General features: G+C 49.7%; 2 protein-coding genes across 2 annotated transcripts; one reads left to right on the top strand and one right to left on the bottom strand.

The window, feature by feature from the left end:
* Positions 1-11671: 11671 nt before the first annotated feature.
* RRP1B (ribosomal RNA processing 1B) lies at positions 11672-40186 on the bottom strand. Its single transcript, XM_033125150.1, has 17 exons — positions 40113-40186; positions 39543-39841; positions 31613-31695; positions 30112-30169; positions 28792-28877; positions 28372-28433; positions 27895-28024; positions 26948-27012; positions 26310-26491; positions 24468-24562; positions 23785-23882; positions 22769-22788; positions 21943-22071; positions 20673-21409; positions 17862-18017; positions 16501-16564; positions 11672-15295 (listed from the first exon to the last, which is right to left on the bottom strand). The coding sequence occupies exons 1-17, from the start codon at positions 40184-40186 to the stop codon at positions 15102-15104; spliced, it is 2532 nt and encodes an 843-aa protein (XP_032981041.1). The 3' UTR covers positions 11672-15101.
* On the top strand, positions 39852-106229 carry HSF2BP (heat shock transcription factor 2 binding protein). Its single transcript, XM_033122760.1, has 9 exons — positions 39852-40031; positions 40767-41044; positions 41779-41929; positions 52957-53060; positions 56170-56319; positions 57966-58098; positions 67398-67515; positions 77276-77379; positions 105558-106229. The coding sequence occupies exons 2-9, from the start codon at positions 41009-41011 to the stop codon at positions 105767-105769; spliced, it is 1008 nt and encodes a 335-aa protein (XP_032978651.1). The 5' UTR covers positions 39852-40031; positions 40767-41008; the 3' UTR covers positions 105770-106229.
* The last annotated feature ends 12654 nt before the right edge of the window (positions 106230-118883 follow it).

The following is a 118883-nucleotide window of genomic DNA, read 5'->3' as shown; positions in this document are numbered from 1 at the left end:
AGGACAGCCATGCAGGAAATGCGCAGGCTCGGCTCCGCGAGAGTGGGCACTGGCCGGGTGACCGCAGAAACAGGCGAGGCTGGAGGTGACCGGACCGCTCTCGCACGGCCCCGGGGCGCGCGCAGCGCTGGGTCCCCACTCCAGAGGTGTCAGGGCCGCCGAGCCCCCTGTAGAGAATCGGATCCACACCCGCCCCGCAGACCATCGGGGGCCGGCGCGTAGATCCACGAGCCCCGTGCCCGCCCTGCGGACCAAGGACCCAGGCCTTCCCCTTCCGCCGCGGCGCGCTCGCCTACGGAACGCGGAGCTGACCGACACGCATGGCGCTAGGGTCTGCGGGGACCTGGCGTCCTACCAAGAGGCCTGGGGGTGGGGCGGACATCTCCGCAGTCCCCTGAAACCCAGCCCTTCAATCCACCATGTGGGGGGCCCACCCGCCTCAGGCTGCCCCGGCTGAGCCACGGGGCCCGTGCCCACCCAAGCCACGCGGCCTCCACGTTCAGATACCTGCCTCCCACCGGTGGGGCCCAGCCCCGCCATGACCCCTACCCTTCACGTCCCACTCCCACCCTCCGCCACAGCGGAGTGGCTCTCTGCGGCTTGCCCTGGCCACCCCCCCCCCCCCTCCAGGTTCACACCTCCAGACGTGGTGATTTGGGTCCCTTATGGTGACTCAAGGCAGCATGTTAAAACACCTGTAGCCTGGTGAGGAGGCCGGTGCAGTGACGCGGCCAGTGCCGCGCCGGCCAGGAAGGAGCGCTGTGCCATAGCTGCCCATATATGTACTCAATAATCGTGAGTAAATAATAGCTAACATTTACTGAGCGCTTACTATGGGCTAGGCGCATTCCACACATTTAATTTTGTTAGAAAAACAAAACTTAACCATATGACGATCTAATTGGATTTACCAAGCCATTTCTGAGTCTGGCAGCAGCCCAATGCAGCAGGGAGAAGGAGCCCCAAGGGGTTGTACAAAGTGCAACTGGCTGAAACTAAGAAGTTAACAGTGGGTTATTTCAGGCAAGGACACCTTCCCTAGGGCGAGGGCCCAGGTTTTATCAGGCAGATTACCTTCCTAGCATGGAGCAGTAATTTCCAGACTGATTGGTTTAAAATCCCTCTCCTGGGAGAGGCTGAACTACAATTATGTTACGAACTTTTGTTTTGGTGACGTGGCTTAGCATGAGTGACTCCATTTTGGATGTTGTTTCTTGTCTTTTTTTTTTAATAGTCTTTATAACTGTCTTATACAGTAGGGGTTAAGTTCCAGCTAGTGATGGGGCTGCTGGTGAGAGCCCCTGGCATTCACGGTGGCCAGCGGCACCAGCCACTGGCCGTACTGCCCTTTTCTCATGCCTACTCTGTGAGGTCAATGGCCCTTGGCTCTCGGGAGGGCTGCTGAATCCCTCTGTCTCTGCAGCTGATCTCACCTCCTCCCGACCTTGATCTGTTTCAACCACGTCCCTTCCTCTCCCTGGGCAAGCCTCATGAGCACACTGCCGCAGCCTTAGTCCCCCCAACACACACACACACACACCCCACTGTGTTGGCCCAGGAATGGATTTACAAAGCACTCAGAAGGGGAAAGGGTCTCCCCGCCTGTGGGCTCTGGAACCCTCTTCCTTGACAGAGGGCCCAGGTAGCTGGAGGTCAAAACCCTGACAATGGCATTTTGGTGAATTTACTTTTCCTTGGACTTTTGGATCTCGGTTCCTTGTTCCCCATACCTGTGGTCCCCACGCTGGTCACAGGAGTTACCTGGGGAACCTGGTAAAATAGCTGGGCTCAGTCCTGTCCCATCTCACTGAGCCTGGCTCCTGTACTCTCAGCTCTCCCAGTGCTTCTAAGACTAAAGTTTAAGAGGCACTATCTAGGCATCTGAGCTAATTTGGTATTTTTATGAGCACTGTCAACTGCCAATAATTACCAGTCCAAGAATGAACCTATTTCCTTGATGAATCAGATGGTGAAGGCCTTTCAGAAACTGTCAGTTTGTGGGCCAGACAGGTGATGGGTAGGCTGCCTCAGCTCTGCATCGGAGTCGGGGGTTGGTGGGGGGGAGTGCAGAGCCTGGTAGGACCCCTCCCCCTCATTCTCGTGTCCCCCAGGCTGCGGGACTAACTGTCCCTAACTGGGCACATGCTCTGCAGGGGCAGCCCCCTGATTAGCGAGCATTGGAGGGGCGGTGTCTCCTCGTCAGTGCGGCCCCAGATGCCTGAGCATCAAGAATACAGAAAAATAAGAAAATGTAGTTAGTTCCCTGGGGTGAGCTCCGGAGCCACACTGCCCAGGTTGGAGTCCAGCTCCTCCGGTGGCCACGTCACCTTGGAGTGACAAGTCAGATGGAGAAATAGTAATAATATCTCCGTCAAAGGGATGCTGAGGGGACCCTGCACACTGACCCCGTAGAGACTGAGAACAGGGTCTGACATGAGGGCTCAGTAGTTCTCTCTTCATGCTCCTGTTCCACCGGCTTCTGGTGGAACAGAAGCTGTTGAAAATTCCCCTATCACTCGTGAATGATGGGTGGACTACAAGCCGCCATTTTTAAGCAATGAAGAACCTAGTTCGAAATCCTTCCATCTTTAACAAGTGGCTCCATTCTCTTGGGAACAGTCTTTTGGACGTTTCCCAGTTCCGGAATCTTTGTTAACTGGGCAACAGCTGAGTCTGAAGCCTGAAATTATTATTATTAATTATTATTATTATTGCTGCTGTTGTTATAGAATTGCCTTTTTTGCTTTTCTCTTGGGAATAGCCATTTTTTTTTTTTGAAACTTTAAAGCACTTTGGGCCAGTGTCTTCAGAAACACTAGAGAATCCTCTAGATTCTTTCCTGAGCTGTCTCAGTGCAGTTTGACTTTTTAATCCTCAAATATGTTTGTCTGGTTTGAGGCTCACCTTGCAGTCTTCGGGTCAGCAACCTGGCCCCATGACTCTCCCTGACGTTTGTCTGATCTCACAGGTGCCACGTGAAACAGCGCTAGGCCATCTGCAGTTACACAATACACGGTAAGTGCTCAAGAAGTATTACTGACTATAAAATATAAGTTTCAGCTTAAGCCCAAGAGGGGCCGTCACTGCTCACAGTCCCCCACCCAAAGAAATAACCTTAAACCTCATCCTCTATTCCTAACCAGCGTTTATTGGGAGTAGTTCCTCTCTCTCCTTAGTGATTGATACTTTAAGTAAGAAAAGATTCAAAATCTGGGCCAATGGCTGAGAATTTTAGACCCTCAAGGGGCGTGGTGGAACAAGTTACTGAACAAGAAAGAAAAGAGGGCAAGTGAGGGAATTCTCTCTTTTGCCGTGAATTCCTCGTTCACAGGAGCATCTGGATTTTCCTCTTGACTAACCACAAGCAAAGTGTGTTGACCCAGGTGGTTTGGGATTAACTTCCTGCTGCTTTTCTTACTGCACATGGTACCCCTAGAGATCCTTCAATGCCAAGCACTGTTTCTCTAGTTGTAGGAGAAACTGGAGTTGTAGAAAACTTGGGAAGGTTAGGTACAGCTTTCTGGTCTTTCTGTGCACCTCTGTCTGATTTTACACAATACATGGGAAGTGCTCAAGAAATATACTGAATATAAAACATACAACTTGTATATTGTATCGTGTATATAGATATCGTGTATGTACTTGGATTGTATTATATTGTGTATATACGAGGTCAGACAATTAAGTTTGTGAACTCATCCTAGAAAAAGTGCTACACACTTCATTGCTGAATATCACTATGGACACCTTCGAAGGACTCCCCTTGGGAAGCTATGCACCGATGCCAGCACCTGGTTCACCCTTCAAAGCAATTTTGGGGGCAGCCAGATGGCTCAGTTGGTTAGAATGCAAGCTCTCAACAACAAGGTTGCCAGTTTGATTCCTGCATGGGATGGGGGGCTGTACTCCCTGCAACTAAGATTGAAAACGGCGACTGGACTTGGAGCAGAGCTGCGCCCTCCACAACTAGATTGAAGGACAACGACTTGGAGCTGATGGGCCCTAGAGAAATACACTGTTCCCAAATAGTCCCCAATAAAATTTAAAAAAAAAGCAATTTTGGAACTCTTTTTCTGGAATGGCCACCAGAGCTGTCGTCACATTACCCTTTTTTAGATGACTACTGAATGTCATCAAAATGCCTTCCTTTCAATATTTCCTTTATCTTAGGGTAAAGAAAGAAGTCACTGGGGCCAGATCAGGTGAGTAGGGAGGGTGTTCCAATACAGTTACTTGTTTACTGGCTAAAAACTCCCTCACAGACAGTGCTGTGTGAGCTGGTGCATAGCCATGAATTGTTGGCGAAAAGTTCAGGTCGTCTAACTTTTTCACGCAGCCTTTTCAGCACTTCCAAATAGTAAACTTGGTTAATTGTTTGTCCGGTTGGTACAAATTCATAATGAATAATGAATAATCCCTTTGATATCAAAAAAGAATAGTTTACATATTTAGATTCTTAACATATATTCCAAATTATACTGCAGGAAAAGTGTCTAGTTGACAGTCCTGTCAGCAGCTGATGAAAATTTTAGCACAGCCTCATCAGGACTAGGTATCTATATTTTTAAAGAATTCTTGAAAACTGGCAAACAAAAAACACACGAGACATTTTTAGATATGAACTTGTGGAACTTCCCCCTAGGGTTCTAAGGAAGTTACATACGCAGATAAAAGAGATTAATCTAACTATAGAAGCTGGATTTTTAGAGGTAGACCGTCTTCTGTTTGCTCCTGAAATCACGCCAATCAGGCCAGTCCCTCTCAGCCCAGCGCTGACCTGGACCTCATCAAGCAGCATCAGGGGCCGGGAGAGCCCCTGACTCACCCGCGGGCCTCATAACAGACTGCGCATGCCCAGGATGCGCCCTCAGCTCACCAGCGCCTCATCTGGAAGACAGGGGTCATAACAGCATCCTTCTCCCCACGTTCTTGTAGGAATCACGCGTTTACACACAGGGGCACACACAACAAATGCTGGCGATTAATAAAACCAGCTTTCCCCACCAGACTGTAACTCCATTAGCGGGGGACCAGAGCTGTCCTGCACCCCGACATCAACACTGTCACTTAATAAATGTTGGATGGATGGAGGGAGGGAGGGATGAATGGGTGGGTGGATGGATAAATCAATCAACTGGTGAAAACACGGCAATTTCTCTAAAAAATTAAACATAAAACTACCATATGATGCAGCAATTCTACTTTTGTGTGTAGACCAAAAGGAATTAGAAGCAGGGACTCAAACAAATATTTGCACACCTATGTTCCATTATAGCATTACCACAATGGCCAAACGGTGGAAACAACCCAAATATTCATCAAGGCATGAATGGATAAGGCAGATGTGGTGAATACATGCAATGGAATGTTACTCAGCCGTAAAAAGGAAGGAGGTTCTGACAAACTACCACACGGATGAACCTTGAGGACATTGTGCTAAGCGACATAAGGCAGTCACAGAAGGACAAGTACTGCGTGATTCCACTTACATGAGGTGCTTAGATTAGTGGAAATCATAGAGACAGGAAGCAGAATGGTGGTTACCAGGGGCTAGAAATGGTGGATGGGAACAGGGAGTTATTGTTTAGTGGGGACAGAGTTTCAGTTTTACAAGACGAAAGGTAGTGACAGTGGGGATGGTTTCACATGATGAATGTGAACCGTAGGAAGGAGGGATAACTCGTGGACACGGGATGTTTAGGGCAGTGACACTCTTCTGGGTGATACTGCAATGGGGGACGCATGTCAACCATTTGTCAAAATCCACAGAACATACAACACCAAGAGTGAGCCCTACTGTACACTATGGACTTTAGTTAGTAATAATATAATTCTGGTTCATCCCTTGTAACAAAAGTGCTACACTAACTCGAGATGGTAACAATAGGGAATCTGCGGGGAGGAGGGTGTACGGGAACTCTATCTGTCAACTTTTCTACATACTCAAAATGGTTCTAAAAAATAAGATCCATAAATTTAAAAGAATACAAGTTTATAAAGCAAAATCACGTTTAATTTGATGACCCATTGGTAACATTTTGATGCAAATCTAGAATTCTTATTTTATTTATTAATTTTTTTAAAGAGTTAGAGACTCAGGGCTGGCTCGGTGGCTCAGGTGGTTGGAGCACTGTGCTCCCAAGGCCGAGGTTGCTGGTTCGATTCCCACATGGGCCAGTGAGTTGCGCCCTCTACAGCTAAGATTGTGAACAACGGCTCTCCCTGGAGCTGCGCTGCAGTGAGCAGCAGAGGTTGGCATGAGCTGCCTGCCATGTCCTGCCGTGAGCTGCTGTGAGCAGCCAACCAACAGTTGGCGACTGACTGCCTCAGTCGGGGGGAGTGCAAGGTTCATAATACCAGCATGGGTCAGGGAGCTGTGTCCTACACAACTAGACTGAGAAACAACGGCTTGAACCCGAGTGGGGAGGAGAGCGGAAGAAGCGGGGGGAAAAAAGAGTAAGAGAATAAGGTTGCTTGTGCTATTTCACAACCTGCCATTTTCATTAACATGTGATGGCGCACCTCTACTTACATCCATCAAGCTGATTCTACATTGTTGTTTTTCATGACTGGAATTCACTCCGGTATATGGATAGTTTTTTCTTTAGCAAACCCCAGTCTCAGTTCATGGAAGTTTCTACAGTAGACTCTCATGTAACCGCCACTGGCTCAGGTGGACAGGGCGGTGGGGGGGCTGTGGCTGGGGCTCCAGGTCCCTTGAGAAGGGAGTCGACTGGTTCCTCCACCCAGCTCCTCTCACTCTGTGCTTGTAGCAGGAGTGTTGGCAAGCCCAGCAGCTTCTAATGTTTGCAGACATATTTTTTGATTGAGAGAGGGGAGGCAAAGAAGGGGGGGCTTTGCCCAATGCCTTAAAAAAATTGTCATGTCAACAAAAAGACACAGTGTAGATTTAAGAAAGGAGTTTTCATCTGGGCCCGTGAGGATGTGCCCGGGAGCAGAGCCCCAGGAAGCCTTGAGGCGGCGTCTGACGGCAGGAAGTGAGGGGAGGCTCACGGCAGAGGACGAGGGCAAGGACAGCTACGCGCCAGCGGTGTCCGTGACTGTGTGCACTCAAGGATGAAGCTTTATATCAGAATGTCCAGATAAGGGGGGCGTCGAGTACCTGGAGCCGCGAGTCCTGGAGAGGGAGCGAGAAGCAATTCTTTATTAACTTTTGTCAGGATGTAGAAAGGTCGGGCCCTGCCTTGGGTAATCATTTACCTTTTTAATCAGAACTGTTGGAAATAGAGGTGGCCAGCCCCCCGGAAGGCCTGGGTGAGGAATTCACTGTTTCCTCGGTTACTGGCCAAGTTGGAGCAGCCAGACACCCTTTCCTTTCTCAGTCACATAAACACACCTGAATTGCACCTGAGCTCATACTCTATTCTTTGTAGCGTTTTTATTAGCAAATTTCAACACATGATCACATGTCCGTCATTTAAGATAAAGTTGCCGGGTTCAACAGCGTTAAAAACAAACAGCATTGCCAGCATTGCTGTGGGGAAGAAAAGGCAATGTCTTTTCACTAACAGAAAGTCAGTTATTGGGGGGAAATATGAGTGTCGGCACCCCTGCCACTTCAGTCATTAAGGTCGGTGACATTTGCCAGGACGCTGCAAGCTGTGATGGCAACAAATTGTGCCCAGCAGAAGGTGCCCATAAAATGGGATTGAAATTCAGGAGCTGCCAGTGGGGTACATTTTCAACTTTATTCTTAAAACCCGAGGTGGAGAAATAATTATAGGATTTAAAGATTGATGAGCCAGAGCCTTAGTCACCAGGCAGTGACTAATGCCAGGAAGAATTGCAGCCACTTTTAGACAGGAATTCAGAAAGGCAGCGAGTTCCCGAACACAAGGCATGACAGAACCTCCCCTAAACCCACAGGCGCCTGGCACTCAGTTCATTCGCTGTCACTGGCTCTGTTCAGGGACCCAGAATGACCTGCCTCCTAAGAGGGAAACGCACCACCACCACTCACAGAGAAGGGGGTCTGCTGCTTTCCCTGGGGCAGTTCTGGGATAAACGGCCCAAAGCCCTAGGCCTCAACCTTCCAGGGCCCCAGGCCAACCCAGTCCTCAGGGCCCTGGAAACACCTCTCTTCTGGTGGATGTTCCCAGAGGAAGGTCAGAGCGTGGCGCTGTGGTGTGATAAACCGCAAGAGGCTGGCCCTTGAAGCAGGTCCCCACTGGATGCCCTCACCTGTCACTTCCCTGAGCCCCCGCAGGAACCCGTCCTGCTGTCCCTCAGCCAGTCCAACTCCTAAGTGGAGTGGGGACAAGGCCTGCCTGATGCTCAGCTTCCAGCCTTTCTCAGAAGGGAGGGAAAAGTGGCCTGGGAGATGGCACCGACCAGAGAGAGGCGGTCACTCCCTGTGAGTCACTGTTTCCTTCCTGTTTCTCCAGACCTCCCTGGGCAACCAGAAAACTGCCTGCACCCCTCTTCCCCCAACCTGCTGAACTCAGGCCTCTGGCCTGTCCTTTGCCTGCTGTTGGGCCACCAACCTCAGCTCGGCCTGCCCACAGCTCTTCCTTCAGAGGTCCTTGAGCGTCCCCAGGACAAAGCCCAAACCCTCCACGTTGTCTGCACGGCCCTCCCTGACCTGGCCCCACCTCTGCCCCCTTGGCTATAAGGTGCCCTCACATGTCCTCGGAGCACTGAGCTGTGGCTGGTCCCATGACATGTGCTGTCAGTGAAGGTCACTAGGTGTTACAGACTCACCACGAAGAAAGGCTGCAAAATTGCTCAATAATTTTTGACATTGATTACATGTGGAAATGGTAATATTTTGGGTAAATAAAATGTATTATTAAAATTGGTTTCACCTGTTTCTTTGTCCTTTTCTCCCCCTTCTTCCGCCCCCCCCACTCCGGTTCAAGCCCTTGTTTCTGTCTAGTTGTGTAGGACACAGCTTCCTGGCCCGTGCTGGTGTTATGCGCCTTGTGCTCCCCTGGCTGGGTCGCCGGCTGGAGCTCTCACGGCAGCCCAGCTCCAGGGAGAGCCGTTGTTCACAATTTTAGCTGAGAGGGCGAAGCTCACTGGCCCATGTGGGAATCGAACCGGCAACCTCGGCCTTAGGAGCAGGGTGTTCCAACCACCTGAGCCACCACGCCAGCCCCTTCTTTGTCCTTTTAATGTGGCTACTGAACAATTAATTGCAAGTGACAGCTGGGTGGCTGGGGTAGCATTTCTGCAGGGCAGCACCGGTTACTCCCCTTCCATCTCATGGTGCCTCTCATAGGAGACGCCTCACAGGGGACGTGGAGCAGCCGGTCGGCTTTCACACCCTGGTGCCTGGCACTCTCTGGGCAAAGGTACCCAAGGAGAGAGCACCTTTCTCCAGAGCGGGATTGGGGGTGTCGGGAGCGGGGGAGTGCAGAGGGGGGAGGGATGGCGCCCTCCTGATCCCACTGCCGGTTGCACGTGGCTGGGTGGCTGGCTGCGAGGGAAGCTGGGTATTCTGCCACCTTTCTGAACCCCTGACAGGGTCACTACAGAATGGGCAGACCAGTGTCAGATCTGGTTCCTGCAGGGTTTGCAGGCTCGGAAAACAGACCGAAGCCGTCATTGTCCTGCATTCGTGTTGTTTTTAAACAAAACTTTGACTTGGCTTATGTTTCATTTATAGAAAAGTGTTATCATTGGGGCGTTGGTAAAATAACAGAGTTTATTCCGGGGTTCTGTCCACTCGCTGGACTAGAGCCACACGTCTGCCTTCTGACCCCGACCAAGAGGAAAGGTTATGACCCCTGCGAGCCCATCCCCAGGGTGATCACAGCCCCCCGTGGGCCACAGGGTCAAGGTTAGACAAACTCTTCAAAAATGCAATGTTATGAGAAAAAATAAGGGAGGTTCTAGAATAAGAGAAACTTTAGCCACGATAAAGAAATGCAACGTGATCCTTGGTTATTTTCTGGTTAAGAAAAATGTGTTTGGGGACAACTGGGGCAGATCTGACCGTGAACTTATGGGAGGAGGGTTGGATTTGGTGTGGCTACAGGGCTGTGCTTGGAGAGGAGGACGTCCCTCATTGGCAATGCAGGCTGGTGTCTGGGGACAAACTGTCACGTTGTCTGTACTTTATTGAGGGTTCAGTCAGAACGAACACCCACTGGAGTACGGCAAAGGTGAACACCACTTCACTCGACACGACGGTCTGTGGGTGTGTGTGCTCTGGGTGTGTGTGCTCTGCTTTCATGTTCGTTCCAAGTTAAAGGCGAGGCTGAGGGGCCGGGAGGAGCTCCTCCCGCCTGGACCTCCAGGGCATCCAGCCAAGGGAAACCCCTTTGGTTTGGTGGTTTCAGCTGCAGTCAATTCAATGCAGCAAATAATTACTGAGGGGCAATTTGTGTGGAGGGTGGTGCAAAGGCTCTGGCCTTTGGGCCAGTGCGTCCCCACTTGCTGTGCCCATTTAGTGGCTCTGGGTGGCCTGTTGCTGACCGCGGCCCACTGCCAAGAGCACATCCACCTGGGGCGTGGGGCTGGTCAGATCCTGACTCTGCAGACTTGGGAGTGGGATCAATGCCCTGCTTGGACACACGTGAGCTGAGGTCTGGGCAAGGCCCCGGCTTCTCCAAGCCTCATTTCCTTGTCTGTGGGCAGGACTCATCAGATTTTCCTTCTGGGAGACTGTGGGGGCATCTGTCAATCACAGAGTCTGGCAGAAGCTCCTGCAGCTCCCAGGGCCAGGGAGACAGGCTAACTGCTTCGAGGCGCTGAGTCCCCTTGTCTAAGATTTAAAAGGTGCATAGACACGGTACCTACAGCAGCCCCTCCCCAGGCCTGCCCCCTGCCCCCCCCCCCCCCCCCCCGTAGCTGTGGAAGCATGAAGGCAAGCGTTCCTCTTTGGCTGCTGGGTCTACGTGTCATGGCCCTTCCACGCCAGGGGGATGGGAGAAGATGGAGACTGGCACTCAGCTGCTGAGCCCATGGGGGCAGTTCTTCTAGAAGGCAGAGCTGGGGGCCCACGCGTGCAGCCCGGCCCCACCGCCAGCCTCCCGCTGTTCCTACTGAGGCTCTGTATTGAATAAATGCTTCTGTTTGTGGTGAGCCCTTGATCAATCTCCAGACTTTGAAAGGCCATCTCTGCTAATTTGACCGGCACATCAGATGTCTCTCATGGGCACAGCTCCTTGCACTGCCACCTTGAATCCCCACTTCTCCTCGTTGCTCTTCAAATTCCCTAAACATGTACTGGCCTCAGGCCTTTGCAGAGGTTCCTTCTGCTTGTGATACCTTCTCCAGATGCCCTCATGGCTCACTTTCCAACCTTTTTTGGTCTCTGTTCAAATGCTGCCTTCTTTTAAACAAACAGCCCTTGCCAGCAGAGTCAGGTAAATTATGGAAAAAAAAACACAAAAATTAAAATATTGATTGTTCAATTTAATATTCTTTCCATCACTTAATAAAACTGGCAACGGCTTCCAGCGGTTTTTATACTTCTTTGTGCTTTAAGTTCAGCAGAAACTTAAAAGGGTACCACATCTGTGAAGTCTGACAGCAATCTGTACAGAACTGTCCAGACCTCCAGGGCGTGGGGGGGGGGCAGCGGTCACCAGGGCAGCACCAGAGCCCAGTGCAGCTGCCTTTTCCCTGGGTTAGGTCCCCATCTGGTGTTCCTGTCCCACCGTTTGTCGTCCCCACGGCCTTTGTCTGTTGACGGCTGCGTGTGCAGCGTGTCGTACAGGAGGGTGTTTGGTACAGCAAGTACTTGCTGAGTGAGTGTGTAGACGAAACACAGTCAGTGACGAGGGAGAAAGAGCCATTTGGCAACATGTCTTCTCGGGAGGTGGCACCTGTCTCACGCAAGGCTGTTCTCTGCCGAGCACCACATGAGCGTGTGGGAAGCGGGGAAGACGGCTGGGAGCCACGGGGCTGGAGGAGCTGGAGGCTGCGCTTCTGGGGTGGGGGGCAGGGCGCCCGTGTGGGCATGGCTGGGAGCCAGCTGCCAGCCGAAGGCTCCGAGCGGCAGGCGTGGACATGGTGGGTGACGATCACTCTGAAAAATGCCGTGTCCAGTGTGCCCTTAGGTTTATGGAGGGAGGGGCCGTAGCCCCACGCCAACCGTCAGGTCAGGCTTGCTCCCAGCGCCTGCAGTGTCTTAGGGAGGGTGAGGCTGAGGCCCTGTGCCCACATTTGGGGTGAGGGGACAGAGGACACGATCCAGCGTGGGGTCTGTGACAACAGAAGCCCTCTGGGATGTTGCATTCCCCCCAGGGTGTGGACTGGGGGCCCCAGCTGCCGCTGGACCTACATTTGTGACCGAAACCTAAAAGCCCATTGTTAGGGGACTGGACGCACACAGTACGTTCATGTGACGAGCGCTGTGTGGTCCCAGCGGAGGCTGGGCCTTGCTGGGCTTCCAACTGGCAGTGGTCAGGTCCCTGGGATGAGCTGGGGACTCCGGCCAGGACGAGGCCATACCCTGCACACGTTAGGCCTGGCCCCCACCCCAGGAAGGCTGGCCCAGTACTTGCTCGCTGGCTCTGCATAGTGGATGCACGATGGGACAGGTACCCAAACAGTCTGTTTCCAAACTCTCCTACACCTACACCGTCACAGCTCCCAGAGGGGTAGTTTTGTGCAATGACAGTCAATACCCAATACAAATCTGAGGGCAGAGAGGTTTTTTTTAATTGAACTTGGCTTTGATGAGAACTGAAACAAATTGGTCATAAACAAAGTCCTTGCCAGCAGTCAGGGAAATTCAGAGAAAACACAAAAATCAAAAGACGGACTCGATCTCATATTCTTTCCAGCAATAACAACTGCTTTATACTCTCCTTTGTGCTTTCAGTTCAGTAAAAGTTAGAAAGGGCAATGCATCGTCAAGTGTGGCACCAAATTGTACAGGCGACGCCTTACAAAACCCTCCAAGATCACCAGCATCAGATTATTTTCTTTTTTGGACTGCCAAGTCCCCTTGGCAGTTGTACCTAGGAAAATAACATGCATCAAGTAGAAAACTGGTATTCTAAATACATTTTCTTTATGTGACACACCTTGTTGTGTGTATACATAATCAGAATTGTAAAAAATTGTTCTCTTTCTTTGTAGCCAAAATTTAGGTATTAAAAACAAGCCACAGCAAACCTACTGAACTCACCCTCAAAGTGGAGTCAGTGAGGAGTGAGGACAGAGTTAGAGAAGGATAGAGGGGGCCCAAGTCACACTGTCATTTCAGGGCCCGAGTGCACAGGCAGGCGTCAGCCGGAGGTGCATGTACAGGATATTCTGCGGTGCCTCAGAAGACAGGAGACAGTGATACGATGAGGAAAGTCACGGCGCTCATCAGGAGGACACACGGGCCACTTTCGCCCTACAATGTCCTGCTAAGACAACATTCTTGGCTGATGGGGCCCATTTGGCATAAAGACCCATCATCTTTTAAGCTGAAATTAAAGTTGTTAGAAAAATAATTTGACCAAGGATAATGAAACTCTTTTTTAAATGAAAAGTTAAACATATTTCACTATTTAACTCTTTTCACACTGTCAGGTCTGGTTTCGGACGTGGTTTAAGCACGTAAGGATCACGGGGCACTAAAGCCATGTGCACAACGTACTGTCTCCTTACGAGGACTGGCTGACAGCACAAGACACGTTTTCACAGCCTATCCTGACAAACCAGTTACGGGGCAGACGAAGAGCACGGCTCCCCATCCTTGACCCCAGGGCCCAACGGGCCCAGACTGCTCAGTGAGGTGCGCAGAAGCCACCCTGGTTATGTGATTAAGGAAACCAGAGTCAGCTCCTCGATGCCCACTAACCCCAGGGGACCTCCTTCACCCCAAGCTGTGCCCGGACCACAGAGGCAATGCCAGGGCCCTCAGCTGGGAGCAGCAAAGGGGACTGGCCCGAGTTTTGGTGAGAAACTGGGGCTCCTGTGTGTTTGGGGTGGCTTTCATTCCCAGGAGGCCCGAGATCCCTGAGCGGAGAAAGGTCTGGGGGAGCACGGGGCACCTAGGAGGTGACTACAGGCCCCCAAGTCACAACTCCTCCTTCAGGTCTGCAATGTTATTGCGTAAACTCAAGAAAGAGCCGAGCTCCACTGGCTTTCCTGCCTTAAGTCTGTGGCTTGTCCCTCACTGAGGTTCGGGACAGATGTGGCCCCCCAAACAAGGTGGGTACACAGACAGCGCTACGTTCCCCCAACTGAAGTCTGTGTGCCTTCCACCCCCCATCTCTTGTAATGAACTAAAATTAGAACTTTATAAAAATCTGTGAGTGCAAGCTTCAATATTTCAGACATAAGGTAGCTATGAACAATAAATATGCACAAACAATTCTTAAAGGTTGCTATTTCTGCCTCCGAGTGGCAGCTCAGGTCTGTAGATGCTGCCGGCACGCCTCTGGAGATCTAAGGTGGGAGACCTGCTTCTGTGGACGCCAGTCATTTACTTAGGTCACTGGCTCAAAGGTTTATGGGTAAAGGGCAACCAGAACACAAGGACATGGGAAGATGAGTGGGCCACCCGGCTGGAGTCCGGTGACAGCCAGGGACGCTTGCTGCTCTCCCCGTGAAGACACCTGGGGCTGGCTGAGAGGTAGAACGCAGGGCAGGCCCCAGGCCCAGGCTCTGCTCTCCCGCCCCACCCGCAATCCAGCCCAGCTGAGCGCATGGACACAGGCCGGCACTGCTGATTCGCAGCCCAGAGCCCCATGTCATACACTGCCAGGTGCCCGCACAGCACGGGAACACTGCCCTCCACGCTTTTCAGAACAAAGACCGTTACACAGCAGACAACCAGCCAGCCAGCCCAGCAGGCAGACACACTACCGAGCACGCAGGTGTGCACGTGGGCAGCTGACAAGGCTAATGCCAGGCGCTCGCCCTGCCACACTTGGGGTGTCCTGAGGTTCCCCAGAACGTGGACCCTTGGGGGGCTCCAGCACACTTGATGTTTGCAGCAAAGGCTTCAACCAAGATGCCCACAGCCCCTGCCGGGAGGGACAGCCAAGCAGCAGCGTTGCAGCTCACACCGACCCTCGGACATACAATCCATGGGAATTTATAAAACAATAAAAAAGGCCCCACCTTTGCCAAGTTATAATTTAGAGTATTCTGTACAAAAGCAGATTAAAAAGGGACCTGCGACTGCCCTAGAAGAAGTCCATAGCCGTTGGCCTTCTCTTTGGCGCGGCGCTCAGCGGCTTCTTGAGCCCCAGGACGGTGCTGGCGGGGGAGCAGGTGGGCGTCTTCAGCACCCCGTGCAGTGGCCTCTGCTCGGGGTTGAAGGCCACGCGGGAGGGGCCCGTGGGACTGACCAGGATGCTCTTGTCCGTCTTCCTGAATTCTGCCCGATGGAAGCAAGTGAGGCCACACGTTAATGGGGCCTTGTCCGTGCTGTCAGCCTGCCCACCTGGGGTCCTGCCTCAGTGCCGTCCCCAGCTCAGCTCCCAACACAGGCCCTACAGAGGCCCGGCCCCGAGGGCTCTGAGGACATGGAGTCACTAAGCAGGCCACTTTCCACGGAGGAAGTTCCTCTTCCAAGGAAAACGCCCGGAGGGCCACGTGGATAGAGGGAAGCACCAGGTGGGGTGGGGGAGTTTATGGGACATGGACAGTCAGTGACGCCAAGGTTTAGAGGGCCGCAGGAGCCCTTCCTTCTGGGGTCTGCTCCTCCTCCCGCCTCCAGCTCTAACGACGGCCTCAGGGCTGAGCTGGCTGTCCGTCTTGATGGCCACTCACCTGCACACGAGCGCGCATGCACACACACACACTCAGTGACACACACACGCGCACGCACACACACGCACACTCACACACGCATGCACACACGCATGCAGTGACACGCTCACACTGACACATGCACACACACACTGACACATGCACTCACACATTCACTGACATACACATGCATGCGCACACACATGCATACTCACACTAACACATGCACGCACTCACACTGACACGCACACACATGCACGCACACACCGACACACGCACGCACACACGCACACTGACACACTTGCACGCACACAGCACACTGACACGCACACACATGAACACACGCATACACACTGACACGCGCACGCACACTGACACACACGTACACACATGCACACACACTGACACGCACACAGACACACATTCACACGGACACACGCACACACACACACTGACACACACATGCATGCACACACACTCACACTGACTCAGTCACGCACCCAGTTACTTGTCCCTGAAGAAAGTCAAATCTTAAACTCATCGTATACTTTTGAAACCATTGGTCTCCTAAAACAACTCAGTGACTTGCACCAACGTTGAAAGCCACGAGACAAGATGTCCCTGTTTCCCTCCTCTGGGCAGGATAGTCCGGATGTAGGTAGGGGTGGCCATAGCTGATAGGCCAAGGTGTCTACAGTACTCTACGCAGGCGGGTGTGGGAAGACAGCCTCCAGAGGCCCCAGGAACCCTGACCCCAGCCACCCCACTCCGCTCAGCCAGGGGCCACCTCCGCCCCGGGACAGCTGCGGCTGCACAAAGCCTGGCACTCACCCGCAGTCATGTTTCTGTTCAGCCCAAAGGTGACCTTCTTGGAGCTGGACGGTGTCTTGCTGAGCTGCAGAAGGAAGAAAACTGTAACTGGAGGAGTAAGACAGTGGCCGAGATGCCTGAATTCCTGAGCACTCAGCTGCCTGCCAGCCGCGGGGCCTCCATGTCCGCCTGTGGGCTCATCAGGACGGCGCTGCGCTGGTGCCTGGCCCGGCATCTGAAGTGCGTCTGCAGGTGGACGCGACAGTCCTGACGGGCAGGCAGCACTAGCACCGCTCTGCAGTGCCGCCCTGTGGCTGGTTCGGGGAGGCAGGTAGAGTGAAATCACCATGTTTGAAACCTCCCAAGTTACAGGATGAAGTTCACCAATGAAACATTACAGGGGAGTCCCAGTCATTTTGTCCCAGAGTTCTGAAGTTTCAACTTGGAAATGACATTGAGTAGACTACACCTATAATGGGATTGAACTTCTGTGGGCAATGATTTGCATTTCCCAATCTTTTGTGCACCAGAACTCCAAACTGATTCAAATATTCTAACAATTCATCAAAATTGACTAAGCTGGTTCCTAGCTGAAAAACTTCTGGGAGCTGACCCATTTTGCATCATGAGGGACTTTCTCAAATCCCTCCCCGGAACCCGACGTTTCTGTGTGAATCCCATAATTCTGCCTTATAGCATTTTTGCTTTAACATCAACATTCTATGAGAGGAACGTGGCTTCTGTAAGCCTGGTGTCCTTTAGCAAATGTCCCCAAAGTATCGTGTGTGTAAGTGTGAACACAGGCAATGCTCCCTGCTGGGTCAAGGCTACTTAAACGGCACCTGCTTCCTTCTCAAAATGCCCACCCCCCTGGGGGCCTCTCCAGCAGGGACAGCCCAGGCACCTGTCCCCACACCTCCACCGAGATCGTTATCTTGCGCAGGCACACCCAGACCAGCCTCCCACGTGCCTCCGTCTGCACCTGCCCCACCTTCTGGCGGCCCGTGGCGGGGCCAACCCTTTCCTTCACAACCCTCCACCCTGTCTCCCAGAACAGTGCCCACCCTCACCCACCGTGACGGGGGCAGCACTGGCTCCTTCTACCATCCTGATCACCCAGCAGTGTCCTTGGCAGGCCCTCCTCCTTCTCTGCCCGCCCCCACCACCCGTTTCTCCAGCTCTCTCCTATTCCTGTGAATTCTGAGACGGGGCTCTCTGATCCGCTGCTGCAGAACGCGTCATGACCACACCTGAAGAACCCTCACCAACCCCTTGGGGTGGCCGCAGAGCAGCAGACCCGGCTCCTCAAGCAGGACCCCGCATACGTGGACAGGGGCAGTGGTGCGCGCTGGGCCCGTCCGGCATGGAGAGCGTGTGTGTACCTGCACGGTGAGGCTTCCGGAGGCCGGGGCGGTGCTGCTCTTCACCTTTCTGCAGAACAGGGGCTTTGGTAAGAAAGGAGTTTGGTCAAACTTCACAAAATCATTCTCCGTCCTCGGCTTCTTCCTCTTCAAAGGGCTGAAGGGCCCACTGCTCCCCTGTGGGGGGAAGGGGCGAGAAGACGGGAGGTCACACACAGAGCCCCCCAGCTGGCACCCCCACAGGAAGCGAAAATAAAATCATGGGCATGCAGACACTACCGGGGGGGAGGCCAAAGGTTGCAGAGCGTCAGACGAGACGCTTTTACCAGCTCAGACAACGCGGAACACCTGCTTTCTGGAACTGGGGCTGCAGACACCTTTGCCATCAGAGTGCAGACGTCACGCACAGACTACCACCTCTCCACCCGGGCACTGTGCCAACAGGCCCAGTGCTTGCCTGTTTTCAGCCACACGAAGCCGTCTGTCTTCCAACTCAGGTCCCATGTTCTGAAGACGTCCCCCTTCAAAGACCATCTACAGCCCAGCGCCACTTAATGACGGGGCCACGTTCTGAGAAACGCACTGTGAGGCAAGCTCGTCGTGTGCGAGCGCCGCAGGGACACTCACACAAGCCGAGACCACAGCCTGCCACACGCCCAGGCTACGGGGCAGCGCCATGCTCCTGGGTGACGAGCCTGTACAGCACGTTACCGTACTGGGCACTGTAGGCGGTTGTCACACAATGGCAAGTATGTGTGTATCTGAGCACAGAAAAGGCACAGTCAAAGTACGGTCTGAAAGATGAAAAAACGGCAGTGTCACTTCCACTAAGAAGTGTGTATCTGAATATCTGCATTTTATCACATGTGAAACCCCCACTTTCAATGGACTACTGTCCCAGCCTAATATGCCTCTGACGTTTAAGATGCACGCCCTGTGCAGGGCACCTACATGAACGGAGCCGGCAGGACTGGAAGCTGCTCTGGAGAGCAAGTGAGTGTGTGAGTGAGTGTGACAGCTGGACACCACACCACCGTAGACTTCAGATACACTGGACACTCAGGAGATGCTGCGTTCATAAATAATATTTTTCTTTCTTCTATAAATTAACTTCATCTTACTGTGACTTTTTTACTTCATAAACTTAAAAAATTTTAAACTTTTCAACTCTTGTGATAACACTTAGCTTAAAACATAAACGTGTGGCTGTACAAAAAGATTCTTTCCTTATATCCTGATTCTATAAGCTTTTTTCTATTAAAATTTTTTTTCTCAGTTTTTAAACCTTTTTGTTAAAAACTAAGACAAACACACACGAGCCTCGGCCTCCACAGGGTCAGGGGTCAGGGTCAGGGTCACTAATCCCACTGCCTTCCACCTCCACACCTCGTCCCACGGGAAGGGCTTCAGGGGACATGCCGTGTGCAGCTGTCATCTGTGACAATGCCTTCTTCCAGAGAAAGCGCTAGGACATTTGAATGGCTATGACGTCACTAGGCCACAGGAAGTGTTCAGCTCCATTTTAATCTCACGGGACTAAGGGTGTATACGAGGTCTGCTGTGGACTGAAACTCTGTTATGCACGCGACTTCACTCATTTTCTCATCTCTGATCAATGACACCACTGTTCGTTGACAGTGTGGCATGAGACAGCACGAGTGACATCCTGGCTAGGTTCTGCAGGTCCATTCCTAGCAGATAAAGAACAATTCATCGGGTGTTTTATAAAAGCCCTGCTCTGGTTCTGGGACCCTGGGGTCCGGGGAATCTGGTGCTGCTACCTTGGAAGCCTGCTGCCTTTCCTGAGCAGAACCCACCGGGCAGACCCAGGAGCCCGCCCCCCCCATACCCCCAGCAGACATACAAGACATATTGCCCCTTCTGGGAGGAAAAACCTCTCCTGACTGTGACTTATTTAGCAACCGTTCCAATCCTCTGAGAGGCTGCAGGGAGCAGAGAAATGAGACACAAAGAAGGAATTTTCTCTGATATTCTTAAAGAAGAAAGATCATCAAACGAGAGTGAAGGGCGGAGGCTGCAGAGCCAAGGGAAGGTGACACAGCTCGTCAGGGAAAGGTCTAGGATTAGAGTGAACTGCCTGAATTCCAGTGAGTGTGCTGCTTTCTCTAGCTAAGACTTTGTATGGCCAGAACCCGACTTGGCTAACCATGCACGGATCCGTTAGAAAAGCATGAAAGCAGCATTTGGCCAAGGCCACCCAAGTTCCCCTCAGTAAAGAAAGGACTCACGTCACAGCCACTGCAAAACAGCACGTGCAAATACAAGTGCTGGACAGGGATGAGCAAGTCTGTGTGCAAAGGGTTGCTGCGGAGTGACAGCAGCCAAGGAGCGCACTCGAACAGTGTGAGAATGTGCCCGTGAACTATGTGCCCACCAAGAGTGCAGACGCAGCGGGCAGAGGGGAGGGTGTGGCGAGCGAGCCGGAGCCTGGCTCGCGGGCACATCCGACTCTGCACAGCCACGTGCAAAAAAAGTCTTTTCACTAAAAAGATGACAGACAACTTGGGCCCAGCGTTGGCCATGAGCTGAAGAAAAATAAGAGCAGCATTTGATGGAGACACTTGTCTGCCTGTCTAAACCACAGGGCAGTGTGCCTGCCTCGGCCTTGAGGACAATTCCAGCTCGATGTGGCCTCGGCGTGAGTACCCTGGTGGAGTGAGGGGGAGGAGAAGATTGATGACAACTGTCTCGGCCACCGGGATGGGTCACCTGCTGATTTACTTGTCGGTAAAGGCTGTGATGAACCACAACTGCTCCTTAGTCCGGAGGTCTGACCGGCCCCCCTCCAGCCCCTGAACCCGGCCGTCTTACCAGAGCCTGGACGAGCTTGACTTCGGATTCCAACACTTGGTTGTGTTCTACCAAGTTCAAGTTCAACATGTCTTTCATTCTCTTCCTCTTCTTGAAAATGGCAGTTTTCTGAGTGGACAGGTCGTGGAGGTCAAGATTGTTGGGCTCCCCCTTCCTTTTCTTTGGTCTCCTGCCCTGGGGAGGGGTGGCCGGGCAATCCCCTCTGTCCGCTGGGCTCACTGGAGGGCCCTCCTGTCCGGGTGGGGGCCAAGCCAGTGTGGGTGGGCCGCTGCCATTGACTAGGGGAGCCCCGAGTTTCCGCTTCCGCTTCGGGGTTGGGGCTCCATCGGCGGGGGAAGCTTGGGGGGCAGGCCCCTGAGCATGGTCACTACTGGGGTCACCCCGAGACGAGTCCTCCAGAGGTGACCCTGCTGACTCTGTGTTCTCTCCCTGGACCCTTGGGCTCCTCTTCCGGTGTCGTTTCCTCCTACTCTGCATGGGGGAGCTAGAAGGGGGGTGCTCCCAGCCGCTCAGCTCCCGAGAATTGGGAGCGGCTGCTGCCCCCAGCACAATCACACCCAGCTTCTGGGCTCTTCCTGGAACTGCTTCTGGCTCACTGTCCCCATTCTGTTCTGGGGACATGGCTTTGACCTCGGACCCTAAACGTTCAGGCTGGAGGTGGTTCTTCTTCTTTTTCCGTTTCCTCTTCTGAATATCAACTTCACGCTCCTCTTCCTCAGCAAGGAAGAACTTGTTTCCTAGAAAGACATACACTGTAACCAGGGGCCCCAACGCCATGCAGACAGGGGGTCTGGCAGGGGATTTTGGGGCCATGTAAGTGGCTGACCGGAGTCCCCCGTTTTACCACCAGGAAGGGTCCAGCCCTTCTCGATGCCCTTGAGCCCATTTCTCCCTTTTCTCAGCTGTAGTTAGAAACCTTCCTCATGCCTCTTTTAACATAAACGGGACTGGAATATATTCAGAGTCCCACTAATTTGGAAGGCAAAATGCACAGACCTAGGGTGGTACTCAAACGAATGTCCCCCAGGGTAGTTTATACCCAGCATCTCCACATCCTCATGGCCCCAGAGGGGCCTCCAGGAGTAAACAAAGGCTTTCCGTTTAAGGGATGTGGGTCCCACAGAAAATCATACCCTCGGAAACAACCTTTACTTCTCAGGAGTTAAAAGCGACAGCTTTTGTCTGTGATGCTTTACGAAGACATCTCTCTGGGTCCCCAGCGCTGCCTGCGTCTTCCACTTGTCTCGCCGCTTCCAAGCTTTGCGCTTACCTTTCTCTTTTTCTGCACTGGTTTTCTCTAGAAGTCTGTTTCCTTTTTTCTTCTGCCTTCCTCGACTGATAGTTTGGTCATCTTGATTGGCAGAAATGTCCTCAGCAAAATGGACCTGAGGTATAGTGCCTGCTGGACACCACAGCACATTGTCAGCTTCCCGAAACCCTCACCACTGTCCCCAGGGACCTAAAAGCCACACCCTCCCACATCAGGGAGGCAGTTTTCACATCGGCTTCTGTCCCCACCCCCCCCACAGTTCCTCACTACCTCTCCAACCCAAACCTCAAAACTCTGACTGAGGAATTTGACTTAAGACAACTCTGTGGCTTTGTTGCAAGGCAAGGGACAACCTCGGGCGACATCACCTCCAGCTCAATCCCAGGGGTTGGGCAGTGCCGCCCACATGCCAGCCATGTCTGCACACCGCAGCTCTAAGCACCCCAGTGGCCCCACCGATTTGCTCAAATGTAACAAAATTTACAGACAGCAGCTTTCCCCAGGGGACAACTGAGATAAATCCCCTACCCCACCCCTGGGGTCTGGCCCTTGCCCTGGCACTGGCAGGGAGGGACAGCTTCGCGTCTGGCTCAGCTTGGGTCCCTGGGATGGGGCGGCGAAAGAAGGCCCGACATTGTGCTTCTTCCAAGGGCTTCTGCTCAGCTGAGCAGCGAGCGGGTGCCTGATGATCTCTTCGAGGTAACAACGACTATTTCCTGTGTTTTTAACGTCTTTCAATCTGGCTTTATAACATTTGACACAAATGTCTCAGTGGGGTCCGTATCTGGTAAGAACCTCATCAGTTCTAATCCTCAAATTTCCTCACCTTCGGAGATATGTTGGAATCTGAAAAAGAAAATAAAAGTTCATCTAGAAATCCCTTCTTTCCGTCTCCTATAAACATGTGCGCGGAACTCTGAAAACACACGGTACAGGTAATTCACGTTCTTTTTCTTCTAGAAGGGGAAGCTAAAGAGGTGATGTGATGCGAAGGCCCAAGTCGCCCTCGGTATCGTCCATCTCCCCAGGACTCGCTGCTGCTCTGAAGAGTCTGTCCAATAAAGCTGAAGAAATCACATGTTCTTCTTGTTTCTTAGCTTCTTAGGGCCGAAACGGCTTAGATCTTTGCCTCTGCTCTGCTCTCCTCTCTGTTTACCAAGTGGAGAGATGCCAAGTGCTGGTTTGGTCCCTGCGATTCTGTGCGTCAGGACATAAAGGAAGTGTGGGGAGGCGTGGGGACTCGGGGGCAGGGCCCGGGGGAGCAGACACGAAAGAGTCTGAGCCCAGTGCTGCACCTGGCGGCTGTGACCTTGTGCAAGCCGGTGACCTTCCCTCCCTACGCCCAAGGGGGGAAATCACAGAAGCCGCCTTACGGGGGAGCTTGTGTGACGTGCTCAGAGCAGTGCCTGCTCACACGGAGGGTGACCCAGGCAGCTGCCGTACGTCAGCGATCCAGCACCACAGGGCTCTGTGCTGAGCTACGGTGTGGCCACGATGACATTGAGAGCACAGCAGCAGCACCCTGGGAGGAGGGAGTGGGGCAAACGGCTACACCAGGTAACTCCTGAGCGGGATAGTCACCACGCAATTCCTCGGCCTATTCACTTCCGGCATTAGCACCAGATTGCTTGTACATCATCAGGAAACAGCTAAGTGTGAAGAAGGCCGCACTAGAACAATGGAACTTGAGGGACATTTCAGTTTATATGTGTGTATTGCGTTGCTATGAATAAAAACAGGTGATAAGCATGGTGACAGCTGCCCTACACCATGGGATAAATGAAAGGGCTGGACCTGAACGTGAATGAGAAGCAAGCAGCACCCTCTCACCCTCTCACTTACTTTTTGATTAATTTGGAGAGACGTTTCCTGTTGAAGGGTGGGATGTTTCTCCGGTTGGTTATTTCCAGGAGTCGGTTAGCAACGGCCTGATAGTCAAACTACGTGAGAAGAAAAATGAATGTAAGCCCTCAGCAAAGCCTCTGCTGACCTGGGAGAACCCAGCGGAGTGGGTTCTGGAAGCTCTCGGCAGAGGGCTGTCTGGACAGCGCGTTCTACGAGGCGGCAACAAAGGCTCACGTTAAACCTCTGAAAAATTCATCTGCTTCTTCTTGGAAGAAGCCAGCTGTAATTCTCCATCCTCAAAAAAAAAAAATTGTGGTAAAATATACCACATGAAATTTACTTGGGTGTATACCTTTGTAAATTTAATCTAGATGTCCAGTTTGCATTTGGTAACATAGTAAACTTTATTTGAACAGTACCACTGAGCTGGCTTTGCTATATGGAATAGAACAGATCTTACCAATTCGAGCCAAAATGAAGACTGACATCTTTTAAAATTCCATCATATTTCAATTTCTTTATCTCCAACAAGCTCATTCAGTGACGTCAGTCACTGAAGGTATGAAAAGGATTTTACACATTAGGCCTTAGAGTTTAATTAGCTCTGACTCTAATTCCCAGTAAGCCAGGCCAGTCTACAGCAAATCTATATTCTATAAAAAGCAACAACTGCCACCAACCTGGAGAAGTGGCCCAGCGTCCTCCAAGTTCCCACCGTCGTCTCTCTCACCTCCATCCCGGATTCCGTCTTTTCTGGAGTGGTATTTGCCCAGTGCTATGAGAACACATCCAAAGACAAAATTCTTCAATTACACAGTGATGACATGACTAGTTCCAAAGGAGCCACCGTCTACTTAGGTGTCCCTTAGGGAAAAAGAAAATTCTGTAAAGAGAAAAACCCTGCAAATATAATTTCCCAAAGATGTTTCGGTGTTTCAGTCCCTGGATGTGAAAGGAATCTGAGCCTTAGTAACCACACATCATGCCCTTCATTCCATCGTGAAGCCTGCACTGCCTTCAATGCTGCCTGGCCAACCCGTCCTCCGTCAGACCTGGACGGCAAGCTCCTGGGTCAGCGCTCAGGTAGCGGGGCAGGCGCCGTGAGCTCTGGCCTGCAAGGAGCCGCCTCGGCAGCCTGTGGCTAATTCCAGACAGCTTAGGGCCGTGGTAAGGCTCCGGAGCGGTACACTAACTTCACGGGGCAGTCTCAGGAGACACAAGCTAATATCAACGCAACTTTTAACATTTAAAAAATAATTTATAGAGCACTAAAGCCCATGAAAAAGCAGATAGAAATAACTAACGACAACACGCCACTTTTGAGACTTGTGCTGTTTCTGGACTCCTGTGAGCGCGTTAGCAGTGTGCGCCCGTTAGCAGTGTGAGCTTGTTAGTGGTGGCAGCTCGTTAGTGGTGTGGCCTCAGGGCACAACCAGAGGGGACAGCAGGGCCCATGCTGACCAGGTGATCCTGAAACATCCCGAGCGGAACTGGGACAACTGTGGAGGCGCTCGCAGAACAGTGAGACAAATGTGGTGACGGGGAGGGATCCACAGACAGCTGCCACCGCCACACAACATTTGCTCAGGGTTTTTATTTTAGTTAATCCATCACTTATATGGAATTTAAAATTAAAATGTTTCTTCCTTTCTTTTTAAAGACTTTTGTCTTTTACTGATTAAAAAATACATGCTCAATGTAGAAAATTTAGAAAAACAGACAAAAATACAGAGAAAACCACCCCAAATTCTGCTACCTAGGGCTAACTATTAACATTTTGATATATATCCTTCCAGATTTTTTAAGGCATGCATAAATGTTAAAACAAACCAGGCTCCTTCTACATCGAGTTTTACGTCCTGCTTTAAAAACCATTACCAAGCTTCCTGTGGTCATTATTTTTGAGAACTCTGCCTGTCGATGGCTACGTCACAGGGTAAGCGTGGATGTACCCTGACCATTCACCCCAAGCTGGCACCAAGGCACCGTAACCATTCCCACAGTTTTATGGGCCTGCACTTTAAACGCACGCTCTCTGAACAATTGCGCGGGAATAAAACAGCGCCGAGAACGCTGTCAGTCCACAGTGGACATTTAAACACCCAAAGAAAAAGAAAAAGAATGCTGAAGAAACGCAGAGATCAGAGGGCTAGCTATAGAAACAAGAGTGCATTCACACTAAGTGCATCCGACATCCCATCGAGAACTTTCTGCCGTCTGTGTCGGCATCAGGATGTTTACAGACATGAAGAAGCCAAAACGACAAAAACAAAATTCAAAGCAGCAGCAACAAGGAGACTGTCCCGCATTGTGGGAGATCCAGAACTGTGTGTGAGACGCAGCACACTGAGACCTGGGGTCCTCCCCAGGAGACCCCCAGACAGGTACAGGGTGTCCAGGGCAGAGCCACCTTTGATGAATTGCAGGTTACAGTCAGTGGGCCCCAGCTAATGTGTTCAAGTGTTTGTCTGATGAGGACTTTTACCTACAAAGAGAAAGGCTACTCAGGGAAGTTTCCTTACCCGTCTTCTTTTTACTGAATGTTTTCGTCCATGTCACCTCGTTTTCAGATGTCTCTTCTTCAAAGAAGTTGCTTTCATCCACTTTAGTCTTCTGTTCCTCCACTGTCTCTTCAGGTTCAAGTGGAGACTGATCTACAATGACTTCAAAAACACCCCTAGCTATAGTCTGCACCACTGTATGGCTGGGGGGAAGCAGAGCAAAGAGGAAGCGATTAAAACGCACGGTGTGGACCTCGTTAGCTAAGGCAGGTAGAGGGAGGTCTAAGGAGCAGGGAAGGGCCAGCACACATCCTCGTGGGCCTTCCAGGACCCGGGGAGGGGCCAGCGGGTGCGCAGGCACCTGCACGCCTCATGACGCTCCCATACTCCCCCGCAGCTGCAAGGAGCCGGCCCAGTGCTCTGTGGCGGAAGCAGAGGGACCATGGGGGATGAACTCCGTGTGGGGAGGGCGTTAAACAGCAAAGCAAGAAGAGCCGAATCACGGCTCAAAGCTTCCAATGTCCTGCCAATGGCACTTAAGGGATTGGCTGTCCTCAGCTGGACAACCATCCCAGTTGGGTCACGCTTCCCAACACGAAACAACCCACTGCCCCACTTACGTACCAACTGAAGCAATAAAAAACACGAGAATCACTTACTCCTTAGTCTTGGCAACAATTTTGCAGAATGGATCAATAAACTTGAGATTCTGATCTGCCAAAAGCTGTAATTTAGAAATAAAATAGGAAAAAAAATAAGGGAAAAAAGCGCCTTTTCTCCTCCGTGACGTGTCCTTGAAAGAGGAAACAGTTGCTCTTTTCACATAGCTTGAGTCAATCTGAGTGACATTTATCTCACAATGCCCAAAAGCACTGCACGAATTACCCAGACGCCCAGAGCCAGGCCAAAGGTCGCGGCTGCCCTCCAGCCGCGAGGGCACCTTGAGGCGATGAGCAGAGAATGGCGCCCACTCCGACCGACCGCTCCAGGTTCCCTCCTCCATGGAGCAGGTCGGTACGGACACTACCAGAGGTTGAGATGAAGCGATTATGTTTTTATACAACACTTAGACTTTCTTTTACTTAAAAAAAGCACTTGTTCACTGTAGAACTTGTGAAAGAAAGAAGTAAAAGCTGCTCACAATCCCAAATCAGGTAATCCCTTGCACGCTAAGGCATGTATGTTTCCTTTGCAGCCTTTGTCTATTCGCATGCGAATATATACTTAAAAAAGTCAGAACTTCTGCGCAGCTGCCTGCTCCCTTTCTTCCCTGCTGCTTTTACAAACTCAGTATCCTGCGCATTTTCTCATGTTGTTGGATTCTTTACTGGACTAGGTAGGTGGCTTTCAATAGTTTCCTAAGGAAGACTCCATGCACTTCCTTAGGGCACGAACCCGTGTCCCTGTGTCCATTAGCTGCGGAGGACATTCTTGGCCGGGCAAGGATGGTATCAAAGTCAGGGCGACCCAATGCATGCTCAGCTATTGCCAGCAACAGACCACCTTCCACGGCCAGCTCACAGGGCACCCGAAGAAGAGCCGACGCCTGTGCACGCCAGCTGTGGCCCCACCCCCACCGCTGGTGGCACAGCAGCCTGGCACTTACCTCTTTCCCTCCCACTTTGGACAGTTCATCTAGGTAAACGTCAATGAGGTGGAATTTCACTCCGTTAGGAGACTGACTCTCAGGATGCAGAACTTCCTTCATCAAGACACTAAGAAGGAGCTGGACTCGGCTAAAGAAAACAACACACATGGCCGTTAACGGCAGCGCGGCAACACTTCTTGCCCCTATGGAGATGCGCCATTCAGCCTCGTGCTACGCTACATGGCAAGCTGGGGAGGCCCAGAAAGTTTACGAGGCAAGAAGCGCCCCTGAAATCAGTATAAAGTGCCAACCGGCACATGTGCTCAGCTCTTCCATTCCTCCACTGGATTTGAAGTTCCTTATGGAGAAGGACGTTTTGCTTCTCACAGAGCTCAACAGAGACCAGGCAAGTCATACCTGACTGAGAGGCTTGAAAAACACAGTTTCCTCAGGAGTTTTAAGGCCACCAAGTGCTAAGCCCGATAGTTTACCAACCTTTCTTCCCAGCCGTCCTGCTTCAGGGCCTCAAAGGACTGCCGCAGGACCAGGCGGATCAGCTGGGGACAAACACATGTGCATTACAGGGGAGAGTAAGAAAGGCTGCTCGGCCCAGCAGAACGAGGGGACCAAGGACACCGATGTAGCCTGGATCCCGCAAGTGATAAAATATCCGCAATCACCCTATTTAACCTCTAGATCGTAAATGTTAACCCAAGCCCTCCAAACTCATCCCTGATGGCGGGAGAGACGGCACATGTCCAAGGCCGTCCAACGCTCACTGGCTTTCCTCACACCGCGCCTGGGACCCACAGTGCTTCACAAACAACTGTCCCAGCGTGTGGAGCTGCTAACATGCTCCTGCACACGTGCGTCTGCAGTGACTGGGGGTGGGGAGGGGGGGCGCGCTGACCTTACCATCTGGTATCTGTCCAGGCGCGGCGTGTCCATCTCTGTCCACTCTCGATTCATCGTTTGCCAAAAGGTCTGAATGAACAGGTGCTCTGCAGCAAAAACGCTTTGTTTTGAATGGTTGGTTTCAGGTGAACATATAACCAGATAGCAAGAAGGCATCGGCGAGAAACAAACTAGGACAATTTGTCATTTACTTTTCTCAAGAATTCTTGGGTAGCGAGACAGTTTGGTCAATCATTAAATGTACTCAATAATTGCTTTTACATGTAAGTAAAAGCATATTCTAGTGACAGGAAGGCTGTTCATATCGTAATGCTCAGCCAGCATGCTCTCTGAGCACTCTTTTTATCCACTGCAAAGCCATGTTTCTAGTAAAATCAAAAGATTTTCTAGGCCACGTCCACGGGCCCTTTCTACCCACCTGTACCTAACAACCCAGAGCCAGTGATTCTGATGGACACCTCGGCGGTCCATGGAGAAACTGCTTTTTGTTTCATGTGCAGTGTCACTAGGTGAGCTATAAAAAACATTCTACATTTTTCTTCTGAGCCACGAAGCTACCACCTTTTTGCCCAAAAGTAATTTTTGACTTTTGTTTTTTTGCTTCACTTCTTTTTGCACAAATCGTTCTTGATATATGAAAGCCGATACTACATTCCATGTGTAGAATTCTGTTTGTTATGTGTCGGCTGGGACCCTGCTCAAATCCAGACAACCATGGGGAGTAATTAAGGCCATTAGGACAGTTTCCATCTCGGGAGCGGTAAGCAAAACAAACTACTTCTGCTGTCTCTTTCTTCCCTTGTAAGTAACCAAAGCCTGAATGTCCCAGAAATAATTTCTCCTTTTGTTTGTTCTTTCTGGTAGAGGGATTACTTTATAGTTTATATATTAGCAGTGATGACTTTATATGGCTCTAGTCTCGACAAGGATAAACCCGGCCCGAGGTTGCTGCAAACACTGGCACGTGCATATACAGATTCTAAGTGTTAAATAACTCAGATTTTGGAGATTCTGGAAGGTTATTATTTCTTAAAACACTTTTCGGAAATCTCTGAGATGCCAAATACGACACTCCACAAGACACCTCCTTCCCATCTGACAGAGTCAGGATGTCAGTTGAGCATAGCTTTCCCCCAGGACCGGTTTGTCGCCTGATATCTACACACTGGTAGCCAGCCCCAGGTTAATGTGAAATTAGCCCACTGGAAAACGGAAGCGTGGAAGCAAGGAGAAGAAACAACATGGACCACATATCCTAGGCAAGTTACCAAATCAGACGAACGAGGAAGTTTTGAGAGTCATGAAAAGATCAGGACTTACGGGCCTCTGAGTTGTTAACAACATGGATGAGTTGGGAAATAGTGTTCGCTAGTTCCTCCTGCAAAGGTGGGGTTGGGGAGAAACATCGGGGTTATTTTGTGGCAGCACTGAGATGACAGCATCACGGCCTGCACCTCCTCCCGTATCTGTAGGGGAGCACGAGTCTGTACTTCTGTTTGCAGTGTCACTTCCACTAAGAAGTGTGTATCTGAATATCTGCATTTTATCACATGTGAAACCCCCACTTTCAATGGACTACTGTCCCAGCCTAATATGCCTCTGACGTTTAAGATGCATGTTGAAAAAAGTATGTCTAGTTACCTGTTCAAATGACCTACAGAGAAAATGAATTAGCTGGCTTTAAAAATATACCAAAACTTAAATTGAAACTTTCTCCTAATCCCCCCCAATAACGGAAACACAGGTGCCCCAGCTGGGACTCTGACCACGGGGCTCAGTGTGTGGAACCAGAAAGCCGCCCCCGGGAGTGCTCAGAAGGTGCTGGGCAGCCTGGTCAACAGCGCCCTCCCAGGCTCTATTCGGGCAAAGTGCCACCAGAACAGTGTGTCCAACTCAGCGGCAGCAAGCTCATCTGTGCCTAGAACTCAGACACCCGCCGTGGGGAGTGCCAACCAAAGAACTGCCTGAGTAACATAAGAAAGCACCGATCGTCGTGGGTGTGATCTGCAGTTCACGGGGCTGCAAGTCTCCCTCACCCAGTTTAAATCAACTCCCGGGCTTGAAAACGATGTTCCTGTGTATGTTTTCCCTCCACTAAAGCTGTTGGCTGTTACTTTTGAATGTGATTTAAAAATATTTTTGCCCTGTTATCCTACTCAAAATATGTTCCGCGGAGTAAAAGCAATACATCAGAGCGAGTTATCACACGGCTTGGGGGAAGTGGCCAAGTCACGCATTAAAACCCAGACAAGTCAAATCTGCCTGCGACATTTTACACATCGGTGGGATTCAAATGGCGTTTCAAGGCTTACCCCTCTGCTCTGCTTTTGCACATCAGAACAAAGCTCTTAAACAGTGAAAACCATTTTCTTACTCGTTGTGCTGGGGCCCAGGTGCCCACGCACACCTGTGCCGACCTGAGGGCGGGAGCAGTGAGCCCCCGGCCCTGCGCGGCCCGGCGGCTGCCGAGGCGCAGGCACCCACGTAACCGGCAGAGAGGGGCCCAGGGCGCTCCCAGGACCTTAAGACTAGTGCCACGGCATTTCTGACCACAAAGAAAAGGAAACAGGAACTTCAAAATAAGCAATGTAACACCTGTCATGGAACTAGGAATCCGTGACGGAGAAACAATGAATCTTTAATTTATATGTATTCTTCATTATTTGAAAAAAGAATTAACCTCAATGCTTGGACACTGCACCCCATTCCACATGACAGAGGTGACGCAGGGCACATTAGGGGACAGACACAGTGTGAAACAAGCAAGCCTCCTATCCATCTCTGCCCAAATCCAGCCACGTGACAAAGGGAACTCTGTTACCTGCAGCGGGGGGTCATCCTGCACCCACATGCAGTAGAAGAGCCCTTTCCATATTTTCAGAAGTTCTTCTTGACTGAAACCGCCTAGAGGGCAAAACAGCACAAAAATCTTATTTTAGAGTCCTCACAGTTTCTTTCTTGAAGTTTAAAAATGCCACATAAGCAGTGAAAATATCACATACAAGGTCTGACAACTAAGTTCGCGAACCCATCTTACAAAAAGCACTACATCCCTCATTGCTGAATACCACTACGGTCACCTTCCAAGTACTCCCCTTGGTAAGCTATGCACTGACGCCAGCACCTAGTCTACTCTTCAAAGCAATTTTGGAACTGTTTTTGGAATGGCCATCAAAGCTGTCGTTTTACCCTTGATGTCCTGAATGTCATCAAAATGCCTTCCTTTCAATATTTCCTTTATCTTCGGGTAAAGAAAGAAGTCATTGGGGGCCAGATCAGGTGAGCAGGGAGGGTGTTCCAATACAGTGATTTGTTTACTGGCTAAAATCTCCCTCACAGACAGTGCAGTGTGAGCTGGAGCATTGTCGTGATGCAAGAGCCATGAATTGTTGGTGAAAAGTTCAGGTCCTCTAACTTTTCCATGCGGCCTTTTCAGCACTTCCAAATAGTAAACTTGGTTAACTGTTTGTCCGGTTGGTACAAATTGATAATGAATGATCCCTCTGATATTAAAAAAGATTTGCAACAGCACTGCAACAAGTCTGCGAACTGAATTATCAGACCTCAATTATCAGACCTCGTACATTTTCATTGTTTCACCTGCAAATGTTTTTTTTTTTTCTTTATTGAAGCATCGCTACAAAAGCAACACACATAAATTATGCAGTTTTACCAGCTATGGGGCAGGGTGAGTGGTAGCCTGTTCTCATTATCCAAGTCACGTGAGGAAGCAAACGTCATCACAACGGAAAACGAATGGAGCGGTCATGAACAAAATGAGTCCCCCCCACGTGCCTCCCTTTGCTTAAACTAGCCCCTCCCTCTGCACATCATCTTCACTGCTCTTGCAAAGTAAAATCACAAATCTGAGAAAAGACGCAGGATTTGCTCAAGTCCCATATAAGTAGCCCCCGGGAAACTGGCAAAGCTTGGGGACATTTCTGCTAAGGTGACTCTTTTAAGGATCCTGCAATGAGGTCACACCTGGCTGTACCCGCATCTCCCTCCCTCCCGGTTACGTTTTTCACTTCATTTCAATTTTAGTCTTGCGTTAAGCGGCACCACCTTGGTTAGTCTCGTTCTGACTCATTATTGAAGCTCTCTCCCTCGGCCTGTACCACCCACGACCAAGGCACAAGTCACGCGCAGTCTTCCATTCTCCTGGGTCGACCCCACGTGTCGTGGAATCATTAATTGCTGAGTGACATAAAGAATTTTAAAATGAGGTAAGTGTACACTCTTGGGAGTCTCCAAGCCCGTGGAGAACAGACAGAACCCGCAAGTCTCAATGCATCTTACCACCAACTGTCTTGATTACTGTCTCAGGAGGAGACAGTAGGAGAAGCCCTTTGGAGCAGCAAAACAGGATCAACTAGGAGCACGTAAACGAGTGTATGTCTAGGATCAATGTGATCTCGGTACTCCGAAAGATCATTAAAAGGTGACGGATCCTTTTGATGGATTGAAGTTTATTTAGGGTTCAGAGCAAGCTGTATGCCTTTCTAGGTACTGATTTCCAAGTTACCAAAGACCTTTCTTACGGCACCAATTTTATTATGGCGCATTTTGATTCTTTGTGGGATGTTCTCACTTAAAAGCAATACACCAGAAACTATAGTAAAATTAGTTTATTTAAGTGCATTTCCTTTAGAGGTTGGGCAAATGGCTCACCGATTGGTTTTCCTCCCCTCCTGTAGCATGTGGGGAGCGTTCTGCTGAGAACGCGCACTAGAGTGAGCGATAAACCCCAGGACAGGCACTGAGCTAAGTGGCCACAGTAACTGTCACTGGACCTGCACGGATGTTCAGTCACCTTACGGCTAATGAACTAGTGGATCCAGGCAAGGGTCACCAATGGTGACATTAGATGAAAAATGATCGAGGAACTTTAAAATGGACAAATCAGACCACCAACACCCAAACCCGTAGACGTATCTCACCTTGCGAAAGCCAACAACTATTCATTAGACGCCGCATGCAGTGCAACAGGGAGCACACAGCACCACCTGCTAAGTCTTCTTACAAAAACAAAAAAGCTAATGTAGGGGTTCACAATGAGTCACCCCAAGCTGTGCCTCTCTGGCACGTGGATTATTTTGAGCTGAAGGCTCATGAGAAACTTCCACCTCGCCCTTAAATGAGAGGCTTTGCTCATAGTAAGACCTATCACCAGGAGTAACTTTTTGGCCCTACCTGCAGGGCAGGCAAACCAGTAACGACTGCACATCTGCTCTTATCGTCCTGCAGTGACCTGCCTCCCCTCTGAAGCCCCAGGCGCCTTACTTCAATCTGAGCTCAGAATGTCACAGACACCTCATCTCTTCTTTCTGTCTCTGAACCTCTCCTGTATGTGGGGTCTCTGACTCTCTCATGGATGTGGGGTTCCCATGCATGTGTGTGTAATTAATCCCCAAAGTGGGAAACTACAGGATAAATGACCCAGTTTCTCCAACACATAAATTGCAAAGAAAAGATAGGTAAGAACTGTTAGAAGTCTTAGCAGACATATCAACCAAATGCAATGGGCGGGTCTTGCTTAGATTCTGATTTGTCATAAAAAATTTACGAAATGATGGGAAAACCTCAACAGCCTGGGTATTTCATACTAAGATTTTTTTAAAAAGGTGTGATAACGGCACTGTGGTTATGTTAAAAAGAGTCCTTATTTTTTAGAGACACATACTGAGTATCTGGATATGAGATGAGTGGGCTTTGCCTCACAAGGATTTAGTGGGAAGGAGGAAGTGGGCAGATCAGACAAACTGGCTGGGTATGGATAAACACCGAAGTATAGTAGTGAATAGGCTTTTTATGTGTTTGAAGTAGTCCTGAATTAAAAAAAGAAAACCACTACATGAATGTGTTATCATGAGCTCTTTTCTCTTTTTGTTTAAAACACTTCATCCTGAAATTCGAAAAGCACGAACATGATGAAGAGTGTTAAAATGACATTGGCTTCTGCACGAGGCTCGGTACTGGGCCCTCCTCTCGCTTTTACAGGGCAGCTAAGCCGCCCTCCCTCCAGTGCTGCCCACCTTTAAGGCAGGGCCCGTGGAAGGAGGCAGTGTGTGGGCGGGACTCACCCACACGAGGGACGCAGCGAGCTGAGCTTACGCCAAATTGGCACGAGGTCCCTTGGCCGCAGCGCTGGTTCAGAGTGGACAAATGACCCCACCACAGACCCAGACCCTCTTCTCAGGCTTGAGGAGACTGCAAGAGAAGACAGTTCGCGCCTGTACTCAGTCACCTTCCCACACGATGGGCAGCCTGTGAGAATGAAACCAATCGGGGGAGCAGGGCTGGCCATGGACAAACGCTGGGTTCTGGGGCCTCCACTGGGGCACCTGCATGAAGCTGGGCTGCAGGTCTTTCCTTTAAAACTAGTGTGGCTTGGCTGTGTTGTCAAGTTGCAACTGAAAGAGTCCTAAACGATAAAAATTTTTATTGCAAAAAATTCATATACTACACCAACGGTTGTACAATCAAAAGTTCCTGTTCACTGCCTCCCAAACCCCGGCCCCTCCCAGAGGGATCACTGTTACCTGCCCGATGTGCACCTCTTCAGATCGTTCCTACACACTTATGTGACACAGAAATGTAACTGCGTGCACGTGTGTAACCTCAATAGCATCACAGGTTCCACATATTCTGTATTCTGGCTGTTTCCCTTAAAAACAGCAGTGTATCTAGATGGCTCTTCCCTTAAAAACAGCAGAGTCTCTAGATGGCTCTTCCAAGGGCACCAGCCTGTCAAACCAACCCTAAGTGATAATCTGACATACCCAAGTATCTTGGGACAACCCAGACGTGCAATAGGCAAAGTCACATGATGATGTACTTTTGTAATGTTCAACAATAGCTTTTGACACAGTAAAGTGTGACATCCTGGCCAGTGGGCAGGAAAGGGAGTTGGACGTGAAAGCGTATTCTGCTTCATCCTACGGGAGACAACAAAGTACAGTGGAAACAAACCCTGGGTCAGGCCTCGGCTAGCAGTATTAGAAAAGTGTCACTGTGGGGACAGAGCCCCAAAAAGCAGTTTCCAGGCTCTCAGCCTCACATAGAAAGGTGCTGGCTCAGGTAGTAAATGGCCATCGACTGTGATCAAATGGCCATCAGCTGTGGCTAGTTGGCCGTCAGCTGTAACCAGTGAGCCATTAGCCATGGATATAACTGCCGAGGCTAGGCTAGCAAAAAATGGGGGGCTAGCAAGAAGATGGTGGCTGAGCCTGCAAGCGGCACAGTGAGGGCTGAGAATTGTGTTGCTCCTGGTTCCTGTGTCTCCAACCCAGCTGCCAGCGAGAGTATAGTGGTGTGACTTCCCTACCTATGGCTCCATGGGTGTTCCTTTTTGGCCTAGCCATATCCTGCGTTCTTGTGTGGGGGGCGGGACCGGAGACCCCGCACGACACCCCGCACGACAGTCACTAACCTCTGGGCCTGTTTCCTCACATATATGTGAGGTTTATGGTTAGGGCCAAAATACGAGCACGTATGAGAAGTGTTTTATAAGAGCAAAGCACTATTCAATTTGTGGGTGTCATGATTGTCTTGTGTTCTCTGCCCACAGGCTCTTGAAGGTCTTTTCCCTTTTAAAACATCTACATATTTACAGAAATCACTTGCTTTCACCCAGTAATTTAGCTGGTAAAAACAAGGCACCAATTTTTGAAACATTTAAAGCAAAACAAATTTCCCTTATTCAATGTCTTTCAAAACTTTGAAGGTGAAGTACGCGTCTCTAGTTTTGTTCCAGTTGCTTCTTGACCTGTCTTTTCTTCTGGGGGTTGAATTTCTTAAACTTAACAACCAAGTGTCTGACAATATAGGCTTAGTTCAAAACGACCGAGGTGAAAGGAAAGTTGAGACGTGGATACAGGAAATACCAACAAGCTTTGAAGTGAGAAAATTCACCTGTTCTCACCACGAAGGAGCCCAGGAACTGTTTCAGGAGGGGGTGGAGTGTATATTCAAACTCACACCTGTGTCACAACAGCTGCAGCTCCTGGATATTATAACTGGGTCGAGGGACCCCCCCCTAGCTATCGTATGAAAAAACACTGATTTCCCCCATTACTACCATTGAATCTGAGCCCCACCAACTGTAAGATGTAGTTATTTTATGTGCCACCAAATGAAAGCAAGAATGCAAATGGAACTGTCACAAAGTTAATTAAGATAAATCCTAATTTTAGCAGGTGTTCAAAGTTGCAGAATCGATCAAACGGGCAGGGAGTGTCGCCTGCTTAGTTCAGTGGTGATCACCAGAGCCACCCACGGTGTGCGCAGTGAGAAGAGCACACAGCAGGCACCCTGTGCCCGACCCCACAGACCTGGATGAGGAAATGACACGTGGGCCGGCCCGAGGAAAACCATGGACGGCGACAGCGACCATCCCATGACCACACACTCAGCACCAACGGTGCTGCACGCTGAGCTGCTGTGAGCAGCCGAAGGGTTTCTCATTCCTCCCCCCTCCTCCCCCACCCCCTGGCCTTCTTTCCCCCTCCCCCACCCCACTCTGGTTCAAGCCGTTGTTTCTCAGTCTGGTTGTGTAGGACACAGCTCCCTGGCCCGTGCTGGTTACGAGAGTTGCGCTCCCCCGGCTGAGGGGGTCGGTCGCTGGTCGGCCGTTCACGGCAGCTCACGGCAGCTCTCGCCGGCTGCCGGCTGCTCACACTGGCCACCGGCCGCTCCTGGCAGCACATGGCAGCCCACAGGCCCAGGTGGAAAGTGAACCGGCGATCTTGGTGTTAGGAGCATGGTGCTCCAACCACCTGAGCCACCGGGCAGGTCCTCTCATTTCTTTCTAACATCACAAAGCTGTCTGTGCTGCTGGAGGACGGCTATATGTATGTTAGAGTAAAACTTTAGATTTCCTAAGACAACATGCAAAAAGAAATTGAGGTTGTCAATGAGATTAAAATGTCAGGCCAAGTACTTCCAAACTTGTGTTTCTATTTTGATAGAGTACAGCTGTGGCAGAGATCATGTTAATTTTGTCCCATCATCACTGTCTATGACGTTTACTTTGCAGTTGCTTTTCTGAAGACTCACTATACTCTGTGCAATGAACAAGAGATTCAGATGAGTAACTGTGGGTGATTGGGGTGCTAAGCGGACAGGGCCCCTGGACATGACAGAAACGCAATGGCTGCAAGTGTTTGCATGAGCATTTCAGACCCTGGACCCGCTCAGCAAGGGGGTTTGAGCAACAGGCTGTCTGGCTGTCTCAGCTCCATATGTACTGCATCTGGCCTTCTGTTCTTGTAAATAGCCAGGCTCCCGTTTGCCTGGATGTGCTTCCACTTCCAGCTAAGAAAACAGACGGAAGCTAACAGTGTTTTGGGGAAAAGTGACACATTAACAGATAATTAGCAAGCAATGCAGCTAAGTGCTACAATAGACACAAACTGGATATTCCAGAATCCCAGGGGAGTGGGGGTGAGAGGACCGGGAAAGTGATGCTGAATATTGGGAGTGGGTCAGGGGTGGAAATCTTTTCAGCATGAACAGAAGCAAGGCAGACACGTGATAAACGGGGTATTGTACACTAGGACCCGGGAATGCTCTGCTGTCGATGGAACGTGAAGCTGGCACATAGAGGATGAGCTGGGAAGAGGCTAGGGGAACAGATGACCTGAGGACTAGGAATTCCAGGGAGGTGGAGACGCCAGGTCAGTAGCACGGCTGAGCTACAAGTAGCTAAGGTCAGGCTAGAAATTTAGGGTTAAGAACCTTTAGTGTGTCTGGGGTACCTGAAACCACGAGAGGAAATGAAGTCTGTCAGGGAGATCCCTAACAAAACCGAGGCCAGGAAACTTTGATCTTCATTCCGCTTACTAGCAGACTTCCCCTAAAATTGTATTTTCTTTTCCGAGTGGTCTTTTGTGATTGCTCTTCAAAATAAACTAACAATGTCAGTACTGCGGGGAGATGATACCCATTCTTTCAAGTAGGCTCTAAATGTGTTAGGAATTAAACCAAACGTTATCTTGGTGCAATAGAAAACACCTTGGGCGTGCATTAGGATCTGCAGAACATATTTTGCATCAGGCAAATGCAATCCTTCAATGGCACCCCACTGCAACGCCAGTGGGGGGAGGACCAGGCGGATGACTACATTTTGAACTTCACGTCCCTCCGCCCTCCCCGCCCCGACTTACTGCTCGTCCAGCCATGCCTCCCGCCTCAGTTCGAACCTGTCGGCCTCCCCGCAGAGAGGCCTTCCTGGACCAGCCGGCGCAGAGGAGCGCCCTCCTTCCCTGATCCCCATGTCCGTTACTACACTCCACAATCTCTGCTTTAGTGATCTCGCCGCGCCCTCCGCCCCAGCTTTACTAGCACGAATGCTTCGAGGGTAGGAACTCTGTCTTCTGTCCTGTAACTGCAGCCCCGAAAGGTGTTGTTCTAATGATGGCGTGAATCAATGAGGAGCACAGCATAAATCAGGCTGAGCCTAGTACGTAAAGTACAGGACCCGGGTGGGACAGACGGGGTCTATTCTGAGCTTTCCTCCCACTGTGACTTTCCGCAGACGACCTAACCCCTGTGGGCCTCAGTCCCTCCACCGTAAAACCAGACTAGACCCGGCGGGAAGCGGTCCCCACGGTGCGAACACACAGAAGCACGCGGCAGGGGCGCGACTCAGCGCCCGACGTTTTCCCTGCTCTACCGGCGGCTCGGCCCAGGCCCCGGCCTTCAGCCCCGACCCGGCCGCCACGCGGCGCGGCGAACCGCCGGGCGCCCACCTGTCTCCCTCTGCGTCTTCACGCTGATGTACTGGCGCAGCTTCTTCACAGCCCGGTCCCGGACGCCCTTCTCGTGCGATGCCAGCCGCTGAGCGAACTGGATCTCGGCGGGCTGCATGGCGGGGGCCCTCGCGCCCGCTGGAGCATCCCCGGCCGCAGCCCCCGGCACCTCTGCCTCGCGCCGCGGCGCTGCCCGGGCCACGACTGCGCACAAGGCGGCGGGGGCGGGGCGGCGCGGAGGCGGCGCGCGGGCTGATGGCGTCACAAAAGCGCCCCGCAGCCGCCGCTCGCGGCGCGTTCTGGGAGCGAGCGCCGCGGGCGCCCTGGCGGGGGCCCTGCAGCTCCGGGCCCCGTTGCGTCACGCCATCGCTCCGCTGTCTTTCGGTCACCGTCACCGAAAGTCAGTGCCGTTGACAGCGAGGTTAGCCAGGATCGGGTCTCGGCCAGAAGCAGTCGGACGGCCGATTGTAAATGGTCTAGAATCTTTAGGTACATTCACAAAACCCCCCATTTGGCCCGGCAGCCATCCCACGAAACACATGGCACCGAGTTTTTAATTGTACTCCCCACACCGCCTCGGCCGGTGGACACCGGGACGAAGGGTCGTCCTTCGGGTTCTTGGCGGGTGTTGGGGGCAGCCCCATTGAGAGGTCTCTAGGGCCAGCGGAGGCGGCACCCTCGAGGGTCCCCTAGTGTCTTGGTCCCGGTGCTGGGGTAGGTCCCGGGGCAGGGGCAGGGGCGGCGCAGGCGGGAGCCGGGGTTTGCAGCGTGTCAGCCCTCGGGCATGGAGAGCAAGCATCCTGGGAATCAGCAATGTCAGCTTCCTGCGGGGTTCAGAGACGGACCCCGATTATTAATCGTGCAATAATCGGTCCAAGTCAACCCACCGGCTGCACCGTATTTTGCGAACTCAGTGGGCAAGCGGATGGACTAGGCGATGTCGCCACGTTCACGGTGCTCACTTCAGTTCTAGGCAGCTGGTGGGACTGACGTTCCCTACGGGGGGCCGGGGCAGACTTCCCGAGGACCCCGTTGTCAGAATGCTGGGGCCCTCGCTCAAGGAGCTTGGAGCGAGCAGGGGAGCATGGCCGCGGGCCGAACGGGTGGTGGTTCCTCGACGGCTTCGCCCTTAACTCTAGCACCTCTCGCCAACCAGGGAAAGCCCGATTCTATTCATTTCATTTGACATTTACACCTGGGTCCCACTGTCTCTCTACTTTGCAGTTAACAAGTTGAAAGCCCCCGCTAAGCCAGAAGAGCTGACGCGGGTCGAGCGAGCCCACCCCTAGTTCGTGGGGCTGAGAGGGCGGCGCGCACGACGAGGTTTGAGCCTCGTGCCTCGCCGTACCCGACCCCAGGCCCATAGGGACGTAGTCTCGCGCTTCTTCCCGCGCTTTCTGCCGTGAGGGGGTCAGAGGGCGCGCGTGCTGCGCAGGCGCAAGCAGCCGGAGCCGAGGCTGGTGGCCATGGGCGAAGCCGGAGGCGCTGAGGAGGCCCGCCGGGTGAGTGAGCAGGCCGGCGTGTTCGCGCTGCCACCATTTGCTTTCTCGCGCCGCCCTGAGGCCCGTGTGGGCCTCGCCCAGTGCGCGCAGGACCAGCCCTGGGCCCGTCAGCAGACGGCGTGGCCGGGGCGACCTGCCTGCGAACCGGGTGCGGGTCCCGGAGGCCGCAGCCGGGGGCGGTGGGCGCTCGTGGGAGGGGACGGCGGTGCCGCTCTGCCTCCTACGCCTGGCGTCCCCGAGCCCGCGACGCTGTGATGCTCGTGTCCGGCTTACTGTCCGTAGGACGGTCAGGGCTGCGCCGTCGTCGCTTCCGCGGCACGTGGTGTAGGGGGAGGGGCCGGACCCGCGTTCGGAGCCTGTGGGGTCCCGCTTAGGGCGGCGCTTCGAGGAAGCCCCCCGCCTCCCTCTGCCTGCGGTCCTGGCGCGGCGGGGCAGGCTGGGCGCGTCCACGGGCGTTCGCTGACACTCCCCTTGCCTCCTGCTGAGCGCGGCGCCGAAACGCTCGGAGAAGGGCGCTGGCGTTTTGCTGGGCTTCTGGCGGCGGGCGTCGTGGGCACTGAAAACAGTGGCTCCCGTGGGGAAGGCGGGGCCTCTGGGCCAAGCCGGGCCACGGCCGCAGACGGCGCGCCGGGTAAAGCCGGGCTTCTGTTCTGCAACGACGGCCGGCCGACGGCTGCTGATGGCCGTTGTCTGCACAGAAACGTGATACTCCTACCATCTGCTTGTTCTTCCAGCACGTGGGGACCAAAGAAGAGTATGTGAGAGTCAGAAAGAAGGACCTGGAACGGCTGACGACGGAAGTGATGCAAATACGGGACTTCTTGCCCAGAATCCTGAACGGGGAGGTGTTGGAAAGCTTCCAGAAGTTAAAGGTTATAGAAAAAAGTGAGTTTTCCTTCGTCTCCAACGGCCCTTAATGCTGGGAGCGATCTGTCCCAGCAGGTTTACGTTCCGTGGATACCTGTGACGCAATTGTCAACAACCTGGAAGGAACAGTTACAGTCCTTAACTACGTTTGGGGGAATCACAAGAGACGGAGGAGCTCGCAGGAGTAGTTGGGGGACATGCAAGGTTTTGTTGGAGGGTTGCTAGCTTTCTGAAGTGTCCGTTACCACCTTCTCTTTCTGTCCACCTCTGTTCCTTGGCAGAACTTCCTCCTCTGGTGGTTGAAAGTTCTAAGAGGTTCTTACTGGTGTAGGTTAAGGACCTTGCCTTGTGGAAACCTTGCACAGACTTAAATGTGTCTGTAGCCGTGGCTGCATGTGGGTTGATTTGTCTCTGGGTTGATGGACGGGTCAGCCTCTGGCCCTGATTTGAGGTCAGCCTTGCCAGGACATGCCCAGTGCCCACTCAGACGGGAGATTGGAGCTGAGCTGTCATGTCACATATCAGTCTAGCAGCTGATGGAAGTGCTTGGCGGTGTTCCAGGATTGAGTCAGCAATTGCCTAATTGAGGCTGAATTACAATTAAATCAGTCTTCAACGTTCCAGGCTAATTCACCACAGTGCGTTGGACTGTTTGCCGTCCCCCTTAGGAAAGGTGCAGCTGGGGGGCCTGGGTTGTGTTTGGAGCACTAGTCCAGACAAGAAGGCATCTTCCCAGTACAAGTTTCTGCTTTGTGCAAATGCGTCTGCTCAAGGGGCAGCCATATCCAGTGAGGAGGGAGAATGCTCGTGGCCACCATAGCTCCCTGCCCTGTTTATCCTCTTTGGAATCCTCGGATCTGCTGTCCTCTGCTCTGGGAGGTGGACTCCCCCACACCGCTTGCACTGGCTCCCTTGCTGACTGCCAGGAGGGCTCACCAACGGAAAGCGTCAGTGGGTGGAGAGAGGTTGGGTGTTTCTTCCTGCTCCCTCTGCAGCTGTGACCCCCACCCAGGGGCCTCCCCCACCAGTCTCAGCTCTCATTGGGCTCCAGTAACACTGTTTTCTCCGCTCATTCCTTCAGCTGGAGGGCTGTTGCCTGTCACTCTGCTGGGTGGCTATGTTTCTCACTGCAGAGTAATAAACTGGCAGTCTGCAAAACACATCAGGGTCTCATGGATGATAAGCATGAGTCAGTCTTTGGAGGTCAGTCCTCTACCAAAGTCAAATTGTGCTTATAAAAGCAAGGGCCACAAACGAATCTGGGGGGACTTGGTCAAGGTTAGACTTCTGGAGATCTTGTCCCGCACTCCCTGGCCTTCCCCACGGATGTCTTGGGCCACTTCTCTGTCTCCTTTGCTTATCACCCTTCTGTGCAGCAGCCTGTTAGCCGGTGGAGACTCAGCCCTGGGCCCCCTTCTCCCCTTATCTGTGCACACACAGCATTAGTTACCATCTGGGTGCCAGTGGTTCCTGGATGTAGCTGTAGCTCAAACCTCTCCTCCAGGCTCAGAACCCTGACTGTAAGTCCTACTTGGCATTTCTCTCATGTGTTTCATAATCACTTCAAATTCTAATTGTCTCATCTTAGCCTAATCAGTCTATGACTATCAGGAAGGACCTAGAGTCTCACAAGGTCAGGTTTATGGCTCATGGCAGGGAGGGAGACCACCCACCAGAGGAACTGGGCATCTTGCCAACAGAGGAAAGGATGGAGCTGCTGTAGGATTTGGGGCAGGGTGGAGTCCAGCTGAAGTGCAGGGGAAGCTGTATTTCTGTGGCTCCAGGCAAAGGAGGGCTGCATCAGGGGTCAGCATCAGGTCTCCCTGCAGTGGACGCGGGTCCCGTTTCCTGGAAAACTACAAAATTGAGGTAGATGTGGAATTTAGTGCCTGCAAATCCTTCTTTGAGGTTCTGTGGCTCCTGGAAGCCACGCTGCTGCCCTGTGTCACAGTGCCTTTGGTCCCACAGGCGAGAGTAGGATGTGTCCTCTTCCTGGTGTAAGCAAAATTTCTGATAGTGGGGATTTTACAGACTAAGCTTTCTCTGAATAAGAAACCACTCATGAAAGGGGTCACGATGACGCTTACAGTGCAGTGTGTCCTTGGGAGAAATATTGTTTCCTGTTAACTTGGCAGTTGGCTTCATGTGTATCTGTTATCCCAGCCCGACAAACTACAGGACAGTTTCACTTTCTCAGAGCAAGCTGGTTTTTACTTTCTCGCGGTTGACTCATGACATCCGTCCCTCCACCCCACCGAAAACTGGCTGCCTGAGCCTCCCCAGGGCACCGACATTCAGATGAGGGGCCAGGATCCTCCTTGCTCCCCATCTCCTGCTCACCATTCAGCCCCCACCTGTCTATCAGAACATCCTAGAGGTTTCCCCTCACGGACACGTCCTGAGTCCGTCAGCCTGCCGCCATTGTCACTGCCACCACCCAAGTCCAGGCCCCTCTCATTTCGCCTGAATCTCTGCCCCTGGCACTGTCCACTTGTTGGCACTCTCCAGTCTGTTCTATACACTGTAGCCAAGTAATTTTTAACAATTCAGTCTGATTATTCATTCCCCGGCTTACGTCTTCAATGGCTTCTCTTTGCTGTTAGGGTAAAGACCAAAAACCAAAGAGAAAACCCACCAAAACCCACAATCACTCAAGAACCTAAACAGAACTGTGCCATGGCCTGAAAGGCTGTGTCATTGGGCTCAGCCTCAGGCCCAGTCTCACTTCCTTATTGGACAGCCTGGACACGTGTGTCCCTTTTGGGTGTTGTCAGAACGCCCTGCACGGTTACCTCAGACAAAATGGTTTATTCCCATCTTATGGTACAAGTATGTTCCCTGTGCAGGGCTGAATACTTGGTCCCAGGGGACCGCCACCCTTCTAAAGTGGTGTCCCCTGAAGCTGGATGTGCTACAGGAAACCGAGTGTTAAAGGAAGGATCCAAGTGGATTGCGGTGGCGGCAGGAGGTTTTACCGGGAACTTTGAACTTCAGCTGGCCGTTGGAGACGTCTGCCCTGGCCTAAGGCCTGACTAAGGCCTCTTCCCCGACCCACCTTCTGTTTTTAGTTTTGGTTGTTATGTAACAAAAAAAAGATAGAAGTTGCAGAGATAAGGAGTTGCAAAAGTAAAGATTTCTTAAACAGCTCTCTTTGCAACATCAGGATGCTTTTCATTTAAACTGATGTTGAAGCTTGAAATCAGAAGGGTGAGATATTTTTGTTTCACAATTAAATCACAAGGTCTAATCCTTGCCTTAATTGACAAGTGTTCATTTTGGAGAGAGAGGATGAAAAAGCCATTGCCTGTTTAAATCTCCATTGTCTTATAGAAAATACCTTTCAAATGTGTTATGTTGCATTTGAGATGTTAAATGGTGTAATTTAAAAACAACTTGAGGGCCTGCCCGGTGGCTCAAGTGGTTGGAGCGCTGTGCTCCTAACAGCGAGGTCGCTGGTTCGATTCCCACATGGTTGCTGTGAGCAGCCAGAGGTCGGCCATAAGCTTGCCAGTGGCCAATGTGAGTGGCCGGCAGCCAGCGTGAGCGGCCATAAGCTTGCAGTCTCATTTCTGACATTTAAAAAGCTGCAACATTGGTTTTAATGTGTTAAAATTTATTTGTTTATTTAGATGTATTTTAACGGTAATACTGTGAAGCACCCTTGTTTGTTTACTGAACATCAGCAGTGACTACAAACCAGCACAGGCATGATATCCTGGAGAGAGATTTGACTAACACACTTCCTTGAACGGTGGAAAAAAAAGTTGCTTTGTGTAATTTCAAATCGACAGCCCTCCCTGACCTCTGTCAGCATGGTCCAGTACAGCTTTCTGTGATGCGGAAGGTGGATAATCCCTGCTGTCCGCCTCTGGTGTAAAATAGCCACTACTATATGTGGCCAACTGACCCCCTCATTTAGCATTAATTAGTTTTGTAATGATTTTTCACTTGGTTGTTTTTTATTTTAGTTCCCTGATGAAATCCTCTTGTTGCCTATTTTCGGGAGCATATTATTTAGTTATTTTAAACTCTGAGTCTATAAATCCAATACCTGGATCACCCCTTGGCCTGCTTTTCTCATCCAATTCTCCTCTGGGTCATTCTGGTAATTTTTTGTTGGTTAATGGACTTTCTGAATGAAAACTTGTAGAGGCTCTGGATAAATAGTTTTCTCCGGCAAGGATTTCTTTCCTCTGGCTTCTACCTGCCTGTCAGGGTCGAGTCTGAGTAGATCACGTGGTCCGTCAGGGCTTGAGCTCATTCACGCTGGTTTCAGCCATACTTCCAGCTGGACTATTTCTAGTTCTTTCTCCCGCCAAGGGTTTTAGTCCTACAGCAGCGTCCGGCTGAGAGCCCTTCCGTCTCGGCAGGCTCCGACCTTCAGCCTTGATGTCTGCAGCACCACGAGACTGCTCTGAGCTCTGCCGGTGCCTTGGCCTGTCCTCCTCAGTCTGCTGGCGTCGGCGCCTCCCTATGCTGCTCCCACACAGGGCTGGTGCTGGCGGGGGCAATGGCTCTGGGGGTCCATTCTCCTCTGCTCTCTCCTTATCCAGGGTCATGACCCGCCCCCAGCTGGCTGTCCTGTAGCTCCCCTGCCAAGGGGGGAGACTGTGGGCTGCTCTGCTTAGCTCTGCTGCCTCTTAACCCAAGCTACTTTGGAATATGCCTGTGCTTCAGGAAGGGCTGGGCCAGAGCTGGGCCCTCTTCTCCAGGTCCTGGTCCTCAAGGCCTGTGTCACTTGGTAGCTTTCAGATCCCTTCGAATGATTTTTGTTTATTTAAAGTCTGTTTTTCTAGTTATTCTTGGTGGGAAAATTGATCTGCTACATCACCATCATAGTTGGCAATGGAAGTCCTCCTGTGTGTTGTGATTTTTAAACTGTAGAAGTATACTGTAATGTCATACAGAAAGGATAGGCAGTGGAGAGGATCCAAATCAAAGGGGGCTAAAGATACGTGACATTTCAGTGCGATACCGGACACTCGAAAGAAGAAGATGTTATATAGGGCAACGTGGGTCAATTGACAGAATTGGAATGTCAGTGGTCGCTTAGATAAAGGTGTTAACACTGACTTTTCTGAAGTTGACAGCTGTGTGTAGTGGGTGGGTGTCTGAGATGTTATCCCTATTCTTCAGGAGTATTCACTGAAGTATTTAGGAATAAAGGGTCTTGATATATGTACCTTATCCTTAGCTGGTTCGAAAAATATATCACGTGTGTTTGAGTGTGCTACAGACGTGAGCAAATGTGACATGTTGGTGAGTCTGGGTAAAGGGCACGTGGGTATTCTTTGCATTGGGTTTAGTCATACCACGTTTTGTAAGTTTGAAATGATTTCCAGATAAAAAATAAATGGAAATATTAATTCAATGTTTACAGAACCGTAAGTGTTCCTGATGTACTCTTGGGTTCTTAGCAGTGGGGTTGAAAACCACTGTGATAATACGTGACTTCTAAAGTGTTTGTGGGGTGTTTTGAGATTAAGTTCTCAAGAGTTTGACATTAGTGAGAAAGGGGGGAGCTGCATTTCAGCTGGGAAGAATTATTATTTCCGGTCTGTAGAAATACGAACTAGACAGAGAGTCATGCAGAGTGGGACAAACGAGTGAGTGCCAAGAAGAAATGATTTCATCTGACCAAAAGTTATTGTGGCTCAAATGAGATAAGATCAGAATGTATCACATCCATGTCTTGGCAGGGAACTAAAGGGAGAAATGAAGAATGTAATGAAGAGATGACGGACAGAGGTGTGGGCAGGGTTCGGGGAACCAGCAGGAGGCTAGCAAAGCCCCTGGAACTAGAAGAGGGGGTGGCATGGTTCCACCCCCCCACCCCACCCCCCACCCCCCGCCGGCTTGAAGGAGTGGCAGGAGAACTTCCAGCCTCGCAGGAGGGTAGGTGCTGGCAGGGCCACAGCCTCCATCGGAAGGTGGAGCTCCTGCTGCCTCGATGCAGTGGGGAAGTCAGGGGCCCGGCTTCAGCCTCCTCCTCGTTTCCTGAAGGGCCTGCCACTCCCCAAATCCAGCAGGAAGCTGTAAGCGAGTGCACGTTGGCTTCAGCCTCTTGGGAACACATCAGGGTGGAGAGTGGACCTAAAGGGCACGTGGAGACGGTGCAGAAAGAAAACAGGACTGGGAAAGAAGAACACAGATTTACAGGGCCTTATGGACAGAGGAGTGGAAAGGTAGCCAAGAGAGGCTAGAGACAGGCAGTGTTTGAATAAATCACTCCTGACTCCCCATCATAAACATACTTGTATTTATATGCCAATAAATGAAAAGCAAAATTCCCTGACTCTGGTTTGGGAAATACTTTAACAGGATTCATGTGCATTCAACAAAACCGAGCTTAGATTGTTGTGATGATGTTTATTTTCAAGTCTTTCAGTGAATTTAGTTGATAAATCAATCCACTCGTTATATGCTTGGTATCTGTCAGGCACAGCTAGGTCATGTGGGGATATAAAAAGGGTAAGATCTGAACCTTTTCCTTGATAATTTAAGGTAGACTGAGACGCTCTAACATGCAGGTGTGAAAAGCTAGTGAGACGAGGTAATGCCACGTACACTGGCAGCACAAATTCCTGTTAGTCACACGTTTTCTTCATCGTGTGAAAGATTACTCCAGTGGCCTTTACGTTAGGAAAAGAAGCGTGGCTGTGGAAGCAGATTTTTGGCAGTGTAGGAAAAAAAATGCTATTTCCGTGCTCTGGTTCCAAACCCCCACCCTGCCCTCGGGTTTGTTTTAGAAATTTGACAGCTAATTAAACTGTTGTTGTGCTGGCTTAGAATGGGCCTTGGGATTTCAAATGCATTTAAGCTCCTTAACTGAGGTGGGTTTTTTTTTCCTTCCCATGAAACTTGGAATATTCTCATTTTTTCACTTTTTTTTCCCCTTCTGCCTCCCCGCCACTCCGGTTCAAGCCGTTGTTTCTCAGTCTAGTTGTGTAGGACACAGCTCCCTGGCCCACGCTGGTGTTATGCGCCTTGGCTACCCCGGCTGAGGCCGTCGGTCGGCTGCTCACAGCAGCTCACGGCAGCTGTCGCCGGCTGCCGGCCACTCAGGACAGCACACGGTAGCCCACGGCAGCCCGCAGCAGCTCACACTGACCTCAGCTGCTCACGGCAGCCCAGCTCCAGGGAGAGCCGTTGTTCACAGTCTTAGCTGTAGAGGGCGCAGCTCACTGGCCCATGTGGGAATCGAACTGGTGACCTTGGCGTTAGGAGCAGGGTGCTCCAACCACCTGAGCCACCAGGCTGGCCCTTTTTTCTTTTTCAACTTATATTTTTGACAGGCTGCCTCTGGCCCCGAGGTGGGAGGTGATTAAGGTAAAATGAGGTCTGTAGTTGGGCCCGAATGCAGTATGACGGGTGCCCTTGTACAAGGGGGGATCTGGACTCTGAGACAGACGCCCACAGGGAAGGTGATGTGAAGAGACGGGAAGGCCAAGTGCAGGCCGAGGCAGGCTGGACTTGTGCTGCCACACACCTAGGAGCCCCGGGGCTCCAGCAGCAGGGAGAGGCGGGAAGGGCCCTCCCCTACGGGCTTCAGGGGGCACGTGGCCTGCCAGCACCTGGATTTCCGACTTGTAGCATCCAGATTTCTGTTCTAAGCCACCCACTCCCACTTTTCAAAAGTTCATGTTACGACGCTTCGCCCATATGAAAGATCTACATTAGATAGTACCTGTTTTCACTAACCGAAAGAAATCCAAAGCCGATTTCTGCTTTTGTGAAAAAAGGCCAAAAGTGTTTGCAGAGAACCGTTAGAGAGGCAGTGGCGCTGGGAGTAGGGCGAGCCGCCCTGCCCAGCTCCTTTTTCCTTTCCTGGCACTGCCCTCAGCATCTCAGCGGCAGGACACAGGGCTTTCAACTGTGTCAGCGTCGTGCGCGCGTCACCTCATTTCATTTGTGCATCCGTCACAAGATGTGCCGTGAGGGAATCGCTGCGCGCGTCGCGCCGTCTCGGCTGTGGGGGCTTCACAGGAACGCTCTCCTTGCAGACAGCGAGGCAAGCCTGTGCTCGGTGACGGCAGCCATAGCACAGGCATGCGCCCTGCGCGTCTCAGCTCCCAGTGAGCACGGGACCCATCAGCAGCGAGTTCTAAATGCTTCGTGGTAAGGAGGTAACCGTTAATGGCTGTTAAAAAGCCTGTATTGGAGGCCCTTTCCTTAGCTATTTTGGTCAAAAGCAAGTATTTTCAGGTAAATGTGAACTAACTGGCAATTTATTTCAACATGCTCGGTGTTAAAGAGAGGAGAAATTGCTCCCTTTTATATAGTTTCAGTTTCTTTGGTTAGTGTTTTCCTTTATAACTCTCGGTATCCTGCCTGTATATAGTTCTCTGTGCCCTGCCTGTGAATAAGCTGAGATACCTTCTCATGTCAGTGACACTATCAGAGGGTGGGGAATTTCAGAAGCCACATGGCTGTGGCAGTGGCCTGCGACTCAGGTGGTTCTGTCTTGGTTGTGTAGGCCAGCCTTCATTCAGTTAACCATTAAGTGGAGATTTCTGCTTCATTTTAAATGCTAAAGATTAGCAATTGAAATACAGTCTAGGCTGGGTGGCAGCCCCCTCCCTGTTCTAACACTGAGGCTGGGGAAGAAAACGTCCTGACTGTATGTAAGGTATCAGTTACTGGTCAGGTTTCTGTCTCTGAAAAAAATTGCAAAAGTAATATTCTCATTAAAGAAGAATGAGACATGTAATCAAAGCAGCCATGTTTTTATTCAAAGATTAGCAGAAGGAATGTATAAAGAAGTAAATTTTGTTTATGTGACAAATATTTATAAAGTGCCTACTACGTACCAGGTACTGTCCTAGGCATTCGGGATGTGTTAGAAAATGGAACATGAAAACCCGTGCCCTCGAGGTGTTTTCGGTGGCAGGCACGCTGTGGGCCAAGTTGGAAATGCAAGGTGGGCGTTTTGTCAGGAGAGGTGGCTGGGGCGGAGCCTGCGCGGTGCTCCCGTCTGGCCACCAGGCGGTGGCCTCGCACTGCGGAAAGTGCACCTGCGTCCCGGCTGGAGAGCCTGCGGTGGGTGGCGTGGCTTCTGGCTTCCGTGGGGCAGCCCTGGCAGTGGATGTTTTGACCCTGTCCTTTTGTTACGTTGACTCACAGTAAGGTCCTATACGGCTGTACAGAGGGAGAGATTACGGAATTCCCTAAACCAAACAGTCTTTGGGGTGGTCAGAATGAATTCCTACAGATTTTTACACGTAATAAGGCTTGCAGAGTTTTCATTTCCTATCTCCTTGACTGTGTTTGAGTAACATGCAGTTAAAGGATAGAAAAAATATAAAAGTTTATTGCAAAACATTTACACCTTGATAATTTTGTCTTCCTTGTTTCATTTTGTGTCTTTTTGTCTGTGGCCATATGCAGTTCATAGTTCGTATATAATTATAAGTAACGTGAATAATATGTATGTTTCCATTTAATATTGTTACAAAAGGCAACTATTAGTTTTCCAGGCTTCACACTTGATTGATAATTGATTTCTTCTGCGGCCAGGATTTGTGGGACACCATAAAGAATTCCAGTGAACGTCATGTTGTGGTATTAAACAGCATAAAAAGGCAGAAAAGAAACTGAAGGGAGAAGAAATAGTCCCATGTTTCTTCACCCTCGTTTCTCAGAAACATCTTTGAAGAGCAGCTGCCAGCCAGTTTCATAATCTCCAGCTGTCTGAATATTTAGCTGTAGCTTCTAATCTTCCTTCCAGGGCCAAGGGTCTCTGGGAAACGTGGAGACTTCCTTTATTCTCAGAGCCTTGGGGATGCCTGCGTTGTTCTTGGCAGTGCCCTGGAACTGCACGTGTGGGCTTCCTCTTGTCCTCCTGGAGATCCCTCGGTTACGCAGCCGCAGCGTTTCTCCTGTCTGCACGGCACTAGGTAGTGTGTGCAGGCCCCATTCCCTAGGGCGGGTCAGGTTCCACTCCCAGGGGTCTGCTCTCTGAACTCTCAGCGCCCTCCCCTCCGTGCTTCCGCCCTCGAGTATTCCCTAGGCCGCTGGCTGGCTTCCCTTGGGCGCTGTGCACGTTTGACTTGACGTAGTGAGCGATGAGAGGCCAGGCCGTTGTCACGAAGCTGCGTTGTCCTCACTGTCTGTTCCCAGACGGCAGCATCTTCCTTGCCTGGGACTTGCCAGCGTGGCGAGTGTCAGGCCCCCTCGGTCCTGCTGAGCAGAAACAGGACGGGCCCCCGGGGGCGTCTGATGCACGCTGAGGCCTGAGCCCCGCTGTCCTGACTGCAGTCAGAGAAGGTACTCTGTTAGGTCCCAGCACAGCTGCCACACGTCTCCCTGTCTGTTAGCATAAAGGTGATGATTTCTTAGTCCTTCAGGTCAAGGCACCGAACGTGTTAGTTACATATTTCTTTGCTTTTTGAATGTCAGTATTTCTGCAGCATGATACTTTGAAATGGTAATCTTTTGATTTCAAATTTATTCACATGGATGTCTTGGGATTTTTGTTGGTCATTTGCATCATCACGTAAAGGAATGTGGTGGAGAGGAAGGACTGACTCCACAGGCCCCGCGTCCCCTGTGGCCTTTTCTTGTCTCTGTCACGTTGTTCTCACTCTTGCACTGACTCTGCAGCTGTCCCCATTGAGTCAGTCTGCTGGTGGGTGAGACGAGCTCTGTGAGTCAGTGCGGCTGGCACTGTCTCCTCACTGAGCTGCTTTCTGCTTTTTCTGGAGCAGATACATACAGTCTGTGCCATGAGACAGTCGGGCTTCTCAGCCCTGCCTGCAGTCCTTTAAATACACACTTCCTTAAAGCCTCGAGTACGAGTCTGGCAGCAGAGTGAGGTCTTAAACACACAAAGCAGAAAACCACGAAAAAAGTACTTTTTACTATTGGCTAAAAACTGATCAAAACTTACAAAGCAGGACTTTTAGAATATTGGTTACTCAAGGGCTGGTTATGCATATCCCACTACGTCAGAAATCGGTACAGGTTTTCCAAGAGTAGATGGGGCAAAATGGGTGCCTCCAAGATTAGTGATTTGAAATATTGAGATTTATGTCTCTGTCTTCTAGACTTGGAAAGGAAGGAGCAAGAGTTGGAACAACTGAGGATGGACAGTGAGCACTTCCGAGCCCGCCTGGAGACGGTGCAGGCTGACAGCATGAGAGAGAAGAAGGTACAGCCCGGCGCTCACAGACTGTGGCCTGGCGCCTGCGTCCTGGCCGTGGCCACTGAAGGGCAGCGATAGCCTTCTTAGCCTCTAGGTCTCAAGATGGTATTTTTAATTATGTATTCTGATAGGTTTGGAAAGGCGTCGAACACTTGCATTTTATAACCATTTAATGTGAACATTATTCACTGGGTGCCTTTTAATAGTCACTTACTGTTAATTTTTAGGTTTAAAAGACCATTCTGAAACATAAACATTCATAATATACGAATCTTGAAATAAATATCATGCACATAATTTATAATCAGAGATATATTAAATCAGAAACATTTGTAATTAATTTAGGGGATCATTTACTGATTTTTTTTTTTTTAAAGGGAAGTGCGCTCTCATATACCCAAGGAATTCCACCTTTGCATTTACTGATATTTTAGAAATAACCAATTTCATTTTAATGTTAGGACAAACTAATAATATTTCTTAAAAATTACACATAATTTTCACTTTTTGTATGGAAAAATTATTTCTTCTCTTGTAAAACTAGAACTATTCTTCCACGTCTGGTAAAATCTGGATCTTGAATGTATTTTTATTTTTGACTGCTAGAAGGAGAATTGTACTAGTAATGGCAGCTGATAAGTATCGTTTCCCGTGTGCTGGCAGGTGGTCAGCAGCTGGCCATGCGTCGTGCTTCTCCCAGCACAGCTGGGTCTGCAGGTGCTGCTGATTTACAGGAATGTCGGGGAGCTGGGCCAGATCCCACTGCCTGTGTGCTAAGCTTTGTTTCATGCTGTCTTCTCTTGTGACGGAATTCTGAATGTTTGTAGCTACAAAGAGGTTTTCCAAAACTGATGGAAACTGATAGGCTTTAATACTGAGCAAGTGGCAAAGGTTAAGGAAAGAGTTTCAGTCTGAAAATTCAGTTAGGTGGAGCAGCACATACTGAAAGGCGAAATTTCAGCTTTGTCATTCCATTTAGATCATGATAAACTAAAATGGAATCTGTTGGTTCATGTATTCCTTAGATTGCTGAGACATCTTGTTAAGGTTGAGGCTTAAATTGGGCAGAATTTTAGATTTCTGTTTTTATAATTGATAAGCATGAGAGAAATGCCTGTTTTGCTGGCATGTTAGATGTACTGTTTAAAAATAAGCCATTCTGGTAAAGTGCCAGCATAGAAGGATGAAATGGCCATGGCAAAGCAGCGTCCCGTCACCAATATGTCACTGCCCTCACACCTGACCTTAAAGTGGGACTGTTTTAAGTCCAGCTGTTCCCAGTGATGTTTCCTGTTAAGTCGTCCCGCCCATGTACCACTGACGCGAGCCCTGCACGTTTGTGTGACACAGCAGTATCTCTTGCCACTGGCAGCTGCCTTTTCTGTGGTCTCTGTCCAGGGCTGCACAGATCATGAACCAGACTCTGGAAGCTTATGTAAGGGTGAGGACCCAGGAAAGACTCCAGGGACTAAATCCTGGGAAGTGTTTCAGTATGGGTGACAGTCGTTAGGGAAAGGCGGAAGTTACTGAATCCAGTGTGTAAGAAAAGATAGATAATAAAGCATGGACTCAAAATCAGGAAGAAGTGTGTTGGATGAGCAGTGGCACCCAACCCCCCTGGAGAATGGTGACTGGAAGCAGGAAAGCTTGGTTTGTGATCTTAGTCGAGATGTATTCTCAACGATGATTGAGTCTCAGCGATGATTGATCCGTGGAGGAGGCCGCTGGAGGCGATGACAGCCTTGGTGTGACCTAAGGGACTGGCCCCGAGAGTCCTGGCAGAGCAGCAAGAGCCCAGCATTCTTGGAGGAGTGAAACTGCTGGAGGGGATGTGGGTTCCTTCCTGGAGGACTGTGCTGTCACTGGAAGGTTAGATGAGCCTTCGCACAAAGCCCGAGTCGGCGGCGCTGTCTCCGTGCCTGGCTTTGCCGGCTGTGAACAGTTCCAGGCGGCGGGCAGCGTCCGTGTTCTCCTTTGGACCAGGCCTTTCGGCTGTGGACCTGCGGTTTCTCCTCACTACGTTGTCTCCTTACGGTGTGCACCTTTCACAGCCAGCAAACCAGCTAAAATAGAGACTGCCAGTTTTTGTTACATATATTTTTGTTAGGAAAGAGTTACTTTTTACGGTAACGAAAGGGAAGTTGTTGCAAACATTTTCCACACACCATTGCAATAAAGCAAATATTGCAGTAAAGCGAATCAGGAGTTATTTCATTTCCCAGTGCACATAAAAGTTATGTTTCCACTACAGTGTAGTCTGTTAAGCCTGCAGTAGCATTATGTCCCAAACAAAAATCAATGTTGAGGTATATAACCTTAAGTAAACGTACTTTATTGCTAAGAAACGCTCACCATCACCTGAGCCTTGGGCGAGTTGTAATCCTTTTGCTGGTGGAGGTCGGCCTGGGTGTTGGCGGCTGCTGACTGCCCGCGGTGGTTACTGATGGCTGCTCTGCTTTACTTGCCCTGTCCTCACCTCTCTAAATGAAGAACCTAGGACATCGGATATACTTTAACTCTGTGGGCTACTGAGCTATTTATACTTTGGAATAAATTAACTATGTTTTTATGTTTCTAAGTTTATCTCTGATTAAGTGAGGAAATACTGTCACCTTCTAAGGGAATTTCAGGTAACAAGGAATAGTGATGTTGGTGGGGGTGGCCGGGAGGGCAGGAAGCCCCGCGTCACCCAGCACCTGCCTGGAGCTGAACCATAGGAGCGCTTGGTGGTCAGAGGGACATCGGGAGGACAGTTCATGGACTCTCTCCTCGGGAAGGTTGTCACTTTGTTCAGGTGTCCCCGTTGGTGCTGGTCCTGGATTTAGCTACTTGGGACCTGAGATGCCTCATGTTTTCATTGACTTAAGGAAGATGAAGTCAAGTCTTTGGTGGTATTTATAAACTAATGCAGTAGGATGTTCTTTTCTAAGGGTGTTAATTTTACCCTTGAAGTTAATTTTTAAATATGATTGTGGCTCTCTAAGGCGTGGTTTTCATTTGCCAACTATTTTCTGTAATTCTGTGCGCATTTCTTTCCTTTAAAAACATCTGGAAAGAAAACGAGATATTTCGAAGTGGAATTCTGTCCATCTTTCTGACTTTGTTTTGACACCAGGCGAAGCTGGCTCTGCGACAGCAGCTGGATGAGGTGAAGCAGCAGCTCCTGCAGCAGGCTGAGTACTGCACGGAGATGGGCGCCGCAGCCTGCACGCTGCTCTGGGGCGTGTCCAGCAGCGAGGAGGCCGTCAGAGCCATTCTGGGAGGGGTAAGCGGGAGCCGCGGGGTCTGCAGGGCGCTTGCACACCGCACCCATCTCTCCCTCACTCACCCAGCAGTTCTGGAATACCCTGGGTGTGGGGCGCTGGAACCTGGTGCTCGGGGGGTATGAAAACCAAATGCCAGGAGAGGCTTGCTCTCCCCGACGCTGGATGGTATTAGTGGCGGTAGTACCACCCCCGGGTTGTGGCTTGGCGTTGTGTGTGTGCGACTGAGTTTAAAGTGCTCTTACACACGTCACCATTGGGTAGTGTAATAGTTAACTGATCGGATGTTATGTGTTAGTTGACATACACATGTTAGTGTGCGCACACGCACACGCACACGCACACCCACACCCACCGAGGAGCTTCGTAGAGGAAGAGATGGGCCTGGATGAACTTGAATAGGCAGTAACGGCTGAGAACGGGGTGGCCAGCTCCCGAGGACAGACATGGCATCATCAGAGGCACAGGGTGAGAGGTCTGACGTTTGTTTTAGGGACAGTTGGCAGAGTGGAGGCGTGTCTGGTAAAGGCGTAGGGAGATGAGGCTGACCAGGACTGGTGGGGTGCGATTTTGGAGGACTGTCGGCACAGTCTGCTTTTACCCAGTAGGCGGAGGCCTGGGTTCCCTGAGGGTTTCTGAGTACGAGGGAAAGGACGGAGGAGCGCGTGGGGAAGGTTACCCCGGCAGTGAGAGCGCGTGTCAGGAGCTGTGGGGCTGGGGCTGCAGAGGACACAGGAAGCCTCATTCGAAGTGCAGTGGCTCGGGTGGAGGGAGCTGGCTGTGCAGGGGATGGAAGGAGAGGAGAGCCTGGTAACGGGGGCCGGGATGCCGGCCGTGCGGCTGGACTCCACACCCGGCAGAAGGAAGGAACCGGGGAAGACTGAGGTTTGCCCTGGGAGTATGTGTTGGGGACGGGAAGCCAGGGGGACGATGTTTGGCGGGAGGCTGGTAGTAAATTCCTTATCGCCTATAAACGTGAAGATTGTGTTTGGCTTTAGGCGGAGAGACTAAGTGTATTACAGAGTTTATTGACTTTATTGAGCCATATTACACACCATAAAATCCACCCATTCGTGCATGTATGGCTCAGGGGTAGTTAGCTAAGGTGCAGGGTTGTAGCCGTGACCACAGAGCGGTCCTAGCATGTCTCCGGGCAGCTCCTTGTGCCCTGGGTCAGTGCCTCGGTTTTCCAACAGGGTCTCAGAGCCCCACGGAGGTGCCACAAACTTGGAAATACTGTTTGCCAAGTGATAAAGTATTTATTTGAAAAACAGTTCTGCCAGAGGTTTGAAAATCTCTGGTTTCATGCCTAGAACAAATAGAGGACACATTTTTCCAGTATAATATTGTGTGAATTCGTCCCAGTACTTCCAGCATTGTGTAAATTTTGAGCTGTTTCCCATACGTATATTTTTATTTTACTCTTGGCTTTAGGCTTCAGGGTAATTTTTCTACTAGTAGTCATATTTATGTCTAGTGAAGTAAAAGCTTTTTTTTCTGACCTTTTCAGTAGAAACTTTTAATGAAGGAATATATTTTCAAATCTTGCTTCTGTAATTAACACTAGAGTCTTCTGCACCTTGCACTTTTCAAATGTTTTCATGCTGGTATCTGTGAAAGTGTGATACTTCCATTTCCAAACTTGCAGGATAAAGCTTTGAAGTTTTTCAGCATCACTGGTCAAACAATGGAGAGTTTTGTGAAGTCGCTGGATGGAGACGTCAAGGAGCTCAATTCTGACGAGAATCAGTTTGTTTTTGCTTTGGCGGGAATCGTAACAAGTAAGTCATTCTTTCAAGACTAGTGAGTGTTTTCAGTGTGTTCTGCAGCGGTGATTACAGTCAGGTGTGTGGGCATAAACATCTCTCAGGCACTTTCTCAGACCCCTGTGGTTCTTACCCTGGGGAGTCGGGGATAGGTCCCAGGTGTGTGTTGTGACACATCCCGCCAGGTGATTCTGGTCCACACAGTATTGGTGAGCGGGCACGACTGGGCTTAGGAAGCACGGGGTGAGAGGACATTTCCCTTCAGTCTGCGTTGACGAAGTCAGAACCAAACTGTATGTTGATATACTTGTCACTTGGCGTCCTCATCACTTTATTAACATCTAGTCAAGGAAAAGTCTAAGCTGAGCTCAGCTAAGCTCTTGCTGCTGTTGTGAGGCAATAATTAAAGATTCCAGACCTAAACTGTCTCCTTAGTAAATGTCTCCCCAAGGTAATAGGTGTAGTTGTGACAGAATTCTGCAGCCAAACCGCGGTAAAGGACAAAGCCAGCTAACTAGCTGCGCTCTCAGCACAGGAGGTGGCACGTACCGGTGAGACCCAGGGCTCTTCGTTCTGAAGGCAGCGGAAGAGTTAAGTGCATTGCTAGGGGTTGTTTTCTCACGTTGCTCTTCGTGTCTGCTGTGTATCTTCGGATAATTCCCTGCTGGTAAAGAGAGAGGAAATTTTGTTGTTCCTGGGGGTGTCATCCTTCACCTCCTGACAGCCTGTGTGACCACAGTCCTTCCCTAATCCTTTAAGAATTGGTGACACTTCTTCTGGGCAGATGGGAGACCACGTGGTCTCCAGGCCAGGCCTAGCTTAACTCAGCACTTAAACCTGCTGCAGGACGGCGTCGTCGTGTGCTTTCACCATAGCACCTTCAGTGGGACGCTTGCATTGCTCTCCCTTTTAAAATTGTTCTAAGGTCTCCTTTTTTCAAACGAAGGCATTTGCAAATTCGATGAGTAGATTTTCTGCTATTTGCTGGTGACGCCAGAGGTCTATGACACATGCGATTTGTCATTCTGCTGAGCCATGAACTTGAGCTGCCTGACTTGCCGCTGGCGTGTGGCAGTGAGGCTTGGCCAGTGGGCAGAGCCAGCCGGTTGCTCAGCTTTCACGCTCACCTTGGCTTTGTTTCTCCTACTGGGAGGGGCTCACGCGAGAACTCTCAGAGTTGGGAAGTGGGCAGTTGGGTTTTCACTTCCATGTTGATGAATTTACTAGGAAGATTACTGACTGGTGAGGGGGGTGCAGGGTTATTGAAGTGCTCCTCTGCAGAGGCCTTGGGGGGCTCGTGCATCTCAGATACCAAGACCTTCTTCTGGGGGGAGTAGGCAGTGCCGCAGAGACCTGGGGTAGCTGTCCTCTAAAACAGGGTCCTTTTTAAAGTTTACATACAGTAAAGATCCTTTACAGGTCTTTCCTTCATGTTTTTGTACTTCTGCAGTTTTAACAAATGCATCGTCACCAACCCCCACAGCTGGGATGTGGACCAGTTCCATCACCTCCCCAGACCTCCTCCATATCTCCCCACCCCTTCCTTTTCCCCATCAGCTGCGGCTACCACGCTGATCTGGCACGTTGTTAAAACTTGTAGCTGAACTTACCTTGCTGGCTCGTCTGGCTTCCGGCGCCTGCCCCGGGTAAGCAGGTGCCTTCAGGCCCCGCGAGTCCACTTCCCAGGCTGTAAGTTTTCTGCACCTTCTGTTCCTCACCTGCCTCATGGCTCACGTTGTTGTGAGTCTCCTGCTGATCTATGGTAGGGTGACTGCACCTTGTAAACCAAGGTGCTGATCCACGGGGGGTGGTGGTGGGGGCCTCTGATTGTCCTCAGTAACCTGTATGAGCACAAATGGGGCACGTTGGTCAGCAGTCCTGTGAAGGTTAGCTTGCTTACCTTGCAAGTGGAACACTTAATTTTCTAACTGCTTTTTCTGCTTTTGATGATTTGAAAGTCACAATTGTGCTCCTTTATTGTGGGTTTATTCTTTCAAACTATATTAGGTAATGATTACAGAATCAGCATGACTTTTTGATTGTTGATGATTTGCGGGCAGAACTGGATCCAGCTTCTTCTCGCTCATGGACGCAGTCATCTCACTAGGTCTGTCGCAGAGCTCCCTCACGTCAGCGACCACGCTTCCCCTGGCCCCATGCTTCCTACTGCTCTGCTCCCCCACACGCTCCCACTAACACGGGGAAGCCTGCGGGCATGGGGACCGAGGCCTAGTGTTCAGCCTGGCTTCTGCCAGTCACCAGCCCTGTGTTCTTGGGTCTGTGACTGTTGATTTCATCTTCTGAGAAGAGAGTCTTAGACCCCAGATGACGACTGAGGTCTGCCCAGCCCTGGGCTTGTGTGGTTCTGCACAGTCCCGGGGCTTGACTGGGAGTCGTCCTGTCACCCAGTACAGGTCTGCAGTGGGGTCGGTGGGCGGGCCTCTGCGGGTTTTCACTTCTTAGTTATTACAGATGCTGCTGCTGTGAACATTCGCGTTCAAGTTTCTGTGGGAACATGTTGTCGGTACCCTTGGGCATATACCTAGGAGTGGAATTGTGGGTCACATGGCAGTTCTTTGTTTAACTTTTTGAGAAACAGCCTGTTTTCCACAGTAGCTGTACCCTTTTCCATCCTGCTGGCTGCTTTTCCCCGTGTCTTCAGAATAGTCTACCGTGTGTGTTTGTGTGTGTGTGTGTGTGGTGTTGGTGGCAGTGCTTGGTCCTTTGAGCTCTAGGAGCGGTTCTCGGGCTGTCTAGACCCTCAGCAGTGCTGTTACACCTCCTTGATAGCGAGCGTGGCTTGTAGAGAGCTGGTTTTCAGTTCACTGATCGCTGTGATTTCGTCCTGTTTCTGTCTCTGGACCATTGGCTGAATCAGCAGTCAGGACAATGGCTGACCTGTAGCATGCAAGACTCAAGCAACAGACATGCACAAGCGTAACTTGTGGCACCGTGAGAAGGAAGACACCTAGACCCAAGACCCAGTGACTTCATGAACAGCCCGGTATTGCACCTTTTCACATTAGGGTAAGGCCGCTCAGCAAACAGCAGCGCGGCAGGCTTTGGACCGGGAGCGTCTGCCACGGGATCTCTTCTGGCACCGCACTTCTGGAACTATGGCGATACGGGGGCATTACACTCTCTGTCACCACACATGTAATGACTTGCCGGGCTGAGGGTGTTACCTGATGTACTGTTGTACGAGGAGGAGAAAGGGGCGTTGTTTCATGAGCAGTTCATTGACTAGAAGGAACGTGCTGGGTGTTTTCAGTTAGCAGTTGGGATGGCATTGCTGGTGCTGCCATCAGGCTGAAAGGACACGCCTGTGTACGGACCACGAAGGACAGTCCAAGAACGAGGTTTGAAGACCATCACATGTAGCTGAGCGGCAGTTGCCGTGGCACAAGGAGGCAGTAAGCCTTGACTTCTGGATCAAGGACAGGCCCTGAGAGGCCGTGGGTCTTTGATGCACGCGTGTCTTTGCATTAACGTCCCGAGATCAACGTGTGTCAGCCTCAACACCAGCATCCTTTGGCGTGGGGGCTGCCTGTGCGTTGCCCGAGGTTAGCAGCAGCCCTGGGCTCTACCCGTTACAGCAGCAACCCCTAGTGTGACGACCAAAAGTCTCCAGACCTTGCAGGAAGTCTCCTCGGAACACAGCATCCTCTCCTGCCACTTTGAGAACCGCCGCCCTAGAGCACGGTCACCTTTCATGCACACGGGACCATCATGACAACCTGGGGTCTTAGAGGTCATTGTTGAGAGAGCGTTTGAGACCACGCAAGGCTTTTTGATTCCTGTGTTCCGAGGGCATGTTTCTCACATGTTGGATTTAGTCCAGTCATGTGGAGGGCTTGCTAGTTCAGAAAAACTTGGTACCTGTTCCCTACACTGTCCGGTTAATGACAGAAGTTCTCTTCATTAGCTTTCAGTGATTGGTCGTGGACCGTTTGTAGCCTCTCCTTAGATAATAGCCTTCCTGCAGCTGGCAGGCGGAGGGCCCAGATCACGAAGTGTCGCTTTGTGGGGCTGGAGCGTCTCCTTAGCAGCTCACGTTACTTTAGCTTAGTGAGGAACAGTCAGCCAGCCTTAGTTAGAGCTTTCCCGATTAGTGGGACCTACTGGGTCAGAGGGGCCCCCCAGGCTCCGTGTGTCCTTAAATCTGGGAGTCGGACTTGAGAGGGGCAGGCTGGGACTTCAGTGACTCCCTGCGGACGTAGCTCTGGGTGAAGGCAGCTCTGCGGAATAGGACGCTCAGGAAACCTGAGCCCTGCCCTGTTCCTGGGAGGAATTTGGCTTCGGGTGGGATGGAGGGAGGCTGGTGTGTGCGCCGGGCGCCGCAACAGACTGGAGCAGCGTTTTCTGTGACTTGTTCACGGGCCTTGGACAAATGCTTACCGCCCACCTTTAGGCTTTTTGAAAACAGGTGATATCAGGCGATGGCAGGGCCTGGAACAAGGAATTACTGGTCCTTCTCCACCAGCTGTTCACGGTTGGCCTACAGCACCTGTGTTTTAGCTCGAGCGAATTGAAGAAGTTGAGGTCAAGATGTAGGAGCATCATCTGGACTCTTGGCTTTTGCTCCAATTACTTGACTGTCCATAGAATTTTTTTCCCGTAGGGATTCTGGGACTATGGTTAATTTTTGGTTACTTCTTGACTCATGCATGATGTGGGCAACTTAATATTCAGATTGGCTATAATTTGTACATAGGAGAATTTTCTGGGACTTACAAAAATCATCCTCCTGTAGTTCCATTTCTTTGTCGGCTCCATTTGCAAAATAAATCACTGTCCATTCAACTTGGCGGGTTGTGCTGCGGAGGAGGAGGGAGTGTCTTTCTGATCATGGGCCCAGAGTACCGACCAGTTACGGTCAAGGGTCTGGAGAAGGAAGAGATGCCGGAGTCTGCCTTTCCTGAGAGTGCAGTTGGGTGCCAGGAGCCAGCCCAGGGAACAGGAACTGTACTTTGGCTGAGCCGTAGGGAAGCTGAGGCCTTTTGCTTGGAGGTGTTTTCTTCATGGCGGGTCACCAGGTGACAGCATGTGGCTGGAAGGGACACCGTGTCACCGTATACCTGGCCATTGATGCCGCTGTGACTGGCCCTCCTGACCGTGGGGTGTGCTCACACCACAGTGGAAGCTCATCTAACCTGCGGAGGCAGGTTCTGCAGGTGCAGGCAGGAGCAGGTCGTAAGCCATCTGGGAACGTGTCCCAGGAATCGCTGTACAGAACGGGCCAGCAGCAGCAACAGGACAGTAGCCCGTCTGCCTCCCTGGCCCTCGGCACAGCGTGTTGCTCTCTGATCTGACTGGTCGCTGCACGAGCCCCGTCATCCACAGTAGGGGAGAAACTGAGTTCTGGGGGCCACTTCCCCTCCCGCTCGGAGGGGTTTCACAAGTGGTGCACATTTGACAACTGAATAATGGAGTTGGTGAGAAACTACCACAGCAAACGCGAAGAAACCAAAACCAAACAACAAAATGGTCACAATATTAACACCGAGGAAACCTGCTGTGTTTCTTTAAAAAACGATGGTGCAGTGTTAGTGCTGCAGGTGAGAGGTTAACAGAACACAGGTCAGATGAGCAGTTGAGACTGAGTCGCCCCCTGGACATGGAAATTGTGTCCCTGTTGTTACTAGTGCCGTTACTGATACTACAGAGTTACTGAGGTGGAGTAATACACCTGCAACTCGCCAACTTAAGGGAGACAGTTATGTGTCCTTGTGCATCCATCCCCACCATCAATTTAAAAATGTTTTCATCAGCCCCCCAAAAGCCCCTGCTCACCTTAGCCCTCGCTCCTCAGTCCTGCCATTGCCCCAGCTCTAGAGCAACCCCTAATCTACTTACTGTCTTTATAGATTGGCCTGTTCTGGACATTGCAGATAATGGAGTCGTGCACTGTGTGGTCCTTTGTGACTGGCTTCTGTCACTTACTACAGTGTTTTCCGGTATCAGTGCTTCATTTTCATGGCCGAATGATACCCCAGTGCATGGCGACAGCACATTTATCCTTCCAGTCATTCATCCATCCATCCATCCATCCATCTGTCCCTCAGTGGACGTTGGGGTTGTTTCTACTTTTTGGCTATTGTGAGTAATGATGCTATGAATATTTGTGTGCAAGTTTTTGTGGGGACGTAGTCTTTGTGTCTCGTGGCTATAGATCTGAGAGTGGAATTGCTGGGTCAGATGGTTGGCTTAACCCTTTGGCGAACTGTCAGGCCATTTTCCACAGTGGCGGCACCGTTTTCCATTCCCACCAGCAATGTATGTGGGCTTCCGTTTCTCCACATCCTCGCCAACACCTGTTTTTTTTAATTACCTTTTGATTATAGCCATCGTAGTGGGTGTCTCATCGTGGTTATGACGTGCACGTTCCTGATGGTTAATGCTGTTGAGCCTTTTTCATGTACTTATTGGTCATTTGTCTTCTTTGGAGAAGTCTTTAAATAGACATTTAAAATGGAGTTACTTGTCTTATTATTATTGAGTTGTAATAGTTTTTTGTATATTCTAGATACCAGGCCCTTATCAGATACATGATATGCAAAAATTTTCTCTCATTCCATCACTTGTCCAAGGATACTTGAATAAGTATCCTTCAAAACGCAAAATTTTTAAATTTTGGTGATATCCAGTATATTTTTGGTGATATCCCATATATTTTTTCTTTAGTTGCCTGCGTTTTTGGTGTCATATCTAAGGAGCCATAACCATCCTAGGTTATGAAGATTTGCTCCTGTGTTTTTCTTCTAAGAGTTTTATAGTTTTAGCCCCTACATTTAGATGTTGGATCCACTCTGAGTTAAGTTTTACACATGGTGTAAAGTGTAGGGGGCCAGCTATTTCTTTGCATAAACATCGAGTTGCCCCAGCATTGTTTGTTGTCAAGATTATTCTTTTCTGTGTTCAAATTTTCTTGACACCCTTGTTGAAAATCAGTGGATCATAAATGTGAGGGTTTATTTCTGACTCTCATTTCTACCATTGATCTATATGTGTGTCGTCATGCCAGTATCCCATTATTTCTATTGCTGAAAATAAGACAAAAGTATTACAACTTAAAGCAAAAGTATCAGACATAATACATTTCAACTCTTTACATCTTTAGCAGCACACATAATTGACGCCAGATTCATTGTTTAAATTATTACTATGGTAACTTATAGAAATAACTTTAATAAAAAGTGAATCTAAAAAAAAGTAAGTAAATTTTAACAGAAAATAAACCAGCCATCCTTTATAGTTCTAGAGTTGACACATAAGCACCCCAGACAGATTGACGAATACTGGAGCTGTCTGTTTAGGAAGTTATCCACATTTATTTTATTTCATAGGTTTTTCTTTATTATTGCTATTCAGTGAAATGCAGGTTTGGCGTGTGCTATTACAATAGTGGACACACAATACGGACTGCATTTACTAGTCAGTTTGTTGGGTGTTATTGCCTGGTATGATGCACTGAATGTTTGCTCTGTAATTGTTTCTTCCGAGATGTAGTAGTGACGTCCCTGTTATCTACTGCTGTGTAAATGGCCACCCCAAGACTTCAAGTCTTTGAACAACAGCCGTCATTTATTTCGATGATAAATCTGCGGTTTGCCCAGGGTTGGCAGGCGGATTTGCTGCCCTCTGCAGTATCTGGGCCCCGGCTCGGGTGACTCATGTTGTGGAGGAATGACAGCTGGGGCCAGCGGGGCGTCTCGCTCTAGTCACGTCGTCTCAGGGCTGCTCTTTCTGTGGTCTCTGTATCACTGCAGCTTTAGGGTTGTCACAGGGCTTTCCTACCTCAGGGCTCCTGGATCGAGTGGCAAGGGACCACGGGGGGAGCCAGCAGGCTCCTTCCTGTTTTGCCTCGTCAGTCACGCAGCAGTGCTCTGCTGGGTACATGTGAGTCACAGGGCAGGGGTGACCCTGCATCCAGAGGGATGGGTCGTTGGAAAACCATCTCTAGAGTCTAGCTACCAACGTTTGTAGCTACAGTGTATGTTTTCCTGTGGGGTTCCAGTATGTGGTCCACTGGAGTTGCACAAAGAATGTTTCCCCTGAGAAACTACTTTCAAATGGCTTTTTAGGGGTTTATGATGCCAAATGCTTCAAGCTTCGTTTCTCCTCCAAACTTGAAAATATAGTTACCGGGTTCAAATTCATTGGACAAGGAAGGTAAGTTCGTGTCAGTGAAGAGTCTTGTGTTCAGGAAAGTTACAGCTGTCATGAGTTATATACCACATAACACAGCACCAACTTCTGAGGCAGAAATTGCTGGAAAGACAAGCAAAAATGGGAAAACAAACCTGTTAGATTTTAACACACATCTCTCGATCCTTCTCAGCTCCGGTCCACAAAAATAAATAGGGGTGCCTAGGATCTGATTCCATTACGATCTGGGAGCATAATGGAATTTTCTGCCATCAGATTACAGTTCATCAAAGGACAAGTAAGCCATGAAATTCGTCCTCCAGCCTTGATAATTCTTAGCAAAATAAAAATAGAAGAAGCATCTTGAACTTCATAGCAGCATCCCGCAGGATCATCCAGCCGACACCCACTTAGCTGTGATTACTTGAACCGTTTCCACTCGAGTCGGAGGACGGTGATACTTACTGCCGGCTCTGGTCCCCTGGGCCACCTTGCGTCATGCTTATCACTAGACCCAGCCGAGACAGATGTACCGACACGTGCTTGTAGTCCTGGGCTCAGCGGTGTGTCCTTGCAGATGTCTGGGAATGTGGAGGAGCCAGGGTGAGCTGCACGGGCCCCTGGGGAGCCGTGGGATGACTTGGTCTGCTCTGCGGCCTCAGGCATGAAGAGACGTGGCCCTTGCTGACCAGAATATGATGTCCAGTTGAGGAAAAAAGTTTTCCTGAGTCGGTTTTCACGTGGTCTTTGACCTCAGGATTTCTGCTTAGCCCTGTGGTTCATAGTCATTAGGAGTTCGCTCCCAGGGCTGAGTGGGTTTAGCGTCTCTGGTTCCAAATAAAGAAGTCCACCCCCACCTTCTGTTTGGAGCCAGATCCGCAGCCGTTAATCTGTGCCCCTGCCATCCTGGGGTTGGCTGCAAGCACTGTCCCTCACCAGGTGTTTGCTAACCACAGACGGCGTTCCACTGCTGTGACGTCAGTACCTCTTTCCAGGGGGCTGTCGGCTCTGTGCTCAGCACCATTTGCTTATGCGCCCCCCAGTTTTCCGTGTTTTCATTGGGTCTGCTAGGAGAAAAACAGCAACAAATACTCCATTGCGCGCAAACTTTCCTAGCTTCTGAAGTTACAGAGATTGTGACACTTTGTGTCATCCTTCTGTTGCAGATGTGGCCGCCGTGGCCTGTGGCCGCGAGTTCCTGGTCAGCTCCAGTCAGGTGCTACTGGACACGATGCTGCAACTTCTGGGGGACCTGAAGCCGGGACAGTGCACCAAGCTCAAAGTGTACGGTGACAACAAGAATGCGGCCGTGCTCTGCACGTGTGTCCGAGGGCGCGGCCCGGGCCTCCTCCAAGGGACACAGTTAATCTGGCAATGGTTGTAACAAAACAGCAGGACCAAACTGCCTGGGGAGTTAAGGGACGCACTGTCTATCCAATACCATTTCAGAAAAGTGATACAAACAGAAGAGACATTCTCACCTTGGAGTAATCAGTGAACCCCAAATGCTATCCTGTGATACTTCAGGGTTATAATAATCACCTCTACGTGACCTTCCACAAGTGTTTCTCATGGTAGCACCCCACTTCCAGGCTCCCAAATCAGTGTCTATTTACTGTTGCTGTGTAACAAATGACCACTAACTTTGTGGCTGAAAAAGCACTGACTTCACAGTTCTGTAGGTCAGACGTCTGAGTGGGCTTCACTGGTTCTCCGGCGAGGGTCTCGGCAAGATCGAGGTGCCGTCCAGGGCTGGGGTCTTCTGGAGGCTCTGGGCAAGAATCTGCTTCGGGTGCGTTCAGGGTGCTGGCAGAATCCGGCTCCCTGCGTTTGTAGGGCTCAGGTCCCTGATTCCGTGCCGGCTGTCAGCTGGGGACCACTTCCAGCTTCCATGGCTGACTGATTTCCGTTTCACACGACCCCACCTCATCTTCAAGCCCCTGGAGCTCACTGAATCCTTCTTACACTTGGAACCTCTCTGACTTCCTTTTCTGCTGCCAGTCAGAGAAAACTCTGCTTTTGGTGGGCTCGTGGGGTTAGATTACGCAGAACTGGATCGACTCCTTTGGTTAATTCAGTCCACTGATGGATAACCTTGCTCATATCTGCAGTCTCTGTGCCGTGCCACGTACTGGGGTGTGATGTGGGTACAGTCCCAGGGATCAGGGCGGGAAATCGTGGGACTGTGGGGACACCACTCGCTTGCAGTGCTTGCTTTTCTCCTGGGAGCATTTTCATACTGGCCTCCTTGGAGTCTTGTCCGGTACTGCCATCACCTGTCCTTCGGTGTCTCCTGGTGTCTTCTCCCACGTGAGCTGGTATTCTTCCTGTTTCTTTGGAAGCTTGAGCAATTTTGGGCAGCCTCCCACATCTGAATACTATGTTTGCAACCCTGGGTCTTACTTAATCTCATGGAAAATGTTGATGTTTTGTTTTAGAGTCAACCTAGCTGGGTTCAGCTCACTGGTTCTGACCCGCCTTCTCTGTGTGGTGGTTTCAGGGTCATTCCACCTTCAGGAAGCCTTTGCAGTGCTACCAGGTCTGCCTCGTGTGCCCCCTGCGGCCAGTGTGTCACCCTGTGATAGTTGCCATTGTACTTCTCAGAGTTTGGATCTGCTATTGGGATCCGATCCATGCATACATAGCCTGGGGGGAGGCTAGGAGTTCCTAACAGCCTTGTGTGGGGGGGTTCACTGTCTTGAGCTTATAACTCTCTGTAGTGTCCTTGGTACTTGTCGGTTCCCCGGGGCTCCCCTTTCAGCCCTTCCCCTGGACTTCTGTGTCACGCTGCTGCAGCTGTGCCCATGTGCAGGGCCAAGCAGCTGAGCTCAGAGGTCACAGCTCTCCCAGTGGTGAGGAGGACAGTCCCCAGGGAGCCTGAGTTCTCCGGGGAACCCGCTGCCAGCATGGTCCCTGCCGGGGACCCCCCCCTTCTGCTCCTCAAGTCTTGTGCTGGTGCTCTTCTCTGGGGGGGCTGGTGCCACTCCTGGGTTTGGGGGCCAAGTGGTTGTCTTCCCAATCTGCCTGCTGCTGTTTTCTTTTCGGGGTCTCCCATAGCTTTTCCGTGTGTTCAGGGGCGGGGTGTGTTTACTCCATCTCACCGGCTCCAGCCTCTCCGGTCCATTTGGGAGCTTCATACTACAAAGTGTGTGGCACGTGAGTGGTACGTGTAATACAGTGTAACCCAAGTTCCTAGTTTTGTATAGGTTTTTACAAGTTGTTTCTGGATGCAGTTAGCTCCTATTAAGTTTCTTCATCAAAGAAGATGAACCATTTGGGTTTTCTTTTCCCTGACTGATGGACATGTAGGTTATTTTCGGGTTTTACTCCACAAGCAGTGCCGTGCACATCTTGGACGAATGCTCCTTGCGAGCCTGTGGGACAGGCCCCCGGACTTTGTCCAGCAGTGGAATCTGACAAATAGGACTAGCACATTTATAGTCATGTACGCTACGCCACGTTGGTCCCCGCAGCTCACGCTTCCACCAGCCTACACCGGTGTTGTGCTTTCCCACACCCTCAGCAACACCTCACGCTGTGTTTCATTTCTATAAAGAATTTCTGTACTGTCTGTTGATCTCTGTCTGCGTATGTGTCTGTACATTAGGTGACCAGTGAGGTCGAGACTTTTCTCATGTTCACAACATCTGAGTTTTCTTGTGATTTACCTGTTCATGTCTGTTGCCCATTTTCTATTGGGTTGTATTTTTCATAATGATTTGCTGCTGTTTCTAATGTGTTTTGGATACTAAGCCATTGTCTCTTTCGCTTCTGAGGTCTGTACAAGGTCCGCGCTTATGGGCCAGCTCACCCGCTCGTCCAGCAGCTCCTGCACGGAGCTCTGCAACTCTGTGCCCTGATGAACTCCTGTCCATTGCATTGGGAGACGGGGAGGATGGGATTCAGAGAGATCTGCTTCCTTTCTTGGCAGTCTTGCGTCTGACCACTGAGCAGAGCCGACGTACAGACTGTGAGCCTCAGACCCACTCGGGGCCTCTGCTCGCCCCAGGCTGAAGCGGGTCTCTCACTCTGCCTGCCTTCTGCTAGGCATGCCGTTTGTTCATGTTCTTCTCGCTGCTGACTCCCAACCGGAGTCCCCTGGAGCCAGGACCTGCCTTGTCCTATCAGTAAACTTTCTTTTCTTATTGGCCTCTCCATGCCTTGACTGTAACTTGCACCTTTTTAATGCTCTTTTTTCGTTTAATAAATGAGTGCTTACTAATAGCTTTTGGTGAGAACCTACTGTGTGCCGTTAGTTTTAGGTGCCTTATATATCTCATAATACGATAACAGTACCTGTCGCACAGAGAAATGGTGATATTCCAGTGAGGTACAGGCACAAAGAGGGTTTGGGCTCAAAGTAACCGATAAATGAGCATTGAGAATCCATTACACATAACACATGGTGAGTTTCTGTGGGTTTTCCTTTCTTTGCCGCCTCCGTGACCAGAGGCTACTCATTTCAACAGCTGGGTGCCTCAGATCTAAGTCTTTTAAAAGACTTAGTGTTTTTTAGAGTAGTGTAAGTTTCACAACAAAATTGAGAGGAAGAGAAAGATGTCCCACATGCCCCTGTCCCTGCACATGAACAGGCTTCCCCATCTCAGCACCCTCCGGCAGAATGGGACATGTAAAATCGATGCACCTACATGGACATGTCGTTATCAGCCAAATTCCAAAGTTTAGAGTTTACTCTTGGTGGTGTACCTTCAGTGTGTTTGCACAAATGTATCATGACGTGTAATCATCACTATGATACCATACAGAGTTTTCACTGCTGTAACAACCCTTTGTGTTCACCTATTCCTCTCTCCTCGGCCCTGGCGACCCCTGTCCTCTCACTGTCTCCGCAGTCCTGCCTTTTCCAGAATGTCACAGAACTGGACGCCTGCTCAGACGGGCTTCTTTCACGCAGTCATATGCACTTACGGTGCCCCCGTGTCTGTCCAGGGCTTCGTGGCTCATTTCTCTTTCTCACTGAACAACAGCCCGTCGCCTGGATGGACCACAGTTTGTCCATCACCCACGGACGGGCGTCTGGGTGGGTCCAGGTTTGGCCGTCATGAATAAAGCTGCTGTAAACGTCCATGGGCAGGTTTTGTGTGGACGTAAGTTTGCAGCTCTTTTGGGTCAATACCAGTCGTGTGATCGCTGGGTCCTGTGGTGAGAGGACGTCCACTTTGGGAAGAAACCACCCACTGTCCTCCTGTGGCTGCACCACCTGCCGTCCCGCCCGCAGTGAGTGAGACTTCCTGTGGGTCCACGTCCTCGCCGCGCCTGGTGCTGTCAGTGTCCCGGGTGGGGGCCATTCTGGTGGGTGTGTGCTGCTGTCCCGTCGTTTGTACTTGCGTTTTCCTGGTGACGTGATGGGAGCATCTCCATGTGCTTGTTTGTCATCTGCATGCCTTCTTCGGTGAGGTGTCTGTTAAGATCTTCGGTCTGTTAAGGTTTTTAATCGGGTCGTCTGTCTTCTTACTGTGTCGTTTTTTGTATATTTTGGATAACAGTCCTTTTATCAGGTATTTCATTTGCAAGTATTTTTTCCGAGTCTGTGGCTTATCTTCTTTCTCTTGACATTGTCTTTTGCAGAGCGGAAGTTCTGAATTTTAATGAAGACTAGCTTATCAATAATTTTTTTCACGGATTGTGTCTTGGTGTTGTATCTAAAACGGCATCACCATAGCCACCGTTATCTAGGTTTTCTCCTCTATTATTTTCTAGGAGTTTTATAGTTTTGCATTTTACATTTAGGTCTGTGATCCACTTTGAGTTAGTTTCTGTAAAGGGTTTAGGGTCTGTGTTTAGGTTCGTTTTTGTTGCATCTGGGTGTCAGTGGTTCCAGCACCCTTTGTTGAAGAGACCATCTGGGCTCGGTGGCGCCTTTGTCAAAGATCAGTTGACTGTGTTTATGTGGGTGTATTTTTAGGGTTTCTGTTCTGTTCCATTGACCTATCTGTCTGTTCTTTTGCCCCTGTCTTGATTGCTGTCGCTTTAGAGTAAGTCTTGAAGTTGGGTAGAGACAGTCCACTTCAACGTTGTGTTGGCTCTGCTGGGTCTTCTGTCTCCATATAAATCATAGAATCATTTTGGTAATATCCATAAAATAACTTACTGGGATTTTGATTGGGAGTGCAATGAAGCTATAGATCAAATTGGGAAGAACTGACATCTTGACAGTATTGTGTCTTCCTGTCCACCAACGTGGAATGTCTGCCTGTTTATTTAGTTCTTTGATTTCGTTTATCAGCATTTTGTAGTTTTCCTCATATAGGTCTTACAGATGTTTTGTTAGATTTATACCTGAATATTTCATTTTTGGGTGGTAATGTAAATGGTATTGTGTTTTTAATTTCAAATTCCACTTGTACATCAGTGGTATGTAGGAAAACAATGACTTCCATATTTACCTCGTATCCTGCAACCTTGCTATAATCTTACTGGTTCCAGGAGGGTTTTTTTTGTTGACTCTGGTGGTCAGCAAATGTTGCTCGTTGAGCAAGTGAGATGCGAATATTCACTTTCTGGGTTATGTTTGTTGTTAAAGTCGTTTTAAATGCACAGAGTGTCACCATGCATTTGCATGCCCTGACTCCTACTTCACAGAAGGAGTGACTTAAATGCCCATTGAAAGAAACCCAACATGGTTGGGTTTCTAAATAGTTTCCAATCAAAACTTTAGTTTTACCTGGAAACATGAGGACTCTTGAGCACAAATGCGATAGCAGCCATATTTGTCATAGTACGTACTGGGAAATCACCTACACTGTGTCAGCTGGAGAATAGATTGTGATCAATTTATATGTTGGGACACATCAGTGAAAATCTGTTAGAGCAAAACAAGGCAACGTGGAACTATCTCACCATGGTGTGGATGGAAGATTACATCCAGGCTGCCGCTGATACAAACATGGCAGGTTCTGGACACGTTTGTAAAAGTTATAGAAATGCTTGGCTGTGTCACACAGCGAGTGGCAGTAGTGGTCCCTGCTCCCTGAAGTCGGTGACCCGAGTTCACACAGGGGATTTGACCACGGGGATAAGCGTTTCTTTCTTCACCGGAGGCGGGTAGCATCGTTCTTTGTACCTTGTGTGTCTTCACTGTGCATAGTCGATACGAATCCATCTGCAGATACTTGATAAGGGTTCCATACGGCGTGGACCACAGACGGGAGGCTCTGGCTGTGGGGCTGGGCCCGGCATCTGCACCAAGCGTGTGGAACCGTCACGCGCTTCTCTCGGAAGTCGCTGGGCCTCGAGCCTCGGGCTTCCGCATGTCGCGGTCGGTCAGAGGCCTGCATCGCTCTGCAGTTTCTTCTCCTGTAACACGCAGCTTCTGTGGAATTTTACTGCTCATTGGTCCTTAGAATTAATTATTCGATGGTGCTCATTTGGTACTTAGATTTTAGCTGGTTTTGGATGACTGGCTTGGGGTTTTTTTGTTTCTGGTGGGTGGAGGGGACATCACAGTAGGCCTTTTAATTTCTTTTTTGCCTGTTTGCCTTTTTGTTTCTCTGGTTGGTTTTGAAGTACTGGGTGTGTTTATTCTTTGTTAGTTGTTATTTCTTTTAAGACAAAGAATGAAGTAATTTAGTTGTGTCACCTTTACTTTTAGTGCCTCAGCCTTGAGGTCAGACTGTGAGGAGGGCTTTCCGGCTTCTCTCCTGGAGAACCTGTTCCGGCCCAGGCCCGGTACGTCCAGGTGAAGGGAGTGTCCTTCATTGAAGGAGCATGACTTGTGTTGCTTTCATAGTATTTCAAGTTCACCAGTACCTTTAGTTAGGCTTGCCTTCAGTCCTTCTGTGGTCAGCGTCAGATGTCCCTCAAGTTCTCGACTGCAGAACCTGGGAAGCTGCTCTCTTGAGCCCATTGGTCCATTTGTAAGGGATCTTCCGCTTGAGCTTGGGATGGCAGCACAACTTGCCTGCTTCCTGTCACTGGAAGGAGAGTGACGCCCCCAGGACTCCAGTGCTTTGCAGGTGGCATTGCTTTTAGTGTCTCAGCATGAGAAGGGCAAATTGACTGGTGGTGGGAAACATGATGTTATTATTTACAAAATATACTTTTGGTTGGAATAGCAATGTTGGAACCGAAAGCATTTGCCTAGGAAACTCATTAGGGTTTGTTGTTTGCAAAATCCTCGTGCGACCTCGCAGAAACCTGGTCTTCTGTGAGATATAGCCTGGCAATGACATGGGGTCTCACGTGGTACCATGGACATCACAATTATATTTAGTCCATCTTAGCTTTTAAGGAGGGCTGGTTTGACCAAATACAAAACTTTAAAGATATTTGTCAATTTGTGAGTCATTTTTGACACCTTAAAATTAAATGTAGTCATTGGAGAATTTCAAATGGACACATTTTCTGGAACTTGCCCCATATTACAGTTACCACCTAGATGTTGACTTTGCCTGTTAAGATCTAGAGAAAATTGGCTTCTCTGATTTTCATGCTCTAAAGCAGAGGTTAGCAGGCTTTTTCTGTACAGGACCCACTAGAGACTCCTTTAGGCTCTGTGGGTCGTAGGCGCTGTGCAGTGGCCCAGTCCTGCTGGTGTAGTGTGAAAGCAGCGTGGACTAGACGGTTAACGGGAAGGAGTACTGCCTGTCTGTGTTGCTGCTCTGAAGAAGGAACTTTTCTCATTTTGGGACACTGGCTTAGAGGCCTCAGAAAATTGTAGTTAAGATGCTGAATTTTCCTTGTGAATGCGACGTTTGAATAGTCCTTAATAACTCGTGAAACAGGTTGCCGGTGAATGGGTTCTGGACATGTGTAAAAGTTGTCAGGTAAACTTGAAATGTGCAGTTTGGGCTCATGTTGTGGCCTGTGGTTGGGGATGGAGGTGGTGAGCTTCACAGCATGTGCGCTGGCCCGCCCCAGGGGCTGTGCTGGTATCCTGGTGACTCTAGCACGGCCTCGACTTTGCAAATGCTCCCGGGGACCGTGAGCGGCGTCTCCGCGTACGTGCCCTTCTGTGGCTCTCAACCCCTGCGAGTCCACTCTCCATGTTTACACTGAGATCCCGCTGTGTCCCCAGACGGGCCAGCCGTGCTGCTCTAAAGACGAACGAGCCGTGGGGCTTGATTTGACAAATAACGTTTAGTGGAGAAGCCAGCTATTTTCACAGAAAATACAGTAAACGTTTTCCGTGGCGTGTGTGCGTATGTGTGCATGTGCCTGCATGCGCCATCACTTAGTCCCTTTTGAGTGGACTGAATCCCAGTACTGATTTTCCTTTTGCCTCAGGCTTTATTATGCCTTGGCAGGGCACTGTTCCTATCCAATCTTTACTTAAAATGTTGATACATTGATTGTTATGGAATTTTTGCAGTAGTTTTGATTTTTAAAAATTCTGCATTGCAATATGTTTAAAAATCTCAGTGACTGAGCATTTGGCACCTCTTAAATTTGCACCCCAAGAAAGTGCCTTACTCTCCTCCCCCCAGTTAAATATCCGATCAAATGCCGGCCATAGCAGGAGAGACGCTGTGGGCTCTGGACTGTTGTCTGTTCCTGGAGAGAACTGATGTTTGTCTTCGCGGGTGCTCAGCTTCATCCGACTCCTCACCTCGGTCTCCCCTGAGAAGGCCGACAGCCAGAACTGTGCCTCATTCCCGCCTGTGCCAGCGCTCTGGCCTCTGGGCTTCTAGTAGCAGGTCAGAGCCAGCCGCTGCCTGCCCCGTGGTTTCGCTCGTTTTAGTGCTTCCTTTGTTCTGCTGTCAGCCTTGCCGGTGGCCTCTTTCCTCGCTTCGCTCTGTTGGATGCCGTTCCTTTAGCTTTGTTTCCTGTGCGGTGTTTCTCCTTTCCCATGTGTCAGTTGCCTTTGAGCTTCACAGTTTGATTATTACAGTTTTCATTTTTGTAAGTTCTACAAGGTTCTCTTTTGAAGTGCCTGGTCATTTATAATACTCAGTAGACCCTCGATCATGTTTTTAATTTCTTTTTGAATTATTTATACCTGTTAAACATCCCAATTTTTATTCTGAAATTAATACTTGTATTTATTTAATTCTGGCTCTGGTTGGTCCTTTGTGCTGTTATGTTGTTTTTCATGTGTTTTGTGATTTTTGTTATGAACTCACACTTTGTTGGTTCTGTATTTGGGGGAATTCTTTGAAGACCAGATTGAGGGGCCTTTTCTTTAAGAGAATGTTTATTTACTTTGGCCAGGCAGCTGGAGGAACTCCTATTCCTGGTCTGCTTTGTGTTAAAATTACTGGCTTGTGGATCCTCAGACCATACAAAAGGTAGGGGCTTCTGCCAAGCTTGAAAGTTCACTTTTTTCTTGGCTTTCTGTAGGAGTCTGTGATCTGAATCGGTCTTGTGTTGGTCCGAGCCTTTTCCTTCTGTCCGTTTGCATGGAGTCACTAATACTTAAGCTCGGTGCTTCTGGAAAATAATTATGTGTAGAGCTTACCTCCCTGAATTTGTGCTTTCACGTAGTTCCTGATCAGAGATGTTTTCTCTTCATCCGTTCATGGGTTTCTGAGCTATTTGTGTAACCTTTTTTATTGCTTTGCAATGTGAAGTTTTGGGGATCTTGATATTTATTCTATGGGATTGTCACAAACCAGTCCTACATTTTCCCATTTCCATCAGACTCTATATTGTCAGTTTGGTCCGTTCCCAAGACCTCCTGTAAAATCCTGTTTAACACCGCACCCTGTGTTGTTGGTTGTTAGGGATGGTTGGAGATGTGGCGCTCTCCATCCCTCATGCTGTGGATTAAACAGGCCTGAACGGCTGCCCACACGTCACTCAATGAAAACACAGGATGAAATGTTAAACAGCTGAGCTGCACGTTCAGAGTGCAGTGTACTTGTGAATTGCGGGTTTCCTGTATATCAGGGCAGGCTTAGTCATGAGAGAATGACTCCATGAATAGGACTGGGGTTTCCTGTCCGCGTTTATGACTTGCTGATGGGAGCCTGTACAGGTAGCGCAGTGGCCCCTGACATGAAGGACCCCTCCGTGTGTGTGTGCAGGTCCTGCTTGGGGTGGAAGGTGGCGGCCACACGCTGACACACTTTCTCTTGTGACCCAGGTTAATGCTGATGGCGCTGTACAACGTGACCATCAACGTGAAGGGCCTGGAGTACGTCAGCCAGAGCCCCAGCTTCCTCCCGCTGCTGTGGTGGCTCCTGAGTGGTAAGAAGGGGGCCCCCCACACTCCCTCATCCAGCGCACGTCCTGTTCCCGAGGCCGAGGAGGGGGTCCCGTATTCGGAATTAGCGTCCATTGTCCTGACCTGTTACCATTTCTTTAAAGAAAGAGTTCAAATGCTGGATAACGCAGGGGTGTGCTAGGTTATTTCTAGTTCTGTTTCGTAGTATTGCTTTCAGTTTAGTTATGAATCTGCGACACAGAAAAGTGATGAGACACCTGGTAGATGTCGCTGAGCAGTCCTGTCTCTGAGCACAGGACAGAATAAAGGTGTTGGTGGCTCTGAGTGTCAGGGAAGGAGAAGCCCCAGTGGAAAGGGACGTGGGGACAAGGAAGCTGGAGAGATGCTGTAACTTGGAGGGTTTTGTGTGTACACACACACACACACACACACACACACACTGTACAGAGAATGCACAGTTATATACGACGTTTGTGCTTTATGCATGTGAAGCGTGTGTGTGTCCTTTTTGTTTCCTTTAAAATAAAAGCTGTCCTTACTGTTTTACTTTCTCTTCTAAGTATTTTGCAGCTCCACGTGAATTTGAGAATCAGCATGTCACTTTTTACCAAAAAAAAAAAAAAAAAAAAGTCCTGTTGGGATTTTTTATTTGGGATTGTGTTGAATCGCCAGTTCGTTTTGGGGACAGTTGTCGTTTTAGCAATGTTGTCTTTCCCAGTCCATGAATACTGTGTGTGTGTGTGTGTGTGTGTGTGTGTGTGTGTGTGTGTGTGTGTATGTATATGTGGCTATTTTTTTTGGATACTTTGGGAGACGGGTCTCATGGATCTTTACAGCTTGAGAGTAGATGACCTGACCTTTGCCCCTGGCTCTGCTTGTGTAGTGAACACCCTTAGAAGACAGATAATGCAGTCAGTATAATGCTTCCCTCTAGGGCCAACGTCAGGCAGGCGTGCCACCTGTTACGAAAGATTTGGGCTGCCTGAGCTTGGGGCGCCTTTCCTGTCATGCAGAGCACGACATGTGCACAGCCCTGTCCGTGAGCACGGCGTTGGGTCTCGAAGCGACGCAAAGGCCCACCCTGCATGTGGCTGTTACTGTTGAGTAGTCAGGTTTTTGTCTCAGACTCCGAAGTCTCATGTCTTGTGCCAGCATCCACGAAACTGCCGCAGGCTGACTTGTTAGCGTGGCGAAAGCCCCGCACCTGCCATTGTTCAGGGCAGGCGGAGGGGGCTGTGTTTACATTGTTTACCACTCCTACACACTAGGGCTGAATACTTGACCAAGTAGCCTATTTCTCTTGAGAATGTGAACTAAGGCCCACATTCTCAGGAGTGGATCCTGGACGTGACCTACAAGGTAACTCTCCAGGCTGATTGTCATGGGCCACGTGCAAGTAGACAATGCCAGCTGGAGGGTGCGGGGCTGCTCGGAGGGAGAGAATAATCCAATAAGAATGCCCACGACTTCTTTCTTCCTTTCTTGTTTAAAAAATTCATTTATTTTTCATTACAATTGGCATGCAGCATTAATTTCAGATGTATGACATGGTGATTAGACATTTAAATACCTTACAAAGGGATCACCCCGATAATTGTAGTGCCTGTCTGTCACTGTACATACCGTGTTTCCCCGAAAATAAGACCTAACCGGAAAATAAGCCCTAGCATGATTTTTCACAATGACATCCCCTGAACATAAGCTCTTGTGCGTCTTTTGGAGCAAAAATTAATATAAGACCTGGTCTTATTTTCGGGGAAACACGGTAGTTAATATGATGCTAACTTATCCTTGGGCTGTACCTTGTACCCTTATGACTTATTCTGTAACTGGAAGGTTCTACTTCTTAATCGCCTTCCCTTTTTTCCCCTTGCCCCACCCCACTGAATACTACTTTTTGAGTGTCAGTCCATTTTAAGTGCTTTACATACACTCTCAGATTTATTTCTCTGAATACTGTTATAAAGTAAGTGTTATGATTTCTGTTTTATAGATGAACAAACTGAGGCACAGAGAGGTGGAGTCACTTGCTTCAGGTTAGACACGTGGGTTCCAGGGCCCATCTGGCCACTCGCTGGGCTGCTCCTGCACAGGAAGTGCTGCAGGGATGGGAGCCTAGTCCTGGGTAGAGGCCGCTTGGCCGGGCCTCTGAGAAGAGGTCCTGAAAGCCTGAGCCCGCCTGTTCCTGCTAGCTCGCCTTCTGTCAGGTGTTTGCTTTCTCTTAGGAAGAGGGCCTTGGGCTAAGTATTCTCTGGCCCGTCCAGCTCTTTTGCGCTAGGAACTTTCCTGGTCTGAGTGGAAGTTGTTCCGAGTTTCACTGTAACTCAGGCAGCTCCCTAGGCAGGTATGGGCTCCCCATCAGAAGAGTGCCCATTCTGACACCCACTGGACAGGCCGCTCTTTGGCCACGCAGCTGTTCCGCTCAGACCGGGGTCTTGGACAGTTGGGTGGGGGTGAAGTGGATTTAGTGCACCTGTTGTCAGTGGGGCATCTGGCTGTCTTGTCTGTGAGGACAGTTACTGCTCTTTGGACACAGTGAACACAGCTCAAACCCTAGTACAGCTTTGGAAGGTCATGTGACAGGGTGTCTTTAGAGTTACTTGTTAACACAGTCAGCCAAAAACAAAATCTGTCCAGCGCAGGATGTTTGACCCCTGGGTTATGTGGAGAAGTACCTTAAAAATTCAAATCTGTTACAGAATTTGGTGTATATTTTAGGAAGGTGTATGTATTTTACTATTGAGTAGGAAAATAGGAACAAAATCAGTTCCCTGAAAAATAACATGTGCTTCGTGGTGTTTGGTGCTGGTGGTGAGATTGTTTTCAGAATTCTAGGTTATAACAACTACCTAGGGCTATGAGAGAATGTCAAAACTTTGGATTTGTGAGATCCAGACTGGAATCGCAGCTCTCCTGCTTGGGAACCTAGCTAAACTTTTAGGATCGCTCTTCTCTGACCTGTATGTAAATGGGCATTTCTACCCCAAGGATTTTAATGTTTATTAAAAGACAGCAGTGCCTGGGCCAACACCTAGTATAGTGGGTGTTAAGTAGGTATTAGTTTCCCCTTTTGTTTTCTAAACTAAGTCTTCCATGCCAGAATGAAAGCTCATTTCCTTTTATTTCATTTGACCTAAAGGTGGCAGATTCCTTTCAAATATCCGGACTTCTCTGATCCAGAGTCATAGGACGAGTTGCTATTAATCATCCCTGACTAAATAAGCTCATTTCCTTTAATCTTTGCTGCATATCGTTTTCCTTTCCTTTAAGCAGCTGTGTGGCTGGCTTTTCCCCAGGCATTCCCACATGCTTCACATTCCTCTTAAACCACAGAACTGGCAAAGAACGCGAGCAAGTAGCCACTGAGGGCCGAGGGTGCTGGCATGATGACCACATGTGGCGCGACCATGAATGCAAACCCGTGTTATGATGGCACTGTAACAGGAGTGCTGCCGTCCCCTTCGTGCTTGCAGGGTTGGATAGGCACGTCGGCATTCGCAGCCCATCTCGCACTTACGTGGTTTGGCTAATATGAAACATTCATCGTTTCTACCAACTTTGTATCTCCAGCCCAGACCTCTCCCCTGACCTCCAGACTTACATATCCAGCCATCTACTTGACCTATCCACGTGGATGTCTAGTAGACGCTCAGACTCAGTGTGTTCAGGTGACATTGCTAATCTTCCTGCACACTCACGTCTGCCTGCGGCCTTCCCAACCTCATTTGATTGCAACTCTATTTTTCCTATTTCCGAGGCCTTTAAAAGCCTTGGAGTGGTTCTTGTCGCCTTTTCTTTTCATACCCACATCTAATCTGTTGGGAAATCTTGAAGGCTCGGTTTTAAGTTACGTCCAGAATCTGACCACCATCGACCACTGCCACCTGGTTTTGAGCCTCCGTCATCTTCTTTGTGGAGAACTTGATAGCCTCCTGCAGATCTCCCCACAGTCCACCCTGCTGGCCATGAATTGGGAGCCAGGGGTATGATGGGAGAGATTCCAGACCAACTCTCCTACTGAAAACAGTCAAAATGTTCCTCTGAGCTAGAAAAAAAGTAATTGTACCCAGAGCACAAAAGCAAAGTGAAAGTGGGATGCCAGAGAGGTTAACAGAACTGAGCTTAATCCATGCTCTGAGGGCATTTGTCAGATTTGACCTTCAGTTTCCATGGCCTCATGGGGTGGGACGGGAAACAAAGCCCAGGTTCCACACAACCCAGGAGCCTAATAGGGGACTCCCAAAGGTATTCACGAACAGTGTAAAGGTAAGCTGACAGTTCTCCAACCCTTGGGGACTACAGGAAAATTGCCGGTTTTGACTTTTGGCTTTGAGCAAAGTGGAGGGAAAATCTCTGAGAATGCATAACCGCAAGCTGATTCTCATGCAGCTTGGAAGCCTGCATTCAAACCACCTGGGATGTCCCCCTTTAGAGAACAGTGCAGATTCTTTCTGGAGGATTCTTTGACTTCAACCAGGTTCTTTAAAAAAATTCTTGCAGATAAGCTTCCAAAAGCTTGAGCTCACAAATTGAAAATCACAAAAAGCATGGGAAACACTATTAATGAAATCATAGGTTGATACCGTCAGACCTTTCATCATCAGAAGAATTATCAGACCGACATAAAATAAGGACATTTAATGTGTTTAAAGAAATAAAAGGGGTTAATATGTGAGTAAGGAGTAAGAGATTATAGAAATGACCAGGGAGGTCTAAAAAAGGATGAAATATTATTTCTGGAAATGAACAATATAATGATTGCAATTGCAAATTTATTGTACAGCTTGAACAGCAGATTATATATACATAGTTGAAGAGATGATTAAATTGATACAGACAGATATGAAGAAACGGTCCAGGATGAGGCACAGACACACACAGATGGAAAATAAGAGCAGCTGAAGGACATAGACATAGAGGAGAGACTGAGAACTTAACATACGACTAATCAGAGTCCTGGAAAGAGGAGAGTGATTGGGACAGAAGTAACATTCAGCAAGATAATGGCTGAGAAGTTTCCCAAACTCATTTGCTTGATTTGAGAAGTCCACCTAATGTAAACAGGATAAATGAAATCTACACTTAGACACACAGTAATGAAAACGGCAGAATATTAAAGATAGAGAAGATCTTGAAGCAGGCAGACAGAAAATATGTATACTATCCAAGGGGTGACATTTAGACCGACAATTGATGCCTTAATAACAACAATGCAATATGTTAAAGCTGAGAGAAAATAACTGTCAATCTGAGTTTATATGCCTCCTACCCACCAACAAATCTCTCTCAAGAACCAGGATGAAATAAAGATATTTCAGATAAAAACTGACTCACCATAGACCTTCCCAATAGTGGACTCTAAAGGTATCTTCAGGAGTGTGATCTCAGGTGGAGAGTATGAGATGCAAGTCAGAACCATCAGAGAGAGTATCGACTGTAGATGAGTCTAATTAAACATCAGCGTTATGAAACAAAACACACAGAAAACGGCGGTGTTAGCATTAGACACCAAGAGAAGATTAGCATATGCTCTGGGAGGGGGATGGGCATAATCATGGCCTTGTGAGGCCCAGGTCTCAGGAGGACAGCAAAACTAAGGGTTAATTTCAGGCTCTGATGGTTAGTATGCAAGTTAAAATTCCTAGGGTAACAGATAATAGAAATAGAACATCCACCTATAACATGAATACAGGATAAAATGGAATGTGAAAACAATTCAAAAGATGGCAAGAAGGAGAAAATGAAACAAAAGATAAAATGGGTGCAATAAATCCAATTATATGTGCAGTTACTATAACTGTAAATAGACTAAATGACCCAGTTAAAAGACAGCAATGTCAGATTGGATTAAAACAATCATCCAGTTATATGTTGTTTATAAGAGCCATCTAAAACATAAGAATACAAAGAGTAAAAGGAAAAGCGTACCAGGATACAACATTTCTAAACTTGTATCTTCACTTCCTAATATAGTATCAAAATAGATACAACAAAAACTGAAAACAGTGTAAGAAATTCACAAATTCCCCATGATCAGGGAGATTTTAGCACTTAGTACTTGATAAAAAAGGCCAAAGTCTCAATAAGGCTATGAATGATGTGTAAAACACAGCCGGTTTGCACTACTGGGTGCATAGAACACTCCCAACTCTATGTTTCAAGCACACATGGAACATTTACAAAAGTGACAATTTTCTGGGCTATAAAGATAGTCTCAACAAATTTCAGATGATCAGAATCATGTGGAATATCTTTGACCACAATAACAGTGAAGACGGAAATCAGTAATACAAAGAGAATTGGTAAAATCCCACATGTAGAAATTAACCCATGAGTAAACAAGATCGTAATAGAAATCAGATATTTGGAATTGAATAATAAAAATGTAACACATAAAATGGTGAGATATATTGGTATTTAGTAGAAAGTTTATTGGTTTCAATGTGTATATTAAAAAGGAGAAAGCAGAAAATTAATGAGATAAACATCTACCATAAGAACTTGAAAAAAAAAAAGAAATGGAAACAACCCAAATAAAGTATAAGGAAGCAAATAATGAAGAAAAAAGTATAAATGGATTTTAGTGGGTAGGTTTAACAACAGATTTGAGCTGGCAGTAGGAAGAATCTGCAAGCTTAAAGCTAGATAGGGGTTATCTGGTCTTAAGAACAGAAGCAAAAAGAATGAAGAAAAATGATCAAAGCTCAGAGACCTGTGGGACATGATCAAGCATACCAACGCAGGCATAATAAGAGTCTAAAGGAAATATGAGAGAGAAAAGAACGGAAAAAATATTTGAAGAAATAACGTCTGAAAACTTACTTTGATGGAAAACAGTCAGTACATCAAAGAAGTATTGTGTACTCCTAGTAGGATAAATACAAAGAGATCTACATCTAGACTCATAGTCAAACTGTTAAAACTTAAGGCAAAGAGAACATCTTGAAATCAAGAGAAAAACATGTACAAGGGAACCACACCAAGACTAACAGCTCACTGCTCATCAGAAACAGTGGTCATAAAGCAGAAGGACGATGTTTTCAAAGTTCTGAAAGGAGACCATCTGCCAAGAATCCTATGTCCAGCTAAACTGTTCTTCAAAAGAGAGGGCAAAATATATTCCTGGATCAACAAAGACCGAGAGATTTCTTTGTTAGTAGACCTTCTTTACAAGACAGGAAGTTCTTGAAGCTGGAAGAAAATGACACCAGAGGATAAGTCTAATCCAGAGATACTGGGAGAGGCCACCTTGCCAAGTGCCGAGAGTGACACTCGGAGAGGGCTGGTGCTTCAGAGGTACTTTCTGTTGAAACTGTTGTTTGAAAGACTTCTTGTAAGAATGAAAGATCGTCTCTCATTCCTGGGTATTGATTCAAAAGAACTGACAACAGGATCTTGAGTATTTGCAACCCCGTGTCCATTGTAGCATTATCCACAACGGCCAAGACAAGGAAGCAACCTAAGTGTCCATCCGTGGATTCCTGGACAAAGGACATGTGCTCTCCACAAGCAATGAAATGCTACTCAGCTTTAGAAAGGAAGGACATTCTGACAGGCTACAACGTGGATGAACCTGGAAAAGGACATGATGCTCCGTGAAACTAGCCAGTCACTGAAAGACACATACTATAGGATTCAACTTATATGTGGTATCTAAAGTAATAAAACTCAGAAAGCAGACTGATGGTTGCCAGGGGCTGGGGGAGGGAGAAACGAGCATTGGGCACGGCGTCCCAGTCACGCAACATGAACAAGTTGTGGAGGCACAGCCATGCGTGTGCGTCCTCATCCTGTACTGCACACTTAGACACGGTGAACGGGGTCAACGTACCTTTGGTGTTTTACCCAGAAACAGAATGAAAGGTGTTGTGTCTCTCTGCCCTCCCGTGGCACCTTGTACCTCGCTGGCTGAATGGACTTCTCAGCTGACTGCTGTCCCATCTGCTCCCCTGCCATCTGCTCGTGTGCTGCGTGTCCCTCTGCTCAGAAACATGGCACTCTTCTTAGAAGTCCGACTCCTGCACCCCCCCCCCCAGGCTTCCCTCCCCCTCCTCACCGCGCCCTCTACTCACTCCTGGCCCAGTGCAGAGTGAGTTTGGGGGTGAGCGCTGACAGCCTGTGCTCAGGGCTGCATCCTGCTCTCTGGTGGCTGTAGGACTGGCAGGACGCTGTCCCACCTGTGGAGGGGCTTGTGGAGCTCGTCGTGACGGGTGCCCTGCACGGGCCTGCTGGACACAGAGAAGCCCCTGGAAGGACGGGCGTTCCCAGTCCTGGTCTCCCGCTCAGGGACTCTGCACAGCGTCCCATATGCCTGCCCCTGTCCCTGCCCCCACCCCCACAACCGTGACACCCCCTCCTGCTGTCCGCCTTTCCGATGCCAGCCTGTCCCAAAGGCTCAGCTCAGGCTGTGCTTCCCAGGAGCTTTCTTCTGCTGCTTTGGGCTCCCGTTTTACTTAGAGACAGTTGAATGTAACATTTTCTTGTTTCATAAATGCCAGTTACCTCCAGCGAGATTGCGCATTTGTTTTTGGTGGGAACGACATCCTAGGTCTCTTTGAAATTCCTGTTATCAGAGCCCTGCCTCCCCCAGTGCCCCCGGCTGCAGTCTGAGTTCTGCCCACTGTACCAGAGGTCCTGTGCAGCTTGGCATCTGCTCAGAGATCGTGTCTGGTGTGTCACAGCCGAGCTACCCTGACGTTAGCGTCCGCCCCGCTTCCTGCCTGGTTTCCTGCCTCAGTCCTTCACTGGGCTGAGTCCTGACTGGTTCTGGGAGGACCTTCTGAATCCATGCCACCTTTCCCGAGCCCCTGGGTCTTGTTGCCACAGCCTGCAGGCAGTTAGGGCTCCGCAGCTCTGGCTAACGTCGCCTGAAGGCTCCCCAGTTTGACCCTCGGATCAGTCACCCAGCTTAGACTAAGACGCGAGTCCCGACTTAATCGGTGGTGGCCTGATGGGACTGTGGGAAGGTGGCCCTGACCTCCTTTCTGGGGCGTGCTGCCCTGGTGTGCTCATGTGCTCCTGCCTTCTGCCCTGACCATTGGTCAACGACAGACTTGCACTGCCACATGGATGGGCTCAGTGCTGGGCGTGCGAGCTGAGCGGCACCGAGTCTTCCTCTGGGAGCCTTCTGGCTGGAGCTGGTGAAAAACCGTATTTCCTCCCTCTTCGGGCCATGGGACTGCCCGGTGTGACCACGGAGCCACCTGGACAAAGGCTGTCGGTGCCATCAGTCTCTGAGGCCAGCAAAAGTGTTGACACGAGACGCCAGGGGGCATCCTCGTTTGCAGCCAGCTTCACCCCGTCCTTTCCAAGGCTTGGTTGCTCAGCTTTTCCTCAGATTTGGAGTTACTCTAGCATCTTCTACGAATAACTCCTCTGGTTTTCTTAAAGTAGTGTAAGCATCATTTTCCTTTCAGGGCCGTGTGCCTCCCTCTCCCACCCACACCTGACCCCGCTTCATCTCCCGTCACCTTCTGACGTGCTGCGTAATTTCCCTACTGTGCTGTTTGTTGTTCATCATGTCTTCTACACTGGAAAGGAAGCTCCAAGAGGCAGGGGCCTTGGTTTGGTTCAAGATGCGTCCCAAGCGCCTGTAACTGACACAGGAGGTGCTCAGAGTGCGTTTCAGGTGAATGAATGAAAGATTTCTGTTGTCCGAGCTGTGCATCCTCTCAGAGATGAAGAGCATTCCTTGGAATTTGGTTATACCACAGAGCACGTTTGGTTTTGATTATGTGTATTTGGGTTACACGCACAGAAAGGCTGAGCGCTTTGGATGCTAGTGAAGGTTTCGTTAACATATCTTCAGGGTTCCCGTCAGGTATGTGGTATTACAGGAGCACTGTATACGTTACGATTCTAAAAAGCTGTGTCTTAACGACAGGGACAGCGGTGATACCCACTCCATCAAAAACAGAATATTTCACATAAGGTCTTTATTTACAAAGTTTTTCAATGTTTTATTAATTAATGTTTTATTATGTTGGTCAGGTATTTCTCCTGATACTTGAGCATTAGCACAGTATTCAGGCTGTTGGTGCAACAGTGTCGTCTTTGTCTTGAAAACAAAACTCTCAAACATTATTGCCTTGAAACTTGTCCTTTAGAAGGTCGCAGAGGACAGAGAAGTCAGCCTGTCCTCAGGAGGGGCCGTTCTCTCTGATCAAACAAAGCTTACATAACAGTTTTATCAAGAAACAATCTGAATGTTTGATTTTCAGCTGTTGATAGAATTGATGGTCGAATGACACTTCATGTCTTGAGGATGTCAGAAAGCCTCTGGTTTACACACATCAAGTCCAACAATCTAGAATGTACTGTGGTCTCATCCAGGTTTAGTGAACTCATAGGCACAATTTAGAAAGGGGAGTTAGTTTATTTGGGAAATGGGTTTGATGTGGGACATGTTAAGTTTGTGATAATAGTAAAAAAACCTAAATACACACATACACACACACACATACACACACACACACACAGAGGGTGCCAAAAAATATATACACATTTTAAGAAAGGAAAAAACTGCATTAAAATTACACTGATGGTAACCACTTTGAGCAGCTCTTGTAATTGCAAAAGTCAAATATGACTTGTATTCATCTTTTGTTATCGGTATTTTATTACAATTTTAAAAGTTTTGTATACATATATTTTTAATCATACAGTTTTAATACTATACACACACACATATATAAAATATTATTTTTTTAATGGAACTATCCAGAGTCAGTGGAGATGAGAAACTTGGAGTTCCTGAAAGGCCAGAGGCATGGGTCTCATTAAAGAAATGAAAAGCAGAGCGACAGGAATCATCGAGAATGGCAGGCAGCTGAGGCTGGCTTGCATGGGGCTAGAGGCAGAGGCCTGAGCCGAGGAGGAGGGTTCCCCAGGTGCTCCGAGTTCAAGTTCGATTTTGAGAGGCAGGTCTCGTGGCAGAGGATAGATCTTGCCCCTCTTCTGCAGTTTCCTAGTTTGTGGCTCTGGTGAGTTCCTTAAATTCTATGACACGTGGGCTTGTCATCTACAGAATAGAAATACAAATACTGTTTCAGTCTCCCACAAAGGGAGGCCATGAGAATTGAGTAGAACAGTAAATAGAAATGCTTTGTAAATGGAAAAAAGGAGAAAATAGTTCTTTGAGAAGAAGAGAGTCCAGGAGTGTTAAGTATAGCTTGGAGATCAAGAAAACAGAAATTGACTTGAAAAGGAGAAAAGACGGTGACCGTAGACTCATCGGGGATCTTTGAAGAGGTCTCGTGTAGACAATTGAGGAGAGAATTAAGACCAAGGGAGACTTCAGGAGGGAGTGGGAGAGGAGAAGTAGTGAGGTAGTGCTGCGTGGCTGTGGGGTCTGCTAGTGGAAGCGTTTTGTGTCTTTGTATCTAAGGCTCATCAGGTTCTAATTTTCAAGTTTTCAATTTCAAATAGAAAAATAATTAAAAACAAGAATTAATATATCTTACTTCAAAACAACTGTGACCTTCACATTTTCTTGGACTAGGAGTTATTTTCTGTTACAGTTCATCTTTAAATGGTGACTTCTTTTCTGCCCTACTTTTAGTAGGTTACTACCAGGTGATTTTCTGCTTAATTTTTGGTGGTTTGTTTTAATGTAGGCCACTAATAGAATAATTTTTATAATAATTCTTTCTATAAATTCTTCATTATTCTTTAAGAAAAGATAATATTCTTCATTAACTCACTGACGAAAGATCCAGCGCTAGGGTTATTGTGCTTTATGAGATTATTAAGCCTCAGCTAATGGAATTTCCCCATGACTTGTAAGCCTTCCAGCTTTGAACACATTCTACTGATGACAGTTATGTAACATCTGAGAAGCCATTTTTATTCGGAAGCAAAAGAAACCCTACAGAAGATGAAAATCGGGGAGTTTAAATGTTTGTCACACATCTGTTGAGTTACGTTTCTTGGACGATAGTGTCACAGTGTAAGCGCCTAAGTGGTAGAGACACCTTGGATGCCCCGAGGTGACATGGTTTCAGAAGAGGTGTTGGCTGGGCCTGGGGGTACACAGCGGGGCACCCTCAAATCTTGCCTGCTCACCCTCCAGCAGAATCCCGCCAGGCCCAGATGCTTATGCAGAGCAGACACGTTGTCACGGCACCGGGAGGCCACTGTGACTTTCACCCGGGAGCAGCACAGAAGGCAGGGACCCCCGTGACACACACACCCGGTTCTCAAAGTGGCAGGAGTTCTCAAAAAAAAAACACAAGAACAGATACAACATACAAGAAATTTTGTGTGCCGGTAACAAATTTACAATATTTATGCATCATAGAAGGCCAAGAACTCTTCATCATTGCAAGTTCATCATAAGTTCAACAAAACTGATTATCATATTTCAGGGCATTATTTTGCATATGGATATCATTATTGATTTCTAGAGTTACGCTTTTAACTCATAAGCATAAATAAAAGAATTAAAAACATTTATATAGATATGGAAATAGATGACCCATGTATAATGCGCACCCTTATTTTTCCCTCACAAATTTGGGCAAAAAAGTACGCTTTATACACAGCAAAATATGGTAATTATTACAGTATTATTGACTATATTCCCTGTGCTGTGATTTACATCCCTGTAACTGTTTTTATAACTGGCAACTTGCACATTTTAACTCCTTCCCCCTTTTTAGCTAGTCCCCTAAACCCCCTCCTATCTGGCAAGCATCAGAATATTCTCTGTATCTATGAGTTTGTTTCTGTTTCGTTTGTTCATTTATTTTGTTTTTTAGATTCCACATATAAGTGAGATCATATGGTATTGAATGCTGTGGAAAGCCATGAGTTGGTAGAACAAGTGGCCAATCCTCAACTTCTTTTCCATCTAGAAATTTAAGCCACTCAGCTCCAGACCCAGGAGGATGGTCTCGCATCGGAGGTTGATACCATTACACACGATTGGACTTGGGAATTTGGAGATGACTTTTGAGTTATGATTTAAATGTCCTTAGGACCTACCAGTGTCTTTCAGTTTGCCCTGATCTTGGCTACGCTTTTCACTATGGACAGGAAGAGAGCTGCCGTTAGGAATTTTCGGATTCTGTGGCAGGATGCTATCAGCCCACTCCTTCATCCTCCTGAGTCAGTGAGGATGAACTTCTTATTTATTCGGCAGGGTGATGTGACAGCAGACTTTCATTTTCTTTTGGCCTGAGAGATTTTTCCCCAACGTCAAAATGCAGTGATGTGTGTGAAAGCACTTTGTAAGTGGTAAATTGCTAGTCAAATTAAGTTATTTTTATCATCTCCTTCTGGAAAGAATCAGGCTGTCAGAGGGTGGCCAGTATTACAGTTTCTCCTGCAGTAGTTGGACGTAAATCCCCATCTTGCAGCTGGAGAGATACATTTTCTCAAGGGCCAGGTGGATGGAAGCCTGAGGCCAGGTCGGGGGAGGGGAGCCTGAGGCCCAGGTGGGGGACCCTCACAGGTGCAGTGCTCATGGCAGGTTCCTGACTTTTCTCCGGAAATGGGCAGCCTTTGGAGTAAGTTGCTGTCATTTTCAGTGTGAAGGGCCTGTACTCAGCACCTGGAAAGATGCGGTGTCACGTGTCTGAATGAGGCACTGTGTCTTCATACACTGTGACCTTTTGGCTGACCACCGATTACCAGGATGGTGATAAAAACACATTGTAACCTTTGAAAAATGCCAAACCCTGTCGGCCCAAACATTTTGAGTTCTGATTCTTAAATCAGAAAGAAAATAGGAACGGGCTGTTTTCAAAGCACAGTGGGAACTCCGTTAGCAGTGAGGAGGGGTGGCAGCCCCGCCTCTCCGGCACAGCCCCCCTTCGCCGTTCTCGCAGCAGCGGTTCCGCAGTCTGAGCAGCGTCTGCTGCCTGGTGTCGCTGGCTCTCCATTGTCACCCCCCGAGCAGGGGAGAAGGGGAAGCAGCTCCCAGATTTCCATGTTTCAGCAGCCCAAGGCACTCAGGAGGGGCAAGGAGGGTGTCTCCCAGCAGGGGGACCCAGCTCGGTCCCAGGTTGCTGGCTGCCTCCCTGATTCAGGCAACCCGGGGAACTCAGGGGTCTTTGAGGGGGGTGGGATGGATGTATATGTTGGGGTGGGGGAGAATTGGCCCACAGCTTTTGAGTTTCCAGGCCTTTTGCTCTCACAGAGACATGTGTTACAGCCCAGATGGGCCGTGTTGTACGTGTCCCCGAGCGCTTGAGCGCTTGAAAAGAATATGTATTCCGCTGTTGTTGGGTGGTGTGTTCTGGAAACGGCTGACTTTCATGGTTGGCAACATTGTTTAGGTCTGTCTATCATTATGGTTTTCTGTCTACTCGTCCTATCAGTTATCCAGAGAGGGATGTCCAAATTCTTGGTCATCATTTTTTTCCTTTCAGTTCTGTCAGTTTTCATTTCGTGTGTTTTGAAGCTCTGTTAACCTAGTGCGCACTCATTAGGGTACGTGTTCCCTTGATGAGTTGACTCCCTTGTCATTACAGAATGTCATTCCGTAGTCCTGTAATAGGGCTTCCTCTGAATTCCCCGTCTCCTGATGCTCCTGCAGCCACTGCAGCTTTCTTCTGATTAGTGTTAGTGTGTGTATATAGTGTGTGTGTGTGTGTGTGTGTGTATATATATATATATACACACACACACACACTATAAACACACAAGTATATGAAGTGTTAAAAATATATTCCCATCCTTTTACACTACTCGTGTCTTTATATGCAAATGTGGCTTTTGTGTAAACAGGTAGCTGTTGGGCCTTGTGTTTTTAAAATGAATCTGACAATCTCTACATTTTAACTGTAGTATTTAGATCATTTATGTTTAACGTGATTGTTATCTTTGTGGGTTTAGATGTCCTCTTGCTGGTTCTTTTCTACTTGGCCTAGCTGTTCTTCGTTCTTTTTCTCTGCATTGTGTGCTGCTTTCCTGATTAATTGAGCATCAGTTTGTGATTCTGCTGGATGTCTGTTACTGGCTTATTAGCTATTTCCTTTGTTTGTAAACAGTGTTCTTTCCCTGGTTCCTCTGGACTGAGCACAGGTATCTTTAGAAAATCCCTCACCACTCAGGCCATGCGAGCGACTTCCTTTTCCCTTCCCCATCCTTTGGTCATCGTAGTCACGCACGTATCAGAAAACCTCAAAATACATTTTAATTATTTGTGCTTTAAGTAGCTACCATTTAAAGAGACTGAAAAGATATAAAGCGAAACACCCAGGTGTTCAGCATGTCTAAAGCTCAGCGTCCGTCGTGCAGACGGAGCCCGTCTCCACCGGTGCCTTTTCCTTCTGCTGCAGAGCCTTCCACATCCCTCAGGGGCCAGGCTGTGGGTGCAGCATTCTCTCGGTTGGTTTGCCCCACAAAGTGGTCACTCCTCATTCTTTTGGAAGACAACTTGCTGGGTGCCAAATGGCAGGTTTTAGCTCCCATAACTTGGATGGTGTTGCTCCACCTCTGTGGCCCACACACGTGGTTTCTTACCTTTGTTGCTCTCTCTGCAACGTGATTTTCCTCGTTGCTTTTGAGAGCTACTCTACCACTGGTATTCAGCCATTGAATTATGATGTTCCCTGGTGTAGTTTATCTTCTTGGATCTGTAGGTTTATAGTTTACCTGAAACTTGGACATTTTTGGCTATTACTTCTTCTCAATTTGTTTATGTCTCCTCTTCCTCTTCTCCTAGGGCTTCAGTGACATGCTTGATGTTGTCCCGTGGGCCACTGGTGCTTTTGTGTGTGGTTTCGCTGTCGATCTTTTTGCTCTTTATGTGAGGGCAAAAGTCTAGTGAAGAATGTTAGAGTGTGAGGGAATTTGGAAGCTTCGTGTGTTCCTTGGGGTTACGGCCCTCATTCTCCTCAGAAAGCAATTAGGAGCAGGCGGTGTGTGCTCACGACTCTTTCCCGCATTGTGTCATCCCAGTAAGGAAACCAACGTATGAGTATTTGCTGGCACAAACTGCCATATTTAAAATATACTACCCATAGACTGAACTTCATGGAAAACCAAACCACAAGGTAATTCTTGGAAAGATCTTTCAGCTAAGATGCCTAAATTCTGTCAGGCTGGGGGTACGTGGCAGTTCTTATGGCTGAAGGGGGCACAATAGCCAAACAGAGTTCCAATAGCCACACTTACGGAGTACCTGCTCTGCCTGGCACATCCTTTCGTGTGTCACCTCGTGTTCTCTGTAAGACTCCCGAGATGGGTGTGCTTCCAGCTTATTGATGAGGAAGCCGAGCCTGGAAGGACGTGAATACCTGACTTGTCAAGGCCAGTTAGCGAGGACCGAGTTTGGTGGCCTCCTCCTGACTCTCTGGCTACAGACCCTCTGCCTGAGCTCACTTGTCTTCTCCTGGGCCCTGCTGAATTTGTAAATGACACCCACAGTTAATTTGAAGTGTAAAAGTTGCATGTTACCTCCATTTAATAGGTGATACACCATCCTGAGGAGTCAGTTTGCCAGTGGTCTCTCTGTTACTGTTACTGACATCTGCTTATTTTAATGCATTTTGATACGCGTTGAAGTGGAGCTAGTTTAGTTGTGACGCAGGCTCTGCATATGTATTGGGCTGGCTCATCTGCCACACGAGTGATTCTAGAAAAGGAGCACATTCTCGTTGGGCCAAGTCACACCTTTCCAATTCCCTCTGCATGTGATCTGTTGTCTAGAGTATCGTGTTGAAAAGTGGAGAAGAGATTTTGGAAGGCGGGGAAGAGAGGAATCTGTTGCCAGAGTGTAATTCAGAAACAGATGCGCTAACGCAGGCAGCCAAGGCAAGGGGTTTCCGTGTGTGAAAGTGGAAGTGATGGCATCTCTTTGGGTTTGGGGAAGAAAAAATTAGACACACAAAGTAGCCTGCCTCGTCTGCCAAGCCCCGAGCGTCTCGCAGTGCGCTGGTGCTAATGCATTCTGTTCCCAGACCTTCCCAGTCTGACATGAAGCCACTCGGGGGCCTTTCCAGACACCCTGTCCCCTGGTCTGATCTTTCCTCCCCAGTGTCCCATGGTGGCAGTTACTCATGTTTGCACTTTCTGCTCTGTTGCTTGTTAATGGCCCGGAACTCTTACTGAAAGCCCCTAAGTAGGTAAGAGACTAGAGACTAGATGTATTTCTTTCGTCTCCCAGAAAGTACACTGCTGGTGCTTGGCACCCCCCTGCAGACCCTGCTGCTGAGCTGTCCCCTCCCTGTCCCCGTGGCGGCAGGTGCCATGGGCGGGCTGGACTGCAGCCTGGAGGGCACCCAGACGGCCCATTTGTTACAAGTATCCATCGAGCTCCGAGCCCTCCTGGGACCTGGAGGTTCAGCAGTGAACAGACGGAGTTCTTCCCTCATGGGACTTACCTTCAGGTGGGAAGACTGGGACAGTCAGGCAGATGGTGGCGCTCATATGATACAAGTGAGGACGGCGTGGCATGAGAGGCTAGAGAGGGACGCCAAGGGGCTGCTGTCCAGGTATTTGAGTGGAGCCCTGCGTGAAGCAAAGGACAGCTGTGAGATGTGTGAGCAAGGCATCACGGGCCAAGGACGGGCTGTGGGGAGGCCTTGTGGCAGCCACGGCAATGAGAATGGCAGTGGGAAAGGCCGGTGCGGCTGGAGGTGCTGCGGGCCGTCGGGGCCACCGCCTGGGGGCCTGTAGACGGCCGAGAGGACGATGCTTGGCAGTACTCTGAGCGGGCAGGCCCTGGGCTGGTGGGCGGTCGGCTTCCCACGCTCGCTCCGGCTGCTGTGGGGGGCTGCGAGGGGTTGCAGGGGTTCAGGTGGGAAGGCTGTGGCAGCCCGACCAGGTGGCAGCGGCGACAGTGCATGAGGTGACCAGATTGGAGGGGCGAGGCGCCTGAGGGAGGGTGGCCCAGGGCGCCTCCAGGGTCCGGGCGGAGTAGCTGGGTCAGGGTGTGGGGGCTGTTGGGGGGGGGAGGAGCACGGGGAATGGAGTTCAGTTTGGTGCGTGTGAGGTTTGAGGCCCCTGTTCCGCATTCAGAGGGAGGTGTAGAGAACCCTGGATTTGTGAGCTGGCGTTAGAGGAGCAGATGGCGTTGGCGACAGCTCTGAACACTGTTGTGTAGACAGCATTTCTGTGCCTGGCCGTGGATTACGTCACTTGGGAGTGAGAGAGGGCTGAAGACTGAGCCCTGGGACACCGCGACATTTTCCGTGTGGGAAGGAGAGGAGGAGGAAGCACAGGAGACGCACAGAGAAGCAAGAGGAGGCGGGAGGACAGCCCGGAGGAGGCGGCATCCTCGAGGGCCCGGGGAAAACAGTTTCCTGAGCCGAGTGGGTGAACCCGGGGGCTGGGGGCGAGCGGGGCCAGCTCTGTGCGTGCTGGGAGAGGAGACCTAACGCGGGGCTGCTCGGTCCCCTCCCCTCGTCGTCCTGTCCATGTGGGGTGACGAATGTGCGAGCAGTTCAGGGTCAGGGTCCTGATGCACTCACGGGCTCTGAATGTCGGCATAGCACTGATGTTTGCGTGTGGCCCACAGACGGGCTCTGAAGGCTCTTCCAGAAACAGGCCCATAGAGCTAAGTCCATGGTGCTGGACGGTGTGTGTGGAGCATGGGAAGGGGTGCGAGGGAGGGGGCACAGGGCGGCCTTGGACCTGCCTTCCTGTCAGAGGGCGAGGGTTGTGCGTGTCAGGGCAGAACACAGCAGCTTTTGGGAGAATCGTTGCAGTTCTGCTTGTGTTCCAAGAACTACAATTTAAAAATTCCTAATCATTCTGTTGAAATATGGTCGCATCCTAACCTTCCAGTGTGGATTGTCCCCCAATCTCCGCAGAGTGATGGTAACGAGTGTTGCCTGCCACGCACGATGGGGCGCCTGGGGCCAGCCGGAAGCCCCCCACCTGGGGCTGGCACATGCTGCAGAGCTGGTGGCCCTCAGCTGCCGAGCATGGTGGCGACCCTTACGTGGGCCCAGCTCTAGGCACAGTTCCTTCCTGCTGCTGCTGCTGCTGACACATGGGACAGCTGCGTGCTCTTCAGGGCCTTTGTCTGTGACAGACACGGGTGACAGAGCCCAGAGCTGTGGAGGACGTCACCCGGGAGGCTCTCTGATCACCTCGTCCAGTTGCATTCCTGGTTTACAGCTATTGGTGCCCTGTTGGGTCGCGTCCCTTCCCCACTCCCAGGTGACTTACGCACCAAGCACCTGCCGTTGGGGACACGCACGATGCTCTGATTCCATGTCCATCCAAGGGCTTTGTGAGGGGGTCCCCACATGTCAGGATGGGACGACATGCATTGAGAAGTAAGAGAAATCCGGCCGAATATTACCTTGTGTGGTTTGCCTGAGTTCGAATAGTGAAATCGTGCTGGTGTGATTTTCAAGGATGGGCGAACAATCTGTGGTGATAAAATCAGGACATCATTGTTCGTGGGTAGGGACTGCCTCGTGGGGAGGGCCTGAGGGGACTTTTCGGTGCGGAAATGTTCTCTGACTTGTCAGCACTGGTTTTTGTACGAGTATGGCTGTCCATTTGTCAGTTTTATCCTCATTTTGACAAGACCATCCAAGAAAAATGTTGCTTTTCATGTAATTTTACATGATATATAATAAGTAATCCGTATCTCCTGGGTCAGCCTTTTCCAGTTGGAGTGACGTGTAGAAGCTTTTCCCCCTTTATCTTTTCCCATTTGTTCTACGGTTGCCTGAAACATTCCCCCATGTACACTGAGAACCGCATCAGACACTGGAATTATGTCTGCTGCAGCCAACAAGCGTAATTTAGAGAACTTACAAGGAGAAGCAGGCTGTTGTGTGTACCTTATTTTTATTCTTTCTATTGTTGTTTCTTGATGTTCAGAGATTTTTTTTTTAGTAAATTTTACTGGGGAATATTGGGGAACAGTGTGTTTCTCCAGGGCCCATCAGCTCCAAGTCGTTGTCCTTCAACCTAGTTGTGGAGGGCTCAGCTCAGCTCCAAGTCCAGTTGTTTTCAATCTTTAGTTGCAGGGGGCACTAAATCATTCATCCCATGTGGGAATTAAACCGGCAACCTTGTTGTTAAGAGCTTGCTCTCTAACCAGCTGAGCCGTCCGGCTGCCCCTCCGGAAGCTCAGCAGCAGCTCGTTGTCTTCAATCTAGATGCAGAGGGTGCAGTTCACTGGCCCATGTGGGACTCGAACCAGCAACCCTGTTGTTCAGAGCTCGCGCGGTAACCAACTGAGCCATCCGGCCGCCCCCAGAGATTTATTCTTTTATCATGTCCTTTCTGTTTCAAGAACTTTAGCTCTTCTCGCTTCTGTTTCTTCTTTTAGATTTATGGAAAAGTTGCACAAATTGTAGATAGAGGACCCCTCACCTAGCTTCCCCTAATGTTAACATCTCATGGAGCCAGAGTAGTTACTGAAACAGGTAAGTAACATTGGCACGCTATTAGCTAATCTTCAGCCCTAATCTGAATTTTGTCAGTTTTCCCACTGATGTCCTTTTTCTAACGACAGCTTTGTTGAGATACAACTCACATACCCTGAAATTCAGCCACTTAGAGTGTATAACTCAGTAGCTCTTAGTCTAGTCACAGAGTTGTACAACCATCACACCACCTGATGTTAGAATATTCTCATCACTACCATAGAAACCCCCATACCCATCAGCACTCCCCATTCTAGTCACGCAGCACCTCGCAGCCATCAGTCTGCTTTCTGTCTCTGGATTTAGCCATTCTGCGCAATTCATAAAGTTGGAATTTTATAATCTGTGGCCTGTTGTGGCTGGCTTCTTTAGAATGTTCTCAAGGACGCTCCATGTTGTAGCGTGTGTCAGTAGTTCATTCCTTCTCATTGCCAAACGTTCCTTTGTGTACATGACCACATTTTGTTCACCCATTCCTCACTGACGGGCATTTGGGTTTTTCCACTTTTGAGCTGTGCCATGAATTATCAAATTAACACTCACTAAGCGGAGCCCAGGTTGCCGGATGGTGCGCTGCGGTTCAACCAGAGACCACGAGGGGGATTGAAATGGACAGGTTTAGTACTCACGGGTCCTGGAGGAGGCACCGGGCAGGCCTGGAGGGGCCACACGGGGCAGTCCGTCTGCGGCAGAGGGCAGACGGGGGGGATGGGGGCGCACGCCTTTATTAGCGTCTGTGGGTGGCGTGCCTCGAGTTCCCCTCAGGCCGGATTGGTCCGTTCCAACCAAAGGAGCGGGTGTTGGGTACGCCCGGCGGGGTCTTACCTGAGGGGCCCATAGGGAAGGCTCTGGGCGATGGGGAGACTGTAGGGCACAGGGTTGGAGAAGTGGTATTGGGGCCTCCCGTGCTTGCGACTCTGCAGGCTGAGGCCGAGGGCACACCCTGGCCTGCGGGGCCGCTGTCAGGTTAGCGGCCCTGCTGGCTGCTGAGCCAAAGGAAATGGAAGCCCAGGCAGCAGTACCAGCACATAATGCAGCTGTGAACACCTGTACAAGTTTTTGTGTGGTCCCGCCATTCTTTTAGAGCAGGTCTGCTCACGGCAGCAGCTCTTCATTTTCTTTCATGTGAGAATGCCTAAATTTCCTTTCATTTCTGAAGGACATTTTCTCTGCGTACAGGATTCTGAGTTGACAGTTCTTATTCTTTTAACATGTGGAAAATATTGTGTCACTTCCTTCTGGCCTCCATGGTTTCTGATGAGAAATCCAGTATCATTGAATTGTTTTTTTCATGTAGGTAAGGTGTCGTTTCTCTCTTGCTGCTTTCAAGGTTTTTTCTTTGTCTTTAGTTTTCAGAAGTTTGGCTTTGATGTGTCTTGGCACAGATTTCTTGAGGTCTGTCCCACTTGGCATTTGCCCAGCTTCTGGGATCTGTAGGTTTGTGTCTGTTGCCAAGTCAGGTAAAATCTCAGCCATTATTTCTTAGGGTATTTTCCAGCCCTGCTGACTTTCCCTCTCGCTCCAGAACTGCAGTGAAATGAATGTTAGATTTTTTTTATAGCCCCACTGGGCGCAGAGGCTCTGTTCATTTTCTTTTTCACTCTGTTTTCTCTCTGTCATTCAGATCGGGTAGTTTCTGTTGTCCTGTCTTCTAGTTCACTGATTCTTTCCTCTGGCCCCTCTATTCTGTCTCTATCAAGTTTTTTTTAATTTCACTTATTGTATTTTTCAATTCTAATATTTCCATTCTGTTCTTTTTATCTTCTGTTTCTTTGATGAGACTTTGTATTTTTTCATTTGTTTCTAGCATGTTATGGTGGCTGCTTAAAAACTTGTCGGATGATCCTAACATCTGTGTCACGTCTGTGTTGAGTTTCTCATTTCCAGTTGCTTCACCTGTCTTACATAATTATGTCGAAACCCATAATTGAGCCATCTGTTGGAATGTTCTCAGTCTCAAGTAATGAGGTCTTCCACGTTGTTTTCAAAGAAACTGCAGTTGTAACTCAGAGTTTGCTCAGCTGTGGCCCAAGCACGCCTGAGGTGAGTGTTGGTCTCCCACCTGTACAGTGTGGGCACGCACGCCACTTGCCATTCCCTCATCTGTGTCCCTTCCGGTGCTGTCACCGAGCTGACCGTTTCCTTATGATGATGTCACCGTGAGCTGTTCCTGTTGGCTGCTCCCTTGATTGCATGGGGCTCACTTGTGACCTCTAGCGGCTTGTCTGACTTTGCCCTTTTTGGAGGTTTGCACCACTGTCTCTGAAGCTTGTTTGCTCTGCAATTTTCTTATCGTTTGTATTCCATCAGCCTTAGCCACATAAAATACAATCTTGTCATTCATTCCACAAACATTTACTGCATTGGGGATACAGTAATGGGTGAGACAGACAGGACCTTGCTTTCCTGAAGCTTTCAGTCTAGTGGGGGTGCAGAGAGGATTACTTCAGAGAATAAATGGTATTCAGGGAATTAAAACAGGGTGAAGGGTGACAGGGTGAGTGGATCATGACATTGGTGGTCAGTGAAGGACTCTGAGGAGAGAACATTTAAGCTGAAATTTGTTGTTTTTGGAGTTTCTACCTGTGTTTACATTAACCTTTTGTTCTTGCATTAGAGCCTGTTCCAGGCTGACTGTTGAAAATTCACATGGTAAAGCCCTATCCTACCCAGTTGCTCAGGGACTGTATTTGGAAATAGGGCCTTTAAAGAAGTAATTAAGTTATACCGTATGATCTCACTTACATGTGGACTCTAAAGAATAGAATAAATGAACACTCTAATCAGAAACAGTCTCAGAGACATAGAGGAAAATCTGAGGGTTGCTAGATGGGAGTGGGGTGGAGACGAGAGAGAAGGGGAAGGGATTAGAAAGCACAGTCGGTAACCACAAGATGGCCACGGGGATAGGAAAGACAGTTCGGGGAATATAATTAATAACAAACATTTTGTAGGGTATCTGATGGACACTTGTCTTATTTGGGAGCCCACTTCATGGACGGGTAGGTACCTGACCACTGCACTGTACACCTGAAGCTGAATAATACTGAATGTCAAGTATAATTTAACATATGTATAGTCACAGGATGTGGAGTACAGCATAGGGAATGGAGTCAGTGGAATTGTAGCAGCTACATATATACGATGTCAGAGGGGTAGTAGATTTGGGGCGGGGGGTTATCACTTGGGGGGGGTGTAAATGTCTAACATTGTTTTATATACCTGAAATTAAAAAAAAAAGAACTAATTAAGTTAAAACAAGGCCGTTGCAGTGGATCCTAACCTAATCTGACAGGTGCTCTCATGAGAAGAGATTAGGACACAGGAGAGATACTGGGCTGGTGTGTGAGCACAGAGAAAAGGCCATCTGCACCCTGCTGACACCTTGATCTTGAACGTTCAGCCTCCAGAACTATGAGAAAATAAATGTCTGTTGTGTAAGCCACCCCATCTGTGGTATTCTGTTTTGGCAGCCTGAGCTGACTAATACAGAGCCCTTAGCAAATGAATCACAGTTTTTTTTAAATTCCCTGTCTGATAATTACAAAATATTTGTCATATCTGAGGGTGCTCTTTATTATTTTCCTTTTGCATGTTTTGGATTTTTATTTGCTCTTTTATATATATATTTTAAAAATACATGAAAACTCTGGTAACTAATCTGGGACCTTTGTTCTTTTCCACTGTGAGCATTTAATGCTACCCCCCCCTCTGAGTACTGTTTAACTGCACCCAGAGATTTTGATAATGTTGTGTTTCCATTTCATTCACAATATTGCCCAGTTTCCCTTATGACTTCTTTTTGATCCATAGGTTACTTAAAAGTGTGTTGTTTTATTTCCAAATATTTGAGTATTTTTCAGATGTTTTTCTGTTATTTATTTTGTATATCTGTTACTTCTAATTTAATCCCTTCAGATCACAGAATGTACTTTGAATTCTTTTAAATGTCAGTTAGGTCCAGTTGGTTGATAGTATAGTTCAGAGATTCTATATCCTTACTGATTTTCTTTCTTCCTTTCCTAAAATCAATAATGGAAATAAGAGTGTTAAAGTTTCCAGCTCTATCACTGATGTGTGGTATATAAACCAAAAACAACAAAAGAACAAGACAAACAAATGAGAAACAAGAACTCATAGACACAGACAATAGTTTAGTGGTTACCAGAGGGTAAGGGGGGTGGGGGTGGGAGATGAGGGTAAAGGGGATCAAATATATGGTGATGGAAGGAGAACTGACTCTGGGTGGTGAACACACAATGGGATTTATAGATGATGTAATACAGAATTGTACACCTGAAATCTATGTAATTTTACTAACAATTGTCACCCCAATAAATTAAAAAAAAAAAAAAGTTTCCAGCTCTAATTGTGAATTTGCTTATTTGCCCTTAGAGTTCTATCGTGTTGTGCTGTGTATCTATCGAAGCTATGTTGTTAGGCACATATGTAATTAATCCTGTTATGTGTTTTTCATTATGTAAAGTCCTTCCTTATTCCTGGTAATATTTCTTTTTTTGTTGTTATTAAGATTAATTTTATTGATTTCTTTTTACCTTTTTAAAATGTGGCTACTAGAAAAATTTTTTTTTAATTTATTGGGGTGACAATTGTTAGTAAAATTACATAGATTTCAGGTGTACAATTCTGTATGTAATATTTCTTGTTCTGAAGTCTACTTTGTGAGATATAATATAGACCCTGCAACCTTTTTTTAGTGTTTGCATGGCATATTTTTAAAATTATTTTTTAACCTATGTCTTTATATTTATCTTGGGTATCTTGTACACAGTGTATGGTAGGGTCTTGCTGTTGTATGCATTCTCTCTTTTAATCAGTGTTTTTATACTGTTTAATGTATATAGAAAGAAATATGGAAATATTTCTAGTTGTTTCTTTGTCATCTTTTTTGTCTGCTGTTGGATTATTTTAATATTCTATTTTATCTGCACTGTTGGCTTACCATTTACATTTTAAGAACTCTTTTATAGTATTTGCCCTAGGGTTTACAATACAATCTTTAATTAATCATAGTTAATTAAAGATTTTTAATTATGAAATTAAAAATCTTTAAATAAAATTATAAAATTAAAAATCTTTAATTAATACTATACTATTTCAGGTGTACTATAAGAATCCTAAAACAGTGTTTTCCCATCTATTAATCATACTTAGTTCAAATTCCTTTTCTGATTGTTCCTTCCCTGGTTCATCTCTGAGTCTGGCTCTATTGATTATCACTTCACTGTGGGCTTTTTGTTTCCCTGGTTTTGTTGTCATAATTTCTGATTGAATGTTGGACATTGTGTGTAGGGCAGTACTGTGTATGTGTCGGGGGGCGGGGGGTTCGGGTGGCGTCCAGCAAACTTTCCCTGTAATGGGCCAGGTAGTAAATATTTTTAGTTTAGAGAGCCACATATGGTTTCTGTTGCACATTATTCTTCTGTTTTTCTTTTTTAAATAACTCTTTATAATATTAAAGCCACTCTTAGCTCACAGCCTGCACAGAAATAGGCCATGGGCTGCACTTGGTCTCTGGGCCATAGTGTACCAGCCTCTACAGGAAAGAATGAGGTTAATAGTGTCTACTCCTGAAAATGGCCATACCTCTTGTTTGTGTTGAGCTGGGGTTGGTTGGTTGTTGCAGTGCTTACACCACTGTGCACCACTAGCTTCAAATGCCTCTAACCTTTTCTTGTGCTGAGGGTGCAGATCCATGCAAAAAAAAAAAGAAATTGGACCACTTTCTTGCACCATCTTCAAAAATAAACTCAAAATGGATTAAAGACTTAAATAGACCTGAAACCATAAAACTTTTTGAAGGAAACATAGGCAGTAAACTCTCTGCCATTGCTCTTAGTAATATCATTTTGGATATAGCTCCTTGGACAAGGGCAACCAAAGCAAAAATAAACAGTGGGACTACACCTAATTAAAAAGTTTTTGCACAGCAAAAGAAACCAGCAAAATGAGAAGACAGCCTACTGAATGGGAGAAGATATTCATCCTATAAGGAGTTAATCAAAATATATTAGGAATCATTCAACTTAACACCAAAAAAACAAAAACCAACCAATCCAATTAAAAAATGGGCAGAGACCTGGCTAAGCATTTCTCCAAAGAGGACACTGAGACATGACACATGAAAACAGACACATGAAAAGAGGCTCGGCATCACTAACCACCAGGGAAATACGAGTCAGTACCACAGTGAGCTGTCATCTCACTCCTGTCAGAATGGCATCGATAAGTCAACAAGTAAGTGTGGGCGAGGACAGAGAGAAAAGGGACCCCTCGGGCACTGTTGGTGGGATTGCAGATTGGTGCAGCCACTATGGAAAACAGTTTGGAGGGTCCTCAAAAAATTAAAAATAGAACCTTATGTATGACCTAGCAATGCCACTTCTGGGCATTTATCCAAAGAAATCCAAAACACTAATTCGAAAAGATATATGTACCCCTATGTTAATTGCAGATATGGAAGCAACGTGAGTGTCCGTCACTAGATGATTGACTAAAGAAGAGGTAGTGTATATATATTATGGAATATGGCTCAGCAATGAAAAGGAAGGCGGTCCTGCTATTTGTGACAACGTGCATGGACCTAGAGGGTGTTGTGCCGAGTGAGAAAAGTCAGACTGAGAGACAAATACTGCATAATTTCACTTGTTTGTGGAATCTAAGGGAAAAAAACCCCTAAAACAAATGAGTAAACAAAACTAAAACAGACCCATAGATACAGAGAGCAAGCTGATGACTGACAAAGGGAGGGGTGGGGTAGTGAAAAAAGAAAAATACTGAGATCTGACTAAGCTGGGTGATGAGTACACAGAGGTTAATTATTCTATATTTTTATGTATGCCTTATTTTATAATTTTTAAAAGCTTCATTAAGAACATGTAAAATAAGGATTTTGGTATCAAAAAATGTCTCACTGGAGGCTCTTAAAAAAGGAATTTTATGGCAGCATTGTTTATAACAGCATAAATCAAGAAACAAACCCAAAATGTTCATCAGTAGAAGAGTGAACAATAAATAGTAACCAATTCATGCAATGGAATGGATGGGAAATGGATGAACTACAGTTTCTGTTACCAGTTGAGATTAATCTCTAAAGCATAGTGTTGAGTGAAACTGCTGGTTACAAGCAATATTACATACAGACCAAAAAAGAAAAAGCAGTGAAGATACCAGTTCTCTCCCAGACTGGTATCCCTGTTTACTGCAATTTCAATCCAAATCCCAGCAAAATTGTTAATAGTGGGAGACAAAGTTATTCTAGAATTTATATGAAAAACAAAGGAATTGGGATAGATAAAACCAGCTTGATAAAGAAAAATAAACTTGAAGGATTACTATTAAAAAAACCCCAAACACAAAAATGCCCCAGTTCCTCCAGCTTTTCCTGTGCTGAGGGTGGGGACCGAATTGCCAGAGTGCCTTCCTTCGTGTCCTGCTCCAGCCTTAGCTGTGGCCTTCCCTTGGGGTCTGTCCCTTCGTGTCCTTCCACCTTTTGCCCCTCTCCCCACCGTAGGGTCTTCTGGCTGCTGGGTGTTTGCTGAGCTCCTGGTAGAGGGCGGAGGGCAGAGGACCCAGCTCTGGTGTTTCGGTTCCGCTCCTGTCCGCCTTCTCTGGCTGGTGGGGCTTTCCTAGCGATCCTTCCCTCCCTGTGGCAGCCACAGCGCCCAGTGTCTCTGTAAGGTCTTGGACATCAAGAAGTGACACTGTTTCTGGGTCAGCTCGTACTTTTCTAAACTGTCAGATCTATCATTCAGAAAGGCCAGGAATGCGTGAGGGGCGACTCGGCCCCAGGATTTCTGTAGAAGTTTTATTCTAACCCAAACATTACTTCTTCCCCCTAGATCCTGATGCAGAGGTGTGTCTTCATGTGTTGCGACTTATCCAGTCGGTGGTTCTGGAACCGGAAGTCTTCTCCAAGTCGGCCTCCGAGTTCCAGAGCTCCCTGCCCCTGCAGCGGATCCTGGCCATGGCCAAGAGCCGCAACCCCCGCCTGCAGGCCGTGGCCCAGGAGCTCCTGGAGGACCTGCGTGCCCTGGAGCAGCACCACGCGTAGGGGCACTTGGCGTGTCCCTTCCCCTCCCAGGTCCCCACTTAGCAGCATCCTGAAACCGTCCCCGGTGCCATGTGTTACAGATGGCCAGCTGTGCTTGGCTAGAGAGGAACGTGAATTGGTATGTGTCCATAACTTCCTCTGGGTTAGTCTTGCCAGGGGAGCCTGAGAAAGAATCCATGCGTCTGTGAGGTGCGCCAGCTGTGCCTGGAAGAGGCCTCAGCGGCCCCTGCTACAGGCGGGGCCTTTCTGAGGCCTGTGGGCGCCCCCTTGATCCCCCCAAGTGGGAGATTCAGTTACCACCTCCATCGGTCAGCACTTTTCTGAGATCCATTTCTCTGCGAAACAGTTCACTCTCTCTCTAGTAGTTCTAATTAATCCCCCAAATGCAAGTTTAGTTACATTTAAACCTTTTGGTAAACCTGCTGTTTCAGATGACTTTGGACATTTTAGTTCTGTATTTTTGTGCCTCTTTTATTTTTGAATAAAGAAAGAAGAGTCACTGATATGCTCCAACCGTTGTTTTCTGAAATAGTATAAGCGTGAGATCAGGAGGCTGTACGTGACCCCGCACGTACTCGGCTGGTGGGAAAGCCTCTCCTTCCGTTGTTCTGGGCCCTTGGACTGTAAACCCAGAACGAAGTGCAGTTTTTCGTGTAACAGGCAGCGTGCAGAGGGCCTCAGACATTAGCGCTCGTGCCGGTGTGTGTGCCGGGCTCCCCTCACCGCGGCCACCTTGTCTGCAGCCAGGCCAGTGGCCAGGGACAGGAGGCCACACTTCAGGCCTCACGGCCCCTCCGCGTGTGCGAGTGGTGGTGCCATCAGCATCGTCCTTCAGGCCACATCAGGGACCGTGCTCGTGCCTCTCTGCTGCTTCCGTCTGCGCTGACGCCCTTGGGCCCCGCGCCTCCTGTAAGAGCCAAAGCAAAGGCACGGGCCCCTTGCAGTGGGGGCCTCATTCGTCTCAGCCGCGTCTGCTGTGTGGCCTTTTAGAATAAGTTCATTCTCTTTTAAGTAGACGTTTACAGGCGACGTGCAGTATGGCTGAGGCTGAACGAGGAGCTTAGAGGAAGGCACAGCTGCTTGAATTTCGCGAGCCAACATATCGTGAAACACTAGCTCATCAGCCAGGGAAATGTCGTAAGAGGCGATTTAAAATTCATGGAGGCAGAATGGGCCCATCTGCTGTGCGACGCTGTAGGTCCTGCTCACAGGCCATAAAACGGGGGGTGTTTGTCTGTACTTTTCCTCACATGCTGTCATTTTCCTTTTGCTGGTTTGAAAAGGTAATGGGAGCTGGACTAGCGTCATTAGTCCGCTGCCTCTGGACACGCAGTGTCCTTTTCCTGCTGAAGTGGATCAGAGGCGGGGAGGGGGAAATGAAATTGGGCCAGGCCTGTGAAGATCACACAGTCTAGCTAACTCGTAGACGGGTGTGATTAAGAAGGATGAGTTTTCCTACTAACTTTGAAGTGCTAAGGATAGCAAGAGTTCTTATGAAAACTCTTTTAGGAAGAAACACATGACAAATTCATGTTTTAAATGTATGTCACAGGAAAAGTAGTAAAGGCCAATTTTAAAGAGTGACTAGCCTTTCAAATAATTCTGCTGTTCATGTGAAGGTCAAGGCAAAAACATAGGTTCTTTCTTTTTTGTGTGTCTTTTGGCATCTAGAGATCTAAAGGAAATGCAGTTTTAAAAGGATGCATAAAAGCCTGTACTTGGCAGTGTTTGAAGTCTCATAAATTTTAAAATCAGGAACAAAAGCAGTAAAATGGTACATGCTTTTTAAAATTAATTTTTAAAGAATTGTTCTTATATTTATTAAGTTCAGGAAGTCTCTTTCTCCTTGGTGCTGTCAGTTTTCGTGTAAAGGTGTGAAACCTGCCAGGCCCACAGTGAGACCTCACTCCCACGCTGCCCCTTCCCTTCCCCCTCCCCCACAGGTGATCCCAGCAGGCCTCTTGCCCCTGGTTCCTTACCAACCTCACCTGTCTCCTGTGAAGCCTTCACGGATGGCTTTGGATACCTGTCTGCTCAAGGCATGAGCTGGGAGCAGCCTAGTGTTACAAGGACTCTCCCCATCACAGATACTTGCACCGTGATGTGTCTTTCACTTGCTCCAGAGGATTTTAAAATTAGAGCACCAAGCATAGCTTTGCAAGTCTGCGACCTGGAGAAAGTTGGCCCAGGCCGGAAACCAGGCCATGGGCAAGGAGGGACTTCAGTAAAGGTTGTAAATGTGCCCAGTACACGGTTCTGCCACACCTGCCATTAGTGATATTGCTGTGACATTAATGTGAGTGGAAACGGTTGACAACTACTTTTGTCGACTTAACTGTGTTCCGTGAGTTCTGAAGGTGAAGTCTGTCCTATTTTTTTAAATTTATTCATTGATTGGTTGATGTTTTAGGATGTAGGAGCTTAGACTACCACAGAAGGACTTCTCTGATGAGTACAGGGTCTCGGCGTAGACCCGGTTACAGTGTAGGACGCAGTACAGGATACAGCATCCTTTAGGGGGTACAAGGTCAGGGTGCTGTGAACAAACCCGTTCAGGAGCCTCGAGATACCTTCCAAGTCCAGGCTCAGGAGGGCAGGGAGGTGACAGCTCGCACACCTCCACCCCGCGGGGCTCGTGTTGAAGACCCACGCTGTCTGCGCCCAGAGCGAGCCCACTGCAGTGTGTCTGCAGGTGCAGAAGGAGATGTGGAAGGCGGAGTCCGTTGTGCTAGTGCATGTCACACCTTGCAGACGGTTACTGCTTCTTGGTGGTTATTTGTAATTTTCCAAGTTTTCAGATATTGTAGCAAAATTTGCCACGTAAACATAAATGGTAAACATAAAATGTATCATTTTAACCACTTTTAAGTGTGGAATTCAGTAGATTCACAGTGTTGTATAACCATCACTGCTATCATTTTTCAGAACTTTGTCGTATCAAACAGAAACTTTGTAGCCATGAAACGCTGACTTCCCATTCCTCCGCGGCCCTTCTCCCAGCCCGGGTATCCTGTTGTACTTGTCTCCGTGAATTTGACTATGGACCTCATGTACGTGCAGTCATACGACGTTTGTCCTTCTGGGCCTGGCTCATTTCAGCACAATGGCTCAAAGGTTCACTCATGTCGGAACGCGTAGCAGGACTCCAGTCCGTTCTGTGGCTGAATGACTCTCCCTTGTATCTGTGCCACCTGTTGCTCCTCCATTACCAGTTGGTGGACACGTGGGTGGCTCCCACCTGTTGGCTGTCGGGAATGATGCTGCAGTGAACATGGCGTGCACGTGTCTGTTCGAGTCCCTGCTGTCCAGTCCTTTGGGTGTAAACCTAACTGGGACATTGCTGGTTCCCAGGGTAATTCTGTGTGTGTCAGAGAAATGGTTTTCCACAGTGGCTGCACCATTTTGCATTTTCACCAGCGGCTATGCTCCAGGCTTCCAATTTCTCTACCTGCTCGCCAACACTTACTTTGTTTTTTTCCTTGATTCTAGCTGTCCTAGTGGGTGTGAGGTGGACTCTCATTGTGGTTTTGGTTTGCATTTCCCTGCTGACTAATGATGCTGAGCACTTTCCATGTACTTACTGGTCATTTGTGTGTCTTCTTTGAAGAAACATCCACTCCAGTCCTTTGCCCATTTTTAATTGGGTTGTTTGTCTTTTGCTGGTGAGTTACAAGAATTCTTCATATATTCTGGATATTAACTTCTTATCAAATGGATGATTTTCAAATGTTTCCTCCCATCCTGTGGGTTGTCTTTGCACTCTGTGTATAGTGTCCTTTGACGTACAAAAATTTTAAATTTTCATCAAGTCTGACAGTCTGTTTTCTCTTTTGTTGCTTGTGCGTTTGGTGTTACATCCAAGAAATGACTGTCACATTCACAGTCATGATTATTTCCCCCATGTTTTCTTCTAAGAGTTTTGTATTTTTCTCTCTTTGGTTTAGGTCTTTGATCCATTTTGAGTTAATTTTTGTATGTGGTCCAACTTCATTCTTTTGCCTGTGGGTGGTCAGTTTTCCCAGCACTATTTGTTGAATTTTGTAATTGTCATTTGGAAATATTATTACGGGCATGATTTTCAAAATACAAAGATTCACGTACCTTATGCTCGTCATATTTTAAAAATACCTGGTCTGCTTCATGAATGGTCTCTATCGTGAGGATTTGAAGTTGTGCCCAGTGGAGTTCCCTGAGCTGCTGCCCACCCTGCTGGGTATTTAATATCCGTAGAACGTACCTACTGCAAAGTGACTGCCCAAAAATGACTCCTGCTCGTTGACTTTATTACAGTTTTCAATCGGCGGTGTATTTCCAGCTCAGCTTTTCAATATGAATGGTCTTATGCGAACTGTCACACTGAGCTATCTGGGACAAGAGTCCTGCAGCACATTTGGGGTACATTTGAAGACAGCAGCCGATGTGTAGGCGGGGCCTCAGGGAAGACTCCGGGGTTTGGTCTGTGTGATGACAGATGGTTGGAGAGCTGGGGCTGGAGCAACATCTGATTTACATTTTAAAATATGAAAAAAGCCACTCTAGTGTGAGGTAATTAGGTGGCCATGCCCTCTGACTTTATCCTGGGGGTCTTCTGCCAGCCCCAGCCCTGGAGCGGCAGGAGTCTGACACTCCAAGGCCAGTGGAACGAGTCTGTGCCCAGGCTGAGGCCCCTGTCTGCCTGGCTGACCCTGGCCCAGCTCCTGTCCTCTCAGCTGGCAGCCTGCCACTCGCCACATCCAGGCCCCAGGCGCACTGTGCGGGTTCTCGCTGATGGACCTCGCACCTGCCTAGCTGCCGTGCGCGTGTGTCATTGTGCAGAGCACGGGCAGTGCGGAGGTGACAGGGCCTGCCACAGTGGAGGGGAGAGAGTGCCTGCTTGGTGCCAGCCCTCGGAGGCCTATGCCGCTCTCAGCAACACACCCCTTTTTCCGTTGTCCCCCGTCTGCTCTGCTCGACTGCAGATCGAGGACAGTGGCTCTTAGCTATTGTACAGGCAGGGGATAGATTTCTCTACACAGAAGTGTACGTAAGCGCACGTTTCCCGGGACCTGGGGCTGGCCCCCGGCCCCCCGCTGCTCCCTGAGGGGAGCGTTCTCACCGCAGCCTTGACAGAGCATGTCGCCGCCCGTGCTGCCGCTGGACGATGCGCTTGCACATGGATGCAACTTCTTGTTGCATCACTGTCCTCCACCTGCCAGGGAAGGGAGTTTTCCAGAATCTTGGTACTACACTATTTGAACACACTTCCTCCAGTTGGGAGAGGGGGAGGCAGTTTCTGCGTGGGCACGAGTGGTTGTGGGGCAGAGGCACGTGTTGGCCGGATCCCTGTTGGCTGGACGTTTGGTTCTGACTGGGCACCGGGGGTGGGAAGGCCGTTCTGGCCCCGCTGAGCTGTGTCCTGTGTGACGGATCCGGGGCTTGTGCTATGTCTGTGCAGTGTGGCCATGAGGGACTCTTGTCTCTTCAGGTCCTCCTGCTCTGCAGGAAGGTGCCCTTGAGGGTCCTTGGGGGAGTCCCGCCCGGTGCCTGTTCTGGAAGGTTTATCCCAGGGTGGAAGAGGCACCAGCCTCCAGCTTCTGGGCCCGGCACCCCCTCACTTCTCTCCCTCTCACTTCTCACCCATCGTGACTCTACCGGGGCCCTGGCTCCCTGGGAGTGCAGGAGGGAAAGGCCTTCACTGGGCAGCAGCCTGCCCACGCGAGTCCTCCACGGCGAGGCCCTGGGCTCCTGGATTGATGCTTCTCTGGGGCGCGCATATTCCTGGACGGCCAGGGCACCCAGGCTGCAGTCACAACTGCGGCTTTCCTGTGGCATCGCTCTTGCTGCCAGGCTGCCCCTCCCTTCCTCTCTCCCCACGTACTCAGCAGCATGGGGTCTCCCCACCACCCCTCCCTCACCCCCAGAAACCTTCTTCCTGAATCAGGTGTGGACGTAGTGCAGGTCTTTGTACTGTCCCTGGCAGGTCAGTGAGTGGCTACAGCCATAGGTCTTGTCTGTCTCTGTGTGTGTTTGCCTGTGTGCCCACATGCATGTGTGTACCTGTGTGTGCCTGTGCGTTGCATCTTTGCATACATGCGTGTGCCTGTGTAGCTGCATGGGTCTGTCAGACCTTCCTTCAGTGCTAAACCTGCGTCTTGGCTCTGGTCCAGCCAGGTTACCCTGTTACATCTGTTCTCCAAGCCCATGAAATCTTGGTGGGAATTGGCCACAAATAAGAAAATCTAAGGCTCTGTGTACAGACTTTTTTCCAGGAGTGGAGGGTGGCACATAAAAGAATAAACACCGAGAGGCAGCAGCGTCCTGGGAGCCGGTCGTGCAGGGCATGGCCGCAGCCCTGTCCTTAAGCAGACGGCGCAGAGAGAGGGGCTGGGTCACTGCCCCTCATTCCTGTGTCCTGACTGAAGGGACCAGTCCCAAAGGGGGGTTATTTTCCATCTGATGTTTGGGCACACATTTCCTGCACGCAGCTAAGGGAAGCCATAGTAAGGTTGTCCAGGGCGGACGGGGCCTCTGCCGAGGGGGCTGGACTAGGGTGCAGACTGGACCTGCCTCCTGTGCCCTCAGTCTGCCCCACGTTGGACGGGGCTGGCTTTATGTGCCTCAGGATGCCCGATGGGCCTGGGTGGTGCATTTTGCCCTGATGATAACCCACGTTTTGGGGATGTGTATTGGTGTTTACAACTGTTTTTGGCTGTAGACCGAGTGTATTGTGCTCAGACATTTGGTCAGCCTAAGGAGGCAGTGACGGCACAGAGGCCCTCTCAGCCCTGAAGGAGAAACCAGAAACTCCCTGTCCTGTGACCTAAAGCTCCTGCCTTAATATTGTTTTCTCCGCTGTGCTGGAAAAACTCCCATTCCTGGAAGTTGCTGGGAGGAAGGCCTCTCCAAAGGTCAGCGGAGGTGGAGTCACAAGGGACATGAATGGACCAGGTCCCCTGCCGGAGGCAGCTTCGGGATAAGGGGTCCCTGTCTGAGAGGCCCCGCGTCCTCCCTGCTCCCATCATGCCCTGTTGACGTCATCAGCACGAGAGACTCAAAGCAAGGAACAAAACTGCCTGTACTCTCTGGGCTCCTGATGCTATCGTGTCCGTAGGAAGCCCGGACTGAGCTCTGGGCAGGTGCGCAGCCTTCCTGTTTGTCCTGCAATGAGTCACAGGTTCTGGGCCAAGAGCCCTCGTCTGCCCAACCTGCATCCCCGGCTGCTGCAGCCGTGGCACTGGCACGAAGGGCACTTCAGGCCTCAGGCGGCTCTCCTTGCAAGCCCTGCCCTCAGTGGCACAGGCATCCGCTTTTCCCAGTCCGTCTGGAACACTGTGGTCTGGGCTACACTTTGCAGTGTAGAAGGAAGCCGTGTGCTTGTGCCTGGAGGAGGGGCCTGGCCTGAGCCCCTTGCTGGGTGAAGGGGCCACGTTCATGCTTTGGGGTTCCTGGGGACTGAAGAATATGCACAGCAAGAAAAGCAACCAAAGCTTGACTTGTTTCTGTTCTTCGCGAGTCCGCATGTGCTGGCTTTGGGGCCGGGGCTCAATTGAGTTACCACAACAGTCTCTGAGTAAGACATTTCTCATGGCCCTACCATGGCTGCTGGCCGGCCAGGCTCCCCGCGACGCCCAGCCCCTCGGCCCGAAGCAGCACGCTCTCAGCAGGCCACGTACTGTGTGTCCAGAGTCCCACCTGGAACGGGGGTCTGGGGTTCTGGGCTGGTCCCCCATCTCAGAAGAGGAGAGCATGTCCCCACAGTCACTGACTTCCATGGACCAGCCCCCGTCCATGACGTGACCGTTTTTCATTCTTATAGCCACTCAACTGTCGGGGCAGTAGCACAGAGGGGCAGGCCTCGTGGAAGAGCTGAGCTGGGAGTTCCCATCCGAATCTGCTTTCACTCTGACTTTGCGACATGTCTCCTGCTTCGCTCCCCAGTTTTCATGTTTCCCCTGATTGCATTTAGTGTGGGCTCCCGTTAAAATCTATGTGCATTTCCTTAGTGCGCCCCAAGGACATGGGACGGAGGGGACGCCGAAGGCAGGTGACGCTGCCAGGGCGAGCCTGTCCTGATGCACGGTCCCCGAGGAGGCTGGACGAGGCGGCCTGGCCACACTGCTGGCCTTTGGCCTGCGCCTGGCAGTGTGGATGCGTCTGAGACTCACCTGGCTCTCCGTGGGTGCCCAGTGTCTCCATGTCCCTCCCTCTGAGGGGGCAGCTAGGTGAAAGGCTAGCAGGGCTTCGTAGAGACTCTAGCCCAGGGCCTTTCCCCTGTGACCCCGAGCTGCTGTCTCTGTGGGGCGAGGGTCTGAACTCTGGACCCGGCTCATCTTCACTCCAGCCTCTGCTCCCCACAGGTGTGGCCTATCCTTCACCCTCCTCTGCCCGGGCTCCTCGGACAGGGCCCTGGGGTGCGGGCCCACCTGGTCAGCACCCTGGGCAGGCCTCACACTCCCTACTTCTGGCCGGGGCAGGTGGCGCTGGGCTGCATTCTCCCCGCTCCTCAGAAGGTAGGCCTGCATGTCTGGGTCCCCTCAGATTCAAATGAAGCACTAACCCCAGTGTGACGGCGTCAGGAGGTGAGGTCAGGAGAGCGAGCCCTGGTGGTGGGGCAGTGCCCTTGTGGGGCGAGACGAGGGAAGATCTCTGCCTCCCACGTGAGGACACAGCAAGGAGGAAGTGCCGTCTGTGAACCAGGAAGTGGGCCCTCACCAGATGCTGCATCTGCCTGCTTCCTGGCAGCAGAAGGTTCTGGCACCACGCTACCCTTGACCAGCCTCTCTCTGAGCTGTGCCCTTCCTGGAGACAAACGTCACCAAGGCCTGCTCTTCATAGAAGGCTGGTTACTAGAATTTTCCTGCAGGCCACATCCCTTCTTGGGAATCCATCAGGAGACCGAGTGTGTGTCTGCATAAATATTTGCTTGGTCCTGGCATCTGGTTTCACATCTGGGATTACAGACTCCTCCTGAGTTAGCAGTGGAGGGCTGTTGCCACAGGTCGGGGCCCGTGTCCCAACACCCTGCTCCTCATGTTCCGTGGTCCAGGGCTGCCTGGCCCTGCAGAGCGTCTGACCCGGAGGCGGAGGGACGCCACCTGGGGCTGAGTTGTGGTCCTGGCCTAGGATAGTCTAAGCGAGGGTCTGGAGGGGAGCATGGGGGACAGCTGAGTCCTCGGCAGGGAGAGGGCACTGCTCCCAGGAGTCCCTGGTTCTGGAGGAGGTCTAGTGCCGGGCAGGCAGGGTGTGTGCATAGGAGTATATGTGTGTGTGCACGTGTGCAAATGTACATGCTCATATGCATGCATGTGTGTGCGTGTACGTGTGTGGATGCATGTGCCTGTGTGCACACATGCTTGTGTGTGCATGTGAGTGTGCATGCCTGTGTGTGCACATGCTTTCCACACCCAGGGCTTTCTCTACCCAGAAGCCAGCTGGATCTTTTAAACGTAAATCAGACCACGTCATTCCTTTGCTTAGACTTTTTCAGTGACTCCTGTGGCATGTGAGTGAGTGTGCAAGCCCACCTGTCCCGTCCTGGAGCCACCGCTCCCAACATGGCTCCTGCTGCTTATTTGGATTTTGCCTCATCCCTGGTGAGAAGGGGCCTGTTTCCTGGCCTCTCTCCTAGCTCCTGGGGCAGCGCCTGACACATGGTGACGCGCAGTGAGTGTCAGGGCCCCTGCAGTCCTGGACGCTGCCTGTCAGCCCCACTAGTTGGATCTGTCCGGACCTGTCCATGCTTGTGCCACAGTGGGGACAGAGCCAGGATCTGAGGGAGGAGGACTGAGCCTCTGACAGGTCCAAGTTGCCCACACTGTGCCACACCTGCCCGGCTCCCATCCCTACTGGGGACCCCATATTTGCTGCCCCTGTGTTTTGCACCCATGTGTGAACCTTCTAGAAGGCAGAGCATGGATGGCAGAGCATCCCTGAAGGCTGGCCGGTCCCAGCCCCCTCCTCTCCCGTGCCCATCGTGGGAGGCTGATAAAAGGCTGGAGGGAGACTGAAGCTTTTCTTCTCCCGTGGCTCTCCCGCCTCCTTCCCGGGGCCCAGATTCGTTCTCTGGTCACCGGTGGGCACCTGAGGTCTCTGGGAAGCCATGGGGGCTCAGCCGCAGAGGGTGGTGTTTGGTGTGTCCCACACCAGCCGCATCTCCTGAATGTGGCCGCGAACGTGCGTGTCCCCGGTCTTGGCTGATGTGGAGACCGGCTGGCCGGGGCCCGGTGAGCCTGGAAGCGCTGTGTCTCCGAGATGGCCACCTCGTGCCACCAAGGCTCTGCGAAACCCGCAGTGAGACGCCGGTTTCCCTCCACTTAACCTCGCGTGTCCCCAGCCCGCCCTGTTCTGCGTGTGGTGATCTGGGAATTGCTGGCCAGCCCAGACCTCCAGTGTACAGGAAACCGGCCCAGGTGGCACAGGGACTTGCAGAGGCTCGTACAAAAGTCATGACATGAGTGACGCAAGATGAACTTGGATCTAGTCGGCTGACGTGGGGCCAGGAGTGTGCCAGGATGGTGAGAACACCTGTGCCCGGCTGTGCAGGGCGCCTGTGGCATGGGGACAGTGCGAGGCTGGAAGGGTGCAGTGTGACATGGCGTCAGGCTCACTGGGCAGTGCCGCGCAGGTCGGCTGGCTCCTGTCAGTGGAATCGCCCCGCTCAGAAGGGCTGGGCACCGAGGGGCATCACGGTCCTGCAGCTGCTGGTCTCCTGCAGCCTCAGGGACCACTTTCACCCCCTCCCACCCCTGCAGATCAGCTCATGTCTGAGGAGAGCTGTCATCTCTCCCTGTCCTGCTCCCAGAGGGACGCTGCAACTTTCTTAGAAGACACAAAGGAAGAAGGCTCGAGAAGGATCTTTGGAAGCCAAGAATTGCTCACAGGTGGACGAGCTGGGCTCACTGGAGGCACCTGCGGCAGCTGGGGCGGGGGGTGGGGGGGGACCAGTTCAAATCGCTGTGGGAGCCTGACCCCTCGGTGGCTCAGCCATACTTGTGTGTGTGCACCATCGAGGGGGACGTGGCCTTGTCCCCTGCCTCCCCTTCCAGGACTGCTGTCCCCCCAGCCTCCCCGCCTTCACAGGTTTTCTGTTTGAACCCAGCTGAACCTTCCTCCGGGGGTCTCCTCCGGAGCACACGGTGGTTATCAGACGGGTGGTTGTCAGGGTGGTGAGAGGGCTTTGCTAGGAAATGAGACGGGTGCTGCCCCGAGGCTGGTGCCAGCACAGCACGGCCAGCGCCCTGGGCCCCGCCTGGCACTCGGGAAGCTGCACTAGTGTGACTGCCCGAGGAGGGCCAGTGGGCAGGGCGGGCCCTTCCAGGGGGCACTGCTCACACCGGAGAGAGGGGTTGTGAACAGGCCTCGGCCTCTTCGGGGGCCAGCTACCCACATGCCCACCAGAGCCACACGTGTCCTCAGCCTGGGAGGCACGACAGGGCAGCCAGTCCAAACACCGGATGCGCCCCAGCCCTGCAGAGGGGGCGGGAGTGTTGAATCACTGAGTCCCCGAACTTTCTGAGAGGCGCTGGGAGAAAGGAAGTGAGTCAGGAAGAAGGGTTGCACGGCGGTAACTCAGCAGAGCCCGAAGGACGCTGCTCCCTCTGCCGCGTCTGTGTCTGGCTGCTGCTTCACCAGGCGCCATCGAGGGTGTCCACGGAGCACGGTGGCCGTGGAGACCGCTGCTCAGTGGCAGCTGGGAGGCAAACCCAGGGGAAATCACAGTTCCTGATGGCTGCTCGGGCTCTTAGGTGCACGGCTGTGTCTATGAACTGGGACGAGTGGGGGGAAAGCCATGCAGGAGCAATGGGGGCTCAGAGCCCCAGGTTCTCAGCTCCAGCTGTGTGGGCTGGACCCCGGATCCGAGGCCTGGAGCCATCTACCCTTCTGTCCTGGGCACCGACGTGAATTCATGTAACTCAGCAGTGACAGGATGATGTCTGGTCTTCATGGAAGGTGACGCTGCACAGACCCCAGCCTGAGGACAGAGGGGACGTGTGGTGAGCCTGGTGCTTGGGGACAACCCCACACAGACCAGGCCCTGCAGACCCCAGTGTGAAGACACAGACCTGCTTGTCAGAGCAGTTAAAGCTTCAACAGCCCGTTAGCTCCCGGGGTGGGGGTCCCATGTGGAGACGGATTCCTGAGTCTCACTCTTAGGGTGACAGTATTCTTCCCTTTACCAACTCCAGCACTTCGGTTTGGGGTCGGCTGTCGGCCGGGAAAGGTCTGCTGTCTGCCCTCCCCGGTGCTCTGCTGAGCTGTGCCCGCCTCTGATGTCATAGCACCCTGAGTGGTCGGCAGCCCTGAGTCACTGTCACGGGCTCGATACCATGTTTCGAAAGTGGTGAATCCTGTAGCTAAGTGTGAGTGTGTATACGCACGTGTGTCTGGGTGCCTGTGAGCTTGTGTAGGAGTGTGTGTTGCTCTCACCTGTGGCTTCTCCTGCACCACCTGACTGGGCGCCAGGTGGGCCTGGGCACATTATGGGTGGAAAGCGTGGTGAGGCTGGGTCTCCAACACTCAAATTGGGGGGCACAGCAAAGCCCGTATGGCCCACGTCTGCTGAGCGCTCAGCGCCAGGCACTGCCTGACCTTCGCCCCCATCCTTGTTTCTGTTCCCGTCTATCTCTCTCACGTTTCTTGGAGGTGTGGCTGTCAACAGCCCAGGTTCCCGGTGGGGAGACTGAGGCTCAGAGACACGAAGAGCTGTGTCCTGAGACCATGACAGTCCAGAGGTGGAGACAGGGTGTGGACGCTGAGATGCAGCCACACGACGGACAAGTGCTGTGAAAACGGCATGTGCGGAGGGCAGTGGGGACGGGGGAGGGCCCAGTCTGCTGACACCCCGGCAGTGTGCTCTGTGAGGGCAGGTGCCCCGCTAATCCTGGGCACCAGCAGTGGTCTGAGTGTCACGTGGTCATGGCCTCGTGACCACAGGTGAAGCTGAGTGCGTGCCAGGCCTCAGCTTCTGGAGTTCTGTTCATGCTCCGGGTGTGTCTGAGGGGACCAGCCATGTCTGCTGGTAGCAGCTCTGGGGACAGCCTCACCTGCCGTCACGTTTGTGCTCTGGCCAAGCCGAGGTCACTCACCTTCTCTGTTACTGTGGATGTGTCTCCACAAGCCAGGCTGAGGTTGCAGC

Source organism: Rhinolophus ferrumequinum, chromosome 2, assembly GCF_004115265.2.
Source record: "Rhinolophus ferrumequinum isolate MPI-CBG mRhiFer1 chromosome 2, mRhiFer1_v1.p, whole genome shotgun sequence".
NCBI lineage: Eukaryota > Metazoa > Chordata > Mammalia > Chiroptera > Rhinolophidae > Rhinolophus > Rhinolophus ferrumequinum.
Note: the sequence above shows the minus strand (reverse complement) of the source record. Positions and strands in the feature narration are given on the sequence as shown.

What these genes read in the sequence shown, in the direction of transcription:
- RRP1B (XM_033125150.1), bottom strand. Translation starts at nt 40,186, where the DNA reads ATGGGGCTGCCCCCAACACCCGCCAAGAACCCGAAGGACGACCCTTCG. An exon ending in TGTTAACAACTCAGAGGCCC is followed by an intron (nt 28,878 to 30,111) that starts GTAAGTCCTGAT and finishes TTTTTGCTGCAG; the next exon opens with AGCACCTGTTCATTCAGACC. An exon ending in CTCTCCAAATTAATCAAAAA is followed by an intron (nt 22,789 to 23,784) that starts GTAAGTGAGAGG and finishes TTTCTTTTTCAG; the next exon opens with ATTCCAACATATCTCCGAAG.
- HSF2BP (XM_033122760.1), top strand. Translation starts at nt 41,009, where the DNA reads ATGGGCGAAGCCGGAGGCGCTGAGGAGGCCCGCCGG. An exon ending in GCGCTGAGGAGGCCCGCCGG is followed by an intron (nt 41,045 to 41,778) that starts GTGAGTGAGCAG and finishes TTGTTCTTCCAG; the next exon opens with CACGTGGGGACCAAAGAAGA. An exon ending in TTTGGCGGGAATCGTAACAA is followed by an intron (nt 58,099 to 67,397) that starts GTAAGTCATTCT and finishes CTTCTGTTGCAG; the next exon opens with ATGTGGCCGCCGTGGCCTGT.